Source organism: Pan troglodytes, chromosome 11, assembly GCF_028858775.2.
Source record: "Pan troglodytes isolate AG18354 chromosome 11, NHGRI_mPanTro3-v2.0_pri, whole genome shotgun sequence".
NCBI lineage: Eukaryota > Metazoa > Chordata > Mammalia > Primates > Hominidae > Pan > Pan troglodytes.
In genome coordinates, this window is record NC_072409.2 from 50246116 (window position 1) to 50390294 (window position 144179).

At 43.2% G+C, this 144179-nt stretch overlaps 2 protein-coding genes, 1 long non-coding RNA gene and 2 pseudogenes across 4 annotated transcripts; 2 read left to right on the forward strand and 3 right to left on the reverse strand.

Annotated features, from left to right (window-relative positions):
* Positions 1-35680: 35680 nt before the first annotated feature.
* Positions 35681-97333, reverse strand: LOC134807653 (uncharacterized). Its single transcript, XR_010148665.1, has 3 exons — positions 97094-97333; positions 92096-92260; positions 35681-40629 (listed from the first exon to the last, which is right to left on the reverse strand). It is a non-coding gene; the product is annotated as an uncharacterized LOC134807653 (long non-coding RNA).
* On the forward strand, positions 43241-46809 carry LOC100608306 (mitofusin-1-like; annotated as a pseudogene).
* Positions 54517-55269, reverse strand: LOC472978 (BTB/POZ domain-containing protein KCTD1-like). Its single transcript, XM_054658218.2, has one exon. It carries the CDS (start codon positions 55201-55203, stop codon positions 54517-54519), a length of 687 nt encoding a protein of 228 aa, XP_054514193.1. The 5' UTR covers positions 55204-55269.
* Positions 78628-82938, forward strand: LOC100608087 (serine/Arginine-related protein 53-like; annotated as a pseudogene).
* Positions 97334-113218: 15885 nt separating the features above from the next.
* On the reverse strand, positions 113219-118948 carry LOC738598 (putative spermatogenesis-associated protein 31C2). Of its 2 annotated transcripts, XM_054658217.2 has the most exons (5): positions 118662-118925; positions 117512-117587; positions 116883-116943; positions 116566-116627; positions 113219-116268 (listed from the first exon to the last, which is right to left on the reverse strand). In XM_054658217.2, the coding sequence occupies exons 1-5, from the start codon at positions 118890-118892 to the stop codon at positions 113372-113374; spliced, it is 3327 nt and encodes a 1108-aa protein (XP_054514192.1). In that variant the 5' UTR covers positions 118893-118925; the 3' UTR covers positions 113219-113371. The 2 variants fall into 2 exon arrangements, with proteins under 2 accessions (XP_054514192.1, XP_024201491.2); XM_024345723.3 differs by having other exon boundaries at positions 113219-116627; positions 118662-118948.
* Positions 118949-144179: the final 25231 nt, after the last annotated feature.

The following is a 144179-nucleotide window of genomic DNA, read 5'->3' on the forward strand; positions in this document are numbered from 1 at the left end:
TGGTTCTCTGGTCTCAGTCAGAAAAGCTCTTCTCTCTGGTTTATTTTTGGTTTTGTTTTTTTAAAACAAACTGAATTCCATCCTGTTTCTGCCTGTTTGAAGGGAGGCTTGTCTCGTAGTTGAAGGCGGGAGAAGGCTGATGCACCACCTCATATTCTGGCGTTTTCCACTGCTCTCTGGATGAAGCTCAGCAGGGATGTGGTTCAATCCCTGGTGGCGAAAGGCGAGGGTTTCCCAGCAGCTTTACTCCTCTCTGTGAGGGCGGTTAACGTAGGGAGAGCCCAGCCTTCTCCTGTCTTGATCCAGTCTCTTCTGTATTGTAAGGTCTGTCAGGTGCCACAGCCCACCCCAGGCCTCATATCCTGTGTGAGTGAAACCTCAAATCAGCTTAAACCTAAGAGGAAATTCACTTGCTCACACAAGCTGGTAAGTGTGGGGTGGACACAGTTCAGGCTGATAGACCCAGCAGTGTGGGGTATCCAGGATGCTCCCTCCCTTCTCCGCTGGTCTCTTTTTGGTTTCATTTCCTAACTGCAGACGGTGGTGGGAATGTGGCTGTGGCAGATCTAGCATCATCTCTTTCTGAATGAGACAGGAGGGGCCATGGCCTTTCTCTCCAGTGCCACATTGTAAGGTCCCAATGACTCGGGTTCCTTACTGCCCTGCCTTAGACCAGCCACTGTGGCCAGGGCAATGGGGTATTTGGCCTAGTTTACCAAAATACCTATTTGGCCAGAGGTTTAGAACATGTGACTGGCACTTCTCCAAAAGCGTGCCATCAGCACAGTGAAGGCGAAGCTGTTCCCACTAGAGAGAGAACTTATATTCATTCCATCAATGCATTTTTCAACCTACTGACCTTCCTTGAAGTCAGCATGTGTTTATCAGGCACACAGGCTAGTGATCAGATAAAGAGCTTGTCTTTATTGAGCAGTATGCAACCCAACATTGTGCTCAGCACCCAATCCATGCTGCCTTTTGCTGCAGGGAGGTGAAGGAAGCATTGGGGGTGCTTCTGCCCTCAAGACACCTGCAGTCAAGACAGGGTAGAGGAAGAAGTGAGGACCTCTCCATGCCTCCCTCTCCTCTCTGCTCCCTGCCCTCATCATTTGCTGTCCTTGGGCTCACTCACTTCTAGGCAATCCTTAGTCATGCCTCATGGGTCCCATCCATGACACGTGCTGTACACATGATCCAGCAGTCCCATGTCTCTGATGTCTCTGCTGGGGGCTAGTCTCGTTGCCCCTTCCTTCCTGTCTCTGTCTCTGTCTTGGTCGTGCAGCCTTTGCACAAAGCCTTCTTCTGATTGAAGCTCCTGTAATTCTCACTGCTCTTCCACCAGGCCCCTGGCACTGTTGGTCTGTCTGATGATTGCATGTCAAGTGGCTGGGATGATATAAATTCATTTAACTCACTTCATTACTAAGTGGGGTGATTAAAAAGCTGGTGGAGCTCGACATCCATTTGTGGAATTAAATTGCTAAGGTGAGTGGGAATCTGCAAAACACTCCACAGCAAAATCCCCTTGCAAAGTAGAAATCTAGTAAAGCTTCTAGTTCAGAATATGATTCTAATTATTAACCACATTCATTTGTAGACCATCTACTTCACCTATGAATAACAAATGCTTTCAAGGAGTTTTCAAGTGTTACTGACGCAAAAACTCTGTAACTGTGATATAAGCAAAGGTAAGCACTGTATAGCTGGGGCTTTGCTAGCTTTAAAAATCACTCTTATCTGGAAGGCTGGTCTCCCCACCTGAGGCTTAAATATCTCAGAGCCAAGGCCCCAGCCCAGCAGTTCTGGGCATGCTGTTAAGAACACTTGATTGGAGTGTCATATTAGTTTGTTAGAGCTGCTGTAACAACATATCCCAGACCTGGGGACTTCAACAACAGACATTTACCTTTTTAAGTCTTGGAGGCTGGAGGTCTGAGATCAAGGTGTGCACATGGTTGTTTTTTCCTGAGGCCTCTCTCCTCAGCTTGTAGACAGCCTTCTTCTCCCTGTATCCTCACATGGCCTTTCCTCTGTGTGTGTCTGTGTCCTAATTGCCTCTTATAAGGACACCAGTCATGTTAGATTAGGCCCCAGCCATATGACTTATTTTATTATTTTTTGTTGTTGTTGTTGGTTTCTTTTTCTTTCTTTTTTTTTTCTTGAGACAGAGCCTCGCTCTGTCACCCAGGCTAGAGTGCAGTGGCATGATCTCAGCTCACTGCAAGCTCCGCCTCCCAGGTTCACGCCATTCTCCTGCCTCAGCCTCCCAAGTAGCTGGGACTACAGGCAACCGCCACTATGTCCGGCTAATTTTTTGTATTTTTAGTAGAGACAGGGTTTCACCATGTTAGCCAGGATGGTCTCGATCTCCTGACCTCATGATCCGCCTGTGTCGGCCTCCCAAAGTGCTGGTATTACAGGCACGAGCCACCGCACCTGGCCAACACTCAGCTACTTTTTTTTTTTTTTTTGGTAGAGACAGGGTTTCGCCATGTTGGCCAGGCTTGTCTTGAACTCCTAACCTTAGATGATCTACCCGTTTCGGCTTCTCAAAATACTAGGATTACAGGTGTGCGCCACGGCGCCTGTCCCATGACTCATTTTAATTTAATGGGATCTTTAAAGACCCCCCTTCTTTTTTTTTTTTTGACGGAGTCTCGCACTGTCTCCCGGGCTGGAGTGCAGTGGCGTGATCTCAGCTCACCGCAACCTTCTGCCTCCCTGGTTCAAGTAATCCTCCTGCCTCAGCCTCCCGAGTAGCTGGGACTACAGGTGCCTGCCACCACTCCCGGCTAATTTTTTTTTTTATTTTTAGTAGAGACGAGGTTTCACCATGTTAGCCAGGATGGTCTCGATCTCTTGACCTCGTGATCCACCCACCTCAGCCTCCCAAAGTGCCGGGATTACAGGCATGAGCCACCGCGCCCGGCCTAAAGACCCCCATCTTCGAATACAGCCACATTCTGAGGTCCTGGCTGTTAGGGCTTCAACATAGGAATTTGTGGGAGTGGTACAATTCAGCCCCCAAGTGTCCGCTAGCAGAGACTCTGCACGCCATGGTTCCCAAGGTGAGACATACTTTAGTCTCCCAGGAGAGATGTAACGCTCCGTTTCCAGAGCCCATGCCAGACCCACTACAGAGGACACTTGGGGGTTTGCATCATTATTAAGTTTCTGAGGGAATTCTTGGTGCCACTAGGTCACCACCGCCAATGCTTAGGAAACAGTGTCCTAAACACTGCTTGGCTGACCTGGACCCAGTTACCAAAAAGGCTGAGGGCAGTGGGGAATGCATGGAAAAATAAATCTGTAGGAAAAAAATCCCTAAGAGTGAAAAGAATGGGAAGGGACGTTAACAGTTGATGGGGAAATTTCAATTTATTTTTGGAAGCTGGAAAATAGATCATAGGCATTGTTGGAGGAAAAAAGGCGGACAGCTACAGCTCCCAATGCATGTGCAAGGCCTGCAGAGGAGGGGAGGGCTTCCTGGTGTGCCTGATGATCCCCCAGGTTGCGGGGGTGGGGGTGAAAGCAGCGAGGCGTGAAATCTGGGGAGGAGCTGTGGCAGCTGCATCTGCCCCCGCCCGCAGCTCCCCGCACCCAGCCCTGCCCATGGAGCCAGGAGGTTTTGGGGGAAGGGGACTGTGGGAGAAAGGGGAACCTAGAGGGCCCTCTGCTAAGGAAATTGGGAATTGAAAGTCTGGTTAGTGTATTTGAGTCTAATATTTAGTTGCCTGAAGCTGATAGTATTTCAGAGTTATAAATCAAGAAAGGGTGAAACGAGCAGATTATTTGGAGATACGGAGGTAAATAAATATGAGAATAAAGCAAATGGCAGGTGAAGTGCGCCTCTCCCTCTCCCTTTGGCGGGAGCTGGGCTTCAGCAACAGAGCGCCTGAAACTCAGGCCCTTAGAATCAAGTTCATTTCCCTCCCCGCAGAGTCCGCGTGCCGCCGTCAGGATGGGTAGGCCTCGGCTCTAAAGCCACAGTCGGAGGCCCGGCGTGGCACAGGTGTTGCTGTTACCGGCACGCTCCCAGTTGCCTTCCCCAGCTCCAGGAAGGAGCCAGGGCAGCAGTGAGGACCACTGCCTTGGCCAGACCCAGGCCCGGAGATGCAGCCTCTTGTGCTAGGGGAAGCGAGAATAGACTTCTGGCGAGCACTGGAGGTTCTGCCGCAGTGCAGAGTTGGTAAAAACGCAAACCTAAACCTAAAGGTGGCTCACGCTTGTAGTCTCAGCACTTTAGGAGGCCAAGGCGGGCAGATCACAAGGTCAAAAGATTGAGACCATCTCTACTAAAAATACAAAAATTAGCTGGGCATGGTGGCGCGTGCCTGTAGTCCCAGCTACTCGGGAGGCTGAGGCAGGAGAATTGCTTGAACCTGGTGTAGCAGGACAAGCCATAGACAAAACCCCTCAGACACCAAGTTAAAGAAGGAAGGGCTTTATTCGGCCGGGAGCTTCGGCAAGACTCACGTCTCCCAACAACTGAGTTCCCTGAGTGAGCAATTCCTGTCCCTCTTAAGGGCTTACAACTCTAAGGGGGTCCGCGTGAGAGGGTTGTGATGGATTGAGCAAGCAGCGGGTACGTGACTGGGGGCTGCATGCACCGGTAATTAGAATGGAACAGAACAGGACAGGGATTTTCACAGTGCTCTTCCATACAATGTCTGGAATCTATAGATAACATAACCAATGAGGTCAGGGGTCGATCTTTAACTATCAGGCCCAGGGTGTGGCACTGGGCTGTCTGCCTGTGGATTTCATTTCTGCCTTTTAGGTTTTACTTCTTCTTTCTTTGGAGGCAGAAATTGGGCATAAGACAGTATGAGGGGTGTTCTCCTCCCTTACCAGGACCCGGGAGGCAGAGGTTGCAGTGAGCCGAGATTGTGCCACTGCACTGCAGCCTGGCCACAGAGCAAGACTCCGTCTCAAAAAAAGAAAAAAAAGCAAACACAGTTTGTAATCAGGAAAGTCTGGTCATAAAACTGGGATGGACAGAGAGATTGTGGGGACAGAAAGAAATCCTGGTGTTCTTTGGCAATCAGTGTGTCCCAAGGGAGGGTCTCTCTGTCAGCTCAGAGGAAAACGTGATTTGGTAAGCGGTTTTGGCACAACAAACTATCCATCTGGAAAAAGTTAAAAGTGAATCCTATTCTTAACATCATCTACTAAAATTACAGATGGAATAAAGCACAGGTAAACAGTGATATAGGGCAATGGTTAGGAAAATAATCTAAGAAAATATATGTAAATCCGGGATTAGAGAGACTTTTTAAAATTCAAACTAAAAACCAGAAACTCTGGATAGACATAGTTATTCCATAAAAATTATATACATATGTATGTAATATGTTTTGTGCTATATATATAATACACATGCATATACATATATAAATGATATATACATCTAAATAACAAAAAATACCAAAGAAGTCAAGACTAATGTTAGATTGGAAACGTATTTGCAATGCCTATGAAAGAGAAATAATTAATACATTAATATACAAAGAGCACTTTTGCAGTAGAGAAAAAGTAAAAGATGACAAAAGATATGAATAGTCGTTAAATAGAAATAAATAATCTTCAAGCATACACTAAAATTCAGATATGCAAATTTACAGAAATTAGAAAAAATGATAACCTCTATTGCTGGCAAAAATATATAGAAAGGATATTCATTTATTGCTAAGGGAATTGTGAATTGCTGTTGCTGTTTGGAGAGTAATCTGGCAATATGTATAAAGATTAAAGTATGCATTCTGCAATACAGCTGGCTCGAGGTGAGAATTTAGGCAACCAAAATAGAAACACCAACGTATACATTTATATAGTAATATTTATTGCAGCATCATTCTACAAGTAACACATGATAAAATGCCTGAAACAAAGGGATCGTCCATGCATTGGTCAAGGCTTGTGAACCATAAGATGTACATTCCATGAACTAGTTGTAAACATTTAGGAATGTGTGAGAGCTATGCTGTATGGTGTGGAGGAATTTCCAAACTGTGAGTGAGAAAAGCAAGATACAGAAAAATTAGTAAAATATTAATCCTTTTTGGCCAAATATGACAAAAAAAACACCTAAAGTGTTGTAATATGTTAACAGAATTATAGGCACATAGAAAGAATGGGCTTAACTTGGTGGGGAGTCGGGTTAAATGAGTTTAAAGGAGGTACCCAAAAAGTGGCCAAAAAAGGAAAGTGTGTATAGTAGAAACGGCAACTATGCTATGATCCCATTTTTGTAAAATTAAGTATGTGTGTGTAAATGCATAGAAATTGGTACAGGATGGAAACCAACAGGTTAACATGGTTAACAGTTAGAGGATTTCAGATGTTTTTCTTACGCTTTAAAAAATTGTGTGGGGTGGCCAGGTGCGGTGGCTCACACCTGTAATTCCAGCACTTTGGGAGGCTGAGGTGGGTGGATCACAAGGTCAGGAGCTAGAGACCGTCCTGGCTAACACGATGAAACCCCATCTCTACTAAAAATACAAAAAATTAGCCGGGTGTGGTGGCATGTGCCTGTAGTCTCAGCTACTTGGAAGGCTGAAGCAGGAGAATTGCTTGAACCCGGGAGGTGGAGGTTGCAGTGAGCCGAGATCGTGGCGACAGAGTGAGAATCCGTCTCAAAAAAAAAAAAAACTGTGTGGGGCTACTCGTTTTCTCCAGGTCCCCTCTCTCTGCAGCAGAGAGAGCTTTTCTCATTGTTTTGCCCATTAGACTTCCACTCTTAACCTCAAAAATAAATAAATAAATAATAAATTGTGTGAAATGTTTAATGAGCATATATTTGTATAACCAGAAAAAATTTTTTAAAGAAAACATAAACATGTGATTTGTTACTAATTCCCCAAAATGTGTCTGTGAGTCACCTCCAGGCTCCGTCTGTCCGCCTTGCATGTCTTTGAGTAGCATTTCTAAAACCCCACAACCAGCACCTCCCAGGACCCTAAATGGCTTCCACTGCTATACTCCCCATTGGGACACTGCCAGCCCAAGACAGAAGCTGTGAAGCCACAGGGCACGCTGGGTGGGCATGAGCCCTGAGACTCTGAATCCACTCAGGAGCAGGCTATGGAAACACTTCTGTTCTAGTAAAAGAAACGTCTACTGTATACTGTTGCCGAAAACAAATGGTATGACACTTTTCACTTGGGGCTTCTGGTTGTATTCCCAGCCTCTGTCCACAGTGGGCTTGCTGTCAGTAGGAGTATTCTGGGTTTTTTGTTTTTTTCATTTACTCTACTTCATATGTAGCAGTATTCTGATAGAAAGAAATGTTTGAGAAGTGCTATATAGAACATTCTCAGCCAAAGTACAATAAAGAACATTCTCAGCCAAAGTACCATATACAACATTCTCAGCTATTTAGGGTCTTCCTTCCCTGAGTGCCCGCCCAAGGTTTTAAGTAAACTTTGTTTACTTAAAAATATCCTCCCTGCTGGGCGCGGTGGCTCACGCCTGTAATCCCAGCACTTTGGGAGGCCGAGGCTGGTGGATCACGAGGTCAGAAGATTGAGACCATCCTGGCTAACATGGTGAACCCGGTCTCTACTAAAAAAATACAAAAAAAAAAAAAAAAAAAAAAAAAAAAAAATTAGCCAGGCGTGGTGGCGGGCGCCTGTAGTCCCAGCTACTCGGGAGGCTGAGGCAGGAGAATGGCGTGAACCCGGGAGGCGGAGGTTGCAGTAAGCCGAGATCGCACCACTGCACTCCAGCCTGGGTGACAAAGCGAGACTCTATCTCAAAAAAAAAAGGGGGGGGGGGGGAATAAAAAAATCCTCCCTAGGGCAAATTCATGGTGTCTGCAGACACCGGAACCCTTCTCCCGTGGAGAGCTGGGTCTGTTTCCCTGTTCCCTGAATCAGGGCTGGTCTGTGAGTGCTGCGGCCGATAAAGCATGAGAGAATGAACACTGTGCCAGTTCAGGGAACTGCCAGGGCCCACCTTGGGCTCCTGGGGCCCAGGGCTGCCCTGTGAGAGGTCACCTTACTGGCCCAGGGAGCCCCCGTGTCTGTAGGAAGATGGTGAAGGACCCAGCGAGCCTGCTAGCATCAGGCATGATGCGGCCCAGCGCATGGGCCCTAGGGTGGCGGGTGGGGAGTCACTCCGTGCCAGGCGCGAGGAGCAGAAGTGTGAGGGGTTCATCAGGATGAGAGGAGGCGATCTTTCCGGGCCAGCCACCCCAGGTCTCCCTATCCATCCCGGAGGAAACAGTCACATGTATGAGCTAGGAAGTGAACAATGATGTTCACCATTTGGACTCGGGGCCACGCTGCGTCTGACTGAATCTGCCCTTAGTTTTGGGTTCTTTGAGCCGGTTAATTCCCTTCTCTATCTGGTAAGTGTTTCTTCCCTACTTGAGGCCCAGGTACACTGCAAGCCAGCTGAACGCCATCTCCGAGTGAATCCAGCCTCACTCCTTCAGCATCATGAGTAGTTCTATTCTCGAGAAATCCTCTGCCTCTTCCCAGACTGGCAGCTTATCCCCTGTGAAGGTTTCTGCCTTCGGGGTGTGCCTGCTGCTGGACTGCGCGTGGCTGGAGGGAGGAGTGGCCTGCTGCTGGTCTTTGCAGCTCCGCACCAGCCAGTATCCAGTGCTCAGGCATTACCTGTTGACTGAACCGACTCACTAATTCAGAAATGCATTGATATGTACATAGCATACACTTTCTCCCGCTCACAGCTTTCTGATAATGAATTTGGCTTCCACCTCAAGGCAAATGTGTCATGAACCCATGGTTCATCTAAAGGCCACTTCGTGTAATATATTTTTTAACTTATTTGTAAAAACACTAAAAATGAAAAACAAACTACCAAATCTAAGTCACATTGTTTCCTCCTGAATTGCTGTATATTTTTAGCACGGGCAACAACTGCAGTAGGGTCAGGGACAAACTGTCTGTCTTTTTAAGCTGCGGGAGTGTCTGCATCCCTCACTAAACACACTGGGATATGCTGTCATCTTTGCAGTTGAGGGGGACACATTGGTGGATGGTTTTTGCATTTGTGTGCTTTTTGTTGGTGATGTCACGATTTAAAATGGTCCCCAGCAAAGTGCTGAAATGTCTAGTGTTCCTGAGTGTGAGAAGGCTGCAATGTGCCTTATGGAGAAAATTCATGTGTTAGATAAGCTCAGTTCCGGCATGAGTTATATATAGTGCTGTTGGTTGTGAGTTCAATGTTAATGAATCAAAAATATGGTTCATCCATAAAAAGGAAGAGGAAATTCACCAATCTGCACTTGAGGCTGCTCCAGAAAATGCTAAAGTAATATCTATAGAGCATGACGAAACAACAGAAAAGATAGAAAAGCAACTAAATTTATGGATTCATTAGCTGATGACTAAAGAAAATCCCCAAGCCCCCAAATCATAGTGGACAGAGTTGTGAGACTGAAAGCCAAGGAAATTTGCAGTCACATTACTCAGGGTCAGGAAAATGCCAGACTTCTCTTGGCTAGTACTGGGCTGGCTTGCATGTTTCAAAAGGCAATGTGGTGTGAAAAATGTTAACCTCGCAGGAGAGGCAGGCTCTGTAGATAGGGAGGCTGTGGAAGAACTTTAAAAACACCTTCTAAGTGTTACATAGGAAAAGCGTTATTTGGGAGAGCAAATTTTCAATGCTGATGAGACTTACTTGTTTTACAAGGACGTTAGCAAACAAAGCTATATAGAGTAAATGGTGTTTTGGTTTGTGAAAATGTTATGTCTGGAGCCTGGAAGGAACCTAACCCTGTGGTTTAGCTTTTGCTAAGTTGATGTTTGCAATGACTTTATGGAACATAACTACCCCTAAATTTAAATGAGAATAGGCTGTAACTGTGTCTTTTATTTCCTTCTGTTGCTTTTTGCACGGGTTAGAGCTTCCAGGACTAAGTTGAATAGTAGTAGTGAGGGTGGGGACCTTTGCTGTGTTCCTGATTTCATGAGGAGAGCATTCAGTCTTTCACTATTATGTTTTGCAGGAATTTTTTTTTTAAATCAGGTTGAGGGAGTTCACCTTTATTCCTAGTTTTCTCAGAATTTTTTTTAAATCATGAAAGGTATTAAGTTTTGTCAAATGCAGCCTAGTAATCCCTCTTCTAGGCATATATCCAAAGGAAATGAAATCTCTACCTGGTAAGGATATCTGCACACCCATGTTGCAGCATTTTTCACAATGGCCAATGTATGAAAACAACCTAGGTGTCTATTAATGGATGAATGGATAAACTACGGCATAAACAGACAATGGAATATTTTTTAGCCTTTAAAAAGGGAGATCTTGGGCTGGGCGCAGTGGCTCATGCCTGTAATCCCAGCACTTTGGGAGGCCAAGGTGGGTGGATCACGAGGTCAGGAGATCGAGACCATCCTGGCTAACACAGTGAAACCCTGTCTCTACTAAAAGTACAAAAAATTAGCTGGGCATGGTGATGGGCACCTGTAGTCCCAGCTACTCGAGAGGCTGAGGCAGGAGAATGATGTGAACCCGAGAGGCAGAGCTTGCAGTGAGCCAAGATGGCACCACTGCACTCCAGCCTGGGCAACAGAGCAACACTCCGTCTCAAAAAAAAAAGAAAAAAAAGGAGATCTTGGCCTGGTGTAGTCCCAGCAGTCTGGGAAGCCAAGATGTGAGAATAGCCTGAAGCCAGGAGTTCAAGACCAGGTTGGGCAACATATCTATAAAAAATATATCAGAGCCCCATATCTATAAAAAAAATAAAAATTAGCTGGGTATGGTGGTGTCTGCCTGTAGTCCCATCTACTAGGGAGACTGAGGCAGGAGGATTGCTTGACCCCAGGAGTTCGAGGCTGCAGTAAGCAAAGATCACACCACTGTACTCTAGCCTGGGTGACAGAACAAAACCCTGTCTAAAAACAAAACAAAAACAACAACAAAAAGGAAGATCTGCCATTTGCCACAACATAGGTGGACTTGGAACATATTATACTAAGTGAAATAAGCTAGACACAGAAAGAAAAATATTGCATGATCTCACTTATGTGGGGTCTCTAGAAAAAAAGAGATCAAGTATATAGAGACAGAGAATAAAACAGTGGCTACCAAGGTTGGAGTTGGGGAGGAATTGGAGAGGTTTAGGTCAAAAGATACAAAGTAGCAAATAAATATGTAGAATGAACAAGTGGAAAGGTCTAATGAACAGCATGAAGACTACAGTGAATAATAGGGTATCATATTCAGGATTTTTCCTTAATGGGTAGATTATAGCTGTTTTTGCTACAGGAGGAATTATGGATAACTAAATGAGATGATGGAGATGTTAATTTGTTTCACTATAGTAACCATTTTCTTATATATGTATCTTATAACATCATGTTTGTACACAATAAGATTTATTTAAATAAACAAATTTTGTCAAATACTTTACTGCATCAATTGATAACATCATGTGAATTTTATTCTGTTAATGTGGTGGATTACATTGACTGATTTTTTAATATTGAACCAACCTTGCATTTCTGGAATAAGCTTCATTTAGTTATGGTGTGTAATTCTTCTTAAAAATCACTGAAGCCTATTTGTTAATACTTGTTTAAAGGTTTTTATGTCTACATGCATGAAGGATATTGATCTGTAATTTTCTTTTTTTGTAATTCTTTGTCTGGTTTTGGTATTAGTGTGATACTGGTCCCATACAATGAGAAGGGAAATATTTTCTCTTCTTATATTATCTGGAAAAAATTGCTTATTGTTAGCATTGATTCTTCCTTAAACAGAATTATCCAGTGAAACAACTTGACATGGCGATTTCTTTTTCAAAGAAAAACGTTGTTTTAATTTTAGAATTAAAATATCTATGCATCTAATTGATGAAGATTGTTGCAAAGAATAAGTTCCCTGTGTCTATTCACCCATTTCCCACTCCCACAGAGCAACTCTTGTAAACTTTCTTAGCTAACCTTTTGATATCTTCCTCCATGTCTTCAACAAAAATGCCTATATTGTTACTTATTTGGTTTTGCAGATTAAAAATTTCTCTAAGACTTCCCAATGTGGAAGATGATTTATTTTCTTCCCTCCTTCTCTTTCCTAACCGACAAGCAATTTCTGTCTTCACTTTCTCCCAATCTAATTAAATAGACATTTTTTTCTTAAGCTTAGTAGTCAGCATTTTTATTAGTTGCACCTTTCCAGCTGAACCATGGACTATATACAATGGTGATGGTGACAGTGGTAGTGGTCTTGACAACCACAATAGTTAATACAACCTGGGCAACATAGCAAGACCTTGTTACTACCAAAAAAAAAAAAAAAAAAAAAAATCAGCTGAGTGTGGCAGTGCACACCTGTAGTCCTAGCTACTCAGGAGGCTGAAGCAGGAGAATTGCCTCAGCCCGGGAGGTCAGGGCTGCAGTGAGCTGAGCTCGCACCACTGCACTCCATCCTGGGCAACACAGCCAGACCCAGTCTCTAAAAAAATAAATAAAATAAAAAATAATAGACAGTTAACATTTACATGGGGCTTTCTCTGGGCCAAAAAAAGATCCAAGGACTTTAATTTTCACAAAACTTTCACAAGACTGTTATAATAATCCTGATTTTATATATGAGGACCATGGAGATGAAGTGATTTCCCCAAGGTAATTCAGCCGTTAAGTGGCAAAACCAGAATTTGAACCCCAGGCATTCTGGATCTGTATTCTGTAGGTGTGGCCACTACCCTACAGTTTCTAACAAATTTATGTTTGTTCTTGAGTTAATAATAATCTTTTGTTGGTTGCTTATTTTTCTATATATTTATCACTTACACATTTCAAGTTCTACTTCAGTCATGAAAAGCTTCTCTCAGTGTGTTCAAACACATTAGCACTATTATTGTCTTCTTGAAAAAATATTCTAGAGTTCTGGGCTGTCTGTTCTCCAAGCCTGCTTGTGGCTGGCATCCTGGACTCTTTCTCCTGTCCTGTCCTGAGGATTCCCTTCATCTCTCCTTTGTTTGGAACCCACTGTTTTCTGAATGCTAATCGTGTTCTTTGTTGTTTTATTTCCTCATTTTGATCAACAACATCCTCTCAGCTTCCAGAGACAATGGAATAGAAAGTAAATTTTGCAACTTCTTCATGTCTAAATATGTCTTTATTCCATCTTCACATTTAATTCATACTTTGTCTGGGTATTGAAGAATCTATAGATAATCCGAATGTTGAAGATAATCCTCCATTGTTTTTTAGCTTCTAATGTTGCTGTTGAGAATTTCAAAGCCATTCTGATTCCTACTCTTTGCATTTGACCTGCTTTTCCTCTAAGGAAACTTGGAAAGTCATCTTTCCGTTCCCAGGATTCTGAAGGTCACTAATGATGTGTTTGATGGGGGACAAATCTCATTTAATGTGCTCCCCACTTGGTGGATCCTTTTCATTTGGCAAGTCAAATTCTTCAGTTATGATATATCTTCTTGAATTATTTTTTGATTCCTCCTGCTACCATTTTTTCAGTTCACTCTTAGAAACTCTCTTTATTGGAAGTTGGCCCTTCTGAAGTTGGTCAACTAATTCTTTAAAACCTTAAAAAATAATTAATATCCTCAGAAACAAAACAAAAACCTTAGAAATAAGCAATAACAAAGGGGCTGATAATCACAAATTTAAAATATAATATCAGAAAAGTCACACTAGATCCATATATTTGACGACATTAAAATCAAGAACTCCTATTCATCAAAGCACATCATGAAGAGCTCTTTCACATCCCTTGTAGGTTGGATTCCTAGGTATTTTATTCTCTTTGAAGCAATTCTGAATGGGAGTTCACTCATGATTTGGCTCTCTGTTTGTCTGTTATTGGTGTATAAGAATGCTTGTGATTTTTGCACATTGATTTTGTATCCTGATACTTTGCTGAAGTTGCCTATCAGCTTAAGGAGATTTTGGGCTGAGACAATGGGGTTTTCTAAATATACAATCATGTCATCTGCAAACAGAGACAATTTGACTTTCTCTTTTCCTAATTGAATACCCTTTATTTCTTTTTCCTGCCTGATTGCCCTGGCCAGAACTTCCAACACTATGTTGAATGGGAGTGGTGAAAGAGGGCATCCCTGTCTTGTGCCAGTTTTCAAAGGGATTGCTTCCAGTTTTTGCCCATTCAGTATGATATTGGCTGTGGGTTTGTCATAAATAGCTCTTATTATTTTGAGATACGTCCCATCAATACCTAATTTATTGAGAGTTTTTAGCATGAAGGGCTAAAAACTCTGAATTTTGTCAGAGGCCTTTTCTGCATGTATTGAGATAACCATGTGGTTTTTGTCTTTGTTTCTGTTTATATGCTGGATTACGTTTATTGATTTGCATATGTTGAACCAGCCTTGCATCCCATGGATGAAGCCTACTTGGTCATGGTGGATAAGCTTTTAGATGTGCTGCTGGATTCAGTTTGCCAGTATTTTATTGAGGATTTTTGCATCGATGTTCATCAGATAAAAGAGGACACAAGCAAATGGAAGAACATTCCATGCTCATGGATAAGAAGAATCAATATCGTGAAAATGGCCATACTGACCAAGGTAATTTATAGATTCAATACCATCCCCATCAAGCTACAAATGACTTTCTTCACAGAATTGGAAAAAACTCCCTTAAATTTCATATGGAACCAAAAAAGAGCCCACATTGCCAGGTCAATCCTAAGCCAAAAGAACAAAGCTGGAGGCTTCATGCTACCTGACTTGAAACTATACTACAAGGCTACAGTAACCAAAACAGCATTGTACTGGTACTGAAACAAAGATATAGACCAATGGAACAGAACAGAGCCCTCAGAAATAATGCCACACATCTACAACCATCTGATCTTTGACAAACCTGACAAAAACAAGAAATGGGGAAAGGATTCCCTATTTAATAAATAGTGCTGGGAAAACTGGCTAGCCATATGTAGAAAACTGAAACGGGATCCCTTCCTTACACCTTATACAAAAATTAATTCAAGTTGGATTAAAGACTTAAATGTTAGACCTAAAACCATAAAAACCCTAGAAGAAAACCTAGGCAATACCATTCAGGGCATAGGCATGTGTAAGGACTTCATGTCTAAAACACCAAAAGCAATGGCAACAAAAGCCAAAATAGACAAATGGGATCTAATTAAACTAAAGAGCTTTTGCACAGCAAAAGAAACTACCATCAGAGTGAACAGGCAACCTACAGAATGGGAGAAAATTTTTGCAATCTACTCTTCTGACCAAGGGCTAATATCCGGAATCTACAAAGAGCTCAAACAAATTTACAAGAAAAAAACAAACAACCTCATCAAAAAGTGGGCAAAGGATATGAACAAACACTTCTCAAAAGAAGACATTTATGCAGCCAACAGACACATGAAAAAATGCTCATCATCACTGGCCATCGGAGAAATGCAAATCAAAACCACAATGAGATACCATCTCACATCAGTTAGAATGGCGATCATTAAAATGTCAGGAAACAACAGGTGCTGGAGAGGATGTGGAGAAATAGGAACACTTTTACACTGTTGGTGGGACTGTAAACTAGTTCAACCATTGTGGAAGACAGTGTGGCGATTCCTCAAGGATCTAGAACTAGAAATACCATTTGACCCAGCCATCCCATTACTGGGTATATACCCAAAGGATTATAAATCATGCTGCTATAAAGACACATGCATACGTATGTTTATTTCAGCACTATTCACAATAGCAAAGACTTGGAACCAACCCAAATGTCCAACAATGATAGACTGGATTAAGAAAATGTGGCACATATACACCATGGAATACTATGCAGCCATAAAAAAGGATGAGTTCATGTCCTTTGTAGGGACATGGATGAAGCTGGAAACCATCATTCTCAGCAAATGATCGCAAGGACGAAAAATCAAGCACCTCATGTTCTCACTCATAGATGGGAAGTGAACAATGAGAACACTTGGACACAGGAAGGGGAACATCACACACCAGGGCCTGTCGTGGGGTGGGGGGATGGAGGAGGGATAGCATTAGGAGATATACCTAATGTAAATGACGAGTTAATGTGTGCAGCACACCAACATGGCACATGTATCTATATGTAACAAACCTGCACGTTGTGCACATGTACCCTAGAACTTAAAGTATTAAAAAAAAAATACACCATCACAGGAGTGAGAGGCAGACAACAGAATAACAGAAAATATTTGCAATTTTATATCCAAGGAAGTACTTGTATCCAGCATATATAAAGAACTTCTACAAATAAATTTTAAAAAGATGGAAAGCCACTAAATCGCTTGTCTATCAGCAACAGAATGACAATCTCCTCCATCATGTTATGACACAGCAAGAGGGCCCTCACCAGATGTAGTCTTTCAATCTTGGACTTCCTAGCCTCCAGAACTTTGAGCCAAATATATTTTTTTCATTATAAATTATCCAGTCTGTGGTATTCTGTTATAGCAGCATAAAGCAGACTAAGACACTTGTGTTTGTTTTCTTGTCCGCATGGTATTCTATTGTGTGAATAAACCACAATGCACTTGTTCATTCTGCTGCTGATAGACAATTGATTCCAATTTTTACGGATAGTGCTGCTGTGATAATTCTTGCACATGTCTTTTGGTTTACATATATGTGCATCTCTGCTAGATATATACCTAGTAGTGGAACTACTGGGTTATAGAGTACTCATATGTTCAGAATTAGGGGATGTTGCCAAATGATTTTCCAAAAACAGGTTTTACCAATTTACACTTCCTCCAGTAGTGTATGAGAGTCCTTGGTATTGTTTGTTTGTTCTTCACTTTAGCTGTTCGGGTTGATGGAATATTATCGTGGCTCTAATTACATTTTCCTAAAGCTGAGTACCTTTCATAACCATCAGAATATTCTCCTTTGTAAAGCACCTGTTCAAACTTTTGTCCAATTTTTTATTGGCTTTCCATCTTTTTAAAATTTGTTTGTAGAAGTTCTTCATATATTCTGGATACAAGTACTTCATTGGATATAAAATTGCAGATATTGTCTTTTACTCTGTCAGCTGCTTCTCACTCCTGTGATGGTGTGTTTTGATGAACGGAAGTTCTTAGTTTCAATGTTGTCAAATATATAAATCTAGTGTGACTTTTCTGATATATTTTAAATTTATGGTTCTCTATCAGCTCCTTTGTTATGGCTTATTTCTAAGGTTTTGGTTTTTTGTTTTGTTTCTGAGGATAATAATTTTCTTTTTTTTTTTTTTTTTCTGAGACAGAGTCTTGCTCTGTCACTCAGGCTGGCATGCAGTGGTGTGATCTCGGCTCACTGCAACCTCCGCCTCCCAGGTTTAAGTGATTCTCCTGCCTCAGCTTCCTGAGTAGCTGGGATTACAGGCGTGTGCCACCACACCTGGCTAAGTTTTGTATTTTTTTTTTTTTAAATACAGACGGGGTTTCACCATGTTGGTCAGGCTGGTCTTGAACTCCTGACCTCGTGATCCACCCGCCTCGGTCTCCCAAAGTGCTGGGATTACAGGCGTGAGCCACCACTGCTGGCCTGATATTAATGATTTTCTAAATCTTTCTTTTTCCTACACAGCCTCTGTTTCTTCCCACAGCCTTCTGTTTACTTCTTCCCATCAATCACCTTAGTGGGTTTCTCCAAATGTCCTGTGATTTTTGGCTGTCTGGTGATATTTAAGAGGTTTTTGTGCACGGCGACTTTCACACAGTATGGTAGTCTGAAGGAATTGTCTTGTTGGAGGAATCCCTGTTTTGGTTTTTTTTTTGAGACGAAGTCTCACTCTGATGCCTAGGCTGGAGTGCAGTGGCACGATCTTGGCTTACTGCAAGCTCTGCCCCCCGGGTTCAAGCCATTCTCCTGGCTCAGCCTCCCGAGTAGCTGGGACTACAGGCGTCCACCACCACGCCCGGCTGTTTTTTTTTTTTTTTTTGTATTTGTAGCAGAGACGGGGTTTCACCATTTTAGCCAGGATGGTCTCAATCTCCTGACCTCGTGATCTGCCCGCCTCAGCCTCCCAAAGTGCTGGGATTACAGGCGTGAGCCACCATGCCTGGCCTTAAAGGTGTTCTTAAACCATAAACAATAGCATGAGTGATCTGTGCCTTAAGGACATGCTCCTGCTGCAGGTAACTAGCTAGACCCATCCCTTTACTTTGGCCCATCCCTTTGTTTCCTGTAAGGAATACTTTTAGTTAATTTATAATCTACAGAATCAATGCTTATCACTGGCTTGCTGTCAATAAATCTCTGTTCAGGGCTCTCAGTTCTGAAGGCTGTGAGACCCCTGATTTCCCACTCCACACCTCTATATTTCTGTGTGTGTGTGTCTTTAATTCCTCTATTGCGCTGGGTTAGGGTCTCCCCAACCAAGCTGGTCTCGGCAGGATAGAAATCTGTTTGTGAAACTCCTTAAAAAGATCTGAAGCTGCCCGGCGCGGTGGTGGCTCATGCCTGTAATCCCAGCACTTTGGGAGGCCGAGGTGGGCGGATCATGAGGTCAGGAAATTGAGACCATCCTGGCTAACATGGTGAAACCCCGTCTCTACTAAAAAATACAAAAAATTAGCCGCACGTGGTGGTGGGTGCCTGTAGTCCCAGCTACTCAGGAAGCTGAAGCAGGAGAATGGCATGAACCCAGGAGACGGAGCTTGCAGTGAGCCGAGATCGTGCCACTGCACTCCAGCCTGGGCAACAGAGCAAGACTCTGTCTAAAAAAAAAAAAGATCTGAAGCCAGCCTTCTGATTTATAGCCCACTCTTCTCCTTTCCTCCTGGAGGTCCATGGCGTTCACCATTTCTGAGCCATTGGGGATTCTGGATTTTAAGTCAGACGCCTCTTGGACTTTCCCACTGCTGTCACAAAACTCAGCCTTCCAGGTTCTGCTAAGCCAACTTCTATGCATCCTTCTGCTTTCTACCTTCCAAATATTTGTTGTTGTCTCTTTGTAAGTTTATGTCTTTACAAAGAAAAATCCCTTAAGGGAGGAGACCACCCCTCATATTGTCTTATGCCCAATTTCTGCCTCCAAAAAAGAAGTAAAGACTAAAAGGCAGAAATGAAATCCACAGGCAGACAGCCTGGTGCTGCGTGGTGGGCCTGGCTAAAGATCGACCCCTGGCCTAACCGGTTATGTTACCTATAGATTCCAGACATTGTATAGAAAAGCACTGTGAAAATCCCTGTCCTGTTCTGTTCTGTTCTGATTACCAGAGCATGCATCCCCCAGTCACATACCCCCTGCTTGCTCAATTGATCAGGACCCTCTCACGTGGACCCCCTTAGAGTTGTAAGCCCTTAAAAGGGACAGGAATTGCTCACTTGGGGAGCTTGGTTTTTGGAGATGTGAGTCTTGCCAAAGCTCCCAGCTGAAAAAAGCCCTTCCTTCTTTAACTCGGTGTGTGAGGGGTTTTGTGTGTGGCTTGTCCTGCTACATCCTGTCATCTTACTAAGTTTTGGGGAAGGATCCAGCATAGATGAAGGTGCTCAATTCACCACCTTTAACTGGAAGTCACTGCATTTAGTTCCATAATCCATCTAGAATCTCTTTTTGTGTGTGTATGGTGTAGGGTAGGATAGATAATATACAAGTTCCAAAGAGACATTTATTTGTTCCAAAACCATTTGTTGAGTTGTTCATTCTCTTTCCACTCATTCAGAATGCTACCCTCATTATACGCAGACACACTGTTCTCTCTGTTCCTCTAGCTGTCCAGGTACTAGCCCATCCAGAAACAGGTCAGTGCTGGTTCCATGGCCTGGGTGTCCTTCTGCCAAATGTCTGCCTAGGATAGTCTCTGTCCTCCTTCAAACCTTTGCATCAATGCCTCCTGACCAGAGAGGATCACGCACATCACGTACTTAAAATTGCATGTTACCCCTATCATTCTCTTTCTTCCTCAACGTTTTTTTCTCCATAATATTTCTCCTCTCGAATTTCCAATGATGTTGACTCATCTATTCTGGCTGATTGTCTTGCCCCGCCTCACTAGACTATAACCTCTTTGACCCAAGGATATGGACTGTTTTGGTTGTTATGCTATGCACAATGCCTGTTGTTCATTAAACACATGTAGAATAAGTTAATAAACATGCTACATTTCCAAACAAACATGGCTGTTTCTGTACTCTCTATTCTGCGCTACTTATCAATTTGTTTATTCCTGTAACAGTTCCACTCTGTGCTGTTTTCAACAGTTTTATAATTCACTTTAATATTGACAGAACAAACTGCCATTCATTGTTTTTTTGTTTTTTTTTTTAGACAGAGTTTCACTCTTGTTGCCCAGGCTGGAGTGCAGTGACGTAATCTCAGCTCACTGCAACCTCCACCTCCCAGGTTCAAGTGATTCTCCTGCCTCAGCCTCCTGAGTAGGTGAGATTACAGGCACCTGCCACCACGCCCAGCTAAGTTTTGTATTTTGAGTAGAGACCGGGTTTCACCGTGTTGGCTAGGCTGGTCTTGAACTTCTGACCTCAGGTGATCCACCCGCCTCAGCCTCCCAAAGTTCTGGATTACAGGGGTGAGCCACCATGCCGGGCCATTGTACCTCTTTTTCAAATATTCTTGCCTATTTTTGGGACTTTTTTCTTCTTTTCTTTTTTTTTCTTTTTTCTTTTTTTTTTTTTTTTGAGACAGAATCTCGCTCTCTTGCCCAGGCTGGAGTGCAGTGGTGTGATCTCGGTTTACTGCAATCTCCGCCTTCCGGGTTCAAGTGATTCTCCTGCCTCAGCCTCCTGAGTAGCTGAGCCTACAGGTGTGTACCACCAGGCCTGGCTAATTTTTTGAATTTTTAGTAGAGACGGGGTTTCACTATATGGGCCAGGCTGATCTTGAACTCCTGACCTCATGATCTGCCAGCCTTGGACTCCCAAAGTGCTGGGATTACAAGCGTGAGCCACCGCACTGGGCCTCTTTCTATTTATTTAGTTTTGGAGACAGAGTCCCACTATGTTGCCCAAAAATCATAAATGTGATTTTAGCTCCAGATTATTATTTATTCATTAATTAGAGCCATCAAAAATTACTCAACTATATATTTTACTGTTTTTTGTATTTACTGCTCTTTCTTGTATAATTTCTCTTGGAATTTATTATTATTTTGCTGAAGTACAGCCTCTTTATTTTTTCATAGAGGTTTGTAGGGGTCAAATTTTTTGAGTCCTCGCAGGTCTAAAAATGTGCTGTACGCTTGAATGAATTTTGGCCAGGAATAGAAACCTAGTTTAAAAATCCTTTACTTTCAGAACTTCAAAAGAATTGCTCTATGAGTTTTCTATTCACTTCTTATGTTTTTGTAAGTAGTTTGTTATTTTCTCTCAGGAAGCTTTGAGGATTTTTTTTCTCTTTAGTCTTGGCATTTTGGAAGTCTTATCATAAAATAGCTAAAGGCAAATCTGTTTCAGTCTGAAGGTTTGCATCATTGTTCTTTTCTTAATTCATTGATTATTTTGTGACCATCACTCTCACAATTCTTATAAATTCTTCTACACCAGTAGAAAGGTCTGGAACTGTCATCTGTGATTTTTTATTGTTACGTTTTCAAGTTTTGGTCTTTAGTTGAGCGCTCAGATTCCCACTTTCCACACGTGATTATAGATTCAGTAGGTTGAGTGGGGGTGGGTGCAGAAGCCTGAGAAGTCCTCGATAAAGGAGGGCTTGATAAGTAAGTCCTTGATAAGGAAGTTTTTAGAACCTTGGTAATCATAGGGAAAAGTTTTAAATGTCTTCTAATATTTTGCGTATCATTTCACAGAACTTGTATCCTATATGCAGTTTCTTCTTTTTTTTTTGAGACGGAGTGTGGCTCTGTCGCCCAGGCTGGAGTGCAGTGGCGCGATCTCGGCTTACCGCAAGCTCCGCCTCCCGGGTTCACGCCATTCTCCTGCCTCAGCCTCCCGAGTAGCTGGGTCTACAGGTGCCCACTACCACGCCCGGCTAATTTTTTGTATTTTTAGTAGAGACGGTGTTTCACCATGTTAGTCAGAATGGTCTCGATCTCCTGACCTCTTGATCCCCCCACGTCGGCCTCCCAAATTGCTGGGATTACAGGCGTGAGCCATCGCGCCCGGCCATCCTATATGCAGCTTCTAAGAACTGGCACAGCATAACACTTATAGATTCTCAAATACTTTTTATTTAATTAATTAATTTATTCATTTTGAGACACGGTCTTGCTCTGTCACCCAGGCTGGAGTGCAGTGGTGCAGTCTCGGTTCACAGCAACCTCCACCTCCCGGATTCAAACAATTCTCCTGCCTCAGCCTCAAGAGTAGCTGGGATCACAGGCATGTGTCACCACACCATGCTAATTTTTGTATTTTCAGTAGAGATGGGGTTTCGTCATTTTGGCCCAGACATATCTCGAACTCCTGGCCTCAAGAGATTTGCCTCTCAGAGTGTTGGAATTACAGGTGCGAGTCACTGTGCCCAGCCTCAAATACTTTTTAAAAAGTGATTCTCTCCATCCATCAATGTATAATATCTTTCAGAGAGGTAATAATTTAAAATAACTTTGGTAATTTATACTCTAGAATGAATAGATTAGTGAGAATAGACTAAGTATTTCAGCATATGGTAAACTACAAGATGAAAATTTGGCCAAATATTCAAACTCCTTCAAAAGTATCAACCTCAGATGTGTTCAGTAAAACTTAAAGGATGGTTAGGTCATTGTTCACTGGGAAACATGGAAAATTCTTCTTAAGAAAGCAAGCTATGTATGTCCTTATATCTTGGGCAGGATGAAGAAGACTTCCAAGTCAATTGGAAGTTGAAGTTTAAAGAAAACCGAGGGTGGACTTGTGGGGGTAAATTCCAGGCTATGAGGCAAGAGAGAGGCAAGATAGCCGGCCTAAGCCTAGAGATGTTTGCTCATAGTTTCTGTAAAGGAAGAAAGCATTTTCTTCTTTCATATGTCACACTTTATTATTATTTCCAAACTGAAGGAAATTCACGTTTGCTCCAGGGACATCAGACTGCCTCCCTAAATTGGCTTTCAGTTTTCTTATTTCAAATAAAATATTTTATTGTTTAAAGTAACAATAAAACCCCAGGTTTTAACCTTTTATTCTTATGACAACCAGATGGGAGTTATAGAACTTTGTGATATACATCCGAGGCTGAACATTGGATATCTGCTTAATCTCTTGGGTAGATTCCATAAATCTCCTGGTTTTTCCCATGAGAAAAAAAAAAAAGTAGTGAAATAGATGAGACCTGGTTACATATTGTTACATTAGATTTTTTTTTAACCTTAAGCTCTAAAAGGTAAGGGGTTTTTAATAGGTAAAGTTAACATTTTTAGAAGTTGAAGCTTCAGTTTTAGAAAGCTGCTAGGTTTTTCTTTTTAAACTCAATATGTGGCTTTAGTGAATGATTTCGTCTTGACTTACTTCTCTGAGAAATCGATTGCAGTTACAGAGGTGAACTGCGTGTGGCCTTGGTTGATGCAGGCAGCGTTTGGTGTCCTGCTATGCCGCTGCTCATATTGGGTAAACACACCCTCATTGATATTGACCAAAAGTATTCATCTAGTTCAAATACCATAAAATTCCTTTGTCAAAAGTATGTTACGTGAGTGTGAAAACATTTCAAAATAATTCCAGTGATCTTTAATAGGGGTTGGGGGGATGAGGGATATAATATAATTCATTAATTTTTTTTTTTTTTTTTTTTTTTTGAGATGGAGTCTCGCTCTGTCGCCCAGGCTGGAGTGCAGTGGTGCCATCTCGGCTCACTGCAAGCTCCGCCTCCCAGGTTCACACCATTCTTCTGCCTCAGCCTCCCGAGTAGCTGGGACTACAAGTGCCCGCCACCACGCCTGGCTAATTTTTTATATTTTTAGCAGAGACAGGGTTTCACCGTGTTAGCCAGGATGGTCTCGATCTCCTGACCTCGTGATCCGCCCGCCTCGGTCTCCCAAAGTGCTGGGATTACAGGCGTGAGCCACCATGCCTGGCCAATTCATTAAATTTTTTTATTTTAATTTTTTATTTTACATTCCTTGTATTGAAGTGATCTCACAAAGACTGTATAGGCAGATCACCATGGGATGAGAGTTTCCACATAGATTGCCTGGTTTTCTAAGAAAAACACTGTATTTTCCCCAACATGATTGGCAACAGCAAGATGGAGTTGTAATTCTGTGAAAGTAAATGTTCCTCAAAAAATTGTTAGCATCCACATTATCTTGGAAATAACCATGTACAAATACTAGAACTTTTACTTTTTAGGAGCCCCTGGATGGCTGAAGCCCCACAGGAAGCTCACAGGGGCTGTGTGGGGCTTGTCGAGGTGCCTCCAGTTTTTACCCACTGGTCCCTAGCGTGTAGGTGAGCTCAGGGCTCCTGCATCTGCCTTTCTCACACCCGTGTTAGCTTATTTTCCACCAGTGCCAGAAGCTGAACTGCCCATTGTTAATTTCCTTGAGTACCGTAATAGTGCCATGCCTAGTTTTAGTTAAGAAATTATTAAGTTTTTATATAACAGAGAAGCAAAAATAATGTGTACCATCAATTTCAATTCTGTTTTTTGTTGTTTGCTTTTTGTGTGTGTGTGTGTGTGTGTAAAGGAAACTGAAGCCCGAAGAGTTACAGAGGTTTTCTATTTTCTGCTTGAGGGGCTTTTTTTCCAAGATGCCACTTAGCCCCATCAAATGGATCAATAATGACCTCAGCTATTCAACTCAGAGATAACTAATACTCTTTCCTTCCCCAAAATCGGAGTCAAAGGAGTTTCTTCTTAGAGCTCCCAATCACCTCTTTCTTTTCTTTCTTTCTTTTTTTTTTTTTTTTTTGAGACAGAGCCTCACTCTGTTGCCCAGGCTGGAGTGCAGTGGATCAATCTCTGTTCACTGTAACCTCCACCTCCCCGGTTCAAGTGATTCTCCTGCCTCAGCCTCCCGAGTAGCTGGGATTACAGGCGCCCACCACCACGCCCAGCTAATTTTTGTATTTTTACTGGAGACGCAGTTTCACCATACTGGCCAGGCTAGTCTTGAACTCCTGACCTCAGGTCATCCACCCACCTTGGCCTCCCAAAGTGCTGGGATTACAGGATTGAGCCACCTCATCTGGCCCCAATCACCTCTTGAGGAATTATCACAGCATCCTCCTTTTCTTACTTTTTAAATTCCCTACAACATTACTAAACATTATTACTCTATATTGTGTGCACTGGTTTTTTTCTTTTGCTTTATGGGGTGTAACAATACATGTATTAAAGGAAAGATGGGGCTAAGAAGAAGTTTAAATTGCATTTACTTTGATTTGACATAACAGCCTTTTTTGTTGTAATGCTATATTTATATAAGAGTACTGTTTGTTTTAGTGAAAGGATGACTTTATCTCTCAAATTTGCATGAGTGAATTATGATTTCATGATGACAGGTGGTTCACTAAACTAAAAGCTATTGCAGGATATTTAATTATAAAAACTATACTAGAGATTAAAACAACTATTATTAACCCTACAATTGGAATGCTCTGTCCTATTACTAAAAATAATCTAGCCTTTCATACCTATCAGGATGGCTAAAACCCAGAACACTGTCAACACCAAATGCTGACAAGGATATGGAGCAACAAAAACTCCCATTCATTATTTGTAGGAATGCAGAATGGTATAGCTACTTTGGAAGACAGTTTAGCAGTTTCTTACAAAACTAAACATCCTTTTACCATATGATCTAGCAATTGTACTTCTTGGTATTTACCCAAAGGAGTTGAAAACTTGTATCCACACAAGAAACAACACATGAATGTTTATTGCAACTTTATTCACAATTGCCCCAAACTATAAGCAATCAAGGTGTCCTTCAAAGGCAAATGGCTAAACAGTGCAATATCCAGGCAATGGAATATTATTCAGTGCTAAAAAAAAAAAAAAAGATCCATCAAGCCATGAACAGATGTGGAGGAAGCTTGAATGCATTATACTAAGTAAAAGAAGCCCCATCAGAAAAGACCCAGACTGTATGATTCCAACTATATGACATTCTGGAAAAGGCAAAACTGTGAAGTTGGAAGATCAATGATTGCCAGTTCAGGGAAGGGAGAGAGAAATAGATTTTTAGGACAGCAGAACTACTCTGTATGATACAGTAATGGTGGCTACATGCCATTTTATACTCGTCCAAACTCACAGAATGTACAAACCCAAGAGTGAACGTTAAGGTAAACTACTGAGTTCTTTACTCCAATTATTGCTAATATTTTTGAATCACAATACTTGTAAGTTCCCTCTTTCTTTAACAAAGTTCCTTCCCTGATCTTTCTCTCATTCTTCCTCAGATTTGGTCTTTCCCTTCTAACATTTGTTTGTTTGCTAAACTTAAAAAATTACTGGCTGCATTCTAAGTGAGCACAGTTTAACTTGACTACATATTTAATTCAAGTCTTAACAAAATCTGCAAAAGAAAGGAACATCAGATGTAAATATGAGAAAGAATAAGTAAATGAATTGATTGTCCAAGTTGTTAGTCCTATGGGATAACATTTTCTGTTCAAAACATTTCTGTTGAAAACTGCTGAAGAGACACCAGGTTGTGTAAACAACTCTCAAGGCAACGTGGTGCCCAGGTTCTCAGAGGGGCTGTTCTTTTAACATAGCTTCCCTCTGGGGCAGTCCCTGACTCCTCTGTGACCAGCACAGCACATCCAGCCTGTCCTAAGCCCCATGGCCTCTCCTTCAGGATATATGAGACACTGAGTGCCTGCCCAATGTCCAGCTCCCACCCTCGCCCTGGCCGCCTCATCTCTCTCTGATACCAGGAGCTTCCTCACTGGGCTCCCTGCTTTTCTCACGTTGGGCCCCGTGGTCTGGTCTGTAGGCTACAGTCTGAGTGATTTTTTTTTTCTTCCAGGGACAGAGTCTCACTGTTTCACCCAGGCTGGAGTGCCACGGTGTGATCACAGCTCACAGCAGCCTCGAACTCCTGGGCTCAAGTAGTCATCCTGCCTCCAGCCTCCCAAGTAGCTGGGACTACAGGTGCGCACTACCATGCCCAGATAATTTTTTAATTTTTTGTAGAGACAGGGTCTCACTATGTTGTCCAGGATGGTCTTGAACTCCTGGCCTCAAATGATCCCCCGGCTTCGGGCTCCCAAAGTGCTGGGATGATAGTCATGAGCCACGGTGCCTGTCCCTGAGTGATCTTCCAATGCTGAGGCAAAGCATTTCATTCCTCATTGACCCTTCTCATGGTGTCCACGTCCTCTTCAATCCACAATTTCCTCTCTGTCAGGGCTCCAGCTAGAAATCTCTCCAGCCCTCTCCAGCTCTGAAACCTGGATGAATCTGAGCGCCCATTCACCTTTCCCACAGCAAACAGAGGGAATGGGCTTGAGGAAGAGGAGGCGAGAGAGTCCTGCTGAGTACAAGACAAGGTCGCCGCCATTGCCAGCTTAAAGGGCCCAGGGTTGACCATGGTGTAGACATCCTCTGAGGAGTCCACAGCTCCATCCACTGCCCTGATAGAGTGGTTTCGTGGACAGCATCTTGTTTTGCCTGCTCCCTTACCATATCTCCTTCTCTGTAAGCATCCTGAGTTCCATTTTGGGAATTCCTATTCTTCACTGGGTAAAGGCTTGGTGGGGATGTAAATCAAAGTTCCCTTTGCTCCCTGTTCAGAAACCAGTGGGCCCTTCCTAGCAGAGCCTTTTTTCCACAGCCTTAGCCACATTCAAATGGTGGGCATTTGCTGTAAAGAGGGCCAACCAGGCCCTCTGCTGGGATTTTGCCTCCAGTGGACTAATGCAAATATGAGGAGTGAGTTGGGGGTTCATTCATTTCAAAATGAAGTGTGAAGAGGTGGCCGAGCTGTTCTTGCTGCCCTGGTTCCCATGGTTTCTGATCTCCATTCTTCAGCCTTCCGGGGAGTGTCTGGCATGCTCCTAATTCTTCCTTTATTCCTAACTTGGCTGGCATCAGTTTCTGTGCTTGTAAAGGAAGTAGGGGCAGTAAGGGGTGGGAGTACCACTTGGTGTGCCTGAGGGGCTCCAGGCATTACTGTGTGGACATCCTCTCCCTTACTGAAGCAGGAAGCCCATTCAGCACAGTGGGCTCCAGGGCTCCACCTTGTTTCAACTGAGTACAAATAAAGGAAAGGCAAGAAAGGTATCGAACTTGAAGTTTTAATGGGTCAGTTGAATGAAATCTGATAACCTTTCCCAGAGACCGTTGTTACAAATAGCAAACACTTTGCTAAAGAGACACCCTATGATTGTGTGAACTGCAAACCTGGAGATGTGGGCTTGGCAGCCTCTGCCAGGAACATGTCTCTAGATGCATCTTTCCTGTGCAATATCTTCATGAACAGGATATGAGGGTGTCACCGTGCAGTCGAGGAGGCAGGCCATGCTATGGCACCCGAAGGACCTTTGAAATCTCCACCAACCTGAGAGCTTGAGGAGGGTCAGTAAACCCTGGGGGTGTCTATTTGCTCTCCGCTTTGAGTTCCACTTAGTACTAACTACCTGAAATACTTTTTGTCTAAACACCTGAGTCTAAGGCGGGAGGCCCCAGGAAGCTGCTGCCTTCAATTTGATGGATATGGACTGAACTTTAACACCAGGCCAAGGTGCTGGGGAGAGAGGAGATGGACTGCAAAAACACTGTGCCCTGGAAGCAAATGACTCTGAGAAAAACGGATTTTTCCTCTCAGTTTGGTCCTCCCTAAGAGCTACTTGACAAAGTGGTTCAACGTCTTGCCGCTGGCTGCTGTCAGAGTATCAGCTTTGCAGCTGGTAGAATGTTTGGGTTACTCAGTTTGTGTGTGGGGTAGAGAAGCCCCTAGCTCACCTCAGTGCCCGCCCCTTCATGGCCTGCCATTCCCAGTTGAGGGCATTTGTCTCCTTCCCTTCACAGATTTGATATCCCTGCACAGGGGTAAGCACCTGCAGCTAGTGTGTAAATGGGATTGGACCCACTTTGATTTCAGCTCTGAGAAGGACCCAGTGTGAGGCAGGAGGAGCCTGGAAAGGTCTCACACGGTGGAGGCAACCCCTGGACCAGCCCCGTGCAGCTGGCCTGGAGCCTGTCACCTGAGACGCCTGCCCAGGCACCTGACTCCTAGGGCTACTGCCTTCTGCCCTCAAGGGCGGCATGACCGACTCAGAATCAGGAGTGCCACTGCTGGGTTCAGCTCTGCCACCTGCCAGCTCCTTGAACGTGGTAAATTGTTTCACCTCCCTGAACTTTCTCCCTTAGCTTCTCACCTGAAAAACAAGGAAACTGACTTCCATTTCCTTTGCTAAATAGGTTTGCAAAGGTAGAGCTGCCATCAACCGAGCTGTCAACTATGCCCCAGTTTATATGCCCACCTTAACCCCTGCCCCGCCCTGGTGGTACTACTAGTTGAATGAGCCCATTGGTTTACTTTAGATGATTAGTTGTTCTTCTTCTTCCTCTTCCTGTTCTTCTTCTTCTCCTTCTCCTCCTCCTCCTCCTTCTTCCTCTTCCTCCTCTCTTTCTCCTTCCCCTTCTCCTTCTCCTCCTCCTTCTTCTTCCTTCTTCTTCTTTATGAGACGGAGTCTTGCTCTGTCGCCCAGGCTGGAGTGCAATGGAATGACCTCAGCTCACCACAACCTCTGCCTCCCGGGTTCAAGCGATTCTCCTGCCTCAGCCTCCTGAGTGGCTGGGATTACAGCTGCCCGCCACCATGCCCAGCTAATTTTTGTATTTTTAGTAGAGATGGGGGTTTGCCATGTTGACCAGGCTGGTCTGGAACTCCTGACCTCAGGTGATCCACCCTCCTCGGCCTCCCAAAGTGCTGGGAATACAGGCGTGAGCCACCGCGCCTGGCCTAGATGATTTCTTCTAAAGTACCTTTCTCCTTCCAGACTCTGTAACTGTCTTTAGTCGCAGGCTTTGTGCTTCTCAAGCAGGTAAAATGCTTATCATCCCGACTTTAAACGTCCCTTCTTCATCCCGAGCTATTTTGTCAGAAAAGTTGGGGGACTCCCTGGAGTTGAGTCAGGAGTTGTGCCGTGTTGGACGTCTCATAGTGGCCAGAGCAAACTGTCTCTGGAAAAGGAATAGATTTCATTTTCTAAACCGGACAGACACAGCAGTTTCAGTGTTTTTGCGTAATAAATGCTAATCATCAACCAGGAAGGAGCGGGTGATTAAATATTCAGTTACAGCGCTGGGTGCTTTGACTCCTCACCGTCCCCACCCCAGGGTGTGAAGACAAGAAGAAAAGCTAGCGCTGACACCTACTTGCAGAGGCCCTTGGCTCTACCCTTGTCTGGGTCATGAGTGCTGGGTGAGAATTGTCCTTGAGTTGGCCTTTGCTGGCAAAAAACAGACAAAACACATCGTGTTGTAAAAGTCTGTGTCAGTTTAACAAAATTTTCTTAACTCTTTCCACATTTAAGCTGTAGCCATAATGCCATGAACTGCGCTAATATGCACTGTTACAGCTTATCCTAGAATGTGCAAATTCGTTCTTTCCTTATATGAAATTTAAAGCACGAAATTATACCTTTCAAATTCTTCAGATCCTCAGCTTTCAGGTTTAAAGATGTTTACATAGCTTTAATATGCTTAAATTTATTGCCATTTTAGTCCATTGAAACCTGTGATAAAATCACTTTAAGGAAGTTGCTGGAAATATCATTCGTTGTTATTATTTAATAGTAACTTTTAATAAAAAATTTCACTTCACATTGCCACTTCTACTACCTGAGAGCTTTAGAAGACGTAAGAAATAGTTCTATCTGTAGCATGTACTTACTGGTAAATTTTTAAGGAAATACAGTGTTCAGAAAACTCTCCCTCACTCTCTAGTCAAGGCCTACACGCTGAATATTGATTGGCCATCAGGTCGGTCTGTGACTTCCAGGTCATTAGGGAAGAGACCATCAATTACTCATCATCCAATATTGTCCTTTTATGGCTACACATACTCAAGATGCATCGATTTTTAAAAATTAATTTTAAAATTTATCTATTGACCTTTTTTGGGGTCTATAGTTCTGTAAGTTTTAACACCTGTATAGATTTTTATAACCACCACCACAATTAGGATGCAAGAGAGCTCCATCGTATAAAAAGTAAACTCTTGAATGTTACCCCTTTAAAATCAAACCCCTGACCCCTGGGGCAAGCACTTATCTCTTCCCCATTCCTTGTGGTTTTGCCTTTTTTAGAACATCACCCACACACACAAATCATACAGTATGTAACATCTTGAGGTCTGCTTCTCTCTCTCTGCAAGATTAGGAATTCATCTGTGTTTTTATGTGTATGAATACTTTGTTCTCATTTATTTCTGAGTAGTATTTCATCTTATGGATATATCATAGTTTATTCACCTGTTGAAGGATAATTGGGTTGTTTCCAGGTCTTGATGGTTATAACTAAAGCTCCTATGACCATTTATGTAAAGTTTTTGTGTGATCAGACATTTTCATTTCTTTTGGGTAATGACCAAGGACTAGGATTGATGGGTCGTGTGAGAACTCCAGGTTTAACTTTATAAAAATGGCCAAGTGGTTTTTCAGAGTGGCTATATTATTTTGCAGTCTAACCAGCAGTGCATGAGAATTCTAGTTGTTCTGTGTCCTCACTGGCATTTGGTATTGTTAGTTTTTTTTTTAAGTTAGTCATTTTAACAATATGTTTTTTATTGTGTTAAAAAATGTTTCATTTAAATTAGCTGGGTGTGGTGACAAGCACTCATGATCCTAGCTACTTGGTAGGCTGAGGTGGGAGGATTGCTTGAGCCCAGCAGTTTGAGGCTGCAGTGAGCTATGATCACACCATTGCACTCTAGCCTGGCCAACAGAGTGAGACCCTATCTAAAAAATTTTGTTTATAATTTTATTGAGATAAAATTGACATACAATAAAGTGAGCATATTTAAAGTGTACAGTTTGGAAAGTTTTGGCATGCATATACACCTGTGAAGCCATCATGAACATAAAGAAAAATGAGCATATTTATCATGCTCTAAAGGTCGCCTGTGCCCATTTGGAATCCTTCACTCCACCACGATATCACCTTCCTCAGGCAACGAATGATCTGCTTTCTGTCACTGTAGATTAGTTTGTATTTTCTAGACTTTTATAAATGAAATTATATGATATATACTCTTTTGTGTAATATAGTTGTATCAAAGATGTCCTTGCCTAATATGGTCATACCACATGTTTGGTTAAATTGATACTTCCTATTTACATTTCTTTTTTTTTTTTTTGAGATGGAGTCTCGCTCTGTCACCCAGGCTGGAGTGCAGTGGCGCCGTCTCGGCTTACTGCAAGCTCCACCTCCTGGATTCACGCCATTCTCCTGCCTCAGCCTCCTGAGTAGCTGGGACTACAGGCGCCCGCCAGCACGCCCGGCTAATTTTTTGTATTTTTAGTAGAGACGGGGTTTCACCATGTTAGCCAGCATGGTCTCGATCTCCTGACCTCATGATCCACCCGCCTCGGCCTCCCAAAGTGCTGAGATTACAGGCGTAAGCCACTGTGCCTGGCCCCTATTTACATTTCTTTATGTTTGTGTAGCTGTCATTCAATGCAGATACAAATTATGACTGTGATTATTATTATTATTATTATTTTGAGACAGAGTCGTGCTCTGTAGCTCAGGCTAGAGTGCAGTGGTGCAATCTTGGCTCACTGCAACCTCCATCTCCTGGGTTCAAGCAATTCTCCTGCCTCAGCCTCCTGAGTAGCTGGCACTACAGGCATGCACCAGCATACCCGGCTAATTTTTGTATTTTTAGTAGAGACAGGGTTTCACCATGTTGGCTAAGCTGGTCTCGAGCTCCTGACCTCAAATGATCCAGCCACCTCGGCCTCCCAAAGTGTTTGGATTACAGGTGTGAGCCACCACTCCCAGTCATGACTGTGATTATTAACCATTATTTGTTAAATTGTTGGGCCCAGAGCTAGTATTTGTGTTTCTATTATTTACAGAATTTTTTATGAATGTATAGATATATTTTTTTCTCAAATAATCCCATATATTGAGACCTCTTAATACTGTTTTCCCATAGGTGAACATTTTATTATGATACCTATAGTTAACAATTTAACTATAGTTAAACATGTAAACATTTCAATTTTTGGTTTGTTTTACAACTTGAATTCCTTTATTTTCTTGCCGTATCTGTCACTTGAGATTTTCTTCACTGTTCTGTGTTGAAACCCCTGTTTCTGGCCACTTAAGTGTCTTTCTCCTCTTTCTTAGTTTAGTTCTTTGTTTTGGTATGTCCTCTATTAGCTTCTTGAGGAAGAAACGAAATTACTCTTGGCCCTTTATACCTAAAAATGTCTTTATTCTAGCCTTATGTGTAATTGATAATTCGGCTAGATATAGAATTCTGAGTTAACAATAATTTTCCCTCAGAAATTCAAATTTATTTCTCTCTTGTTTTTTAGTGTGCAATATTCTTGTTGAGAATGTGATACCATTTTGATTTTAGGTGATTTGTGTATGACTTGGAAATGTCACAAGGATACCCTTTGGTAGGGGAATGTTTTATTCATTGTGCTAGAGCTTTGGTGGGGGTCTTTCAATCCAATATGTATCCTTAAGTTACAGGACTTTCTCTTGAATTTCTTTTTTATACTTTGTTTTTTGTACAATTCCTGTTACTCATATATTGGACCACCAAGATTGATCTTTAATTTTTAAAAAAATTTTTAAAATCTTGTTTTTGGGATATGTCTTGATTTACTTTATCTTCAACTATTTCTACTGATTTTTAAAAATTTCTTCTACTATACATATTTTTTCTGCTGGTTCTTTTAGAAATAGAACATGTTCCTTTTTTCAGGGATATGATATTTTCTGTATTGAAAAATGTTTAATCACAGATTTTTTTTCCCACAAAATCTTCTGCTTCTTGCATTGTCTCTAGTTATCTTTTATGATGTTTGTTTTGGTCTCTGTATTTCATGATGAAGGCTTTTCTCTAGTTCTCCTTGGTTCTGCCTACATATTTAAGTGTAAAATACAAAAAAGGATTACCAGAGGCGTCAGATAAGATGGGGAGTCAGAGTGGAAACAATATTCTTTACAAGTTGCAGTTCAAATATCTTTATTTTTGCAAAACTTACAAAAACATATGACCCATTGTGGATTTATAGCTCTATAATTATTTACAGTTATTTACTGAGATTTTGGTGGCAGAAGAAATACGTATGGTAATCATTTTGTATACCCCTCCTGAATAATAATTTGGCTGGTAATAGAATTTTTTTTTTTTTTAGAGAGACATGGTCTTTCTCTGTTGCCTGGGCTGGAGTGCAGTGGCACAATCCTCCCACCTCAGCCTCCTGAGTAGCTGGGATGACAGGCTCACACCACCATGCCTAATTCTTTTTTTTTTTTTTTTGTAAAGATGAGGTCTCACCATGTTGCCCAGCCTGGCTTGAGCTCCTGGACTCAAGCAATCCTCTCACTTCAGGCTCCAAAAGTGCTAGCTAGGATTACAGGTGTGAGCCACCATGCCCAGCCAGAATTCTTGAGTCAGTTATTCTATCTCAGTATTGTGAACTTATTACTGCTATGTGCTCTGACATCTATTGTGTCTGGTGAGAAATCTGTTTATCATTCATAGTTAATTCCTTTATTTATGCGCCACTTTTTTTTTCCTGTGATAGCTTTCCAGATTTTTCTTGAAAGTTCTGCAGTTTTACTATGATGGGGCTAGTTAGGAATTTACTACAATAATTCCATAATTATTATTTATTTAACATTAGGTAGAATTTTTCTTTTCTTTTTTTTTTTTTGAGACGGAGTCTCCCTCTGTCGCCCAGGCTGGAGTGCAGTGGCACGATCTTGGCCTCACTGCAAGCTCCACCTCCCAGGTTCACGCCATTCTCCTGCCTCAGCCTCCCAAGTAGCTGGGACTACAGGCGGCCGCCACCACATCTGGCTAATTTTTGGTATTTTTTAGTAGAGACGGGGTTTCATCATGTTAGCCAGGATGGTCTCGATCTCCTGACCTCATGATCCACTTGCCTCGGCCTCCCAAAGTGCTGGGATTACAGCGTGAGCCACCACGCCCAGCCAACATTAGGTAGAATTTTTCAATGAGAAAACTCCTATCTTTCAATTTAGGAAAATCTCAGCTTTCATCTCTTTAATTATTACTTTTTTTTTTTTTTGAGATGGAGTCTTGTTCTGTCACCCAGGCTAGAGTGCAGTGGCACGATCTGGGCTCACTGCAACCTCTGCCTCCCGGGTTTAAGCAATTCTCCTGCCTCAGCCTCCCGAGTAGCTGTGACTACAGGCACGTGCCACCAGGATGGTCTCAATCTCCTGATCTCATGATACACCTGCCTCGGCCTCCCAAAGTGCTGGGATTACAGGTGTGAGCCACTGCACCCGGCCTAATTATTCCATTTTTAACATTCATTTTTTTCACTCTTTCAAACGTTTCTTTTTTTTTTTCTTTTGAGACTCCTGCTCTGTCACCAGGCTGGAGCACAGTGGCGCGATCTCAGCTCACTACAACCTCCGCTTCCCGGGTTCAAGCAATTCTCCTGTCTCAGCCTCCCAAGTCGCTAGGACTACAGGCACGCACCACCATGCCCAGCTAAATTTTAGCCCAGCTAAAATACTAAAATTTTGTATTTTTAGTAGAGACAGGGTTTCACCATGTTGACATTTCTTTAAATTTATATCATGTCTCTTCACTTTTTTTTTTTTTCTAATTTCCATCTCTTCATCTCTGCTCTGTACTAGGAGATTTTGTCAGTTTTCTTTTTTAATTTGCTAATTATTTTGCTCCTTGATATGTCCTCTATTTAGTCTATATTCAGAGATTTTAAATTATCAAGAGATCTGATTTTTTTTTTTTTTTCTCTGAGATGTAAGTTCGCTCTTGTTGCCCAGGCTGGAGTGCAATGGCGTGATCTTGGCTCACTCCAACCTCTGCCTCCCGGGTTCAAGTGATTCTCCAGCCTCAATCTCCCAAGTAGCTGGGATTACAGGCATGTGCCATCATGCCCAGCTAATGTTTGTATTTTTAGTAGAGATGGGGTTTCACCATGTTGGCCAGCCTGGTCTGTCTTGAACTCCTGACCTCACGTTATCCACCCACCTTGGCCCCGTGAGCCACCACTCCAGGCCAGAGATCTGATTTTTTAAAAATACTCATCTGTTCCCTTGCCATAATGGCATTTAAAAATTTTGAATGTTCTTGTTCCACAAATGTCATTCTCTACTTTATCAAATTGAGGATTCAATATTTTTATCAGGTCACTTTAGAATTCCTACCGTAAGGTTTTGCATGGGGTGTGTGTATGAGTGTGCAATTGTGATCAATGTGAATTACACACCTACAATCGTACGGTCTGTATGCAGCAGACCTGGGTTTACTATTGTCACGATACTAGACATTCTTGTATGTTGTTTGCAGTTCTTACATGTGAGTTTATCTTCTGTGGAAATTTTACCTTGTGGACTCCCTCAGCTGTGGTTGCCTCCCTGAGAAGTAATTTCACATTGACCCATAGGGTACATAGATTCCAATCAGATCACAGGTTAATGACGGGTTCAGGGCTCCTGTGGATGAAGCTGATGCAACCATGTTCATGTGAATGCACCTATTTCCACCCGTGACTCGTGCAGAGGCATTTCAACTCCTAATGAGCCAGCCCTGCACCCAGTTTGGGTCCTGAATACAAGACTCTCCCAGGCTCAATTCTTGTCCCTGTGTGATATTGGGCCCTACCCTTTCTCCTGTTTCAATCTCCAAAGGGGAATTTTTTTAAAGGTGTAGAAAAATAGGGGAAAAATGAACTCATAGATCTCAATCTTGGGTTTGCTAAGAATATTTTCCTAAAAATATGTATATCCTTTTTAAAAAATATTTATATGTTACTAAAGCAAAAAGAAAGTGTTACTTTCCCAGACATGCTAACTTCCCAGCAAATAAAGCTTTGGCAGATTGGCAAGTTTTGCAAATAAACAGGGACCATTCATCATGAAAGATGACAAGCATAGACACTCAAGATACCAGTTTCTAAAACAATGTCTAAACAACGTTTGAGTAAATTACTAACTTTAAAAATATATTTAATTTAAAAATTTCACAATTCGTATGAAGATGGCTTCTTATTAAGAAACGTTAAAATCTTTGTTTTAATTTCTATTGTGAAATTAAATAATTCAAACTTCAAGTTGTTGGAACTTTAAGTTATTCTGAGCCTTGAGACAAATGTGGCTATGCAGCCTGAGTCACGTGCAGCGGCAACTTCCGCCTTTTTTTCCCCCTGTGAATAATTAAGAAGACCAAACAGCACGAGAGAGAAGACCTCCTCAGATCACCATCCCTCCTCATTGAGTAATAAAGTAATCTTCCTTGGCACGTAGCAATCTGTGACCAATCAAATTGCTTTAATGTATGCACTGGTCTCCTTTGGAAAATGTTGTAATCCTCTGAAAATGTCTTTGTCTCTGTCTGTAAAAGTGAAACCTTAACTTCTCCACCTGGGAATGCTGACCATATTCATTTGGAGCTGACGCTTCATGAGTGGCTATCCTCAAGCTTTGCACTTGAATAAACTCTATCCTTAGTCATATTTTCTGAATCTCATTATTTAAGGTTGACACTATTTATGAGAAAAAGATGAAACAGAAACAACCGCAGCCAAGGTGAAATGGTCAAAACTGGCTAAGGTCGTAAAATAAAATAGAACTTTTACAACATACAGATGTGAATTAATAAAGTTTAGGCATCTCAGCTGAGAATAGAAGATTTGTATCTGAAGTCTCACAAATCTGGGTTTCATCAACTGCTTCAACTCAGTAAACATTGCCAGGGATTGCTCTAGGCACAATGCTGTGCTTGACAATGGGCATGCAAAGGCGACTAACATGTGCCCTTTGCCTCCCAAACAGCTACTTTTTAACTGATCAACCTCAAAAGTGCTAAACCTGGGATCAGCAGACATTCTGCAGTGCAACTGGAACTTTCATGCTAAAAAAATTCAAACCTGCGTCTAAACAAGCCTCTAAATGTAAACATCAGCTTACAGGAAATACAAGAAGCAAAAGAATGTGTTAGTTACACCATAAGAATGCAATTCATCAAGATCCAGACTGTGGAAAATTGAGCAGACCAAACATATGGCCTGAAAGCCAGAAAGAAGAAGGGGAAGTATCACATATTGAAAGAGCTTAAGAGATTTATCAAATGCACGATGTAGACTTTGCATAGAGCCTATTTGAACACACCAACTGCATAAAGTTATTTTTGAGAAAATTTTAAAACAAACTGGGTATTAGATGAAATCAAGAAATATTAATTTGGGAAAGTATGATAATGTGCTGTGATTAGGTTTTTTTTAAGTGCTTATTTTTAGACAGACGTGATACACTTAAGACTGAAAACCTGGAATTTGCCTTAAAATGATCCAGAGAAACATTGGTGAGGAGAGGAAGGGGTGGAGAGTAGATAAAACAAGATTGGCAAAATGTTTATACTTGAAACTGGGTAATAAATACGTGAAGATTCATTTTATACTTCCTTTATTTTTGTGTATGTTTGAAAATATTTATAACAAAATGTTTGTAGAAGTAACACACAATTGAGTTTGACTCAGCAAAGGAAGGAAAGAAGAAAGGAAGGAAGGAAGGGAGGAAGAGAGGTAGGGAGGGAGGAAGGAAGGAAGGAAGGAAGGAAAAAAAAGAAGAGGGGGAGAGAATGTGCCTGTGTGTAGCAGCAGGAAAGCTGCAGTGAGCTTATGAAGATTTGTGGTGAGGGCTGGCTGCCTTCCATGAGTGTCTCAGTCTTGGGAAATATCTTAATTCTGCCCGATGTGAGAAGTAATGGAAGGGTAGCAGTATTACAGACATATAATCTTTTTCTCTTCTGCCCACTTTACTTAATCTTCTCATCGATAATTTGGGACTATCTCTCTGCCTTTGGTTGTTTCAAAGTATTTCACTCCAAAATACAGGTCCCTGGTATAATGAGTATTTTAAATTAAAAACCCTTAGAGATCAATAAGCACTGGTTTTCTCCTATCTATACATACAGGTAGGACAGACTCACCAAGGAGAACAATTATTCTTGCTGTCTTCCCTGTTATCTCCTTATCCATTACAGAAAAGAAGATAATAACTTGCTCCAGGGATCATTTAAATTCCAAAGAGAACTATTTACAAGTTAATTTCTGTTTCCCATACAGTCATTCATTCTAGTAATCATTTATTGCCCCTCAATGGAATTCTTCTCTCCACTCCCATAACCTGTTTTACCAGGATCCAAGCTCCCATTCTTTCTGTAACTGACATCAGTGGGCTGCGGGAAGTCCCCAGTTGCTAGTGGGACCTCCACCCCAGTGAGAATAAATTCAAGGCTGAGTCAGAAAATAGTCCAAGTACGGAAATGTATTGCAAAGTGAAAAGTACACACTCAAGAAAGGGGAGTGCAGGTGTACTCAAGAGACAGTCACATGCAAAGGGGTTTGGAGCGGCTGCCTTTGTGGGTTTCTTTAACTAAGGGATGGAATATTCATGAAGATTCCTGGAAAAAGGTGGAGATGTTCTGGAACTGTAGTGCTACTCATTTTCACACCAAATATGGATGTTCCTGGAACTGTCATGGTGCTGGTGGGTGTGTGATTTGTATGCTAATGAGCATATAATGAGGTTCTAGGTGAAACCTAGGTCAAATCCAGTGCCACACTGAGTCTGGTTAGTCTCACCCAGCTTAGTCCACACCCTGGCTTTTAGGGTCTTATCAGCCCATAGTTTCTGCAGCTATTTCTACAGTTTCCTTTTGCTAGCCATGTGAAACCACTGCCTGGAATTTTCTATTCTCCTGCAACCACCTTTGTTATTCCTGTCTCCTAACCTCAGAATGGTATATAAGCTTCTGTACCTCACTGGGAAGTTGGGTCTTCATTCAGAAGGCCCCCAATGTATACATGTTAAATGAATTTGTATGGCTTTTCTCCTATTAATCTGCCTTTTGCAAGTTGATTTTTCAGTGAAACTTCAGAGAGGGTCAAAGGGAAAGCCCTGCCTTGGCCCCCACATGTTATTGAGGTATGTTTCTCATGGATAAAAGCAATCTTTAAGTGATTCTTGGAATTTATTACTCCCTTACTGGTAACTCCCTTTGCTTCTATAAGAAACAAAGGCAGAAACTTGTAGTAAATTCCAGGGCTCTCCATAGAATTATTAACCCGTTATAAAAGTAATAAAGTTGCTGAGAAATTGCCTGCTTGGTTTTTAGGTGTCCTTTGGCTTATTTTGTTTATATACATTACCTAACACCCTAAAACTTCAGGGCCAGGATGTGGGCTATCATGAGTTCCAGTGAGGATCGTGAAGGAAACCAAAATATTTCACTCCAAAGTATCCTTCTTTGATGTATTTTGAGATGGCTGTTCAGAGGGCTTGCAAACAGAAGTAGCCCTGAAAAACTGTCTTTCCTGGGAAACTTTGCATCTGTGCAGAATCTGCACGGTGCAGCCAGGCCTCCTCTGAGGCCCTCTCTTATCCAGATCTAAAAAAGATTAACTGAGAATCCAACATCTTTAAAGGTCTGAAGGAAACTCTTACCATGTATTCTCTCCGAGAGTTGCAACCTGTGAGGTTTCATCATCTACATAACAGGACTCCCCTTTGTGAGACAGGCCTCTTCTCTCCCTCCATAATCTCTTACTGCCATAATTTATGTTGGCCGTGCTCTGAGCCTCCATTCTTTCTGTAACCACAAGATGGTAGAAAAGTGTCAACCATCTGGCGATTTCTTTCAGTTTTTATTTTTATTTTATTTTATTTTTTTTGAGATGGAGTTTTGCTCTTGTTGCCCAGGCTGGAGTGCAATAGCGAGATCTTGGCTCACTGCAACCTCTGCCTCCTGGGTTCAAGCAATTCTCCTGCCTCAGCCTCCTGAGTAGCTGGGTTTACAGGCACCCACCACCACACCCAGCTAATTTTTGTGTTTTCAGTAGAGACGGCATTTCACCATGTTGGCTAGTCTGGTCCGGAACTCCTGACCTCAGGTGATCCACCTGCCTTGGCCTCCCAAAGTGCTGGGATTACAAGAGTAAGCCGCCACGCCTGGCCTGAGTTTTTATATTTTGTATGACTCCGAAGCTCATATGCACGTTTCTAAAATTTGTAATCCTTTTTTTTTTTTGAGAGAGAATCTCACTGTGTCACCCAGGCTGGAGTGCAGTGGCAAGATCTCGGCTTACTGCAACTTCCGCCTCCTGGGTTCAAGCGATTCTCCCACCTCAGCCTCCTGAGTAGCTGGGGTTACAGGTGTGCACCACCAGGCCCAGCTAATTTTTGTATTTTTAGTAGAGACAGGGTTTCACCATGTTGGCCAGGGTGGTCTTGAACTCCTGACCTCAAGTGATCCGCCGCCTTGGCCTCCCAAAGTATTGGGATTATAGGCGTGAGCCACCACACCCGGCCAGTAAGCCTTTTTTCTTTTCTGTTAACCTATTTGTTTTATAAACTAAAATGATCAAACCTTCTGGGATAACATCTAAACTTCCCTACAATCGTTACCATGAAATCCTTTCCATTCTAGATCAATCTACCCACATAAAGACTGGAGAAACTGATGAAAATGTGAGTTATTTCTGCCTACTCTCAATTTGGGAGGAGAATACTCTGGTTTCCTTTCCCTGGAGATATATGATATTTGGGGGAAATGGAAGATGGGGGCTGAGAATATACAAATATGGATACTAGACAACCTGGAGTGTCTAAACATTTTTTTTTCTATATAATACACTGCCTTTGGATTCTATAAACTCTAGAAATATCTGAGGAATCACAGGATTATTTTGAGAAACTTTTATTCTCGTAAGTGGCCCAAGTATCACTCTTGTTCTAAATTTTAGTTGGAAAAATACGGTCACTGAAAGCATAGACTAACCTAAGCAGACTCTCTGCTAGTTTATTTTTAACTAAAGCTGTATGCCAGGCACTGTTTTGAGAACTTTACCTTCGGAAGCATGCATGATTATTTTTAGCGCTCTTCTACAGAGGAGAGCACCCAAATGCACACAGGCATCAAGATGCAGCCAGGACTCACACCCAGACAACCTCATCCTCAGAGTTCTGCACCTCCCCACTGCCTTATGCATGGCTGTCTTTTGTTGAGCTTTAAATTTTGTATCTGATGTTTTTTAACACCAGATTTTCTATTGATTTTTCCCAAGTAATAATGAACAAAACACTCATATTGAACTTACTAGTCCCTAGAACTATGCAATGGTAAGAACAAAAAAACCTTTTCTCTGTGCAAAAACTGGAATAATTAACCAGAAACTTTGGTACATATGATATTGGAAATCACCCAACTTCGTACTTCCCCCCTTTGCTTTTTTTTTTTTTTGAGACAGAGTCTCACGCTGTGGCCTAGGCAGTGGTGTGACGTCGGGTCACTGCAACCTCCACCTCCCGCGTTCAAGCAATTCTCGTACCTCAGCCTCCCGAGTAGCTGGGATTACAGGCATTTGCCATCAGGCCCAGCTAATTTTTGTATTGTTAGTAGAGACGGTGTTTCACCATGTTGGCCAGGCTGGTCTCGAACTCCTGACCTCAGGAGATCCACCTGCCTTGGCCTCCCAAAGTGCTGGGATTACAGGTGTGAGCCACTGCGCCTGCCTCCCCCCAACCCCCATTGCTTTATTCACTGATGAAGCAGGCAAACTTATAAACAGATCCTATGCTCTTTTTTCAACTTCTTTTGGGTTCTTCATTGTAACTGTGATTCTTTTTTATTACATTGATACATACGACATTTTCTAAAATACACCTTTGAAGTCCAGAAATTCAATACTAATAAAGCTATCCTATTGAACAGCACTTTGCAAGTCACTTTGTTGGATACTTGTGGAATTAAGATGCATGAGACATGGACACTACTTTCAAGGGGTCTAGACCACGGGGTTCTGAAAAGTGTTCTCCTTGGACCAGCAGGATCTGCATCAGCTGAGAGCATGCTAGAAATTCTGGGCCCCAGAGACTCTGGGAGTAGGGCTCAGCAAAGTCTTTACAAGCTCCTTGGGTGATTTTGATGCGCACTAAACTTTGAGAGTCACTGATCTAGCAGTGTAAGAAATATAAACAAAAGACTCTAAAACAAAGTTAAAATCAAGTTTAAACAAAATTCAGTGGAATTTCCAAGAGGGAGAGTTGAGTTGAGGTGGAGGGAAATCTTGAAAAGGCTTCCTGGATTTGGTGCTGGGGCTGGCTCCTTACGGAAGGGTGAGATCGGATGGCACACATTGGAAAGGGGCAGGAGGTTCATCTCAGGAGGATAACAGAGAACATGGAGGTGGACACAGTTAAGTATGGCCCGTGAGGGGGCCTTAGAATCCTCCATGTGGGTGGAGCAGAAAGTGTGAAACAGTCAGTAGAGGCTCAGTCATGGAAATCTTTGAATATCATTTTTACTATTTTAATAATGAAAGAAAAAAGAGAACACTTAAAGACAGTATGCCATTTCTATAATGGAGGAAAATAGTGGGAATATAAGTACACAGGTAGAATAATGGGAAATGTTCTTATATTTGTTAGGACTTCAAGGAAACCTGGAAAACACTGATACTTTAAAAAAATATTTATTCTGTATATTAAAAAAATACTAAAGTACTCATTACTTTTTGAAGACACTACTATGGAAATTTCATTCACAATATGGATAACATTTTTGCCTTATAAAGAAGTATGGTAGTGACACTCTATTATTGTAATAAAGCCATAATCCTAATTCCCGGCCTTTGCTAGATAATTTCCTGATTCAACTTTAGAAATGGCTTCACAGAGCATTTTGAGAGAAGTTGTAATATGAGTAAGTATAAGGTAGAAAATAATATTGCTATTAAAATGAAAGCCTGATATTGAAATATAAAAACGAACTTGCACTATAATAACTAGAGAAATATTTTAAATATCCAAAAATAAGTATATTTTTAGGTTTACTATTCAAAGAAAGACTGCAGAAAGTCAAAGGAATTTTATCTGATGCCTCTGCAAATGGAGAAGACAGTGTAAAATGGAAGAGATTTTAAAGGGCTTTAAATTTGGTTGAAATGGAGTAACAATCTCCTGCTTGAAACAACCAAAATAAATACATGAAAGAACAACATTGCATGGACATCAGGCACCAAAGACAGTGATATCTAAGAAGCATGAGAAACGTGCAGTTGAGGAAGGAAGCTGGCAGGATTTGCTTTCCAGTCACAACCCTGCTGACCAAGCCAGGATCTGGTCAAAACGGGACGCAGTGAAGAAACTGGCAAAAACCAGCAGGTGGCTCAAAGGCAGCTTCCAGTTGCTCCCAATGCTCATTAGCATAAGATACTCTCATCAGCACCAAGACAGTTTACAAATGTCATGGCAATGACCAGAAGTTACCACCTCTTTCTGTGGCAATGACCAGGAAGTTGCCCCCTCTTTTCTAGAATGTTCTGAATGACCTGCCCCTTAATTTGCATTAATTCACCCCTTAATTTTGCATGTAATTAAAAGTGGGTAAAAGTAGGTAGAAACACAGGTAACCAACAGCCCATAAGAAATGCTTTGGGGCACTGCCTATGAGTTAGCCCTGCTCCATGAGGACAGTTCTGGTTCAATAAAAGATTGCTGTCTAATACCCCTGGCTCACCCTTGAATTCCTTCCTGGGTAAAGCTAAGAACTTTCCTGGGCTAAGACTCCAATTTGGGGGCTCAGCTGCCCTGCGTCAAAGTGAACCCTAAGATTGCCCACCTTATGGCTCTGAGAAAGCTTTCAGGCCATGGCGCAGGGAGGGGCAACCAGGCAGAACATGGTGGTCTTTCTGAGTTGAGACAGAACTGGGAATTGGGGAAGCCAAGAGAGCAAGAGTTCTGAAGAGAAGAGAGCGGCACAGAGGAAGAACCCTGGAGACCTGCAGAGAGTTCCCATGGGATCTTGAGCAGAGCACTGATCAGTACATATGTGTGAAGAAACGCTTTGAGGATGGGGGAAGAATGATCCAAAAGGTTGAAGAGAACAGTGCTTCAAAGAACACACAAGGCCAAAAATAGCACCTGTTCCGAAAAACCAGAATGGAAAACCTTGTCATTCAGAGAGCATCAGTTAATGTACTAAGAACCGCCTTGCCACTGTAGTGGATAAAAATTAATCCTAGAATAAATTCAGATCTGCTTCTAATGGACAAATCTTAAAAGCAAGCCGAGAAATGATCAAACTGTTTCAAAGTACCTTAACTACATCTCAGAACAGAGCCCAGAAATATTTATAGGAGTACCAAAATAGTCAACAACCAATGAAATAAATCATCAATATCTACCATTCAAAGAAAAATTGCCAGACATTCCTAGAAGCCAGAAAACACAGCCCATAATGAGAAGAAAAATCAGTGAATCAAAACCAGCTCCAAAATGACACAGATGATAGAATAGGCAAGGACTTTTAAAACAGTTATTCTGATCAAATTTCATATGTTTAAGAAGATAGAGAAAAGATTAAAAATGCTACGTAGTGACATAGAAGATCCAAATCAAACTTCTAGAGATGAAAACTTCAAAAACTGAGTTGAAAAACATATTAGATGAGAATTACAGCAGATCAGAAATTTTAGAAGAAAGTATCAGTGACCTAAAAGACAGCATTAGATGCTATCTAAAATGAAATACCAAGATAAAAAAAGATTTTAAAAAAATTAACAGAGCGATCTCTTGGAAAGATGGGGCAGCTTGGGGGCTTCTCCACTGAAACACTTTGTGCTGGATAAGAAGGCAATTACTGAAATCTTTGACCAGTTACTGGAGTTTGTTACTGAGGATCACATATTGTTGAAGTATGTGAATCTCCCTTCTCAGCTCAAGATCTGAAGATCCAATCAGGGTGGAATAATAATAGCAACATATAAGAATCTAGAACTTGACTGAGCTACTGAGGATAATCAAGTAGAAATGTAAGAATATAAAAACAAGCTTTCTATCATTGGTAAGGTGCTATCTCGGAGACAAATGAAGGTGGCATTTTCTGGCAGGACAAGCTCTGTTATCAATGCAATGTTGTGGGATAAAGCTCTCCTTAGTGGGATTGATCATACAACCAATTGCTTCCAAAGTGTTTAAGAGACCAATGGAGATAAAATCTATCTTATGACAAAAGGATAAGATGAAAAAACAGTGTAAACACAGTTCATCAGCTGTCCTATGCCCTTCATATGGACAAAGGCTTGGAAGCTGGCTGTCTTATACACGTGTTTTGGCCAAAGACAAAGTGTGTCCTCTTGAAAGGTGAGCTGGTTTTAGTAGACAGTCCAGGCACAGATGTCACTACAGAGCTGGATACCTGGATTGATGAGTGTTGCTTAGATGCTTATGTCATCATTTTGTTTGTAAACTCTGAATCAACACTAATGAACACAGAAAAACATTTTTTTCACAAGGTAAATGAGCAGCTTTCCAAGCCTAATAATTTAATTCTGAATAATCACTGGGATGTCGCTTCATCAGAGCCAGAATATATGGAAGATGTATGTAGACAGCACATGGAAAGATGCTTGCATTTCTTTGTGGAGGAGGTTAAAGTTGTGGATCCTTTAGAAGCACAGAATCATATATTCTTCATTTCAGCAAAGGAAGTTCTTAGTGCTAGACAGCACAAACCACAGGGGATGCCAGAAGGCAGTGAAGTACTTGGTAAACGATTTCAGGCAAGATTACAGGAGTTTCAGAATTTTAACAAATCTTTAAGGAGTGTATCTCACAATCAGCAGTAAAAACAGGGTTGAAACAGCACACTATCGGAGCTAAGCCAATACTAGATATTGTGAAAAACACAATGGATTCAATAAACGCGGCAGCAACAGAGAAGAGTTTATTCAAAGAAAGAGCGAGAAGAACAAATTGACAGACTGAGCTTTATCCCAAACCAGATGAACCTTTTAACACTAGATGTTAAGAAAAAAATCAGGAAGGCCGGGCGCAGTGGCTCACGTCTGTAATCCCAGCACTTTGGGAGGCTGAGGCAGGTGGATCACGAGGTCAGGAGTTCAAGACCAGCCTGGCCAACATGGTGAAACCCCGTCTTTACTAAAAAGACAGAAATTACTCTGGCGTGGTGGCGGGTGCCTGTAATCCCAGCTACTTGGGAGGCTGAGGCAGGTAATTGCTTGAACCTGGGAAGGGAAGGTTGCAGTGAGCCAAGATCGCACCACTGCACTCCAGCCTGGGCAACAGAGTGAGACTCCATCTCAAGAAAAATAAAAAATAAAAAATAAAAAATAAAAAAATCAGGGAGGTTACCAAGGAAGTGGCAAACAAGGTTTCACGTGCAAAGACAGATGAAATTTGTTGACTGTCTGTTTTGGTTGATGAATTTTATTCAGTTTCATCCTACTCCACGTGTATTGAAAGTATGTAAAGGTGACTTAAATTAGCACTTAGAAGACGGTATCAGAAGAAATATGGCTGATTGATGCACCAATTAAGACAATGCCTCAATGTTTAATCCAAGCAAGAAATTATTAAAAGTTTGAAACCATTACTTTCAGCTGATATATAGAATAAACTGCATACACTAATCCCTTGCAAGAAATTTGATCTCAGTCATGACCTATATTGCCACAAGTTATGACCAGATTTTCAAAAGGGTATTGTATTCCATTTTTCCCTGGGCTGGTCTTCACTTGTGCATTGATTCCTGGGCCCTACAAATGCTCAGAGGGTGCTCCTAGGATTGTCAGAGCCTAACTTTCCCTAGCTCTTTAGCCTGTACTCCCACTGCTTCTATCAACCCAGCAACACCAGATAATGCATCACACAAAGAACTCATGGTTACCTTAATAACAGGATTAGCTTCTCTTACATCTAGGACTTCTATGGACATCACTGTTGGAGGAGTAATTTGGAAAACTATAGGCTGGCAATTCGTATATGTTTCATTATGTATGGATGGAGTTTGGTATCTTTATGGAAGGCTGTCCTGGACCACTTGTGCCAAGGAAAGAGGCTTTAAACAACAGTTTGTGAACTATGCTTCTGAAAAACTTCAGATAATTGCTAGCTTCAGGAATGCAAACTGCAGCCATGAAGTACAACAAGAAATGGCTATCACTTTTGCTTGCCAGTGCCAACAAGTTGTTACTAAAAGACATCTGGAAGAAATTACTAGATTATCCAAAGAAATAGATCAGTTAGAGAACATACAAAACAATTCAAAACTCTTTTTTTTCATATCCATAGCTTTAATAGTGTCTTCTACTCGACATTTCTACTCTTATAACTATTACAATTAATAGCTTCCAACAGTTTCCCCTCCCCTCCCCTCCCTCCCTCCGCTCCCCTCCTCTCCCCTCCCCTTCCCTCCCCTTCCCTCCCCTCCCCTTTCCTTCCCTCCCCTTCCCTTCCCTCCCCTTTCCTTCTTTCAGAGTCTCACTCTGTCATGCAGGCTGGAGTGCAGTGGCGTGATCTTGGCTCACTGCAACCTCCACCTCCCGGGTTCAAGTGATTCTCCTGGTATCCAGGTGGCAGAGGGGAAATAAAGAGTCTGGAGAGGGAGGCTGGGCACAGTGGCTCACACCTGTAATCCCAGCACTTTGGGAGGCCGAGGTGGGTGGATAACCTGAGGTCAGGAGTTCGAGACCAGCCTGGCCAACGTGGTGAAACCCTGCCTCTACTAAAAATACAAAAAATTAGTCAGGCATGGTGGTGGGTTCCTATAATCCCAGGTACTCAGGAGACTGAGGCAGGAGAACCGCTTGAACCTAGGAAGTGGAGGTTGCAGTGAACCGAGCTCATGCCATTGCACTTCAGCCTGGGCGACAAGAGCAAAACTCCATCTCAAAAAAACAAAAACAAAAACATAATAAATAAAAATAAATAAAACACAACTTAGTTAGCTTACCATCCTGTGGGTCAGCAATTTAGGATAGGCTCTGCTGTGCACTTTGGCTGGTGTCAGCCAGCCTCGGCTCATTCATCTATGTGTAGCCAGCTGCTGGTCCAGGGTTCCTAGTTGTTTCTATGCAGACTTTTATCTTTCCCATCATGTTCTGGTCCACACCTTATGTCTGCCTTCAAGGTACCCATGACTTCAATCCCTGAGCATTTCCAAGTTCTGTAGGATGAACCAGTCCTTGGTAGGCATCTAGTTTTCATTCTACACATTCTGCTAAGGCAGTTCCCAGTCCTCAAATGTTCATGTGCAATGAACAGGTATCTCTTAGCTTCATTTAAAAAGTCTGTGTTTCTGTCTCCTTCTCCTTCTTTTCTCTCCCATTCTGCTAGCTCATCATTAATTATCAAGGGGATATGGGTGCAGAAACACCTTTACTCTGCCATACACAAAAGTCTGAAATAAAACTTCTTAAATAAATGATGACCCTTTTTTAATGTCAAAGAAAGGAATGATGAGTCTAAACCCAGCTCTCTGAGTGGCAGCCAGGCGGGGAGATGTTTCCCCAGTTACTAAATTAGAACATAACCCACAAGAATAGACTGTGACGATGGCAGCAGGAGTTTGAAGCCTCTGTCAGAACATTCTGGATGTTCTTATGGCACATGGACTCATAAATTCAAAGGTCTTTCTTATTTTTTACTAAAGGCTATGTCTTTGTCTTTGGGGCTTCTGTCAGACTCCAGTTAGTAAGCACACTAAAGGCTGGAAGGCTGGCTGTTTTGGGGTGCGAGATAATGATGGTTGAGCTCCTAATAATTATCCGCATTGGCTGCCTTTTGTTCTGGAAAGTATTTACTACTGCTTTATGGTGGCTTTTGAAAATGATTTTCAAAACATCCCAATTATGTCATTTATTTACTTTTCTGAGATATTATTTTGAGGTTTGAGAAAAAATTAAATTTCTGGCATTAGAACTGTAATAAAGCCATTTTTGGGGTCTGACTGCTCATTGCTTTCAAGCCTGGCCCCTCTCTCTTCCTCTCTGCCCACCACTGGACAGGGTGGTGCTCCCTCCTTCAGCACCAGTGGGAGATTCACACCACACCAGACCCTGCCCTCACGGAGGAACCTACACCTCGGGCCCAGCCACTGACCTCCATCAAAACCCAGCCAGTATCCTTTCCTTGTTCTCTCACATCATTTTCTTTGTGCATTTTTCTACTCCTTCCCTCTCTTTTTTAGCAAATTTGCAGAAATTCTCTGTATTTTTGACATTAAGTTTTCACATGTTATGAATGATGCAAATATTTTCTCCAAGACTGTCACTTATGTTTTAGTTTTGCTCATTTCTTTTTTGCAGTACCAACATTTTGACTTTTATAATGTCACATTTGACAATCTTTTATTTTGGATTTTGTAACATTCTTAGAAAGTACTCCCTCCTTGCCCAAATTATGAAGGTTATGTTTTCCTTCTAGAATTCCTATTAGATGGCCACTGGAATTTGTGGATCTATCTCCCCTGTCTCTTATATTTGTTTGTATTGCATTCTGGGATAATTTCTTAATCTTTTAGTTTACAAATTTTATCTTCAGCTGTGTCCACTTTGCTATTGTACATCTACTGGCCTCATTTACTGGCCTTATCTACTGGCCTATTTTCATTTTGGCAATCATTGTAATTTTTGAGGTGGAAGAATAGGGAGTTGGGGTAACCAAGGGTTAAGGTGTAAGCAAAAGGACAGCAGATGCAGTTCTAGGCAAGGTTAAGCAGCCTACAGGCCAGACCCTCACTCCTGTGATAACCAGACAGAAGTCTCCACTTCAGCCTCTGACTGGCTACAGGCCAACTCTTCACTTCAGCCTCTGATTGGTCACAGGCGAGGTCTCCACTTCAGCCTTTGATTAGCTGTGGGCCAATCCTTCAAAGTGTGTAATCAATTAGAGGCCTCTAAAGGGCACCTAGGGGGTGTTACCAAATTCTTTTAGCTTAATAGAAACCCTAAAGAACATTGTAATCTGGGCTCTTGAGCCACTTGCTCCAGCTGCTCCCACTCTCTGGAGCATACTTTCACTTCAGTAAATCTGCACTTTCATTGCTTCTTTCTTCTTTTGCTGTTTTGTGTGTTTTGTTTAATTCTTTGTTCAACTTGCCAAGAAGCTGGACAACTCACAGTCAACACTTTCCATCTGTGGCCAGGTGCGGTGGCTCACACCTGTAATCCCAGCACTTTGGGAAGCTGAGGTGGGTGGATCACCTGAGGTCAGGAGTTCAAGACCAGCCTGGCCAACATGGTGAAACCTTGTCTCTACTGAAAATACAAAAATTAGCTGGGCATGATGGTGTGTTCCTGTAATCCCAGCTACTCAGGAGGCTGAGGCAGGAGAATTGCTTGAACCTGGGAGGCAGAGGTTGCAGTGAGCCAAGATCATGCCACTGCACTCCAGTCTGGGCTACAGAGTGAGACTTCATCTAAAACATTAAAAAAAAAAAAAAAAAAAGACTTTCCATTCATTAACATTTTCAATAAGTTAATTTTTTTTCATAACACTTAAAAAATGCAGTATCTACTTAAATGATTCTCAGGATATTCATTATACTTATGATGAAAATCCTTTCCTCTTTGCCCTACTAGTTTTGTTTTCTTTGGGGCTACTTCTGTTTCCTCAAATGATTGATTCCAGGTTTTCTGTTCCTGTGTGTAGTTGAGGGTCTGTATTAAACATTGGGTTTCCTTAGCCCAAGAGGAAACTCCTGGTGGTCCGATGCCAATTGTCATGGAAGAAACCCTACACTGGTGAACCTGGGAGTGGAAAAGACTGTGTGGTCCTCTGGCATGGGAGCAGGGGTTGCCTTCTGAGTTTGATTTCCCACTCCTCTCCTTATCCACGGGGCTTGGACCCTGGCTTGGGGTCTGCTCTAAAAGTAGGGAGTTCTTGGGCTTATATTTTGATTCTCCTTCCCCACCCAGGAATGTTTTGTTTTCTCTTCAGAGCGTCCATCACTTGGGTCCAAAGCTGTTGCTCCAGCAGCTCCACATACAGGGTGTCAGAGAGGCATGGTGGCCCACTGACCCTGAATGCTGCTCTGTAGCCGCCTGGGCAATCTGCCTGAGCCCCATTCTGGGCTTTGTGTTTATTGGCTCTAAGCCTGGAATTTTCCAAGGACATTGTTAACAGCCCTGACTACCATGTCATCTGGATACTTCAATTTTTCTTCCGTCACTCAAAACCCATCTTCTTCCCCTAATTTTTATTTTTATGAAAGTTATTATATACATGTATCAGGAGATATTCTAAGAATGCTTATAGAAAAATACAGCATTTTCTTACACCCTGTGCCCTACACCCCACCCCAGATTTTCCCCAACCCAGAATGCTTTTTCTTGGGGGGAATTTACCTGCTGTATCTGCAAACAACATGCTTATGTTGTCCCATCTTGAAATTTTGGACTTGCAGACCCTCTATTGGCTCCCCAGCCCCACCACAGAATTCCATGCTTCCCACTCCCCTCCCTGTGCTGTCAAGACGGTCGCATCCTGGTGTTGGTAGAACAGTGCTCACTACTCACATTATGACAGTGATAGACATATCTGCTGTCACTGAGATTTTTGCAAAAGCCTATGTTGGCTTTTCCTTTTCTACCCCAACTTTTTGTTTTCCCTAGAGATAGTGTTCATTTTATTGTTTTTTTCTTTTCTTTTTTTTTTTTTTTTTTGTTGAGACGGAGTTTCACTCTTATTGCCCAGGCTGGAGTGCAGTGGCGCCATCTTGGCTCACCACAACCTCTGCCTCCCGGGTTCAATCAATTCTCCTGCCTCAGCCTCCTGAGTAGCTGGGATTACAAACATGTGCCACCACAGCCAGCTAATTTTGTATTTTTAGTAGAGACGGGATTTTACCGTGTTGGTCAGGCTGGTCTCGAACTCCAGACCTCAGGTGATCCACCCACCTTGGCCTCCCAAAGTGCTGGGATTATAGGCATGAGCCACCATGCCCAGCCTATTGTTTATTAACTTGGTTTTAAAAATATATATAATCGTCGTTAATCCAAGCACAATTTTCCACCAGTTATCTAAGTCTCTTCTCAGTATAATCAGGTTCATCAGGTATTTTATCACTTTCCTCTTTCTGAAGATGCCTTTCCCACCCACTTCAATCCTTCCTGGGTTGAATCTTCTGTATTCTATATCGCAAAATTTCTTCTTTTTGGCTGAATTGTCTTTTTGGGCAAAAGGACATCCTCTAGTGGCTTCATGAGATACTCTCATTATTTGCAGTTCCAAACTTCCAAATTTGCCTGCTCGCTGAAATTTATTTGTAACCCCCAAATCAATCATTGTCACGCCTCCTCAGTCATTCACAAGCATGCCCCGAGCAGTGAAAAATGTGTTTCTCCAGGCACAGTTCTTAGCTGAGGTCAAACAAGGCAATGCGCTGCCTCTTGTTTCAGCTGTCATACTGTTACCTTTTTATCACTGTCTATTTAGTGTCACATTTTTGGCATTTTTGTGCTTTTTGTCAGTGATTTTTTTTTTAAAGAAAAATTTCATTTTAATCCAGCCTGACCCCCACACGTGTGTTTCACACAGACCTTATTTTTAAAACAGACTTTATTGTATTTAATACAATATAAAATTTGAAAAATTGCAGGAAAGCAGCAGACTTGAACTGGAGCAATTCTAACAAGGAATAATAAAGTTCACATCTGTGAGGTGGACAAAAAGGTGTGACTTCTGTAGAAACTACATTTAGCATTTCATGTCTAACATCTTTCAAATGCAATGTGCTCATGAGGGTTTTTCTGAAGTCCTGCCTGGTCCCTGCCTAAAGAGAGACGTGGAACCTCCATATACAAAGAAACTTGATTCAAGGTGCTTTTTTTTTTGAGACAGAGTTTTGCTCTCCTTGCCCCGACTGGAGTGCAATGGCACAATCTCAGCCCACCACAACCTCCGCCTCCCGGGTTCAAGCAATTCTCCTGCCTCAGCCTCCCAAGTAGCTGGAATTACAGGCATGTGCCACCACACCTGGCTAATTTTGTATTTGTTTTAGTAGAGACGGGGTTTCTCCAGGTTGGTCAGGCTGGTCTCGAACTCCCGACCTCAGGTGATTGGCCTGCCTCGGCCTCTCAGAGTGCTGGGATTACAGGCGTGAGCCACCACGCCTGGGCTTGTTTTTGTTTTGTTTTGTTTTGTTTTTTAAAAAAGGGAAAAGAAAGACAAAGGAAAAAGAAAGAATGGATGGCTGTTGGCAATGGAAACTGTGAGGAAACTGTCCTCACCATTCATGGCTTGTTTATTGGTCAGAGGCCTCGGGGGGCCCAGGATATTTCATGGCCATCACAGCACCAACTGCGGCTGTCACCTTTTTTTTTTTTCTTTTTTGCATTTCCTACCTTTTGACATATATATATATATATATATATATATATATATATATATATATTTTTCACCTTGAGGATATCACTATTCCAATTGTTCCCATATGAATACAGGTGTGGTCTCTATTGCATATAAATGCATCTTTTATTCAATTTTAGGTCCAGGACTTGGTTTGCTGTCCCAACTGCACACAAATGTCCCTTTTTTATTATTTGTTTATTAGTTGTGTTTTCCTTTTTGCATAAGAAATATGTCCGTTTAGTCCAGAGGCTCTTGCTTTATCCAGATGATGGAGGGTACAGGAGGGCATCCGCCTCAGTTCCCTATGAAGGACGTATTTGCTGAACTAGGACGAGCCCACTCCTCCCCTACAGGAGCCCATGATTTCAAATCCTCTTTGCTGCAACCTCTCGAGGACCTGGACTGAGTTGAGGTGACAGTAGCCACTTAGTGGAAACCTGACGACGTGCGTGGAGTCGTGATTCCAGCCTGCACTGACAAAGTTGCACATCACATCGCCGATCTCTGGAAACACTTCTTCTACCAAGGATTTGTCACCACTTAGCGTGATCCTTTCTCTGAGGTCTGGGGCCACACAAACAACAAGGCACTCACAGGGCCTTGAAAAGCGACCAGTTTCTCTGTCCTGCTTCCATCTTTCCATCTCCAACAACATGAGCTGAAGCTGAAAATATTTTGCCTCTTCATATAACGAAGTGTAGTCCTTGAAATCATCAAGAATGAGGAGTTTGGATGTTTGTAGAAAATTCAAGATATATCTGAACATCTGTCCATCTCTGTCAGTGAAATAGTGCTGTTTGAGACTGTCCAAAACTATGGGCTCTGTACCATCACAAAGTCTTCTGATTCTGGATACAGGGTATTTGGTGAGGGTGGCCAGGCTGCTGGTGTACATGTGGCTGCCCACATCAGTGTGGACATGCGCATTGGATTTTGTGAGTTGTGCCGGAGTAGGGGTGCCTTGGTTGTTCAGTGGAGATGCAGGGGATCTAGTGATCAGAGGTCTTAACATATGAGGCTGACTGTCCCTCTGGCGGAGAATTGCGCGGGCCCCGGGCGGGAGAGAAGGAGGGCCAGCGGGAGGGAGGGACGGTCTCGCTTCTCTAGGCAATGCCCGAGGAGTAGTGCCCCTTCCACTGCCCCCTCATTGCCCCCTGGAGCCAGGGGTTCGGGGCAGCAGGTGCGCCGGGCGTGCCGTGGTGCTGCCATGGGAAACCCGTGTCTGGGGCCGCCCTGAGTGGAGCGGAGCCTATCAGTGATTTAATTGTTTAAAATGGCCCCCAAGTGTACTGCTGAAGTGCTGTCTAGTGTTCCTAAGTGCAGAAAGGCTGTGATGTGCTTTACAGAGAAAATATACGTGTTAGACAAGCTTGGCTCAGACATGAGTTACGGTGCTGTTGACAGTAAGTTCAACAGCAATGAGTCAACAATATGTTACATCCAGAAGGAGGAAGAGGAAAGTCATTGACGCAGATGTGAGGCCACTCTGAAAAGTGCCCAAGTAACATCTATAGTACCTGGTAAAGTTATGGAAAAACAACAAGAAGAAAAAAAACCAGTGAAATTTGTGGATTCATGAGATGACATTAAAAGTTTGGTGGACTGGCCAGGCGCGGTGGCTTGCCTGTAATCCCAGCACTTTGGGAGGCCGAGGCAGGCGGATCACGACGTCAGGAGTTCGCAACCAGCCTGACCAACATGGTGAAACCTCATCTCTACTAAAAATACAAAAATTAGCCAGGCTTGGCGGTGCGCGTAATCCCAGCTACTCAAGAGGCTGAGGCAGGAGAATCTCTTGAACCCGGGAGGTGGAGGTTGCAGTGAGCCAAGATTGCACCACTGCACCCCAGCCTGAGCGACAGAGCGAGACTCCATCTAAAAAAAAAAAGTTTAGTGGACAGCATTGTTGTGAGGCTGACAGCCAAATAAATTTTTAGTCACATTACCCAAGGTCAGGAAAACGCAAAACTCTTCCCAGCTTGAGTTTTATTATAAAGAATAATACATACAGTTAACTATTGGTAAGAAACATATATTAAACAAGGTGTCTGTAGATAAAAACACATAAAACAAAAATATGTATTGGTTGGATGACAAAAATGTAGTGATCAGAGGTGTGGAAGCTAACCCTGTATTTCTCCAGGAGCAGTGGTTCAGTATGGGCTAATAGTGTTCACAGTGTCTTTAGAGAACATACTCCAGCACTCACCAAGGCCATGCTTCTTGCATCACAGCTATGCTTCCTGCACCCACCAAGGCCATGCCTCCTGTGTTATAGCCATGCCTCCTGTACCCAAGGCCATGCCTCCTGTATTCACCACTGCTATACACCCCATTCAATAGCCACACTACACTTCCTACACCACAGCCTTGCCCCCTGCACCCACCACAGCTGTGACTATCCAATAGCCACACCTCCCCTACCACAGCCACACCCCCAGCACCCACCACAGCCACACTCAGCACCCTCCACAGTCACACCCCCTCCACAGCCACACTCCGTCCACAACCACACCCACTCCACAGCCACGCCTCCTGCACCCACCGCAGCCACACCCCAGCACTCTCCATAGCCATACTTCCTGCACTTTCCATGGCCACGCCTCTTGCTCTGGCCTTCACAGGCTGCAGTAACGTCTCCTCTCCTCCCTCCTTTCCCTTAACCTTTGTGGCTAATCTTTAGGTTCCCCCAACATGGCTTTTATTTCTTTTACTTCTGCCGATACTTCTGGTTAAATTCTTTTCATTTAAATGCTCTCCAGCATCTATCTCTCTTCTTTCAGACCTTGGCTGACTTCCTTCTTTCCCAGCTGCTCGGAAGCTGTCTGGCCTCTCCACAGGATCCATCCATTTCCCCGCCTTCCAGAATCCCCTTTTCCCCTCAGACTTCAGCAGGAACCTGTGCCAATGAGATCCACAGAGCAAAGTAATTTCTCTTCGATATCGTCAATCTCTCCTCCTCTAAGGAGATAGGAATAGCACGGGTAGTTGCAGGAGTATGGACAAACCCAAAGAACCCCTGAAGCAGAGGCTAGGCAAATAAACCACAGGGTAGAGAAAGCCCAAAATAAGGCAGAGAAAATGACCAAAACCCTGGTCAGGGTGACATGTCCGTGACTCTTCCAGGTAAACCCAAATAAGGGAGAAAGGGGGCAATAACAGGAGGGGGGAGGAGTCCCTGAAATCCCCTCCTTTTCCAGAATACCTAATGAGCATTCCACCCCCTTATTAAAGAAACATCCGGGCTGGGCGCGGTGGCTCACACCTGTAATCCCAGCACTTTGGGAGGATGAGGCAGGCAGATTACGAGGTCAGGAGATCGAGACCATCCTGGCTAACACGGTGAAACCCTGTCTCTACTAAAAAATACAAAATATCAGCTGGGTGTGGTGGCCGGCGCCTGTAGTCCCCGCTACTCGGGAGGCTGAGGCAGGAGAATGGTGTGAACCCGGGAGGCGGAGCTTGCAGTGAGCCGAGATCGCGCCACTGAACTCCAGCCTGGGCGAAAGAGAGAGACTCTGTCTCAAAAAAAAAAAAAAAAAAAAGAAAGAAAAGAGAACGAAACATCCCTAAAATAAGAAACCCAGCCTCCGTTGTGCCTGACTTGTTCTCACCGGCATGGCTGCGCTCCTCTCAATTACTTGTTTCTCCATCCTTCCACCAACAGTGTGAACAGTTTTTTAAACATTTCAAAATAAAATGGATGAGATGATGGATCTCACTGTGGTTTTCCTTTTCATTTCTCTTTCGGAGGTTATTCTTACATTAAGGAAGTAATACTTTGTCACATGCATTCAGTATTTTCCCGTATTATATTTATCTTTTAAACTTTGTGTTCAGCATTTTTTTAATTTTATGAAAAAGTGTGTCTTATTTTTAGACTTCTAGGCTTTGTATTATAATCAGAAAGTCTTTCTCACTGATATTATAAAATTAAAACACAATCATTTTCCCTGAATGTTCTGTATTTTAATTTTTTACACCTAAATTTTTAAGTTATCTGGGGTATATTTACATTTTTACAGGAAGGCTTTTGATATTTGTATATGAATTGTATTTCCACCACCCTACTGAAATGTCTTAATTTCTTTACCAGTGTTTTTCTAGTTCATTCCTTTCAGATTCCTTGATATACACTGTGTCTCCAGCACTAAAAAAATATTTGCACCACCTTCTCAATTTCCTTCCATTTGTCCTTCTCTGTTTTCTTCTTTTACCTTCTTCCCTCCCTTCCTTCCTCTGATTTTATCAGCTAGTGTCTCCAGAGCAATACTAAATAATGGTGTATATCCTTGTCATATTTCTACCTTATTGGTAACCTTTCAGTACTTCTCCATTAAATATAATATTGGATTTTACATCAATTATAAGGAAAATATTTTTCCATTTTATTAAGAAGTTTTAAGGAATAGATTTCAAAATTTGATCAAATCTTTTTTCAATATCTATGGAGATGATTACACGTTTTTCCAATTTTATCTATAAATATGATTAATTTTATTGATAGATTTTCAGTATTGAGCCATCCTTCTATTCCACTTATGAAAACAATTTATCATGATATAAAATGCTGCTGGATTCGATTTCCTACTGTTTTACTTTGAATTTCTGCATTAGTAATTATACTTCAAATTGCTTATGAGATTATTTCTTAGTGCTATCCACTTCAGAATTTGGTGTCAGCATTATGCTGACTACATAAAAATTTTATGTTTCCCTTTCCCCCTGTGCTTTGGAAACCATTTAAATATCTTTGGTTTACCTCAACCTTAAAGGTCTGTAGACTTCATTTGTAAAACCATCTGTGTTCTTTTCTCCCCATGGGGGTAGTCTTTTGAAACCATTCTCTCATTACTTTTTGATACTCGAATTGTTAATATTTTCTAAATAGTTTCCATTTATTTTTCCTAGAAAATTATCTATTTTATTTACTAGGTATTCTAATATTCTTTTATATATTTTAGCTGATTTTAGGTTTATTAGTTTTTTTGCTTTTTGTTTTGAGATGGAGTCTCATTCTGCTGCCCAGGCTGGAGTGCAGTGGTTTGATCTCTGCTCACGGCAACCTCCACCTCCCAGGTTCGAGTGATTCTCCTGCCTCAGTCTCTGGAGTAGCTGGAATTACAGGCATGCCACCATGCCCAGCTAATTTTTGTATTTTCAGTAGAGATGAACCATGTTACCCAGGCTCCCCTCAAACTCCTGACCTCCAGTGAACGGCTTGCCTCAGCCTCCCAAAGTGCTAGGATTACAAGCATAGCCACCATGCCCGGCCCCATCTTTTATTTTAGTGTTTCAGTTAGTTTATTTTAGATCTGTCTTTTACATATTACATATACATTAGGTTTTGCTTTATGATTCCATCTGAGATTTAAAAACTTTTTAAATTGTGGTAAAATATACATAACATAAATTTTACCACTTTAACTTTTTTTTTTTTTGAGACAGAGTCTTACTCTGTTGTCCAGGCTGGAATGCAGTGGCACAATCTCGACTCACTGCAACCTCTGCCTCCTGGGTTCAAGCGATTCTCCTGCCTCAGCCTCCTGAGTAGCTGGCATTATAGGCGCCCACCACCATGCCTGGCTAATTTTTTTATTTTTTGATATGTTGGCCAGGCTGGTCTCAAACTCGTGACCTCAGGTGATCTGCCCAACTCGGTCTCCCAAAGTGCTGGAATTACAGGCATGAGCTACCTCGCCCAGCCCCACCTTAACCATTTTTAAGCATACAGTTCAGTAGTGTAAAGTACATTCATCAGTCATCGGAACTCTTCATCTTCTGAATCTGAAACTCTGTACCCATTAAACAATAACTCCCCATTCCCTCTTCTCCCAGCCCTTGGCAATCACCATTCTACTTTCTATCTCTATGAATTTGGCTAATCTTGGTACCGCACGTAAGTGGAATTATACAGTATTTATCTTTTTGTAACTGGCTTATTTCATTGAACATAATGTCCTCAGGTTTCATCCATGTTGTGGTAGCATGTGTCAGAATTTCCTTCTTTTTTTTTTTTTTTTTTTTTTTTTTTGAGACGGCGTTTTGCTCTTGTTGCCCAGGCTGGAGTGCAATGGCGTGATCTTGGCTCACCGCAACCTCCACCTCCTGGGTTCAAGCGATTCTCATGCCTCAGTCTCCCGAGTAGCTGGGATTACAGGCGTGCACCACCATGCCCAGCTACTTTTGTATTTTTAGTAGAGGTGGGGTTTCATCATGTTGGCCAGGCTGGTAACTGGCCTCCTGGCCTCAGGTGATCTGCCCATCTCGGCCTCCCAAAGTGCTGGGATTACAGGCGTGAGCCACCACGCCAGACCTCCCTCTCCACACTGTTTCCCCTCTGCCACCTGAATACCAGAGAAAAGTAAACCCTAGGGATGGGTGGATCTGCATTCCAAAAGAAGCCTAAGTTACTGAATGACCACACAGAAGAGTAGCGAAAACATTGCTGTAACCTTACTAGGGAATCAGAAAACTATGGAAAGTATAATTTTCCTGCTTGGACTATGGGAACCAAGATAAACCAATGTGAAACTTACCATTGTGTATGTGTCCTTGGGGGACTAGTGAGTCACAGCAGATGGTCTCGGTCCCCTAATTAATTGCTGCAAATGAATATGAGTGTTTTGTCCTTTAAGATTTTAAATTCTGTTTTGTAACCACCATATGGTATCCTGTCATCTGCATAGTTACCTATCACTTGAACGGTGACTTATTTATTATATGGCAAAAATATCTGCAGAATGAATAATGACTTGATACTAGTAAAAATACGCATTAGAATCTGGTTTCTGAAAGTGATCACTGAGTGTCTCAGAGCATCACCCCATGTCCCCAAAACCTAATAACTCCAAAAGGGAGGGTTTGCCATGGTGTGAAGTATGCAGCACACCTACTTTTATGTTTCAATGTCAGCTTCATGAAAACACCCTGTGCTTATTAATTTTTACTCATTTTGCACAAATCGAAATGAAAGCTTAGCTTAATCATTGGAACTCATGCAATCTCCTTGCCTATAGCAACCTCACACACTTGTCACCCGAGAAAACATTGGATTCCTGTTCAGCTTGTTCACCTCATCCCTCAGAGTCCTGCAGTGGCTAAGTTAGAGAAAAACTGTTTCCTTATCATTCCACAAATGTAGCTCTCTTACAGCTGTGGTTTTGTTCGTGTTTTATCTTTTTCTTTCTTGAAATGGTGGGTTTGTGAGCATTAAGGCCCTTTCTTGCTAAGACCCACCAGCAAAGCTGCAGCTGTTCCTGATGGCTACTACATTGAGATGTTTAAAATGAACAGCGTAGGTCACCTCAAGAAGCAAATCAAATCTGACTTTACTTGGACAGCAAGATGTGGAGACAGGTGCTCACAAGATTAAAATTATTGTGCCACAAACAATTTATTTGCTTGTTTGTTAACTAGCTCATTCTCTTCCTGGGAGTTTTGTTTGTTTGTTACCTAAAGCTGATTTTGTTCCCCTGAAGTAATGCTAACTGAATTTGACTGTAGCATCAGTCTGTGCTGCATTTATTTGCATAACTGAGCTTTTCCACTTTCTTTTTAGGAAAATGGTAAGGGCTGAAGCACGGATGATGGGAGAGACAGCGAAAGGAGAAGAAATCAAGAAAGACCGCATCACACCTAGTGTTGCACTGTTTTCAACTTGGGCATGAAAGAGAGTCTTCCGGGGCATAGCTAATTTTAGGTTATGTATGTGGTGGTGCACTGAGACACTTCCACAGGCAAGGATGGGACTGTGGCACTTTTAGAAAAGAAAATAACTCCTTAAAAATAGTATACTATTGTCTGGGTGTGGTGGCTTATGCCTGTAATCCCAGTACTTTGGGAGGCCGAGGCAGGTGGATCACCTGAGGTCAGGAGTTCGAGACCAGCCTGGCCAACATGGTGAAACCTCATCTCTACTAAAAATACAAAAATTAGCTGGGCATGGTGGCACGTGCCTGTAATCCCAGCTACTCAGGAGGTTGAGGCAGGATAATCACTTGAACCCAGGAGTCGGAGGTTGCAGTGAGCCCAGATTGTGCCTTTGCACTCCAGCCTGGGTGACAAGAGTGAAACTCTGTCTCAAAAAATATATATATATTATATATATAAATATATTAAAAAATATATAAATATATATATATATAAAATCTAGAAAATCACATCTACGACTTCCAGAAAAAGAAGGCTGAGAGATGGTTGTAGGGTTATCTCTACAACATCTGACAAAATGAACAGCAGAGAAAAGAAACAAGAAGCACACACACACATGTGCACACACGAGCTCTCATTCCTCAGCCAATGATGAGAAAGGAGACTTTATGGCCATGACCTCTGCAGAGTGGTGCTCACAGAAAGAAAGAAGCAGAACAGCCTGACTTGGTTTGCAGAAGTATCTAGCCTCAGAACACTCCCCCAAATAAGGGGAAAGAAGTGGGTGAACAAAATCTTGAGAATTTTCACTGATATTTAAAACTTTAGAGGAAGTAATGACATTGATTCTTGCCAACACACGTTACTGAGAAAGGGAGGGAGACGAGGGAAGATACAAAGAAAACCTTAGAAAGGAGACACCCTTCACTCTGACTGCAGGGACAGGTATAGGGAGAGGTAATTGGGATCTTCTGAACTCACCACTTTCGTTTCTTCAAGGTGGGGGGAAAATAAAGGCAAAATTATTAAAATCACAAAGATCTAATAATTCTCATGAAGAGATAGAAACCTAACAGAAGGGAAGAAAAATGAGAACAAAAATCACATCTGTAATCTCAACACTTTGGAAGGCTGAGGCTAGAAGATCACTTGAGCCTAGGAGTTTGAGATCAGCCTGGGCAACATAGTGAGACCCCCATCTCTACAAAAAATTAAAAAATTAGCCAGGTGTGGTGACACGTGCCTGTAGTCCCAGCTACTTGGGAGGCTGAGGCAGGAAGATTGCTTAAGGCCAGGAGGTCGAGGCTGCAGTGAGCTATGATCACACCACTGCACTGTCACCTGGGTGACAGAGCAAGACCCTGTCTCAAAAACAAAACAAACAAAAATCCCCAGAAGTAGGAGAGATGGTGGAGGGGGAGGAGGAGGATAGATCTCAGGAAGGAGGTGAAATGTCAGCCCCAGCCCTGGAGGGATTGAGCCATAAAGGCCAACTCAGGTGGAAACGAAGGCCCCCCATGGCAGGCCACAGGAAACTGAGTCCAAAACCCATGGGCTCAATCCCACAGCAATAAACATCTCTGACACAAAATGTAGCCAAATTGCAGAAGAAATAGGAGTCTTGGTAGGGCAGTCAAGGTTGTGCCCATTCCCAGCTGAGCTCCCTATCCTGAAGTGGCCACCATCCAAGAAGGCAGGGAAGACATTGAGGATGTGCCATATACAGGCCTCACTGCCTGTGGGAGTGGCCTCAGGGAGGCTTCAGAGGCAGTGGGAGGATAGTGGGGCCTGTTTCAAAGCCTCAGAGCTGCCTCAGGTGAGCAGGACTTAAATATGGCAAAGTAAGGACTTCTCAGACCCCTCTTTTCTCTTAAAACGTAAGAAAATGACAAGGAGACTAAGAACAGAAATGGCAATCTTGGTGTTAATAAGAGAACATCTCTAATGCCCAACTTCAATATGCTTGAAGCAGGGCTGCCAAGGGCAGGGGGAAACTCGTAAACCTGAGCACACAACAGGACCAGACCTTGTACACAGCTGGGGAGCAGGGAAAAGGCACAAGTGAGAAGGCACTCCCTACGGTGTGCAGATCCAGCATGGCATGGGAGATCACGGGAGGAGCTGGTGAGAAAACTTTAGAGGAAGTAATGACATTGATTTAAGTCTTTTGAGAATTCAAGAACTGTGATGGCTACTACAACTACCAGCAGAAATACAGTAGAGCAGGCTGGAGAATGTTCACGTCTTGGTTGCCATGAAAGTACACTCAACAGAGACAGCAAGCCAGGCAGCACCAGGGCAGTGTACAATTCAAAAGCAGTCTTATCTTCAGTGTTTGCAAGAAAACCTCCCAGGTCAGGGGCTCTCAGACTGTTTTGCTCTAGACCATTGGTAAGAAATACATTTTCATCACACACACACACACACACACACACACACACACACACTTTACATTACTAAATACAATTTTTATTTAGAAGTACATACTCCTATTACATGTGATACATTCTGGTATCTTCTATATAATCCTATTCGATTTTCTAAATATAGATGTGGTGATAAGACCCTAAGATGATCCCCAGTGAACCGCACCTGCTGGTGTTGACACCTTTGGATGCTCCCCTCCCCTCAACTCTGGGCAGGACCTGTGACTTATGCTCCTATGGGTTAATAGGACATGACAAAGGTGATCATGTGCCACTCCCAGGACTATATTATGTCATCAGACTGGAGTAAGAGAGCATCCTTGCTGGCTCAGTGAATGGAGTGCCACGTTGAGGAAACCCATGTGGTAAGGAGCTGTGGATGGCCTCCAGCAACTGTGGGCAGCCTCTAGGACCAAGGGTGGGCTCCTACCAACAACCAACAAAAGGCAGGAGCCCTCAGCTATACAGCCACAAGGAAATAAATTCTGTCAAAGGCCTGAATGAGCTTAGAAGTGGATTCTTCCCCAGTTGAGCCTCCAGATAAGAATGGAGCCCAGATGGCATCTTGATTGCAGCCCTATGAAACCCTGAACAAAAGACCCAGCAAAGCTGTTTGCAGATTCCTGACCTATAGAAACTGTGAGATGATAAATATGTGTTGTTATAAGCTGCTCACTTTGTCATAATTTGTTATGCAACAGTAGGAAACCAATCCAGCAGATTACAATCCACTAAATAGATTTCATGACCCCATCATGAGTTGCAGGCTGCAATTTGAAAAACACAGACTTGGCTTGGTGTATTGTGTCACACCTGTAATTCCAGCACCTTGTGAGGTCAAGGCAGAAGAATTGCTTGAAGCCAGGAGCTTGAGACCAGCCTGGGCAACAAAATGAGACCTCATCTCTACAAATTTTTTTTTTAATTAAAAAATATTAGCTGAGCATGGTGTTATGCCCCTATAGTTCCAGCTACTCAGGAGGCTGAGATGGGAGGATTGCTTGAGCCTAGGAGTTAAGAGACTGTAGCGAGCTATGATCACACTACTGCTCTCCAGGCTGGGTGACAGAGCAAGACCTCTTCTCTTTAAAAACAAAAAATGCAGACAGTAAACTGAAAGCTACACATATTTCTATATTCTACAGGAATGTGACCTTGTGATAACAGTACATCTTATAAGTGTATTTGTTTAAAAAAATGGATTTATGTGCCTATAGAAGAGGACTAAACAAATGTAACATGTAAGTATTTAGGATGATGATTCAAAAAAATTTTTTTGAAATGAGAGAAGAATCAAATCTGCAGATTTAAAAAGTGCACCATGTTATGGAGGAAAATGATATAGAAAAGTCATCACTCAGCCATACCCTGGTAAAGCAATTAGACTTCAAAAATAAAGAGAAGATAATTTGGGCATCTTCTAAAAAAGATCAAGTGACTCAGAAAGAGAAAAATAATAAGACTTGATTCAGATATCTCCTCCTCCACCATGGCAGAGCCTGCCAGCTGTCCAACAAAACCCCATTTTCTCTGCTTCCTGGGCACATAGCTCAACATTCCTACCCCCCCCACACCCTCCCCCACCCCCTGCCAATGCAGATAGGTGGCCAGTAGTGACTTAGTAGCAGAAGTGATTGTGCTATTTGGGGCCTAGTGTTAATTAAGAAAACTGCAGTCCAGTCCCCTCTCCAGACTCTTTTTTTTTTTTTTTTTTTTTTGTAGTGGGTGCTGAGGTCCTTAGGCTTGTTTTCAGGGTTTCTTCCTCTCCATGTTGTTTTTTTTTTCTGTTCTGACTCAGATCCAAGGTTCTTTCCCCCCTTGTATTTTTCTAGCATCTCTTCATGTCCCTTGGGAGGAGCCAGGGATAGAAGAGGAAGCACCTTGTTATGTTAGGTATAGCTTTCTTCATATTATCAGACATAAAAGCAGGCATTGAAAGAGATGCTAAAATGTGTATCATTGCACAAGACTTCCTGGGCAATTTGAATGGCGATAATGTACCTTCTGAGAAAAGGTCTCAAGTCCCAAGTATTTATCACGCCAAAGCTTTAATCTCCCTAGTGCCATATTGTTCTGCTCAGCGGGAGACTTCTAGGCTAAAAATACAAAGTCAAAGCAAAAAGGATTAGGGGAGAGGGTAAGCAATTACCTAAGCATCTGGTACTGTATAGGAAAATGTTAAAATGGATCGTTCAGGGGAAGGAAAGTATTCCTCTAACCTCACCCAAATGACTATGAATTTCTGCTTCATTTTAGCATTTGCATGTTTGCGTTCGTTTTTCTTGTCCCCCAGGTTCCTATGGGGCTGGTCTGGAGCATCCAGATGACACCGGCACATAAAGTAAGTTGTACGAGAAGAATATGAACATGAGAAATCCATCGCTTTAATAGCAAGCAGCAAACAAGCCTCCTCTTTGTCCAGAGAGAGACATTACCCCATCCCTCAAGGTTGCCTGCTGTGAACAGCCCTGAGAAAAGGCGCAGATAAAGCGTGATCGGGGTTTGGCATTTGTGGAAATCAGAGTAACCGGCAGTGGTGTGAGAGACCCAGGAGGGCTATCTTTCCTCAACTGGGAGGAAGTGGGGGTGGCAAGAAAAGCACTTTTAAATGGAAAAGTGAAGAGGCCGTGGGAGCAGGATGGTCACTCAGTACTGGTGGAGGCCCCAGGTGCAGCTTTTGAGGCAATGTGGCAGTGACTCCAACTGGTCTACCAGGCCTGACCTTTACCTGACAATGTCTAGTCATTGAGGGAGGGAGGCAGAGAGATGGGAGGGAGAAGATATAAGAACAATTTGGAAGAGTAGAAAGGAAATAAAGTGAATCTGAGGTGTTTGCAAAGGAGGCAGAATAATGTTTAGGGAGACACAAGATTATGGGAAGAGTGGCTAGGGTTTGCTTCTTGGATGTGAGTTATTCGGCAGAAAGTTCTGTCAGGGCACGGGAGAAAGTCAGGAGAGAGATGAGCAACAGCAGAGCTGAAGATACCAGTTGGCAAGGAAGGTATCTGTGCAGGTCCCCATGGCAGGGCAAAGACTTCCGTAATCATATGCACTAGAGGCTGAGGTAGAAAATGCCTGGGAACATGGCCCATGTGCCAGCCCACAATAGGTCACACACAGAAGCAAAGAGGAGCAGGGACTGGAGGGAGCTGGGGCTGGGGAAATTCTGTGCAGGATGGAACCTGTAGGAGAAACGAGGGAGTCCCAGGGCCACCCAGTGACCCACACAGAGGAGCCAGCATTGGATGCTGCTGAGTCTGGAGATCTCAGGCTAAGGAAGGGGACCACAGACACGTGCCTGATTGCAGGAGCCCACAGGCCCTCCCTGCCCTCTGCTAATGAGCAATGGGCCCTTTCATACACCAGGAGGAAGGAGGAGAAGAACCAAGAGTGGGAGAAGACTCCCTCAGGAGCATCAAGAATGGGGGGAAAGTGATTAGGTTTGGCAGAAAAGCTCTCTGAAGGAGACAGCATTTTAAAACTCAAAGTGACTAAAGAACCAAAATGAAGCTAAAATATAAAATTGTTTCCTCTTAGCAGAGAGAGAGACAAGAAAATTTCATTTTCTAAACACATCCTGACTTTATATTTTTAATTTTACTGTTCATACCTCTTTCACCCAGTGGTAGAAGGTGACACAGGCCCATGTAATCACAGTCCCCTCACCCCAGAGCAGAGGCAGCCCAGACAGGGGCTTTCCTCCCACAGTGGGACAGGTAGAGGTCCCTTTGGCAGCCCAGAGAAAAATAGGCAAGGGGCACACTGCCCTGCAGAACCTGATGCCTCCAGATCCCCTTTCACCTGCACGGATGATGAAAGCTGGCACCAGGTGGCTGAGAGCAAGTGAGGAAAATGCTCTCATTGCATGTGCTGGTATTTCCCACCGACACCCAGTGTACCGGGGAAGTGCACTCCACCAGCTTGGACCAAAGGAAGGACACGGGCAAGAACAGCACTGCGGAGGCTTCGAAAACTCTATTGTCACTAGAACCACAGCCCACAGGCCGGGCGTGGTGCCTCAAGCCTGTAATCCCGGCACTTTGGGAGCCTGAGGTGGGCAGATCACCTGAGGTCAGGAGTTTGAGACCAGCCTGACCAACATGGAGAAACCCTGTCTCTACTAAAAATACAAAATTAGCCAGGTGTGGTGGCACATGCCTGTAATCCCAGCTACTCGGGAGGGTGAGGCAGGAGAATAACTTGAACCTGGGAGGTGGAAGTTGCAGTGAGCCGAGATCATGCCATTGCACTCCAGCCTAGGCAATGAGAGTGAAACTCCGTCTCAAAAAAAAAAACAAAAACAAAAAACAAAAACAAAAACAAACAAACAAAACACAAAAGAACCATAGCCCACAAAAGCAGGAATAGGACCTATGCACTAAACTTAAACAAGGTGACTGACTGCTAGAAGAGGAGATTTAAGTAGAATCTAAAGTCTTCTCACATAATGTCCAAATGTTTAGGATACAATCAAAATTCACTTGTCACACCAAGAACCAGGAAATTGCAAATGGAATGAGAAAAAACAATCAACAGACACCATACCAGGGTGAATCAAGGTTGGAACTATCTCACAAAAATTTTAAAGTAGCCATCATACAAAAGTCATTCAAAAGAGCAATTACAAATATACTTTGCAAATGAAAAAACAAAATTAAGTCTCGCTAAAGAAGTAAAAGATGTAAAAAGGAACCAAATGAAAACTATAGAATTGAAAAGTACAACAGTTGAAAAAAAGAGACTTACTGGATGGGTGCAGTGGCAGAATGAATATGACAGAAGAAAGAAATCAATGAACCTGAAGATAAAACAATAAAAATTACCCAATCTGAACAACAGAGAGAAAAAGACTTAAAAAAAAAAAAAAAAAAGAACGGAGTTTTCAGGACCTGTGAGACTATAACAAAAGATCTAACATTCATAAGCAGACAAAGAGAATAGGGCTGAACAAGTATGCAAAGAAATAATGGGCCAGGCACAATGGCTCATGCCTGTAATCCCAGCACTTTGGGAGGCCAAGGCAGGCAGATTACCTGAGGTCAGGAGTTCAAGACCAACCTGGCCAACATGGTGATAACCCTGTCTCTACTAAAAATACAGAAATTAGCTGGGCGTGGTGGCATGTGCCTGTAGTCCTAGCTACTTGGGAGGCTGAGTCAGGAGGATCGCTTGAGCTTGGGAGGCAGAGGTTGCAGTGAACCGAGATTACACCACTGCACTCCTGCCTGGTAATAGAGAGAGACTCCATCTCAAAAAAAAAAAAAAAAAAAAAAAAAAAAAAGAGACACAGAGAGAGAGAGAAAGAAATAATTGGTGAAGACTTTCTAAACATGGCAAAAGAACTAAGCTTATAGATTAAATTACCTAAGTGAACCCTAAATAAGATAAACCCAAGAAAACTCATGCCAAAACACATCATAATTAAATGAAAGGCAAAGAAAAAATATCTTGAAAAGAGTCATCTGGAGCCATGATACCAGAAGGAAGTGGAAACAATTTTTCAAGTTCTGGAAGAAAAAACTATTCATTGTGAGTTGTATGTTTGGTGAAAGTATCCTTCAGGAATGATGAGGAAATAAAGACACATTCAGATGAAGGTAAAATAAGAGAATGTGTGGCTAGCAGACTGACTCTTAAAGAATGGCTAAAGAAAATTCTCTAAACAGAAAGGAAATGACAACAGAAGAAGACCTGGATATCAGTAAGGAAAGAATAACAGAATGGACAAAAATAGGAGTAAATAGACGATCTTCCTTGTGAGTTTCTAAATCATATTTCATGGGTGAAACAAAAAATGTAACACCATCTGATGGGGTGTTTAATGTATGTAGAGGAAATACTTAAGACAGTTAAACTTAAAAACTGGGCAAGATAAAAGAAACTAAGGAGGAGTAAGGTGTCTACAGTTCATCTGAAGTGGTAACACTTTGTGTGACAGTAGACTGTCACAATTTACGTATAAATACTGTAATGCCTAGAGAAACCACTAAGAAAACTATCCAGAGCAGTATACTAAAAAATCACATATATATTTATATATCTCATTCAAACAAAGAAAATGTTGGCTGGGCGTGGCTGGGTGTGGTGGCTCACACCTGTAATCCCAGCCCTTTGGGAGGCAAGGGGGGCAGATCACCTGAGCTCAGGAGTTCCAGACCAGCCTGGCCAACATGGTGAAATCCCGTATCTAATTTTAAAAAATACAAAAATTAGCCAGGTGTGGTGGTGGGCGCCTATAATCCCAGCTACTCGGGAGGCCAAGACGCAAGAATCACTTGAACCTGGTGGGGCAGAAGTTGCAGTGAGCTGAGACAGTGCCACTGCACTCTAGCCTAAGCGACAGAGTGAGACTCTTGTCTGAAAAAAAAAAAAAAAAGTTAAAGAGAAACAGAGGAATAAGAAACAGAGAGAACAAACAGAAAAAAAAAAGATAGTAAAATAAAGACTTTAGCACTAACATTTTAATAATTACTTCAAATGAAATGATCTAAATACACTAAACAGAGATTGGAACAGTGGGTTAAAAAAAAACACAACCTAACTGTATGTTGCCTACAGGAAACTCAGCTGAAAAGCAATGACATAGGTAGGTTAAAAAAACATGTAAAATGATTATGCAAACCTTCATTTTTAAAAAGTAGCCATGGCTATATTAATATCAGATAAAGTAGACTTCCAAGCACAGGAAAACATTAGGGACAAAGGAACATCACTTAATGATAAAAGGATTAATACACAAAGAAGACCTAACTGTGCATGCACCAAACAACAGAGCATCAAAACACTGAAGCAAAATTGATAGAGCTGAAAAGAGAAAAAGATACATTCACAGTTAGAGTATGTTCTCTGATCACAGAATATCAACTAAGAAATCGGTAATAGAAATTCAATAAAAATACTCCCAAACTTGTATATTAAACATCACAATTCTAAATAATCCATGAGGCAATAAAAACTTTCAAATAAAAATTTAAAATACAGAGAAGAAGAAGAAAGAAAAATGAAAATATCATGAGTTAAATTTTGTGGAATACAGCTAAGGCAGTACTGAGAAGGAAATTTAAGCACTAATTGCTTATGTTTAAAAGAGAAAAGATCTCAAATTAGTGATCTTAAGTTCTTACCTCAACAAGGTAGAAAAAGAAAACCTAAATTAAATCCAAACAAGCAGAAAGAGAGGAAATAATAAGAGCAAAAATCAAAGAAATTAATACAGGAAAACAATAGAGAAAATCAATGAAACAAAAGCCGGATCATTAACAAAAAATTATAGGTAATTGAAAAACCCCTAAGAAGGTTGATAACAGTAGAGAGAATATACAAATCTCCAATGTCAGAACAAAATGGAATATCACCGTATCTGTTGTAGTCATTAAAGAGAAAGTAAGGGACTACTATGAACAAGTTTATGCCCATAAATTCAAGAATATAGAAAATCAGACTAATTCCTTGAAAAGCACAAACTATCAAAATGCAACCAAGATAAAATTGATCACCTGAATAGTCACATAAGCATTAAAGTAATTTAATTTATAGCTAAAACACCTGTGAGAAAGTTTCCAGGCCCAGAGAGTTTCACTGGAGAATTCTACCAAATATTTAAAGAAGAATTAATAGCAATTTTACACACTGTCTTCCGGAAAAATAGAAAAGAAAGCCCTTCCCCACTCTTTGTGTAAGGCAAGTATTACCCTGATACCAAAATTACACAAAGACAGAAGAAAGAAGAGAGGAAATACAGAAAGAGAGCAAGGGAAGAGAGAAAGGGAAGGAAGGGAGGGAGAAAAGGAGGGAGGGAGGAAGGGAGGAAGGGAGGAAGGAAGGAAGGATCCATATCTTGTATGAACTTAGACATAAAAATCACCAAAATACTGGCAAATTTAATCCAACAATGAAAAGAATTACACGTTATGATCACTTAGGATTTATTTCAGGCGTGCAAAGTTGACTCGATATTCAAAAATCAATCAACATATCACTAGGCTAAAAAACCATAAGGTTTTATGAGCATATCAGCTGACACCAAGAAAGTCTTTGACAAAATCCACCATCCACTCATGATGAAAATTTGCAAGACACTAATACTAGAAAGGAAATTTCTGAACTCGACAAAAAGTGTTCACCCAAAGAATTACAGCTAACATCGTAGTTAATAGTGAAGAACCAAATGCCCTTCCCTAAGATCAGGAGCAAGGCAAAGATGTCCAAACTTACTACTCATATTCAACATAATACTGGAAGTTCTAGCAAGTACAACATGGCAAGAAAAAGAATTAAAAGGCATACAGACTGGAAAGAAAGAAATAAAACTGTCCCTATTGACAGATGACATGATCATCTGCACATAGAATCTAGAAGAATTTTCCTCAACAAACCTCTTAAACTAACAAGAGAGTTCAGCACATTTGCACAATACAAGATCAACACACAAAAATCAACTACATTTTTATATACCAGCAGCAAACATGTGGAAACTAAAATTAAAAACACAATGCTCTTTACAATTGTACCCTCCCCAATGAAAATAGGTGTAATTCTAAAAGAACATGTACAGAATCTACATACTGAATGTTGCAAAAATGCTGACAAAAAAACAAAATAAAAGAAGAGCTAGTTAAATGCAGAGACATACTGTGTTCATGGATTGGAAGACTCAACATAATAAATATGTCAGTTCTCCACAAACTCATTTGAGGATATAACAAAATGCCTTTCAAAATCTCAGCAGTTTTTCTTTTTCTTTTTTTCCCTCCCTCCTTTCTTTCTTTCTTTCTTTCTTTCTTTCTTTCTTTCTTTCTTTCTTTCTTTCTTTCTTTCTTCTCTTTCTCTCTTTCTTTCTTTCGAGATGGAGTCTTGCTCTGTTGCCCAGGCTGGAGTGCAATGGCACAATCTCAGATCACTGCAATCTCTGCCTCCCGGGTTCAAGCAATTCTCATGCCTCTGCCTCCTGAGTAGCTGGGATTACAGGCGCCTGCCACCACACCTGCCTAATTTTGTAATTTTATTAGAGACAGGGGTTTCACCATGTTGGCCAGGCTGGTTTCGAACTCCTGACCTCAAGTGATCCGCCTGCCTTGGCCTCCCAAAGTGCTGAGATTACAGGCTTGAGCCACTGTGCCCGGCCTCAGCAGTTTTTCATACTGAGACAGGAGGCCAAGCTGGCCTTGAACTCCTAACCTCAAGTGATCTGCCTGCCTTGGCCTCCCAAAGTGCTGGGATTACAAGCGTGAGCCACCGTGCCTGGCCTCAGCAGTTTTTCATACTGAGGCAGGAGGACATAGAGAAGCAAATTCTAAATGTGTATGGTAAGGCAAAGGACCTAGAACAGCTAAAACATTTTGAAAAAGAACTAGAAAATGGAGCTGGGTGCAGTGGTGCATACCTGGAGTCCCAGCTACTCAGGAGGCTGAGGTGGGAGAATCAGTTGAGCCCAGTCCAAACATAGCCAGGCAACATAGCAAGACCCTGTCTCTAAATAAGTAAATAAATAAATCGAGTGGGAGAAATCACTCTACCTGATGTTTAGACTTACTATAGCTACAGCCGTTAAGACTGTGATATTGGTGAAGGTATAGAGACATAGATTAATAGAACAGGATACAAAACCCACACAGCCATGCCCATCTGATTTTTCTTTTCTTTTTTTTTATTTTTATTATACTTTAAGTTTTCGGGTACATGTGCACAACGTGCAGATGAGTTACGTATGTATACATGTGCCATGTTGGTGTGCTGCACCCATCAACTTGTCATTTAAAATTAGATATATCTCCTAATGCTATCCCTCTCCCCTACCCCCACCCCACAACAGGCCCTGGTGTGCGATGTTCCCCTTCCTGTGTCCATGTGTTCTCATTGTTCAATTCCCACCTATGAGTGAGAACAAGTGGTGTTTGGTTTTTTGTCCTTGCGATAGTTTGCTGCGATAGTTTGCTGAGAATGATGGTTTCCAGCTTCATCCATGTCCCTACAAAGGACATGAACTCATCATTTTTTATGGCTGCATAGTATTCCATGGTGTATATGTGCCACATTTTCTTAATCCAGTCTATCATTGTTGGACATTTGGCTTGGTTCCAAGTCTTTGCTATTGTGATTTTTCATAAAGTGCAAAAAATAATTAAATGGAGGAAGGATCACCTTTCAACAAATGATGCTGAAACAATGGGACACCCACGGGGAAACGAATGGACCCAAACCTCACATCTTATATAAACATTCACTGAAAATGGATCACAGACATAAATGTGAAAGGTAAAATTATAAAGCCTTTAGGAAAAATAAATAGGAGAAATCATCTGGATTTAGGGTTAGGTAAAGAATTCTTGGACTTGGCCCCCAAAGCACAATACGTAAAAGGGAAAATTATAAATGGAACATCATCAAAATTTTAAAATTTTGCTCTGCAAAAGCATAAAAAAAGAAACAATGCAATTAGAAAATGGGCAAGACTGGGTGCCGTGGCTCACATCTATAATCCCAGAGCTTTGGGAGGCTGAGGAAGGAGAATCACTTGAGCCCAGGAGTTTGAGTCCAGCCTGGGCAACATAGTGAGATGCCATCTCCACAGAAGAAAAAAAAAAATTTAATCAGCGGGGCATGGAGGCACACCTGTGGTCCCAGCTACTCAGGAGGCTGAGGTGGGAGGATCAGTTGAGCCTGGGAGGTCAAAGCTGCAGTGAGCCCTGCCACTGCACTTCAGCCTAAGTGACACAGTGAGATGAAAGAAAAGAAAGAAAAGGAAGAAGGAAAGAAGGAAGGGAGGGAGGAAGGAAGGAAGGAAGGAAAGAAGGAGAGAATGAAAGAAAGAGGAAGAAAGGGAGAGAGAAAAAAAGAGAGAGAAAAGAGAAAGAAAGAGAAAGAGAAAATAAAGAAATTGAGCAAAAGGCAATGAATAAACATTTTTCCAATGGCCTATGTGTCTGGCAAATAAGCACATGAAAAGATGTTTATCACTCTCCTTTAGGCAAATTAAGACCATGCTGACATATCACCAGACACCTATTAGAACAGCTTTAAAAAGCAATGATCCACCAAATGCTGGGGAGATTGCAGAGAAACTGGATCTCTCATATTAATATAAATGTAAAACGGTACCAGCCACTCTGGAACATAGCTCGATAGTTTCTTTTCAAACTAAGAAATGCACATAAGATATGATCAGTAATTTCACCACTGGTCCTGTATCCCAGAGAAGTGAAAGCCTATGTCCACAACAAAATACATACACACAGGTTTATAGCAGCTTTATTTGCAGTAGCCCAAAACTGGAAATAATCCTGATGTCCTTCAGTGGATGAATGATTAAACAAAGTGTGGGAACTTCCACACCACGGACTATTACTCACCAATAAAAAGGAATTCAGGGCCTGGTGCGGTGGCTCACGCCTGTAATCCCAGCACTTTGGGAGCCTGAAGCAGGTGGATCATGAGGTTAGGAGTTCGAGACCAGCCTGGCTGACATGGTAAAACCCCGTCTCTACTAAAAAATACAAAAATTAGCCAGGCATGGTGATGCGCACCTGTAGTACCAGCTACTCAGGAGGCTGAGGCAGGAGAATCGCTTGAACCCGGAAGGCATAGGTTGCAGTGAGCCAAGATCACACCACTGCACTCCTGCCTGGGCAACAGAGTGAGACTCCATCTCAAAAAAAAAAAAAAAAAGAAAAAGAAAAGAAAAAGCAATCAACTACTGATATGGCAACAACTTGGATACATCTCAAGGGAACTATGCAGAATGAAAAAAGCCAGTCTCAAAGGTCACATACAGTATGATTCCATTTACAAATAATCTTGTAATAGCGACATTATAGAGATGGAGAGTGGATTACTGGTTGCCAGGGGTTAGAGATGGGAGGCAAGGAGGGCAGACCTCTTATGTCTTTTCCCCCTAGCTGCTCTAAGCCCACATGAGCACTTTCTTTTAATTCCCCAAGACAGGTCTAACTTCACAGCATACGAATGGTGTGCTGATGTTTTCCAGGGGGAAGGACAGGAGAATCCGTATTGCACACTACAGTTAAGAAGCCTCATCGCAATCTTTCTCATTGGCTCCATGTTTCTTCCCATAGTTCTATCAGTTTTCTCACCTCTTTTCTCCTCCTCACCTCCACCCAGCATAACCTCTAAAATCCACGTCATTGCCCATAGACACACGGGAACTCAATTCTTGCCTGTACTTTTCACACCCTACTCAGCAAAACAAAAGCGTGTAGCTTCTAAATGACTGCCATTTATGATTTCAGGCATACCTGGGTAGCAGGTAAGGATCATGCCTATTTGGGGTTGTTGGGGAGGTCTCAGTGCATCTACTTATTATGATTATTATTACATGAATATATCCCCTTCTAGCCCATATGCATCTTGAGTGCAAGGACTCTCTTATTCAACTTTTTATCACTCTCTCTTTTAAAAATCTCGAGTGCTTAGCACAGTGCCTGAAAATATAAGTTTAAAATATTTGCCATGGGAACAAATGATTAAGTGAATGAACACTATAAGGCACCTGTGACTTATCTTCTTTCCTTCCTTCCTTCTTTCCTTCCTTCCTTCCCCTTCCTTCCTTCCTTCTCTCCTTCCTTTTTTCTTTCTTTTCCCCCTTTCTTCATTTCTCCTTTTCTTTTGACTTTGGTCTAACATATTGTTTCAGTGCCTAAAAGATGTTGACCAACTACAGCCCACTTTGCCTGTTTTTGTAAATAAAATTTTATTGAAACATAGTGACGTTCATTCATTTATGTATTGTCTATGGTGTGTTCATACAATAGAAGAGTTGAATAGCTGTGATGGACAGTAGAGTCCACAAAACCCAAAATATTTACTATCAAGTCTTCTACAGAAAAACTTTGCCAATCCCTGCTTTTCAGGGATTGGTTGATGAGAAATTTTATATTCCATTCCTGAGTGACAGATAACTCAAGTACAAAACTCATTATCTCATAAAGATATTTTATATTATTTTTCCTACTGTGCCCAGAATATCAATCATTCATATAATCTGAGTTAAGAGGAATCTTTCACATCATCTATTCTGTCTCCCTTGTCTGCAGCTGAGGAAAATAAAGTCTGTATGGAAAGACTTTCATGAAACCTTCCCCAAAATCATCTTACCTGCTTTACATGTGTTCCAACTTCAAGAAGCCTGCGTGAATTAGTCTTACTAGTAATTCCAAAAACTAAATTCGGGGCAAAATTTCTACCCATGCATTTGGATGGAACATTTGTACTCAATAGGAAAGCTAAGGCACAACCCAAACAAGTCGTAATTTGCCTCTGAACATTCTTGCCTCAAGAACACACGACGGCTTCCTACTCCAAAGGGAAGCAAAGGACCGCTAATGCTTCCTTGCCGCACTATTACTTTTGTATTTTATTATTTCTAATCAATAAGATTCTATTAGTAATTTAAAAAAAGTTTTAGATACTCATGAGAAGTAGTTTTATCAAATGCAGCCTGTGATACTTCTGCAGCATATATTTTATTAATGGACATTACTTTTAGGTCAGTTTTAGGTTTATAGAAAGATGGGCAGGAAGTAAATATAGCCCCCTCTTTCCACCGCACCCTAACTAGCAGTTTCCTGTATTGTTAACACCTTGCTTTGGGATGGCACATTTGTTTCCATTGATGAACCAATATTGATGCATTACTATTAATTAAAGTCCATCATTAACATTAGGGTTCACTCTTGTGTTGTTCATTCTACAACCAAACGCATAATACCCATGTGTCATCATTATAATACCATATAGAATAGTTTCACTGCCTTCAAAATCCCATGTGCTCTACCGTATTCATCCCTCTCCTCTTCCTCCTGTGCTTCCCAAATCCCTTTATATCATTGATGTATAGTTTTGCCTCTTCCAAAATGTCATATAGTCGAAACCATACATTACATAGCCTTTTCACATTGGCTTCTTTCACTTAGCAATGTGCATTCGTGTGCAGGTTGTGTAGACATAAGTTTTCAACTCATAGAAATACGAAGGCGTGTGGTTGCCTGATGTATGAGAAGAATATGTTTAACTTTGTAAAAACACTGCCAAATTTTCTCCCAAAGTAGCTGGGCCATTTTGCTTTCCCACTAGCAGTGAATGAGAGTACCTGTTACTCCACATCTTTACTGGCATTTGGTATCATCAGTATTTTAGATTTTAGTTATTCTAATAGGGGTCTCCTTATTGCTTGAATTTGTGTTTCTCTGATGTGTTACGCTGCATTTGCATCACTATAAAGAAATATCTGAAGCTGGCAACTTATAAAGAAAAGAGGTTTAATTGGCTCATGGTTCTACATGCTGCACAGTAAGCATGGCACTAGTACCTGCCCCTGTTAGGGCCTCAGGAAGTTTACAGTCATGGGGAAAGAGAAGGAGGAACAGGGGCATCACATGGTGAGAGTGGGAGCAGAAGAGTGGGGAGGTGCCACACTCTTTAAACAACCAGATCTCCCGTGAACAGAGTGAGAACTCACTCATTATTGTGAGGACAGCACCAAGCCATTCGTGAAGGATCCCCTCCATGACCCAAACACCCCCCACCAGGCCCCACCATCAGCATTAGGGATTACAGAGATTACATTTCAACATGAGATTTGGAGAGGACAAGCATCCAAGTTATATCATCTAATAGCATATGATGTTGAGCATATTTTCCTATGCTTGCTTTTAAGCTGTATATCTTCTTTGGTGAGGTGTCTGTTCAGATGGTTTGTCAATTTAATTGGGCTGTTTTTTTTATTGTGAATTTTTAAAGAGTTCTTTGCATATTTTGGATACACGTCCTTTACCAATAGTGTTTTGCAAATATTTTCTCCTAGTCTGTGACTTATCTTTTCATCGTCTTAACAGTATCTTTCACAGATAAGAAGATTCTAATTTTTTTTTTTTTTTTTTTGGAGACGGAGTCTCGCTGTGTTGCCAGGCTGGAGTACAGTGGCACGATCTTGGCTCACTGCAACCTCCGCCTCCTGGATTCAAGCGATTCTCCTGCCTCAGCCTCCTGAGTAGTTGGGACTACAGGCGCGTGTCACCACGCCCAGGTAATTTTTGTATTTTTAGTAGAGACGGGCTTTTGCCATGTTGGCCAGGATGGTCTCAATCTCCTGACCACCTTGTGATCTGCAGATCTGCACCTGTGATCTGCCCACCTTGGCCTCCCCAAATGCTGGGATTACAGGTGTGAGCCACTGCACCCAGCCCAGAAGATTCTAATTTTAACGAAGTTCCACTTACCACTTTTTTTTTTTTTTTTTTTTGTGGATCATGTTTTTAGCATCATATGTTAAAACTCATTACCAAAACCAAGGTCATCTAGATTTTTCCTCATGTTATCTTTTACATGTTTTATAGTTTTGTGTTTTACATTTAGATCTATGATTTATTTTTTTCGAACTAACTTCTGAAAGGTGTAATGTCAGTGTCTAGATTCTTTCCTTTTCTTTTTCATAAGGAACTCCAGTTCCAGCACCATTTGTTAAAAAGACTGTCTTTTCCCTTTCTCCATTGAATTGGTTTTGATCTATCTATTCTTTCACCAATGCCACACTATTTTGATTATTGTAGCTTTATAGAAAGACTTGAAGTCAAGAAGAGTCTGACTTCCTTGTTCTTCTTCAATATTGTTTCGATTATTGCATCTTTTTGCCTTTTCGTGTAAAACTTAGAATCAGTTCGCAGATGTCCACAAAGTAGCTTTCTAGGATTGCAATGAATCTATGGATCAAATTGGAATGAACTGACACATAACAAGATTGAGTTTTCTTATCCATTAACATAGTTTGTCTTTCCATTCATTTAGATCTCCTTTGATTTATTTCATCAGAGATTTGTAGTTTTTCTCACATACCTTTTTTACTTCTTTTGTTAGCATAATACATATTTCTCCCTCTCTTTCTTTTGGTAATAATATTAATGGTGTTGTATTTTGATTTCAAATTCCAATTGTTCATGGCTGGTATATAGGAAAGGAATTTACTTTCAGGTATTAAGCTTGTATCCTGCAACCTTGCTATAATCTAGAACTAATTAGTTCTAGATTTGTTTGTTTGTTGATTTTGTCAGTTCCTCGGGATTTCCTACATAGACAATCATGTCATCTGTGAACAAAGACAATTTTATTTTCTCCTTCACAATTCATGTACTTTTTATTTCCTTTTTTGTCTTATTGTCTACAGTGTATTTTCAAAGCAATATTTAACTACAAATATGATTACAGATAACAAGGTGCATCCTTTAAGCCAAGGTCCATAGTATTTTAATTATAAGTTTTAAATGCAATTTCTAAACACTAGGTAAAGTTCTTAAAAACAGGGAATTTCTTTCAATGTATTTCCATAGTCTATCACAGAGTCTGTACATGGTAAGCACTCAGTGAGTATGTAGTGGGAATGAATGTACGACATAATTTTGAAACTTAACATCTATGTCTGGGGTTTAAGCAGAAAATAGAATTCACATCAGATGCTTCAAATGAAGAGACTTTAACACAGTGGACTCTCAACCATGACTGTCATTAGAATCAAAATCCCCCTTGTCTGAGAGTGAGACATGGGCTTCTCAGTCATTCCAATGGCCAGCAGTAGTTAAAAATCAGTAATAAAAGGGCTACATGTAGATGCGTAGACAAGATTAAGAAAGTCAAAAAGCGATGTTGAGGCACTTGCTTTATAAATGAAGAAACTGAAGCTGAGTGAGTAAAAGTAACTAGCTGAAGGTCATAAAGGTAGTTCATGGCTGAGATGGGCTTCAAGCCCAGGGATGTCTAATTCTATACTCCATGCTGCCTTCCAAATGAGTTTTTCTCTGGAACAAAATGTAATATTTGACCAAGCCCGAAGTAAAAAAACACTTTCAAAGTAAGCACAAGATGCTCCTTTACTTAAAACCACATCAAATAGATTAAGATCAAAGTTTACCTTGTGTTTTCAAAAGAATTAGCGCCTGAAATAAAACCCATCCCGTTTTTGTGACTAATATAAGACATGTGATGCTGTCTCCTTTTCTCTCCATCTTGCAATAAAATCATGTCTGGATTTTTCTGGAAAGAGAATGAGAAGCCAGAATGACAGATATTATATCTGCTAATGTGTGGTCTAGGAGACAGGACCCCTGGCGGGGAGTGGGTTAGGAGGGCAGAGAAGATGTTGACCTCTGATTAGAGCAAATGCCCAGACCTGGATTTCAAAAGCTCTTTCCCTTCCAATGTTGCCATGCATAGCATCCTAGCTTTACCTCTGAACTAAGAACTTCATGCAAATATATTTTCAGCTCATCTGCCACTTATTGTTGACTAGATTATAAATCACTTAAAGCTTCTGAGACCAGCAGGTACCTCTTAAAATGAAGTGGTCTCCTGGTTTTGTGTAACATGCATTTGTCTTTACAATGCTTTATATTTTTTATAAATTTCTCCCTCATACAACCTAATTCACAACTCCACTGTATTTTATACACCTTGCATGTCCCTAGACTATTCATGCTGAAGCCTCTTCTCACTACAAAATGAAAGATAAAATGAAATGATTCTCAGGAAGGTGCTCGGCTTAAACTGAAGCAAGTTCAGTGGATGCCAGCAGCACCCTGATCTGAAGAAACATCTCAGGGTCTGTGGCACTTGCACATCAAAGGAAGGTGTGAGCCCAAAGTTCTGGACCCAGCTTATAGAAATGGGATGCCAGTCATCAAATACTGTAGAAGAAAGCAGAACTGAGAGAGAGAGAGAAAAAAAAAAAAGCACTGTAAATGGTCCTCATCGAGGAGTTCTTCAGATAGTAGAATATACAGGTGAAAGAAAGAAGGAAGGAAATCAAGATCAAAGTCAAAATCTTGGTCCAGAGATCTTCAGCCTCATTTGCATTCTTATGATAGAAGATGCAGGCATCAACCAAGGAGTAGCTCTCATGGCTCTAGAAGGAAACTAACTCGAAGTCGTTCAAGGGATGGAGAGAAATCCTATGGAGTTAAGAGGTCTAGGTCAAAAAGCAGAATAAGAAGATCTAGGTCAAGGCCTTGTCCGTGTTCTCACAGTCGGAGAAGTGAAAGGTCCAGCCACAGAAGAATGCATAGTTGGTCTCGGGATAAAGAACAACGTAAATTCAGAGATAAAGAGAAAAGGGGAAGGATTAAGGGAAGGACAAGGATTACATAACATCAAACATGGGGAATCTGGAAACATCAAAGCTGGATTAAGCCATCTGCCACCAGCTGAAGAGGCCAAAGCCAGAATACAGCTGGTTCTTGAAGCTGCTGCAAAAGCTGATGAAGCATTGAAATCCAAAGAAAGAAATGAGGAAGAAGCAAAGAGAAGAAAGGAGGAAGACCACGCCACCCTTGTAGAACAAGTGAAAAAAGTAAAAGAAATGGAAGCTGTTGAAAGTGATTCCTTTGTTCAGCAGACATTCAGATCAATTAAGAAGTCAAAAAGTTAGTGGAATCTGGTGAAGCGAAACATGCAACTTCAACATCAGGACCAACATTAGCAGGTGTTGATCCACCCAGTACTGAAAACAAAATACAACTGAGCAGCATCCCTACTTCTATCAAATACCAAGATGACAATTCCCTGGCCCATCCAAATTTATTTATAGAGAAAACTGGTGCTGAGCAAAAATGATTCAGAGGCTAATTGCTCTCTGACAGGAAAGACTAATGGGCAGTCCTGTGGCCTAAGTAATATACATATGGTTGGATTGGATGGCCAGCAGAAACATTGGAAATGTAGGTTTTTAAATACCAATATTAACTTTTTGCCCTTAAAAAGAATTCAGCTGATTATATAAAAAGGTAATCTCATTTCATTCTTCTTTCATGTAGGCTTGAATATTTGTTGATTTGAATTAACATGCTTGTTATTAAGCTGTATATTTTAAACTGTAATATTGTGAAAATTAAAACAAAATTTAAGAATTCATGAAAATGTTACACTGTTAATAAAGCTAATTACAGACTTTTAAAAAAGACTATCTGGGTGTGGCACGTGCTCTGCAGTAGACTGCAGTTTCCAGAGCTCCCTATGAATGCCTAATGGACCCAGGTTGTCTATCTGGATGCCAAAGGCATACGTGTATGTATCTTTTGTCCTGCTTCAGCTAATTCCCTAGTACTGACTATGAAAGTCAGCAGATGTGTGTGTTTGGGGTTATGTTGTTTCGTTTTATTTTGCCATGCAGAATATGTATTTTAAAATGAGTTTGAATACATCTGACAGTGGACTAATATCCAGAATTTACAAGAAATTCAAACAACTCTACAAAAATACCTCTAAAGAATCCCATTAAAAAGTGGAAGAAGGACATGAATAGTGAGTTTTCAAATAAGCCATACAAATTGCCCACGGGCATTTGAAAAAAAGTTCAACATCACTAATCATCAGAGAAATGCAAATTAAAACCATGACGAGATACCATCTAACACCAATCAGAATGACTATTAAAATGACAAAAAATAACAGATGTTGGCAAGATGTAGAGAAAGAGAACCCTTATACACTGTTAGTGCAACTGTAAATTAGTACAACCTCTGTGGAAGACAGAACAGAGATTTCCCAAAGAACTAAAAATAGAACTACTACATGATCCAGCAATCCCACTACTGGGTATCTACCCAAAAAGAAAGAAAGAATTATATTAAAAAGATAACACGGCTGGGCGCGGTGGCTCACGCCTGTCATCCCAGCACTTTGGGAGGCCGAGGCAGGCAGATCACGAGGTCAAAAGATCAAGACCATCCTGGCCAACATGGTGAAACCCTGTCTCTACTGAAAAAATACAAAAATTAGCTGGGTGTGGTGGCATGCACCTGTAGTCCCAGCTACTATGGAGGCTGAGGCAGGAGAATCCCTTGAACCCAGGAGGTGGAGGTTGCAGTGAGCCGAGATTGTGCTACTTTACTCCAACCTGGTGACAGAGTGAGACTCCATTTCAAAAAAAAAAAGAACACTAGAAATAGTAAGTATGTGGGTAAATATAAATGATATATGTTTTCTTATTTTACAATTCTCTTTGGAAGACTTTCTAAAGCATAGTAATAATACACTGTGGGATTTATGATATCTGTAGAAGTAACATGTATTGTAATAATAGCACAAAAGCCAATAGAGTAGAAATGGAACTATACTATTGTAAGGTCCTTATACTATCACATGAAGTAGTATAATGTTACAGAAAGTTAGTGACGAAGAAGTATAAAAAAACATAGGGCAACCACTACAAAAAATAAAAAAGACAGTTACAGCTAATAAGCCAACAAAAGAGATAAAAATAAAGCCATAACAACTATTCATTCCAGAAAGAAGGAGGAAGCTGAGAACCCTGCATAGAGTTGCCCAGCTCCTGGCCCTGAACAGGTCCTAAGGGAGGGTGAGTGAAGGAACTATGGGCAACACACTCCTGCCATGGGCTTCTGGGATCCTATAGCCACAAGAGATGCCATGGCCCCACAGTGGGGTCATGCCCGGGGAACTGCCAGAGAGTAACCAGAGGCAGAGCTCATGCCTGCGTGGAGCCAGAAGGTTTTGTGTGCAGGGCAGCTGCAGCAAAACGCAATCATAGGTGCCCATCCTCCAAGGCACTCCATCTTGCCCCGAGTGGCTCTAGCCCCTGCTCAATGCTGGGCAGGAGAGAGCAGGGCTGTCTTTCCTGGGGGACCAGGGGGCATCTGACCTCCCCCGACTCCCCCTGCCCCCTGCTCAGCATCTACTGGCCCCTCCTAAAGCCTTTGCCTGGCTGCTCCTGCAAGAGCATGCACAAAGCACAGCCTCCACTGCCTTGCCTGGGAACACTTTGGCTCTCCCAGCACAGCCAATGCTCAACTCAACAGGACAAAGCTGCAGGCCCAGTCCCAAACCCCCAGGGTGTGAGAATATAGCTCAGGAGTATTGAGCTGAGATCTGTGACTGGAGCTTGAGCAAGAGAGGAGCCTCCACTTTCAGAACACTGAGAAGAGTGAGGCACAGGTTCATGGGCCAGTGTGGGAGCTAGGCCTGCCTCCCCCTGTAACACTGGTCTAAAAAGGATGCAGCTTATTTGCCAGCTGCAGCCTCTGCCCAAGGGTGTCCCAAAGCCCAGAGCACCTAACAACCCAAAGATCTAGTGCAGAAGGCTTGGGACAAAACTAGCTGGCTAGGCCAGCTCCAGGGCAGACACTAGGAGACCCAGTCTGGGTAGCATAAGCTGGGTGGTTCCCACAACCATCTGCTGGGCAAATAACCCTGGGCCACAGGTGCCACACCAGCTGCACACCCACAGCAACACCACCCTCCCCAGGGATCCTCTACCCTTGACCAAGTGCATCCACAGACACCTGCAGACATAACCCACAGCCTGCTTGGACTCTGCCAAGCACAGAGGATCAGTGGGCCCTTGGGGAGCTGCAGGTCTCCTGGAGTCCTAACCTTCAGTTCAGGCTGCCCCTAAGGGAGGCAGGAGCACAGCCTGCCAGAGCCCCCCTTGGGGCTAAGGAAACATGGGGGCAGTGCCAGTGATTGGAGGGGCTTCTCTAAGGCCTGGGAATGCACTTAGTGAGGGGGTCATCTCTCACTGCCCCCTCCTCAGTCTCCCCCACCCAAGAGTACTGCTGCAAACATGCTAAAATACAGAGGAGGCAGGTGGCTGAGAGCTTATCTGCTGACCCTTACACTTTAGCACCATCTACTGGATTATGGTTTTAATTACACCACCAAACGAAAATGCCTTCAGCGCACATCACCTGTGAAAGCCAATGCAGGTATCTAGCCACGAATAAAGATCCTGTAGGAAGCCTTGGCCCTCTGAAAGCACCTAGAAACTAAACCTATCAACTATACTCAACATACCCCACAGTCAAACCTTCAATGGAAATAAACATATAAAAACAAAAAGCCACATCCAATGACAGCAATTTCAAAAAGATAAAGGAACATAAGTCCTCTCAGATGAGGATCAGTACAAAACGCTGGCAATTCAAAAAGTCAGAGTGTCTATTTACCTCCAAAAGATCACACTAGCTCCCCAGATTGAAATGGCTGAAATGACAGAGAATTCAGAATCTAGGTGACAAGGAAGCTCAACAAGCAGCCAACAAACATATAAAAGAATGTGCATCATCACTAATCATCAGAGAATTCCAAATCAAAACCACCATGAGATACTATCTCACAACAGTCAGAATAGCTATTATTAAAAAGTCAAAAAACAACTGATGCTGGCAAGGCTGTGGGGAAAAGGGAATGCTTATATGCTACTGGTGGCAATGTAAATTAGTTCAGTCACTGTGGAGAGCAGTTTGGAGATTTTTCAAAGAAGTAAGAATTGAACTACCATTTGACCTAGCAATCCCATTACTGGATATATACCCAAAGGAAAACAAACCATTCTACCAAAAAGACACATGCATGCGTATCTTCATTGCAGCATTATTCACAATAGTAAAGACATGGAATCAACCCAGGTGGTCATCAACAGTGGACTGGATGAAGAAAATGTGATACATATACACCATGAAATACTATGCAGCCATAAAAAAGAATGAAACTGTGTCCTTTGCAGCAACATGGAAGCAGCTGGAGGCCATTATCTTAAGTGAACTAATGCAGAAATAGAAAACCAAATACCACGTTTTCATTTACAAGTGGGAGTGAAACATTAGGTACACACGGACATAAAGGTAGGAACAACAGACACTGGGGAACACGAGATGAGGTACAGAGAGGAGAACAAGGGCTGAAAAACTAACTGTTGGATACTATGCTCACTTCCTGGGTAACAGTCAATCATACTCTGAACCTCAGCATCACACTATATACTTTTGGAACAAACCTGCATATGTACACCCTGAATCTAAAATAAAAGTTGGAAAAAAAACCTCTACTCATTCCAAGAGCAGGCAGAAAAAGACAGAAATGGGAATGAACAGAAGGTGGGACAAACAGGAAGCAAACTATTACAATGGTAGAATCAAGCTCAGTTATGTCAATAATATTAAATGTAAATGGCCCATCTAAACAGCCCCATTAAAAGGTAGATATTGTTAAATTAGATAAAGAATTAAGATTCATCTCTATGCTTCCTATAAGAAAAACACTTTAAATATAAAGATGCAAAGAGGTGAAAGTAAAAACACGGAAAATGATATACCATGGTAACACTGAGCAAAAGGAGCTATAGTGGCTAAATCAGTAACAAAGTAGACATCAGAGAAAAGACAATTACCAGGGTTACAGAGAGTCATTTCATAATAAGGGGTCAACTAATAAAAAGTTTATAACAATTGTATGTATTTATGTACCTAATAATTTCAAAATACATGAAGCAAAAACATATAGGATTAGAAGAAAAAATTAAAAAATCCAAAGTTATACTGGGGAGATTTCAATACCTTTTTCTCAATAACTGATAAAATAAAAATAGACAGAAAACCAGTGACAACATAGAAGACTGAAACATTATTGGCTGGGCGCGGTGACTCACACCTATAATCCCAGCACTTTGGGAGGCCGAGGCAGGTGGATCACCTGAGCTCAGAAGTTTCAGACCACCCAGGGCAACATGGTGAAACCCCATCTCTACTAAAAATACAAAAAAATTAGCGGGGTGTGGTGGCGCATGCCTGTAGTCCCAGATACTGGAGAGGCTGAGGCAGGAGAATTGTTTGAGCCCCTGAGGCAGAGGTTGCAGTGAGCCAAGATGACACCACTGCAATCCAGCTTGGGCTACAGAGTGAGACTCCATCTCTCTCTCTCTCTCTCTCTCTCTCTCTCTCTCTATATATATATATATATGTATATGGGCCGTTTACATTTGATATTATTGACGTAACTGAGCTTAATTCTACCATTCTAATAATTTGCTTCCTGTTACCATATACCATTGAAACACAATGTATCAATATGTGTATATATATAGTATCAATGAATATATGTGTGTGTATATATGTATGTGTATATATATAGTTTATGTATATATAAACTATATATATAAACTTGCTGTAATATTAATACTCCACCCAATAACATAATATATGTTCCTTTAAAATGCACTAATAAGATTTCCAAGATAGACTATATTCTTGGCCATAAAACAAGTCTTGATTAATTTTAAAAAGATTTAAATCATATATAGTAGACCACTGTGAAATCAAAGTAAAACTCAATAACATTAGTATCTCTAGAATATCTCCAAATACTTGGGTATCAAACAGCACACTTCTAATTAAACCATGAATCAAAGATATCAAAGGGGAAATTAGAAAGTTTTTTTTTTTTTTTTCCTGAGACAGAGTCTCACTCTGTCACCCAGGCTGGAGTACAGTGGCATGATCTCAGCTCACTGCAACTGCCACTCCCAGGTTCAAGCGATTCTCCTGCCTCAGCCTCCTGAGTAGCTGGGACTACAGGCACCCGCCACCATGCCTGGTTAATTTTTGTATTTTTAGTCGAGACAAAGTTTCACCAGCTTGGCTAGGATGGTCTCAATCTCCTGACCTCGTGATCCACCTGCGTTGGCCTCCCAAAGTGCTGGGATTACAGTGACAATCAAAACACAATGTATCAAAATTTGTGGAGTGCAGACAAAAGGTCTGTATTAGAAAAGAAAGCTCTCAAATCAGTGATTTCAGCTTCCTACCTTAAAATACTAGAAAAAGATAAAAATGGATTAAGGACTTACATGTAAGACCTGAAACTGTAAAACTCCTGGGAAAATAGTAAAGAAAAAGCTTCATGAAATTAAATCTTGGCAATGATTTAATGGATTTGACACAAAAAGCAGAGGCAACAAAAGCAAAAACAAACAAGTGAGACTACATAAAACCAAAAATCTTCTGCACAGCAAAGGAAATAATCAACAGAGTGAAAAGGCAACCTACAGAACAGGAGAAAATACTTACGAACCGTACAACCAATAAGGGGTTAATTTCTAAAATATATAAGGAACTGCTATAACTCAATAGTGAAAACTCAAATAACTCAATTAAGAATGAGCAAAGAACTTGAACAGATATTTTGCCAATGAAGACATAAATGGCCAAGTGTCTGAAAAGGTGTTCAAAGTCATTAATCATTAGGGAAATGCAAATGAAAACCACAATGAGATATCATCTCTGTATTAGTCCATTTTCACACTGCTATGCAGAAATACCTAAGACTAGGTAATTTATAAAGAAAAAGAGGTTTAATGGACTCACAGTTCCACATGACTGGGGAGGCCTCACAATCATGGTGGAAGGCGAAGGAGGAGAAAGTCATGTCTTACATGGCAGCAGGCAAGAGAGCGTGTGCAGGGAACTGCCCTTTATAAAACCATCAGATCTCATGAGAATTATTCACTATCACGAGAACAGCACGGGAAAAACCACCCCCAATGATTCCATTACCTCCCACCAGGTACCTCCCACAACATGTGGAGTTTATGGGAACTACAATTCAAGATGAGATTTGGGTGAGGACACAGCCAAACCATATCAATCTCATACCTGTTAGGATGATTATTATTAAAAAAAAACAAAAGCTAAAAGTGAGGTTGTGAAGAAATTGGAACTCTTGTACACTATTGGTGGGAATGTAAAATGGTACAGCCATGATGGAAAACTGTGGAGATTCTTCAAAAACTTAAAAATGGAATTACTATGTGATGCAGCAATTGCACTCCTGGTTATATATTCAAAGGAGTTAAAATTATGATCTCTAAGAGATATCTACACACTCATGTTCACTGCAACACTATTCACAATAACTAAGATACAAAAACAACCCAAATATCCACTGATATATGAATGGAAAAAGAAAATGTAGTATATATATATACAACGGGATACTATGCAGCCTTAAAAAAACAAAATTCTACCATTTGTGACAATATGGATGGACATAGAAAACATTATGCTAAATGCATTAAGTCAGTCACAGAGAGACAAATACTCCATGATTCCACTTAAATGAGGTATCTAAAATAGTCAAACTTACAGAAGTAGAAAATAGAATAGTGGTTGCTAGGGGATAGGGGAGGGGGAAATGGGGAGTTGCTGAATGGGTGTATAAGGTTACAGTTAGACAAGATGAGTAAATTCTAGAGATCTGTTGTACAACATAGTGCCTACAGTCAACAATATGGTATTATGCACTTAAAATTTTAAGATCTCATGTTAAGTGTTCTTACCATATACACACAAAACAATAAACAAACAAACAAAAAGCAACAAAAGGACACAAGAAAACTTTTGTAGGGATAGTATCACGAGAATATGCATATGTTCAAACTCATTAAATTGTACACATTAAATATATATAGTTTTTAATATATCAATGATATCTCAGCAAAGCTGTTAAAAAATTAAGCTGACATACACAATAAGCACAACAAATTGGAAGAGAATATGAAAGTTAAATAAGCCAAAGGGAAAGATAAAGAAAATAAGCCAAAGGGACAGATAAAGATTAGTAACCATGAAATAGAAAAGAGAAAAAATATAAAGAAAATAAATGAATTAAAAATGGTTCTTTGAGATTAATAAAGTCATAGATTCTACAGACATTCAAAGGATATAAGAGAATATTAACAACTTTATGTTAATATATTCAACAACTTAGATGAAATTCCTTGAAATAGATAAATTACCAAAGGGCACTCAAGAATAAATATATCTATTAAAAATTAAACATAGTTAAAAACATACCCACAAAGAAAACCCTAAACATATATGGCTTCACTGTCAAATAGCACTATATATTTAAGGAGTAAATAATGTTGATTATACACAAACTCTTCTAGAAAATTGAAGAGGAGGAGACATTTTCCAACTTACTCTATAAAGCCAGTGTCTCAATCCATTCAGGCTGCTATCACGAAATAACTTATACTGAGTAATCTATAAACACAAGAAAGTTATTGCTCACACTTTTGGAGTAAGGATAGACCAAGATCAATGTGCCAGCAGATTCAGCATCTGTCAATTCCTCATCGATGGCACCTGCTATGTGTCCTCACAAGGTGGAAGAGGTGAATGAACTCCCTTGTGCCTCTTTTATGAGAGCGCTAATCCCATTTATGAGGTCTCCACCCTAATGAAATAATCATCTCCTAAAGTTCCCACCTCTTAATACTATTGCATTGGTGGTTAGGTTTCAATGCAGTGAATTTTGGGGGAAACACAAACATTCAGACCACAGCAGCCAGCATTACTCTGAAACCTTTTTTGGTTTCAGAGCAGATATTACAGGAAAATAGATATTACAGGAAAATAAAACTGCAGATGATAATCCCCACCATGCACACAGACACAAGAATTATCCAGTTAATAAAAATGTAGCTAAATGACTCTCACAATATATAAAACAGTTCATACATGATGACTAAATGGGGTTTATCCCAGAAATACAAGGTTGCTTTAATTTTGAAAATCAATTAATATAATGTGCCATATTAACAGAATAAAGATGAAAAATTCTATGACCATGTCCGCAGATGCAGAAAAAGCATTTTACAAAATCCAATATTAATTCCTGATTAAAAACTCTCTGGAAACTATGAATTGAAACAAACTTCCTCAACCTGATAAAGTATACTGACCAAAAACCTGCAACTAACATCATATTAGTGATAAAATGCTCTTCTTCCCACGCCACAGGAGGACTTCCCAGCGCTCGGCGGCCCCCGCCCACCCCGGATGCCGCCGCCCCCAGGCTTCAGCGCTGTGGTGCTCCTGAAGGGCACGCCTCCCCCTCCCCCACCGGGCCTGGTGCCCCCAATCAGCAAGGCGCCCCCCGGCTTCGCCGGCCTTCTGCCTAGCCCCCAGCCCCGCCACCACCACCACCACCACAAAAGCACCCAGGCCGCCGCCTACCCCACGGGCCTACCTAGTCGCCGAGAACTTCCGGGAGAGGAAACTTCAGCTCATCCAGTCCATCAGGGACTTCCTGCAGAGCGACGAGGCCCGCTTCAGCGAGTTCAAGAGCCACTCAGGGGACTTCAGACAGGGCCTGATCTCCGCAGCCCAGTATTACAAGAGTTGCCGGGACCTGCTGGGAGAGAATTTCCAGAAGGTCTTTAATGAGCTGCTGGTCCTGCTGCCCGACACGGCCAAGCAGCAGGAGCTCCTGTCTGCACACACGGACTTCTGCAACCGTGAGAAGACTCTCAGCACCAAGAACAACAAGAAGAGCGCGTGGCAGGCCACCACCCAGCAGCGGGCCTGGACTGCCGTGTGTGCCCCACCTGCCAGCAGGTGCTCAAGCTTGGCGACGCCAGCAGCCACCAGGCGCTGCATGCTGCCCGGGACGACGACTTCCCCTCCCTGCAAGCCATCGCCAGGATCATCACGTAGCTCCCGCCAGCGTGGCCAGAGCTATTGCACCATGAGCGTCCTTCCTCCTTCCTCTGCGGGCTGCCAGGCAGCCACGTCAGGCCCGGTGAGGCCACCTGGCCTCTTGGTTGGCCAGGCCCACCAGGAAGTCACCAGGACGGTCCACCCGCCCTGTTGGCACACTCAGGCGGGAGTCCACCCCTGCCTCAGTGGTGGGCCAGTCTCGGTTTGCATTCTTGTGCTTTTGGGAGGCGCCAGGGGAGGGAAGGGCTGGGATGCTGGGACTTGTTGTTGCTGGCAAAGCCAAAGGTCACAGTGGCCTGATCTGGGCCCTCCCGAAGCTGAGGGCTGCAGCCCCTGCAGCCTCACAGCTGAAAGCTGCGGCGCCACTGGTGCCAGAGTCACATGTCACAGATGTGTGTTGTGTAAACAGTTGGCTGTTTCGTGCTTCACGAATGTTCAGGATTAAAAGCAGACAAGAAATTGTGCTACTTGAAGTTGAATCTTTTTATGAGACAAGCTGAATCTGGGATCTCGAATTGCCTCTGACCTTTTATAAGACAGTATATCTTCAAATAAATTTATTTTGCAATCACACACACACACACACACACACACACACACACACACACACACAAATGCTCTTCTTCTAATATCAGGACACAGCAAAAATGACCACCCTTCATTTCTATTCAACAATGTATTAGAGATCCTAGCCATTCTAGCCAATAAAAATAAGATATAGAAAGTGATCTTATTTAAATGGAAGAAGTAAAATTCTTTAATTTGAAGATTACATGATGTTTTATTTTTATGCAGAAAATTCTATAGATTCAACAACAAACTACCACAACTAATAACTGAGTTTAGGAAGATCACAAGACATAAGGTCACAAAAATCAATTGCATTTGTATTCATTAGCCAAAAAACTGAATTTAAAAATGTTTAAGTACAATTTATAAGGTACCAATAACATATAAAATATTAAGATGTAAAGCCAATTAAGTATATGCAGGAGATATATGTTGAAACTACAAAATAGTGATAAAAGGAACTAAAGAAGACCTAAATAAATGGAGAGACACATTATGTTCATGGTCAAAGACTCAATATTTTTAAGATATCAATTCTCCCCAAATTGATCTACAGATTCAAAACAATCTCAGTAAATCTTTTAGAAGGATTTTTTGTATGTATTGACAAGATTGACAAGATGATTCTAAAATTTATATAGGAAAGCAGGTAACCTAGAATCATCAAAACAACTTGAAAAAGCCAGTGTTTAGCAGCCCTGCCATATCCATTCTTTTGCCAAATTCTTTTCTTTTTTTTCTTTTTTTGAGACAGAGTCTCGCTTTGTCACCCAAGCTGGATGTGCAGTGGCGCAATCTTGGCTCACTGCAACCTCCGCCTCCCAGGTTCAAGCCATTCTCCTGCCTCAGCCTCCCAAGTAGCTGGGACTACAGGCACGTGCCACCACACCCAGCTAATTTTTGTATATTTTTAGTAGAGACAGGGTTTCACCATATTGGCCAGGCTTGTCTTGAACTCTTGACCTCAAGTGATCCACCTGCCTCAGCCTCCCAAAGAGCTGAGATTACAGGTGTGAGCCACCGCACCCAGCCCCAAATTATTTTCAATGCCACTTTGGTCATATATAAAATTTCCTTATGATTGTGATTCTGTTCCTTAGCCTGTATTCTCTTCTCTTATACAACCACTATCTTTGCTCTATTATCACCTATCAAATTTATTATAAACTTAAAACATGCCCTCTCTGTGCTAATTTTTGCCTTGTTCTCCTTCAAAATTGTCTTGGCTATGTTTGGCCCTCTTATCTTTCATATAAAATTTAAGATATTTTTGGAATTTCCATAAAAATCTGTCATTATTTTGACAGAAATTGTATTGCATATATGATCATATTTGAAAACCAAAATCTTTATGTTACTGTCTTCTCATCCATGATCATCTATCATAACGTTATTCAGTTTTTCTTTTAATACCTCTGACTAAAGTGTTACATATTTTGAACAGTCTAAATTTATCATGCCATGTATATAATAGATTGATCATGTGTTTGTTATTGTAAGTATCTTTTAAAAAATCTACTTAATGTAACTTTTTGCTGGTATATAAAAATGCAACTGATTATTCCTGGTATGTTTTCCTCTGACTACTTTTAAGATCCTCGTTGTCTTTAGTCCTCCCCATCTTATTATGTTTTTTTTTTTGAGACTGAGTCTTGCTTTGTCACCCAGGCTGGGGTGCGGTGGCGTGATTTTGGGTCACTGCAACCTCTGCCTCCCAGGTTCAAGTGATTCTTGTGCCTCAGCCTCCTGAGTAGCTGGGATTACAGGTGTGTACCACCATGCCTGGCGAATTTTTGTATTTTTAGTAGAGATGGGGTTTCACCATGTTGGCCAGGCTGGTCTCGAGCTCCTAATCTCAAGTAATCAGCCTGCCTTGGCCTCCCAAAATGTGAGATTATGGGCATGAGCCGCCATGCCCGGCCTAAGATGTGTGCTTTTTATTTCACGTTTCTAATATGCTTTTGTGCCCTATGTTCTTAATACACTCTGAAACACTGTCAGTCTTCATCTCACACCTAGAGTTGCTCTGTTTTCCCAGGCTCCTCGTTTTTTCCCTCAAAGCTACTCCTTTTCCTTTGCTATCTATCATTTATACAATGTCCAGAGTGAGATTTTTAAAATGCAATTCAGATAACATCATGCCCCTGCTTAAAAGCCTGAATGATTTCCTTTGCATTTAGGGTTCTTAAAAAAATCTTTCGAGTAGCTGACGAGGCCCAGCCAATGTCTCCACCCTTTCTTTGGCATCCTCCTTTGTTTTGTGATTTAGTCCCACTGACCTCCTTCAAATTCTTTCCAAAAAATTCCTGTCAGGCCGTTCACTCTCTGGTCTGTTTGGGCCACTGCTCCTCACTCACCGTACCTGCCTCATTTGTCTTTATTCTTCATGTTGGAGCTAAAGTATAACTTTCTTAGATGACTTTCTCCATGGAACCTACTATCATAATTCACTGTCCTTGTTGAACTCCACATAACACCCTGTTTTTCCTTTATAGAACCTACTGCATATTGTGATTATATGTATATTTGTGATTACTAATTTGTTTCTTTCTCCTTCCTTACCACAAATCTTAAGACAAAAATTAGCCTTTTAAGGCCAGGCATAATGGTTCATGCCCGTAATCCCAGCACTTTGGGAGGCTGAGGCGTGCCGATTATGAGGCCGGAGATCGAGACCATCCTGGCTAACGCGGTGAAACCCCGTCTCTACTAAAAATACAAAAACATTGGCCGGGTGTGGTGGCAGGCGCCTGTAGTCCCAGCTACTCAGGAGGCCGAGGCAGGAAAATGGCGTGAACCCAGGAGGCAGAGCTTCCAGTGAGTCGAGACCGTGCCACTGCACTCCAACCTGGGCGACAGAGCGAGACTCCGTCTAAAAAAAATTAAATGAAATGAAAATTTTTTAAAAATGAAGAAACAACCCAGAGAATGGAAGCAAGTATTTGCAAACTATTCATCAGACAACGGGTTCATCCACAAAAGATATAAAGAATTCAAACTACTCAAAAGAAAAAATACAAACGATCTTATTAAAAAAACCTACCCAAAACCTTTGTCCCCCACCATTATTTCCCTACACCTTCTTTTCCCGACCACCTTTGACCCCCTCCCTCTGGCCACCCTTTTTCTTCCTCCATCTGCCCCCAAACTTCTTCACCATTTTTCTCCACCATCATTTCACAAAGCCTTCTCTACTCTCCTGCTCAGCACCCTTTTCCCCATCCACCTACCCAAACCCTTTCCCCACTGTTTCTTCCCACCGTCTTTTCCTCTTATCCCTGGCCACCCTCTTTTTACCCCTCCCGCATCACACTCTTTTGCTCCTTCATCTAAGCAAAAACATTTTCCCCCGCCTTTTCCCAAAACCTTCTCCCCACTCCTGCTGCTCACCACCGTCTTTTCCCCCTTCATCCACCCAAAAACTGTGTTCTTCATCGTCTTTCCCCCCGTTCCTCCTTGCCATTTCTCTTTCCCTTCTCCATCTACCCAAAAACATTTCCCCCATCTTTTCACAAAGCCTTCTCCCCACTGCTGCTCATCTCCCTCTTTTCCCCCCTCCATCCACCCCCCAAAACTTTCCCCACCATCTTTTCAAAGTCTCCCCCCTTTACCACTCGTGCTCTTCTTTCCCCAATCCTGCTTGCCATCCTCTTTTTTGTCCTGTATCTACCCCAAACTATTTTCCCGTCGTTTTCCCAACCCTCTAATCCCTGCTCCCTCTCCCCACCCTCTTTCCTCCTCCTCGTCACTCTCTCCCCCCTCCATCTATCGAAACACTTTTTACCCACCGGCTTTCTGCAAAACCTTCCCTCCCTCCCGCTCCCCACCCTGTTTTTCCGCCTCCATGTACCCAAAAACTTTTTTCCCCACCATCTTTTCGCCGCCATCTTTTTGCAACGCCGTCTCCTGCTAAGCTATCCTTTTTTTCCCTTTGGCATTAACTACCCTCTTTACCCACCTCCAACTATCCCAAAACTGTTTTCCTTCTTCTACCTCTCCAGCCGCGCCATCTCCATCGCTGCCAACAACCGCAGCGAGGCAAGCCACGCTCCCGCGTCTCCAGCCTCCAGCATACGGCCAGTGACTCCCGATTCCTAGTCCTCTACGCCGGGATGCGACTACCTTGACAGGTCAGTACAGGAACCTGAAAACACCAGATTTCTTTTCAGCATCATTTATATACTGCGGTTATGTCCACGGAGGATCCTGGACTGCATGTTTTGATTGGATGAGAAAAAAAACCTCCAGGCTTACTCTGATTGGACTTCATGATCATGTTCTGACTGGATGAGAGCAAGTCTTAACAACCAATCACAGCATGAAAATAAAGTCCAATCAAAGTAGGCCTAGAGGTTTTTCTCTCGTCCAATCAGAACATGTAGTCCAGGAACGGGTTTTGCATAACCTCAGTAGATAAAGCATGCTGAGGTCATGTCAGGTCATTTCAAGCTCTTCTGTGTCAAGCTGAGGAACTGCTCTGTGCCCGGCTTACAGAACTGGAAGGGGTCGCCACCTTCCGCCTGAGGGAGGCTGGAGAATGGATGGAACCTGGATCCCTGGAGCCTGGGACACTACCTCGCTGCAGTTGGTGGTGGCCACAGACCAGTAGGAGGGCGGCTGGCAGCGGGAGCTTCTTCTGCCGGGCTGGAGGACTAGGAGAAGGAAGAGGGACCGCCACATGCTGGAGACTGGAGCCTGTGCCACCGTGGCTCACCTCGCTGTGGTTGGTGGCAGCTCGCCTTGCTGTGGTTGGTGGTGATGTCGGAGACTGCAGCTCAGCCACAGTGGTAGAAATGTGTTGGGGTAGGTGAGTGTTCCGGGGCTGCCCTGTACGTCTCTGGGGGCCAGGGTTGGGTGTCCTATTGGGGCTCACTGCTAGAGGCTACACTGCCTGTGGTAGTGGTCTGATTGGGGGCACTCTCCGGGGTTGCATTGCTGGTGGTGGGGCAGGTTGGCTGGCTATCTGGGGCTATGCTGCCCGCGGTGGCAGGAGTGGTGGGGGGAGGCAGGTTGTGTACACTAACGTGTACTGCTGGTGGCTGGGGAAGGGTTAGGGGCGCTATCTTCTGCTGCACTTCCTGCAGCAGGGGGTGGGTTGGGTGGAGTTACCCAGGGCTACAATGCTGGCAGTGGGGGGTGGTTTAGGGGCATTGTTGGGTGCTGCACTGCCTGTGACTGGGGGGTGCGCCATCAGGAGCTGAACTGCTGTGGTGGAGTGGGGGGAGGCGGGTTTGGGATGCTATCTAGTGCAGCAACACCTGTGGCTGGGTCAGATTGTGGGCACTATCAGATGGTACACTCCCTGCAGTGTGGGGGGAGTGCTTTGGGGGGGAGTATTGGGGTTACATTGCCTTAAACTGTAGGGTGTGTTGGATGTGCTATCTGGGGGCTACACTACTAGTGGCAGGGGGCAGATTGGGGTGCTACGGGGGCTACACTGCCAGCGGTGTTGGCGAGCTGAGGAGGTGGCAAAGGCAGCGACAGCAATGGCCTCCTTCTTCCTTCTGGTGGCTTCCAAGTAAGGGATCGTTCTCCTCTTGCCGGACTCCAGACTCTAGAAGGAGATCTTCTCCTGCTTGAGCTAGATTGCACGGCAGGGCCCCCACACCCACTGTGGTTTCCCGTCCCGCCCTCATGCTCTGTGTTGCAGAGACCACCTGGGACTACTGGGCAGGGAGTAGTAGGCACCACGGGGGAAGTGGGGGACAGGGCACTGTGGGTGGAGGCATGAGGAATGGGAACCAGCCCTTGGGTGGGGAGGGCTGGCTGGGTCTGAGTTTCTCCTACTCAGGCTCCCCAAGGAAGGCAGCCCTGGTGGGCCCAGTAATTCCTGGCCGGCTGGACCTGGCCAGGGGCTGGTTTCAGTGAAGGCACTCACTCCCACCCTAGGCCCCAGTTCCTGGCCAGCTCTTGCCAGAAGGAGAGGCTGGACTTTGGAAGGTGGGTGTGAGTGCCTTCAATGAAACTGATCCCTGCCACCCAGTCACCAGTGTGACAAGGTGAGGCTCTAACGGTTCCACTCCCTGAATCCTGTTTTGGGCTTTTCGGGCTTTGCCTGCCCAGCTGCTCCAAGCCAGGCTGAAGGAGGAGAAGGAGGAGTTGCCTGTGGTACGGTTTAGCCTGCAGATGACGTGGTTCTGCAGCTTGCCTCATGTGGTTGGTGGTGGTGATGGAGACTGCAGCTCGATCAGAGCGGTAGGAGGACACCCACGGGGGCCAGGTGGTAGGAGCCTGGTCGGGTGGGCTGGTACATTGAGGGCGATGGTGGTTGTATTGGCATCGGCGCTAGTGGTGGTAGCAGTAGGAAGTCTGGGGGCTGGGAAGGGGGAATAGGAGCACTGCAGGGCCCATCCCATTCTGGGGTGGGGAGGAACCTGTGGGTGCTGTAACGAAGGCCTCGGTGGCAGTGGTGGTGGTACACCTAGGGTCTTACTCTACTTGATTGTAGTTTGTCTGTGGTTCACATCACTTTTTTTTTTTTTTTTTTTGAGACAGTCTCGCTCTGTTGCCTAGGCTAGAGTACAGTGGCACGATCTCGGCTCACTGCAACCTCCGCCTCCTGGGTTCAAGTGATTCTGCCTCAGCCTCTTGAGTAGCTGGGACTACAGGTGCCCACCACCACACCTGGCTAATTTTTGTATTTTTATTAGAGATGGGATTTCACCATATTTGCCAGGCTGGTCTCAATCTCCTGACCTTGTTATCCACCCGCCTCAGCCTCCCAAAGTGCTGGGATTACAGGGGTGAGCCTCCATGCCCAGCCTATACCACTTTTAAAGTTTCTTTGCATCGTCTTAACTCTTTCCACCCATAATCACAAGTGAATGACAACCAAACACTTAATGACATATAGATATTTATTATTTAATAGAATCCAAAATAAGTGCATTTTATGAATTAAATAAACAAAACACTGAAAGGTTCATTTCCATTTTTCTGTTAAAAGCTTTGTGCTTGGCCAGGTGTGGTGGCTCATGCTTGTAATCCCAGCATTTTGGGAAGCCAAGGCAGGCAGATCACCTGAGGTCAGGAGTTTGAGACCAGCCTGGCCCACATGATGAAACCCTGTCTCTACTAAAACTACAGAAATTAGCCAGGAGTGGTGGCAGGCACATGTAATCCCACACACAGCAACCCCATTACTATACTAGGGGTATACCTCAAGGAAAATAACTCATTGTAACAAAAAGATGCATGCACATGTATGTTCATTGCAGCACTATTCATAATAGCAAAGACATGGAGTCAATCCCGGTGCACCAAAGATAGATTGAAAATCCAAAGTAGATTGGAAAATTCCATATATATACCATGGAATACTGTGCAGCCATGAAAAGAACAAAATCATTTCCTTAGCAGCAAAATGGATACAACTGGAATCCACTATCCTAAGCAAACTAACGCAGAAAGAGAAACCAAGTATCTCGTTTTCACTCATATGTGGGAGCTACACATTAGGTGCACATTGGCATAAACATAGGAACAATAGACACTGGGAAATAAGAACGGGGAGGGACAGAGTGGGCCAGGTTGAAAAACTACTTCTTGGGTCCTATGCTCACTACCTGTGTGATGGGTTCAATTGTACTCCAAACCTCAGCATCCCTCGATATACCTTTGGAAGAAACTTACACAGGTACCACTTTAATTTAGAATACAAACTAGAAAAAAAAAAAGAAAAATTTACTATAAAAAATTTTCTGTAAGTAAATATAAATTTCTTTTTAAGAAAAAAATTACTGAAGTAAAAAAATGGATTAAACTTTTACAAAGGACAGAGTTTTGCTAAGAATTTCAAAGCAATGCATTCATTGCAAAATATGACTTTAATTGTTTAACTTTTCTTTTCTTCTTTTTTTTGAGATGGAGTCTCGCTCTGTCACTAGGCTGGAGTGCAGTGGCACGAGCTCAGCTCACTGCAACCTCTGCCTCCTGGGTTCAAGCAATTTTCCTGCCTCAGCCTCCCGAGTGGCTGGGACTACAGACATGCACCACCACACCCAGCTAATTTTTGTATTTTTAGTAGAGTCGAGGTTTCACCATGTTAGCCAGGATGGTCTTGATCTCTTGACCTCATGATCTGCCCGCTTTGGCCTCCCAAAGTGCTAGGATTACAGGCATGAGCCACTGTGCCCGGCCATTATTTAACCTTTGTACTAATAAAACACCACCTTTCTATAATTATGTATATCCAATAGACCAATATTATCTATTTTTGTCAGATTACTCTAAACAGCATTGCACAGATACATCCTCTATTATCTAAACTTAAAATAAGTAGGAATTTTACTTTATTTATGTGATTACTTTTCTTTTTAAGCAAACTTCATGTTACGTCTAGTCCCTAAAAATACTAAAGGCCACATTTTGTAAGTGATATATTATTCTCATGATAATGTCTCTTGTTTAACTTAAACATTATTATTTTTTTACGTATTTTAGATGGAGCCGGACTGTGTGGAACAAATAATTACAGAAACAAAGAAAAGTATGTTTCCAAAATTTATTAATTAAATTTAGGTTTATTTTAGTAATAAAGTGTAAATAGCAAATGGCATTCCTTTTCATTATTGGGTTAGTAGATACTATGTTCAGTATCTTTTCCTTACACACATCTAGTGAAAGATGTGAAAACAAAAACTTTCACAGTGAAGAGTATACTCATGTACCGTTAATTCCTCATGTCCGATAGCTTAAAAAATTCCCAAGAAGTGTATCCATCTCTTTTTTACTGGCTCTACAATTTCTTCACTTTTGCCATCCTCATGGAACTGTCAGCCAGCATGTTGAAAGGATTCTCTGAAAACAAAGTCATCATCAAGTTATCTGGGTTTTGGTAGAGATTGAAGGCCAACAGACCTCAGACTCATTTAGAAATACTTAGTTGAGGAAAAACCCTTCATAAGCAGTCGCTTGACAGGTGACATTTTAAATCTCCTGTCATTTACTGTGCCATTGGCTTACATCTGTTCTCAGGAAAAGTTCCAAAATTTTCACCATGAAATAAAAACACCTGTGTCAATGTAATTCTTGTCAGGTTACTCAGCCTTATGTCTCGCCGCTTACCGCACTCTGCCCTTTGCTCTAGCACCAAAGTGGGCGGAGTAGAACTCTGTAGGGCTCTTCCTCACCTCAGGCTCTTTGCCTTCGCCTCGTCTATCTGGCAAGCTTTTCCTTGTCCTTCAAGTATCAACCCATTTATCTCCTCCACAAAGCCCATGATATTGACACAAAAGTGGGATAGATGTCTCTTCTGTGTTTTCCAGTAGTGCCCTGCTTTATACCTGTCATAGTGTCTATGACTCTATACGGACATTGCCTGCCTGTCTGTTGTTTTAGGTTATAGCATAGGACTGTTGAGAGGTGGACCATGCCATCTTCATATTGTAATTCCAGTACTGATTCTAGTGCCTTAGCACGTGGGTGTTGAGTACATGTATAAAGAATGGAAAAGCTGTGATATTTAACCACAATTAGAATTAATGCCATGCGTTAATTATTTAATAGTGATTTTGTATTGTAATTGTACGTACATATTTCTCATTCTTTTTAACTCTGATAACGTTCTCAACTCTTTAGATTTTAAACTCACACTTAGTTAACTGAAATGTTTTGGGTAAAGAACATAATCCTTTCTTTTTCTTTCCAGCTTTTGCTGTGTTGGGCGCTTGCTCCCATCTGCTTTCTTCTCTAGAATCCACTGGTAAGCCACATCTAATAAAGAGAATATTTAACCATAAAATCTTAAGGAAAAGTTGTGTGATTTAAAAGATCATAAAACTATTACTGGGCTATTTACATGAAATTTTAATTGCTTCTCATTACTAAAGTAGAATATTTTCATATCATATGTATGATGAAAATTTATTATGGTATTTTAAATGGTTTATTTTAGTACTAAAGTGTAAATAGCAAATGGCATTCCTTTTCATTATTGGGTTAGTAGATACTATGTTCAGTATCTACTAACATAAATTTTTAGCCCCCTTAAGTTTTAAGTGGATCTTGCAAATGAACACCAGTATTATGGAGTTTGACATACTCAAATTGCCCAAATGTCAGCTGTTTAAACAGCCAAACAATCAAATCATCCTTGATACTTTAGTAAAGGTCATCGAAGGCTTCTTTGCATTTTACAGGTTTTATTACTATATGTAGTAGGAGACTTAAGGAGTACCTGCCAGGTTTGTCCATACTAATGTTATGAATTTCTTTTTGTAGTTCAACCGTATTTTGTGTGGAGATACTTTGAGGCTCTGTAAATATCTGGTTACTCCTAAAAACCCACTAGATTTAGTATTTCATTGATGTCTTGTCTTTGAACAAGTATTACTGTGATGGTTGCCAGATGATTATTTTCATATTCTCTTGTTTGTTCTACATGGAGAAATAAAACCAATAAATAAAGGAGAAGGGAAAGCTCATGATTCTGGTGCTCCAATTCTCCAAGATTAGCCCAGTGGTAGACATTTCTTTATGTCTGACTTTATGTCTTTTTGATTTGTCTCTGTTACTCTTGTCAGCAGTTTTTTACTTTCTGGCACAAGATGTTCCAAAATAATCTTGTATTTTCTCTGTTCCAGCCCTAGAATGAGTAATTTTTCTTAGAAGCAGAGTTGGAACCACTGAGGAAGCACAGGTGAGCCCTCCCCAGGACACACTCGCTAGACCCCAACAGAAGAACTGTTGCTGCATCCACTGAGGTACCAAGGAACTAGCAAAGGGCCTTCTGGCTGTCTGGGGACAGTCCTCATGTGGTCTCTGGCTCAGACTCAAAGGTTCTGGATTAATTTGTCTGCAGCCTCTGTGCTGTGTCTCTAGATCGGGGCTCTGTGGGAAGGGCCCTGGGAGACCCAGCAGCACAGGGTGTCTCGTCTGCCAAATGTCCCTCCCTTCTCCCACTCTGACACTCAGGAATAGGGTAGATGGCATGTCCAGGCAGTGCCAGGCCACCTCATTGTCTCCTTTGAGATGGGCCCAGAGGGCCTTGGGGGGCGAGTGTGAAGCTGGGTACCTGGAGCCTGAGGCGGACTGTCCCTTCCTGTGTCTTGGAGGAGAGGCCTTGGGGCCCAAGAAACCCCCAGGGCCTGATCTCTGGGCACACATGCAGGGAGGGAGGGTCTGTGGGCTGATTGGGGCATTATAATGAGACGTTGAGCACCGCTGCACAGGGGCCTCGTCAGTGGATCATGGTCAGAGATGACCTAGCCATCAGGACCTGGTCAGTTGGGACCACATCAGCAGGGACCTGGCTAGGGGGTGGCCTCCTCAGTGAAGGCCTCACCAGTGGGGATCTGGTGACCTAGTCATTGGAAGCCTAGTCAGTGGGGACCTGGTCAGTGGTGGCCTTATTAGTGGGGTCTGATCGGTTGGAACACAAATAATAAAAAACTGGTCGGTGGGGTCTATTCAGTATATTAGGGGTCTGGTCAGTGTGGGGCCTTAGTGGCTTGGAGCCTGGTCAGTGAGGGCCTGGTCAGAGGGGGCTCAGTCAGCTGGGGACTGATCCATGGAGAATTGTTCAGTAGGGGTGAGGTGAGCGGCAACCTGGTAAATTGTGGTCTTGTCAGTGGGAACCCAGTCAGTGGGGTCTGGTCCGTGAGGCCTATTAATAGGGGCCTCTTCCAGGTTATGGAGACATGGCCAGTGGGGACTTGGTCAGTGGGACCTGGTCAATGGAGGAGTGGTCATTAGGGGCCTTGTCAGTGGGGACCTGGTTTGGGGGGCACCTGGTCAGTAGGAACCTGGCCAGTTGGCCACTGTGTGACCTTAGGCAGGGGGTTTGTGGAGCCTCCTTGCTTCCATGTGTAGGAAGGTGAGTCAGGGCACCCTGGAGCGTTGCTGGAAAGAGAATGTGAGAAGATGTGTTGAATCCAGCACTGCTTGGCAGACCTCCAACTTTACCCACAACCTGGATTCCACCTAGAGAGGGTGCCAGCCCGCTCTACTCTGCTCGGCGCCCCTCGTCTGTCTGCATCCCCAGGACCACACTCGGTGGGGAGGGCAGAGATTGGGGAGCACCTGTGGATTCTCTAATCCTGGCCCTGGGCCCTGGTGGTGATAGTGATGAGGACCTGGGTGCACCTGTGAGTGGAGCAGCTAGGCCAGGCCAGAGAAGCAAGACAAATACACCCATATGCACATAGACACATGCATGCACAAACACATTGCATGCACACATGTGAGTTCAGGGGATAGAGGACACTGATTCTGGGCCCTCTTGACCCAAGCAGGCTCCCGTTGTGGTGTGTTGTGTCACCCCACGATGTCACTGTTGCTGAGCCCCCATTGCCTATGTGTTGTGGAGCAGTTAGAGACACACAGCAGTGTCTGTGAGTGGCTCTGCATGAAGGGCCATTTTCTAGGTGAGAGGCACATCTCAGCACAGCTCACTGATCAGACTTAGGTGAGTGGAACCTGCTCTCTTCTCTTCGTCCTGGCTTAGGGACAGTCGCTATCAGGTGGATGGTTTTGGCCTCTGGGCAGCTACTGAGGGTAAACCCTGAGCACTCAGCAGGTGCCTGTTCTGTGTTGACAGTCATCTGATTCATCCTGGTAGCAATTCCATTCTGCATCTCCTCTGGACACCCACAGGACCACCAGAACAACCCCATCATGGCCCTGTCACCAGGCCCAGTTTGGCTCCATGATAACCAAGACGCAGGTCCAGAGACAACCGCCCTGCTTGATGCCTGCATCTGACCTCCCTTGGTGGGTAGTGACGAGCACAACATGGAAGAAGCCAGGGCAGCTTGCGGCCAGCTGCCCTACAGCCCCAGATGGCTGGGGACAAGGATTCCAAAAGGATGATTTTGGAGCTGTAGGATTGAATGACTGGCCTGCTGGGTTTTGGATGTTCATGTATCCTATGAGTCCCATCGGTGTTTGTTTTTCTTTCAGGCAATTTTTCTTCTGTTGGCTGGGAATGCTTACCCATTGCCTGTACAATCATTGTACCTTGGAAGTAGTTAACTTGCTTTATAATTCAGAGGCTCATGGGCAGAAGGGACTGTATCCTTGTCCCAGATAAAACTTTGGGCTTTGGACATTTGCTGGAATGAGTTAAGATTTGGGGGACTGTAGGGAAGTCATCATTGTATTTTGCAACATGAGAAAGACATATGAGATTTGCATGGGCAGGGACAGAATAATATGACTTGGCTCTGTGTCCCACTGATGTGAAATTGTAATGGGAAATGTTAAAGGTGGTGGGGGCTGGTGGAAGGTGATTTAATCATGGTGGAGAGTGGAGGTTGGAAGGTGGGGGTGGTGAGGAGAATTGGGGGGAATTATGGTGGGGTTGGGGGTGAAAGGCAGGGGTGGGGGTAGATCCTTCACGAGTAATTAAACACCATCTCCTTAATGCTGTCCTTCTGATAGTTCTCTTCATAATTTTGTAGCTGTGAGATTGAATACTGGTCTGCTGGGTTTTGGATGTGCATTGGGCCTGTGGTCCCATTTGTGTTATTTTTCTGGGAAATTTCTTCCCTTTGGATTAAGAAAGCTTACCCAATGCCTGTACCATCATTGTACCTTGAAAGAAAAGAACTCCATTTTAACTTCAGGGACTCATAGGTAGAAGATACTGTAGCCTTGTCTCGGATGAGACTTTGAACTTTTTATAGTTGAGTTAATGCTGGAATGAGTTAAGGCTTTTGGAAACTTTTGAAAAGGCATGATTGTGTTTTACCCTGTGAGAAGGACATGAGATTTGGAAGGGTCAAGGTCGGAATAATATGGTTTGGCTGTGTTTTGCTAGAAAAACTCATGTGGAATTGTAATCCCGAATTTTGGTTGTGAAGCCTGGTGGGAGGTGATTTAATCATGGATGGGAGGTGGGTGGGGGTGTAAGGAGAAGGGGGTGGGGAGGAGTAGGCTGGCTGTAGGGTGGTGGGAGTGTGGTGGGTAGTAGGAAGGGGGAGTAGCCTGCTGCACAGGTAGAGGCTCATGGAAAACCTCTACTAGGGCAGTGCACCTGTGGCTTTGCTGCTCTCATGGCTGGGCTGGTGTTGAGTGCCTGTAGCTTTTCCATGCAGAGGGTGGGAGCTGTTGGTGGGTCTATGACTGGGGTCTGGAGGATGATGGTATCCTGTGTGGGAGCTCCAAGCCCATATTTTCCTTCCGCACTTCCCTAGGAGAGGTTTTCCAAGAGGCTCTGCCTCTGCATCAGGCTTCTGCCTGGAAACAGTGGGAGTTGGGGGTGGGGGGCGAATCCTTCACCAATGGTTAAGCACCATCTTTCTGATGCTGAGCTTGTGATAGTGAGTTCCCATGAGATCTGGTTGTATAATAGGGTGTGGCACCTCTTTCCTCTCTCTGTCTTGCTCCTACTCCTGCCACATGAATCATCTCATTGCCCCTTGACATTCTGATATGATTGGGTGGCTTCCTGAGTCCTCCCAGATTCAGAAGCCACTCTGTTTCCTTACAGCCTGCAGAATCATGAGATTCTTTATGATCATAGAGAAAATTAGTACTGGAAAGTGGATGTATGAAATATCTTCAAGGCCTTTTCCCTGTTGTCTTGGCAATCAGCACTCAGCTTCTTTTCATTCAAGTATCTGAAGCCTTGAATTTTCCCCCTGAAAATGGACTTGCCTTCCTTTACGACATTGCCAGGCTGCGACAAGATAGCTGATAAAGTAGAAGCAGGTTCAGAAGGGGGTAGCAGACAGAGGTTGGGAGAGTTTGAAGGGCTTTGAAGACAGGAAAATGAGGAAAAGTTTGGATCTTTGTAAAGAATTGTTAAATACTTGTGATCAGAAGGCTGACAGGAAAATGGTCAGTGAAAGCCAGACTTAGAAGGTCTCAGATAAAAATGAGGAACTTATTGGGAACAGAAGCCAAGGTTACCTTTGTTTTGCTGTAGCAAGGAATGTGGTGGCACGGTGACCCTGCCCTGGAGATCTGTGAAACTGTAAACTTGAGGATGATGACTTAGTACATATTTGGTGGAATGAACTTCTAGGAAGCAAAGCTCAAGAGGTGTCCTGTCTGCATTGAACAGCCTGTGGTCTGATGTGTGACTGAGGAAATGACCTCTGGATGGGACTTACATTAAACAAGTCCCAACTCTTACATTAAATAAGAAACAGAACTCAGAAGTTTGGAAAATTTGCAGCCTGGCCAAGTGGTCAAAAAGAAAATCTGATTTTCAGGGAGAAAATTCAGGAAGGCTTCAGAAATTTGCATAAAAAGGAGCCCAGTGTTAATAGCCAAGACAATAGGGAAAAGGCCTTGAAGGCATTTCATAGAACTTTGCAGCAGCCCTTCCTGTCACAGGCCCTGGGGCCTAGGAGAGAAGAATGGTTTCCTGGGCCAGTCCCATGACCCCCCTCTATGTGCAGCCTCAGGGCACTGCTGCCTGCATCCCTGCAGCGCCAGCTCCAGCCATGGCTGAAAATGCACAGATGCAGCTTGGGTCACTGCTTCAGAGAGTGCAGGCTAGAAGCCTTGGTAACTTCCTCATAGTGTTAAGCCACTGGGTGGACGGATCTTGAGACTAGAGGCTTGGAAGCCTCTCTGTAGACTTTGGAAGCTGTATGGAAATGCCTGGGTGACCAGAAAAAAGCATCCCAAAAAGGCAGAGCCTCATAAGAAACCTCTACTAGGGCAGTGCAGAAAGAAAATATGGGGTTGGAGCCCCCACACTGGAGGCCACCATCATGCAGACCCCAGATTCGTAGACTGACCAATAGCTTGTACCATCAGTCGGGAAAAACTACAGGCAGTCAACACCCGCCCAGCCCATGAGTGCAGCCGTGGGGCATAAACCCTGCAAAACCAAAGGTGCAGAGCAGCCCAGGGCCTTCAGAGCCCAGCCCTCACATCCCTGTGTCCTGGATGTGGGACAAGGTTTCAGAAAGGATGATTTCGGAGCTGTAGGATTGAATGACTAGCCTTCTGGGTTTGGAGTTTCATGGGGCCTGTAAGTACTGTGTTTTGTTCTTTCTGGCAAAATTCTTCCTTTCGGCTGAGAATGCTTATGTAACATTGCCTGCACAAGCATTGTACCTTGGAAGTAGTTAACTTGCTGTATTGTTCAGAGGCTCATGCACCTAAGGGACTGTAGCCTTGTGTCAGATGAGACTTTAAGCTTTGGACATTTGTATAAATGCTGGAATGATATAAGATTTGGAGGGGCTGTAGAGAAGGCATCATTGTATTTTGCAATGTGAGAAGGACATGAGATTTGGGAGCCAGGGACAGAATAATAAAGTTAAAGTTGGGGCCTGGTGATTTAATCATGGTGGAGAGTGGGGGTTGGAAGGTGGGGGTAGGGAGAATGAGGGGATTATGGTGGGGGTGAGGGGTGAAAAGTGGTGGTCAGGGGTGGATCCTTCACAAATGATTAAACACCACCTCCTTATTGCTGTGCTTATGATAGTGAGTTTTCTTCATGATTTTGGAGCTGTGAGATTGAATGGATACTGGCCTCCTGGGTTTTGGACTTGCACTGGGCCTGTGGTCCTATTTGTGTTTTTTTCCTGGGAAATTTCTTCCCTTTCGGTTGGGAAAGCTTATCCAATGCCTTTACCATCATTGTACCCTGAAAGAAAAGAACATCCTTTTAAATTCAGGGACTCATAGGCAAAAGGGACTGTAGACTTGTCTCAGATGAGATGTTGAACTTTTTACTTTTGAGTTAATGCTGGAATGTGTTAAGACATTTGGAAAGAAACTTTTGAAAAGGCATGAATGTATTTTGCTCTGTGAGAAGGACATGAGATTCTGGGGTATCAGGGTCAGAATAATATGGTTTGGCTGTGTTTATTTACAAAACTCATGTGAATTGTACTTCTTAATGTTGGAGGTGGGACCTGGTGGGAGGTGATTTAATCATGGCAAGAGGGGATTGGGGTTGGAAGGAAAAGGGGTGGGTAGGGTGGAGAGTAGGTTGGCAGTAGGGTGGTGGGAGGGTGGGGGGTAGTAGGAAGAGGGAGTAGTCTGCTGTAGAGGCAGAGGTTTGTGGAAAACCTCTACTAGGACAGTGAACCTGTGGCTTTGCAGGCTTCAGCCCCCATGGCTGCTCCCATGGGCTGGGCTGGTGTGGAGTGCCTGTAGCCTTTCCATACTGAGGGTGTGAGCTGTTGGTGGGCTTATGAGTCTGGGGTCTGGAGGATGGTGGCCTCCTGTGTGTGGGCTCCAAGCCCATATTTTCCTTCTGCACTGCCATAGTGGAAGTTTCCCAAGAGGCTCTGCCTCTGCAGGAGGCTTCTGCCTGGAAACAGTGGGTGGTGGTATGGGTGGTGGTTCCTTCACCAATGGTTAATCTTCTTGATGCTGATCTCCTGATAGTGGGTTCTCATGAGATCTGGTTGTATAACAGGATGTAGCACCTCCTTCCTCTCTCTGTCTTGCTCCTACTCCTGCCATATGAAATATCTCATTGTCGCTTGGTCTTCTGGTATAGTTAGGAGGGCCCTGATGAGTGTGGGCCTCGTCAGTGGACCTAGTCAGTTGGGACTTGGTCAGTGAGGCCTATTTATTGGGGGCATGGTCAGCAGGGGTCTGCTTAGAGAGGGTCTCATTAGGGGGATCTAGTAGTGGGCGTCTTGGTGAGTGGGGACCTAGTGGCAGCCACTTGTTTGGTGTCTGGTCAGTGTAAAACTAGGCTGCAGGACTTTGTCAGTGGAGACCTGGTCAGCTGGGGCTTAGTGGTGGCCTTGTCAGCATGAGCTGGGTCACTGGTGACCAGGTCAATGGGTGCTATTCAGTGGAGGCCTGGTCACATGGGACCTAGTCAGCAGGGCCTGGTGGCCATGTCCTCATCAGTGAGGCCCTTGTCAGTGGGGCCCTGATCAGGGCAGCCTGGTCAGTGGAACCTAATCAGTGGGGGCCTGTTCAGAGAGAGCGTGGTCAGTGGTGGCTTTTGTAGCACTGGTCTGTGGGTGACCTGGTCAGCAGGGATCTGAGCAGTGGGTGCCCATTCAGTGGGGCCTACTCACTAGGGTCATAGTCAGAAGTATCTGGTCACCTTGGGCCTGCTTAATAGGGGCCTGGTCAGTGGCAGCCTGTTCCCCGGAGGCTTAGTCAGTAGGACCTCATCTGTGGGGCCAGGCAATGGGGTCATGATCGGTGGAACCTGATCAATGAGGCCTTGTCAGTAAGGACCTGGTCAGTGAGGCCCTGGTGTGTAAGGTCCTGGTCAGTCAGTAGGGTCCTGGTCACTGTGGGCCTGGCAGCAGGGCCTGGTTAGTGGGGCATGGTCATGGGGTTCTAATCAGTGAGGGTGTGGTCAGGGAGGACCTGATGTGCGGGATCTGGTCAGCAGGGACCTGGTGCGGGGGCTGCTGAGCACTGCTGGGAGATGCCAGGTGTGTAATGCACGTTATCAAAGGCCCTATGGACAGCTCGGATGGGCCAGTGGTGCCCAAAAGCCCAGTCAAAAGTGGACAAAGCAGGTGTTTGGATGGACCTGGGAGATCTTGCTCAGAGATTTTGACAGGACAAAGGCAAAGGAAGGGCCAGAGTGGCCGGTGAGATGGTCACAGTCTATGGGCTGCACGGGATGGAGGAAGCCAGGGAACAGGCAGGGTGGGCAGCTGGGGTGCAGGGAGAGGCAGGTACATGCTGGGAGGTCAGATCCTGTCAGTGCTGTGGGGGCGTCAGGTGGGGTGGGCTCCCGTTGCACCCTCAGTGCACTGGGCAGGTCTCAGCCCAGGCTCCCTGCACCCTGGCCGAGTGATGCGGTCACTCCCTGGGGGACTTCTGTCGGGCCCCAGCCACCCACCCTGGGCAGTGCTGTCCCATCTCAGGACTGGACTTTCTCAGATCCTGCAGAGGGCACAGCCTCCAGCCCAGGAGGGGCAGCCCGAGCTCTCCATGGGCCTGGAGCATCCCCTGCCAGCCCTGCGCTCCCTCTTCTTCCAGGTCCCGCGTTTCCAGTGTCAGCCAACAGGGAGGCCCCGTCCTCCCTTCCCTATGTGTCTCCTGGGCAGAAACTTGCGGCGGATTGGGACAGGGATGGTGCTTCCCTCAGGCCCATTTAGGGAGGGGACTGACTCCCAGCCTGGCACAGGTCCTCAGCTCTGCCTTGGTTGCCTTAGAGTGAGAAGGATCATTCCTGAGGGTAAAGGTAAGAGACTGTCCGTGCTGTGTGGGAGGCTGGTCTAGAGATGGAGGACTTAACAGTTCCTCCCAGTCTGTCAGGCCTGGGCAGCACCGTCCTGTCTCAGGACTCAGAAAGTCCAGTCCTGCGATGGGACGGTGCTGCCTAGGGTGGGTGGCCGGGGCCTGACTGCAGTCCCCCAGGGAGTGACCACATCACCCAGGTGGGGTCCAGAGAGCCTGGCCTGAGACCTGCCCAGTGCACTGAGGGTGTACCTGGAGCCCACTCCACCTGATACCCCCACAGCCCTTGCAGGCTCTGACTTCCTAGCAGGGTCATTCACTCATCTGGGGCAGGGGGTTCGCCGCCCTCAGCAGCCTCCATGAAGGCCGTCCCCCCAGCCCCCCGCCCCCCACCTACACATGCACAGAGCTGGAAGGTCTATCCCCACCACCACTCCAGAGTGCGAGAAAGGGAGAGGCAGTGGGATGGGGACTCTGTGCTTCGCATGTTGGCTGAGCAAAGAGGGCCCATCTCCATCCCAGCCTTTGTCAGGGAGAGAAGGGGCTTCCCAGGGCAGACATTACCTATTCTTCACCAGGATACCCAGGGTCAAGACTTCTCCCACTTCTGAACTCAGGGTCCAGCACTCTCCCACCCAAACTTCCACTATTTTGTGACACATGAAGTTATTCTGCTGTGGCACTTCCTGGAGCCTGCATGGAGATGTTCACCCTGTGACATCTCTGCAAACCTTCTCCCTATAGTTGCATAAAGTTTGAGGTGGACAGTAAGTAGTGGAAAGATGGGTTGAACCTTATTTCAGAGTGGGATCTTCATAGGTTTTTCTCATCTTGTTTTTAGAATTTTTTGTTGTTTGTGTAAAGATGGTATTACGGAAACATAAGGTTCAGTGAAGGAACTCAGGATGAAGGTGGGCTTACAGCACCGCTGTCAGCCTCTCTCCACGTCCTGTCGCTTCTAGAAACCAAGCCTACACCAAGCACAGCACAAATAAAAGCCATCACCCTCTTATGAATAAAAAAACATATATATTGTGGAATATTAAATGTTCTGCGTGTACTAACATGAGAGAAAATACTTTTTCTCTACATAGAGTGAATTTTTTCTTGGGGACTTGTTTTTCTCTAGGGAAGGCTAAAAAGGAATTTGTGACTGACCAAATTAGATACGTCCCTGAAAAAGACACTGCCTTGGGCGGTGGTGATGGTGGCTGGAGGCACCGGGTGTCTTCGGCCGGTGCTGAGGGGGACTGAATGGGGATACAGCTTTCTTGGGGAGCAAGAGTTGGGGATGTCGCAGGCCCCATTGCTCATTGTTGCACCGGACACTTTTCAAGGGCTGCTGATCTCTGATTTGTCTGTCTCTGTTGGGACGACTCTGGTTCTTGAGAGTGGCTTGTTGACTGCTGGCTGCATAGCTCAGCATTCTGCTGTGTTCTGAGTAGAATGGGTGTCTGTGGTTGCAGGGAAACCCACAGACTGGGGCTTGAAACTGCTGTCTTTGCTGATTTACCTTCGAGGCATGGCGCGCATGGCAAAGTGACATTTTCTCCTCCAGTATCTGTCCAACTGCTGTCGTGAGCCTCTCAGCTTCAGCACTGCTGCCGTACACGCATGATCTGTTTTTTACTGTTTTTTGGCTCTCAGCAGTGACTGGTGCTGGCTTCCTTTCTTTCTTTGAAAAAATCCTCTGAAAAAATTGCTTGATGTTTTCTCCAAAGTGGCTTATTGAAGGAGGCTGTTTCTTTGATGGCGGTAGCTGGACGCCTTCATTCTGACGGGTGTCTTCTGTTTTCCTGCCTGGGGTAAGTTGAGGAGTCCTCAATCCTTGAAACATTTCTTCATGTTTTTCTAAGTTGGGCTTCCTAGAGTTCTCCCTCTTGTGAGTGGGGGGAAACATTGGACTTTGGCTCTTGCATGAGCCTTGACAGTTTGGGTTCCTGGGCTCCTTGTGCCCCACGTTACTCCTTCTGGCTGACATGAGGTCACATAGCTCCTGGGAAGCCTGCATGTTCCCAGTAGGCATGCTCTGGAGATGGCCCTGGGGCACTTGAGAAGCCAAATTCTCTGAAGCATGGGGCACAACAGATGCTTGCCCATCTGGAAGGAGCACAACAGCGGCAGAAACTTGAGGCTGGGTCTCTGACTTCGTGGCCATTCCAGGCTCAAATTCACTAACAGGCTCCTCCATGAGACACAGCTTTCTTGGGTCTTGGGAGACAGACATTCTAGGGAGTAGAGAGCTTTTGCTGGTGCCTGGAGCTTTGAAACCACGCACATCCTCACTTGTGGCTTGGAGGTTTGCTCTCATACAGGTTCCCAAGGGGACTGTGGGTTGTGGCACTGCCTCCCTGGTCTCTCCAGCCCTTGAAGATTGGGCTCCTAAGCTCCTGCTCTGCTGGGTGCTGCCTGTGAGGCTGTATGTGAGGGGCTTAGATGGCCACCTGCCCTCCTGTCCAGCTGTAGGAGCCTTCAAGGACCCATGATCATTCCAAGATGGGATCCCTCGCGGGGCCCTCTGGAACTGCTTACATGCAGGTGAGGAGGCCTGAAGCCTCTCTGGCATGTGAACAGATGGTTTGGTCAGCACCTGCTTTCTCAGACTTGCCATTGGTGGCTCTCCAAGGAACGTGGCCACCTCAACTTTTGAGCCAGCCCCAGATTCGCAGGTGTCTGAGGAGGGACCAGCAAGCTGTATAAGGGACAAGGATGAAACCTTTTCCAGTTGAAAGCACTGAATGGGCTTGAGGACCCTGAGGGGTAGACCCCACCTGTGTTTGGCCCAAAACCTCACAATGTGGGCTCCCAGCACCTGCTGAGTACACGGCTCAAGGAAGGAAAGCACCTGGGCTGTGTTCACACAGGCTTTCCTAGTTTTCGGGACTGCTAGATTGCTGGTTTTCACGTGGGTGTTGGATACGGGAAAAGCCTGGTTGACAGCAAGCCAGGATCGACGCACACTCACGGGGATCAAGCCCTCGTTGGTCTGGCCCAACTTTCTGCTCAGGTGGGCTTTCAGGATGTTTTCTATATGATTCCTCTCTGTGCGTCTTAATAAATCACTTCCTGAGTCACTCCTCAAGGGCTTCCTCAGGTTCCTTTCCGACTCCTCAGAGGTCGCCCCCAGAACCTTTCCTGGGAAGCTTTCCATGCCCCTGGATAGATTTTGTGGGGTCTCACCCAGAATTTGCCCCAGATGTGGGCATGGGTCCCTCTCTAGCTGGAACTTCACCGTCTCTGCCTCCTTGCTGCTTTCACCTGTGGACGTGGAGGACTGCCAGGGCCTGGGTTTGCCCTTGGCCTGACTTGTCCCTGGCAATTCATCCTGAAGCTGCATCAGATCCAGAGGCTCTTGGATCCTTCCACGTTGCCCCATGTGTTGCTCCAGTTGTCTCCAGAGTTCAGGACTGACTGGAAAGTTCTCAGGCAGAATGGATGTCAGTCTTTCCTGGGGAAGGTTAGGAGTGGAGACACTAAAGACGTCCTGAGATTTTTGGACCCTAGAGGGTAAAGCCAACCCACCTTCTAGTTGTTTCCTCAACAGAGGCCTTTCAGGGTGCTGAGTTTCAGGTAGGGAGAGAGCTTGCACTTTATTCTGCGACGCAGGGCAAGCTACTCCAGTATTCCTCATCGGGGATGGTAAAGCAGGAGATAGGACTGGGAAAGAGGATTGAAGATGGGCCTGAGCCTCGGCCTGAGCCATAGGTGTGGGCCGGAATTGGGGTGTGGATGAAATAAAGGGTTGGGACTCAGGCCCCAGATGGGACAGGGGCTGGGCCTGGAAAAGCAGTGGGGACATTGTAGTGTCCCTTTGGCGGGAAAGATGATCTTGCTGGACTGACGAGTTGAAGACGCACCAGGTTTTGGTAGTCTCCTGCGACCCGGAGAAGGCAGAAACTTGACTGTTTGAGCCGCCAAGGCCTGAGATGGCTGGGACAGAAGCCGCCAAATCCTCACGTGGAGACAAGCTTTGAGGGACGGTGTCCAGTGGAAGTGCCACTGAGTCACAGTGAGATGGTGTTAACAGAGTGGAGTCCCACAGGGGAGGAGCAGTAAAGCCTTTCGGAGGAGGTGGAGAGCAGGCCAGAGGATCAGGGGTGTGTGGTGGGTGAGGGAAAAGTACAGGTGGCTCGGGTGAGGGGCGTTCTAGGAGAAGGGAAGGTTCTGGTGGCTGGGAGGCACTTAGGGAGGAGACTGAGGTGGTCATTGGGCCTGGTGGTGGGGTGGAGGCCAGATCCTGAGGATGCTTGGTTCGAGGATCTGGGGAAGCTAACGGGGAGACAATGGGAGCAGCGTCTTCCATAGGCTCATGAGAGGACCGGGAGGCTCCATCAGGTGTTCTTTTGCCCACCTCACCTGGGGGGTCTGGACCAGAGAGCTGACCAAAGTCACCTTTTGCAAGGTGTGGCCCCAGGAGGCTGCAGGAGACAGGAGGCACAAGCTGCAGCCAGGAGCAGATGGGTTTGGAGGGCAGAGTGGGCGCTTGGGCCACAGCCCCTCCACCACGCCACACCCTGACCACCCAATTCTCCTGCTACCCCTCGCCCCAGGGCTTTACTCCCATCCTCTGTACCCCTGGTCTCCCCATCCCAGGTCAGCTCCAGGCTGCCTGTGGCCCTGGGGTCATGTCCCAGCCCTGGTAGGAAGGATGCAGGGAAGGGGAAGTGCCTCACCTCTGCAGTTGTGAAAGCAGGTCCCAAGTCTCCTCCAGGCCTCTCGTGCACTCTCTACAAGCTGGAAATCAGGAGACCGGGTTAGGGCAGTGAGGGAGGGGCTTGGGATCTCACAGGAGGCTGAGTGTATGTTTCTTTAGGGAAGACCATGGGGAATTAGACCCTGGAACCCACCCATCTGTGTCCAAAGCCACATGGCCCCGACAGTAATAGCAAGGCATAGAGGACAGGGCTTTGTCATTCACAAAGGGCTTCCACACACAGACCCTCCACCCCCACGGTCCTCACAACTGCCCTGTGGGGAGAAAGGACTGGGGTGGTCTCAAAGAGGAATCAGCCTTAGCAGAGTTGAACAGCTGTTCCCAGGGAGCGGGAGGCCCCCTCACCCCCCTCCGCATCCAGGCAGGCATTGGTCTCCCCAGGACACACACACTGCCCCCTGCTGGGTAACGCTCAGTCCCCGGCCCACCATGGCTTCATTCCGGCACGGAATCTGAGAAGGACCCAGGGTTCTGATTTCCTTCCTAGGAGCCCCTACCTCAGGTTTCTTCAACTGACTTCTTCAGAGTCAGTTCCCTCCCGGACAGATGAGATCAAATTAACTCTAGTGTGCCCTGGCAGAGCCTTACCTCTCAGACTGTGGTTTTTCATCCTGCCTCTGGGCCTCCCCCTCCGCCCTACTGGACACTGGGAGACAAGATGATGCTGGGAGACAAGAAATGGCGAGAAGCTAGGACTGGCTCTCCCTCTCTGCCCCCAGCCCAGCCGCAGCACGCTGCACTCATGAACCGCATGGCTCTGTCTGTCTTGCTCAGGGAGCTCTATGTGCTTCCTCCCACGCTTGTTTAAATGGATGATAAACTGCTTTTCTTAGAAAAACAGGAAGAGGGGGTCGGGTGCGGTGGCTCACGCCTATAATCCAAGCACTTTGGGAGGCCAAGGCAGGTGGATCACCTGAGGTCAAGAGTTTGAGACCAGCCTGGCCATGGTGAAACCCCATCTCTACTAAAAATACAAAAATTAGCCAGGCGTGGTGGCAGACGCCTGTAATCCCCAGCTACTCAGGACGCTAAGACAGGAGAATAGCTTGAACTCTGGAAGCAAAGGTGGCACTGAGCCGGTATCGCTCCATTTCACTGCAGCCTGCACAGAGAATAAAATAAATAAAAATAACACACAAACACACACGCACACACACAGGGATTTTCAATATGAGGTCCACCATGGACGCCATCAGTCCCTGTTCCACTGCTCCAGGAACACCCAGGCTCAGGCCCGCAGGCACCACTGAGCTGTCAGGTAGCATTCTGCTTGCCAGGAGACCAGAGGAGATGCCAGGCCCCGGTGGGAGGCCCTCGGGGGCCCAGCACAGGCCCCATATCACCCCACACAGAAGAGGCTGGGTCCCGAGCCACCTGCCCCAGGAAGGGACTGATGAGCCAGGGCTCAGGGCCTGGCCTCGGACAGAGACCTCCCCCGTCTCATGACCAGAGACCTCCCCCGTCTCATGACGGGTCATGGCCGTTGAGCCCACGGGTTTGATTTTGCCTTCATGCCTCCTGCGCTCCCCCACAGATGGACTGAGAGCTTGGGATGGAAATCCCAGTACATGATCTACCCCTACCAACCCCTGGCTGCCCTGCCTCTCCCTGGAAGCATGCTGTTCTGGTCTCTCCTGAGACTTCCCATCGCAGAAGTCTCCACTGGATTTGGAAAGGTGGAACTAATAATAAAAAGAAGAGAATCAAGCTCTGTGGGTCTGGACTGAGAGCTCCTTACCTTTCTCTTCCTAGGCGATGGTGAGGGTGGGTTGTCACAACGGAGGTAAGAGAAGTAGGGGAGTAATAGGAAGAAGAACCCCAGGGCAAACACCAAGGTGAGGAAGATATCCAACACCCATGGTGTGAAGCTGGGGGTGTTTAGTGATGAGGCACTAAGTAATTTTAGAGGAAAGGGAAGATTCTCCATGTGAATAGGCGCATTGCTTTCTAGCAACTGAGCTCTGGGCATCCTCGTGGAGACTAGGGACTGGGGCCCAGGCCTGCATCACAGAGCTGGGGCTTCACATCACAAAGGGCTCCTTTGTTGGGGAGGGGCAGTAGGAGGGGGAGGCCGAAGCACAGCCCCTCCCCACCCTCCAAGCCGGGGATCCCTTCACCCTCCCGCCTTCCAGATCCCTCCTTCGCACTAAGTTTTGTCAGTGATAGAACTCAGCCAGTTTTCTATTCTTTCTCCCTGGAACACAGATATTACCTGGTTCCTTTTATCTGTTGGAGTCGGTGGCTTGAGGTTACCTATTTCATAGCCTTTGAAAATCTGTAGTTGAGTCTGAAATTTTGGCTATGTACCAGCGATTTTTATTTTCAGAATCTCGTTCGTCCTCAACTCCAGCTTTCCCACACAATGTTTTTGTCTTCTGTGAATCCAGGGACAAAATGTAAATTTCTTTTACTCTTATTTAGTTTTGCAAATTTTGAATAGTAAGTTTTAAAAAATTATTTCTATCTCACTTTCCTTTTTTTATTTTTTTTATTTTTTTGAGACAGAGCCTCTCTCTGTCACCCAGGCTGGAGTGCAGTGGCGTGATCTGGGCTCACTGCAAGCTCTGCCTCCCGGGTTCCAGCCATTCTCCTGTCTCAGCCTCCTGAGTAGCTGGGACTACAGGCGCCCACCACCACCAAGCCCTGCTAATTTCTTTTTGTATTTTTAGTAGAGACGGGGTTTCACCGTGTTAGCCAGGATGGCCTCGATCTCCTGACCTTGTGATCTGCCCGCCTCTGCCTCCCAAAGTGCTGGGATTACAGGCATGAGCCACCGCGCCCCGCTGATCCTTTTTTTTTAAATAAAGACATGAGGTTAGATTGAGGTTATTGTTTTGTCTATGGTATCTAACTGCTCCAGAACCACTGTACTATTGAATTGATATTGCACTTTTTTCAAAAGTCAGTTGGTTGTACTTGTATGGAACTATTTCTGAGTTCTCAATTCTGTTTTATTGAACTGTCTGTCCCCCTGCCAGTACCACACTGTCTTGATTTCTGTAGCTGTGTAAAAAGTTAAAAAATTGGGTAGAATAATTCCTCCCACTTTATTCTTCTATTTCAGACTTGTTTTGTTGAGCTGTATTATAGAAAAAACTATTCGTGACACCTGTTAAAAAATAGTAAGACAAACTTTATTCAGAGGGATTATTGCAATAGATATAGAGATTACTGCAATAGGGTCTTGCAGTAATCTCCAGTTTCCATATATTCAGGTTTCCCTCTGAATAGAAATTTTATAGCCACAGAGCAGGGTGGAGGTTTGGTAGTGTATGGAAAATTACTAATAGGAGGGAATCTGGCTAAACTGACCTCACAGAATTCTTGCTGAAGCCATGCCAGAGTGATCAGATATCACCTGGGGATGGTAGACAATAAGAAAACCAATTAGATACCAATGGTGGTCAGATATGAAGATGGAGGATTCTGACTAAATTGCCTTGCTAGGATTCTTACTAATATTGGGCAATTTATAGACAGCACAAAAGCCCAAAAGCCAGGGTTTAGTTGACAAGAGAGTTTAAAGGAGTATGGCTAGAGTCTGGTTATGGAGAGAATTTTTGTCAGCTGGCTGGGTCTTCCAGCGCTATGTAGAATAAAAATGATGAGCACAGACATATTTTCCTTCTTCCCAAACTGAATGGGAAAGCATTCAGTCTCTTTCATCTTTTAGTTTGATGTTAGCTGTAGATTTTTTTCTAACTTAAAAGTTAGAAAGTTTACCTCTGTTCCTAATTCCTGAAAGTTTTTTTCATTATAAATGGGTGTTGAATTTTTTCAAATGCTTTTCCTGCATTGATATAATCATGTAATATGCTTATCTTTAGCTTGCTAATGTGGCGGGTTACACGAATTGATTTTTGAATACCAAAACAGCTTTTTATTCCTGGAATAAATATCACTTGTTCATGGTTTGTAATTATTTTTATATGTTGTTGAATTATTTTTGCTATTATTTGGTTGAGAATTTTTTCCATCTCTATTCATGAAGAATACTGATTTATTTTCTTCTTCTGTCTCAAATAATATTTGAGATTAGGTACCTACAAGTACTGTACACTGTACTTGGCCTCCACTGCAGGGTGTAGACCAGACTTCTCTCCCAGGGCTTGAGGACAATGCGGGAAGCTCTCTGGCACCCATGGAACATGAGAGTGTTACCATCTTACAGGTCATTGGGAAACAGGAGCTGATGGAAACACCAAGATTCCACAGACAGTGGCACTAGCTGCCTGCAACGAGTCACTTGAGAATTCACCCTGTATTACCTTCCCATCCTTTCTGTTGCAGTCCTCCATTTCTGTTCTCTGGAATTACCTGCATTCCTTTGGCTCAGCCCTTGCTTTTCGGGGGAACCCAACCCAATATGCTCAGCATCAGCACATATTCTTTATCTCAGCTCTTGAAGGCTAGTTATTTAATGCTGTTTTATTTGTGATAAATTAACTCACCTTTTCACCCCGGAGAGAAAGCTTGTCCTAATAAAATGCTTACTTAGTGTCTCATAGTCTCTGCCATTTTAAGAGATCTCATAGTATTTCATATTCTCTCTCTCTCTCTCTCTATGTGTGTGTGTGTGTGTGTGTGTGTGTACTTAATTTTGACAAATTAAAAATTATAGGGAGATACAGAGAATAAAGATACAGAGAATAATGTCATAAATACTTTTGTACTTATTACACAGAAAAACAAATCTAGACATTTTATTTCGGACACATTTATCAAAGAACATAAAACCATTGGAGAGAACGTTGAAATCTCTATTTTTAATTTTCTAAGCCTCATTCCCCTACATCAATCCCCAGAAGCTGCCACTACTCTGAATTTGGTATTTTTTTAGCCTTATTCTGTTTGCAAAATATTATTTTGCACGGTTTAATATTTATACCATTATTTCAATTAAAATTTACTTTAAAATTTACATAAATGGTATCACACCTTATGTTTCATTTTGAAACATTTTTATCCATTTTATTTGTGTAAAATGTATGCATGTTGATACACATGGTTCTGGATCATTTCTCTTATTTACTGAAATATTCTACTATATGACTATAATTTATTCATCTGTTTCTTCTTTTAGACATTTTTGGATGTCCCTGGGGCTTTTCCCTCTTATGAATAGCACTGCCGCTATGAACACATTTTTGTGCACATCTTTTGGTACACATGTGCAAGTTTTTTTTCAGGTGTTTTCTTGGTCATAAGGAAAAGATGTTTCTAACTCCTCTATATGTTGCCAAACTACTCTTTTGAGTGGTTCTTCCACTAGCAAAATGAGAATTTATGCTTTTTCATATTCCAGTCATCGTTTGATATACTAAATTCCTTTAAAATACTTTGCTAGTCTTATGAGTTTGAATGAATCTCCTTTTGTTTCATTTTGTATTTCCCCAATTATTAGTGAGGTTTAGTGTCTATTCAATTATTGAGCCATGAGTTTTCTTCTTTTAAGATTAAAATGTCTGTTTTGTCCGTTGGACTGCTTTTGTCCAATTGATGTGTAAGAATTCTTCAGATCTTTTTATACCAAGCTTTTGCTTATTGTTGCTGTTGCAAATCTATTTCTCGATATTGCATCTGGAGTTGGTTCCTTTGGGTGGGTTCGTGATCTCACTGACTTCAAGAATGAAGCCGTGGACCTTCATGGTGAGTGTTACAACTCTTAAAGGTGGCACTGACCCAAAGAGAGAGCAGCAGCAAAATTTATTGTGAGGAGCAAAAGAACAAACAGTCCAGAGGGTGGAAGGGGACTGGATTACAACTACTGGCTGGGGTGGCCAGCTTTTATTCCCTTATTTTCCACGCCCATGTCCTGCTGATTGGTCCATTTTACAGAGTGCTGATTGGTCCATTTTACAGGGTGATGATTGGTCCATATTATACAGTGATGATTGGTCCAGTTTACAAACCTCTAGCTAGCTACTGAGCACTGATGGGTGCATTTTTACAGAGCACTGATTGGTGCATTTTACAAACTTCTAGCTAGCTACAGAAAAGTTCTCCAAGTCCCCACTCAACCCAGGAAGTCCTGCTCCCTTCACCTCTCAATATGTCTCCTATATTTAGTTTGTCTAGCATGTCTTCTGTAGTACTCAATTTTTTAACTTTGATTAAGTCAAATGTATCAATTTTTAGTTTATCAGCTAATTAATTTTCATGTAGTCAGATTTTCCCATGAGTTAATCAGTCATTTTAAAGAATCGTCTTTCATTTTGGTTTGTCCGCTTGGTTTGTTGGTTTCTCTTTCTCTGATTTCTGTTCTTATATTTACTAATCCTTTCCTCTCCTTATTTCAGCAGACTCTATTTTTACTTTCTAGCTTTGACTACTACCTTCATCTTAGTCTTTCAACAAATTCATTTGAACTCACTTTGTCTGCGTTTTTCATATTTTGAAGTATACAGTACTTTTAGTGACAACAGTTCTAGAGATTTTCCTTCTTAAACCATGGTACACTTAAAATTTTTAAGTTTAAATGAAATAATTTATATACATACTAGAAAAGGAAAACAAGTTATCTCCCATTTCTCCTGTCCCTCTGTTCCCTCCCCAGATGAGGGCAACCAGATTATTAGAGTGCTAACCTGGGTTACTTAAACTTTATGTTATGTAAGATGAGAAAAATTGGTGTTTATTTGAAATGATATATATTATTTACTTTTCTGTTACATAAATGCTATCATTTAAACAGTGAAATGATGAATTTATTATTTAAACAAAAACAATAGAACTAGTTAACAGTGGCAATTAGTAGTAGGGCTGATTAAACAAAAAATATATGTGAGGAAAATATAACAATATTTTCATAATTTTTTTATTCTCTGACACATCAACTTATTTTACTCTTTATTACATTTAATAAATTTTGTAGGTCATATAATTGTGTATTCTCAAGATACATGTGAATGTTTTAACAAGGAGAATGTACAATAGGACTAACTAAAGAGAGATTACCTATATTTAGTTGAAAACAACAATGACATCTTTTTTCTGTACCATGAGACAGTGGGATATTTTTACTCTTTCTGTTTCATTTTTCTTAATACTTCCCTGAACTGCTGTACCCTTAAGTCACATCAGTCACCTCACTCGCTCCTCACTTAATGCCCCATTGCAGGGAACCCCAAGTCGTGGGTGCCAACATCAGTGGGCAGTGGCCATGGTAGCAGGGGATCTGTGCTGTACTCAGCCCCTATTTTTTAGGATGTCCTATGAGTTTTGTACTTTTCCCCCAACTTTCCTCATCCATCATGAAAAACTGAGATGTCTTGTATCCTAGGACTGAGGACTTTTCCAGAGTGTGGGACTGACAGTCCTGAGCGAGCCTGGACACCTGGCCACCACAGCAAAGTAGTAATTTTAGCTCTCTTAGCTGGTTCTCTTGGTCTTAGTCTCCATATTGCTAAATAACATACTTATATTGCTATTTCTTGATTATTCTATCTCAGATATCATTTACTGTGTTTTAGTATGAAAATGAGGATTTGACTCTCTTTCCAAATCCTTTTTTCTTAGCTCCAGCGTATTTCTTTTTGTTGCTTTACACATTCACTTTTTTTGGAGAAAACCATGCAGTGGCTTCCCAAGAAGTGTTGCATGCGAGGTGAGTTTTTAAAAAAATAAGTGTTTGTGCATGACCCCCACCCCTCACCCCATTGTTTCCCACCTGGAAAAAGCACACAGAATTGTTTCCAGATACTCTAAAACAATGGCTTTACAAAGGAAAAGAGTCTTATCCCAAAAACACACTCTTTTCACTTATCCCCAAAGGAGACTAACCATAAAAAGTTTTCAAAACTGAATCAAGATGTCAACACCTTCATTTTTAAGAAGGACTCTAAGGTACCTATGCTGCCAAAATGCCTGCACCATCCTCTCGCTCCATTTCCACATTCACAGGGGCTTTGCAGCATTCTTAGGACAAGATCTTTTCAAGGCAACTCTTACTAAAATGTGTTAGCTATTTCCTTATAGAGCATCAAGATAAGAAAGGTTGATAATATTATTAACCATGCCCCTGCTTTGATGTGGTTATGGGAAATTGAGCGGCTCAGCTTTCCTGGTCACTGGCACTAACCTTTCACACCAGGATTTCCTGCAGTTTAAGGGTGAGAGACTGGCTAGGGGGAATGGTGATGTCTTACAGCAAGCCTCATTTGCTTTTTACACATGGTTTCTACAGACTACTCAATTTTGTCCAAAATCTAATGCTCACCTTTCCTTACAGTGCCATCTGCTGCTGCCTCTGACTACTGCATTTTCCCCCGTTTGCTTAGTCCACGCCCAGTGTGGTAAAAGATGGGAAAGAGAAAGCCATCCTCTCATTAAAGTAATTGGTCCGGCATATACTAAGTGTCAGGCACTTTTTTTTCAGACACTACAGAAATATATCGACACAGGCAAAATGTATTTTCTGTACCCTATAGTCTCACTTAATAATAGGTACATTAGGCTGGGCACAGTGGTTCACGCCTATAATCCCAACACTTTGGGAGGCCGAGGCGGGTAGATCGCCTGAGGTCAGGGGTTCAAGACCAGCCTGGCCAACATGGCTAAACCCCGTCTCTATTAAAAATACAAAAATTAGCCGGGCATGGTGGCTCATACCTGTAATCCCAGCTACTCAGGAGGCTGAGGCAGGAGAATCACTTGAACCTGGGAGGCGGAGGTTGCAGTGAGCCGAGATTGCGCCACTGCACTCCAGCCGGAGACAGAACAAAACTCCGTCTCAAAAATAAATAAATAAATAAAATGATAGGTACAATAAGTAACATCAGGGGATGATATCAAAGAAAAATTTAACAGATAAAATGCAGAGATACTGATGGGGTGCTGTTTTATACAGGGTGGTCATGAAAGACCTTTCTGCTAGCTATTTCTGAATGTAGTGTAGGCATTGAGCCATGTAGATGTCTGGGAGAAAATTTTCAGGCCTAGGATCAGCAAATGTGGAGATCTAGGAGGATCATTCAGCAGAGGGAACAGCAAATACAAAGGTCCTGAAGTAGAAGCACATGGGGCATTTTCCAGGCTGTGGGAGGAGGTGGTGCCCGAAAGCAGAATGAGGGAGTGAGGCGTTGCTGATGGGGGCTGAAGTGGAAGCCATGACCAGGTCATGGAACATTATGTTGGCCACAGTGAGGACCCCGAATTTTTCTAAGTGTGATGGGAAGCTACTGGGCAGTTTTGAGCAGAAGAGTATCACAATCACATTCAGATTTTGAAAGAATTACTCTGTCTGTTATGCAAATAGCCAAGAGCAGAAGAGTAGACAATGATGCCATCCTGAGGGCTAGCAATGGAGGCGAAGGGAAGAGATTCTGGGTTTTGGATATATGTGAAGAGAACGCTGAAAGGATTTGCGAGCAGGTTAAATATTGAGTGTGAAACAAACACAGATGTCAATGATGATGCAGAGGTTTGGCCTGAGCAGTAGCGTGAATGGCGGTGCCACTTTCTGAGACTGAGAATCCTGCTGGAAAGCAGGTCTGGGGACAAGAACAAGAGTCTGGTTTTGGATGTCGATTTACTTTTGCATTTTGAACCAACATTGCATTCTAGGAATAAATCCCATTTGGTCATGACGTGTAATCCTTTTAATGTGCTGTTGAATTCAGTTTGCTGGTATTTTGTTGATGATTTTTGCATCAATACTCATTAAAGATATTGGTCTGCAGTTTTCTTGTAGTATCTTTGGCTTTGGTATAAGGGTAGTGCTGCACTCATAAAATGAGTTTGGGAGTGTTCCCTCCCTCCTCTTTAATTTTTTGAAAGAGTTTTAGGAGGATTGGTATTAATTCTTCCTTAAATATTTGGTAGAATTCTCCAGTGAAGTCATCTGGTCCTGGGCTTTTCTTTGTTGAGAGGTTTTTGATTATTGATTCAATCTCCTTACTAGTTTTAGGTCTCTTTAGATTTTCTATTTCTTTATGATTCAGACTTGGTAGATTGCGTGTTTGTAAGCTACCAAGATTATCCATTTTGTTGGTTTACAATTATTCATAGTAGTCTCTCATAATTGTTTTTATTTCTGTGGCATTAGTTGTACTGTCTCCTCTTTCACATCTGATTTTAATTATTTAAGCCTTTTCTCTTTTTTTCTTAGTCTAAGGATTCATCAATTTTGATGATCTTTTCAAAAAACCAATTTGTAATTTTATTGAGTTTTCTCTATTTTGTCTTCCATGTATTATTTGTTTATTTATCTTATTTTATTAATTTTTTATTGAGGTGGAATGTGGCTCTTGTTGCCCAGGCTGGAGTGCAATGGCACAATCTCAGCTCACTGCAACCTCTGCCTCCCGGGTTCAAGCGATTCTCCCATCTCAGCCTCCGGAGTGGCTGGGATTACAGGCACCCGCCACCACACCCAGCTAATTTTTGTATTTATAGTAGAGATGGGGTTTCACCACGTTGGCCAGGCTGTTCTCAAACTTCTGGGCCCAGTTATAAGGCGTGGTGGTACGTGCCTGTAATCCCAGCTACTTGGGAGGCTGAGGCAGCAGAGTTGCTTGAACCCTAGAGGCAGAGGTTGCAGTGAGCCAAGACCATGCCACTGCACTCCTGCCTGGGCGACAGACTCCGTCTAAAAAAAGAAAAAAAAAAAAACAACAACAAACTACTCTTCCGCATAAAATATCTCCCTGGGTAACAGACCACTGCAAAGATGACTACAGATCTCTCTTGTTGTGTATCTATATGGAGAATACTGAAAAAACCATCCTTCTCATCAGTTTCCATTGGGAACCATGTTACAAACTACTGCGGTTTCTGTGTGTGCATGTGCATGTTTCTGTAAAATTCCGCTACATCAGTCTTTTCCATACTATGCACTGAAAAACACCAATGTCAGAAACAACTCAAATGTCTACCAACCCAAATATCTACTGAAATGGTTAAACTGACTAGAATGTGTTGATACAATAAAATACCACTGAGCAATAAAAATTATTAACTATGATACATACAACAACACTCATAAATCTCAAAAACACTGTGTATTATGAGGCCAGGTGTGGTGGCTCACACCTGTAATCTCAACACTTTGGGAAGCTGGGGAAAGAGGATTGCTTGAGCTTAGGAGTTTGAGACCTGCCTGGGCAACAAAGTGAGACCCTGTTTCTATTTTAAAAAATTTTTTTTAATTGGGCTGGGCTCAATGGCTCACGCCTGTAATCCCAGTAATTTGGGAGGCCGAGGTGGGCAGATCACCTGAGGTCAGGAGTTCAAGACCACCCTGGCCAACATGGTAAAACCCCGTCTCTGCTAAAAATACAAAAATTAGCAGGGTGCGGTAGTGCGCACCTATAATTCCAGCTACTTGGGAGGCTGAGGCAGGAGAATCACTTGAACCTGGGAGACAAAGGTTGCAGTGAGCCCAGATTGTGCCATTGCACTCCAGCCTGGGGGACAGACCGAGACTCCAAAAAAAAAAAAAAAGAACCTCTGAACCTCTGATGCACGTGGAAATATGAGGAAAGAGGAGGAAGATGGAAGATGGAAGGACTCACGCAGCATGCAGCTGTCAGTGCTGTGCTGTCTATGTGGAGCTGCCTGCCCCAACCAGCATGTAAGTGTATCCAGGATGCAGATTCTCTGAGCAGCACCATGGTGCTTTATATACTTTATATTTTTACAGGTATTTTATGAACCACTTCAGAAAGCTTTCATCAAGCTCAGGTTTAAGCTGATGACCTAAAATTACATGAAGTTCCTAAAATTATATGAAGAAAATCTATCCTGTTATGAGGCTGGCCAGAAGGATAACCGGAGAATCTCCAGCTATGTCATCAGCTTCCCAGATAAGCCACGGTCAGGGGCCCTTCCTCTAAGCTTCCTGGGACTCCATGGATAGGTGAGGCTTCTGGGCAGCAGTTGCTCATCTTTCTGTCCCACTTCAGCTGCAGTGAGAAGAGATAAAGGGAACGCTGCATATTGGAGCCTCATTTAGTTTTCTTTGTCATGCACTGTGCTTTTGAAAAAAGGCAAATAATTGTCAACATGTAAAAATTGAGAAGGTTCATATTAAAAATAGATTCTGACTTTTCTAAAAAAAATCACTGAGTTTGGATTCATGCTGTCTTGGATAATAGACATCAATTTCTTTTTTCTATTTTTTTTTTTTTTTTGAGACAGAGCCTCACTCTGTTGCCCGGGCTGGAGTACAATGGCACAATCTCGGCTCACTGCAACCTCTGACTCCTGGGTTCAAGTGATTCTCCTGCCTCAGCCTCCTGAGTAGCTGGGATTACAGGCATGTGCCACTACGACCAGCTAGTTTTTGTATTTTTAATAGACAGGGTTTCGCCATGTTGGCCAGGCTGGTCTTGAACTGCTGACATCAGGTGATCCACCTGCCTCAGCCTCCCAAAGTGCTGGGATTACAGGCGTGAGCCACTGCGTCCGGCCCAGACATCAACTTCTAAAAAGTCATCGGGTAAGTTGATGGAGATTGCATACTTAGATCTAAGAGTTTAATTGCTGACACCACTTCAGCTATAAGCATTAGCAGAAAGTAAAAAATGTATACTTTTGAAGGGGTTCAGAGTTTGGGGGTTCAGAGTATGATGCTCCAAAACATGCCACTGTAGCATTGGATTTATTCTGAGCTAAAGGCAGTTGAGAAAAAGCAGACACAGGATGAGCCCTTTGCCCTCCCTCTCTATGCCTGAAAAGTAAAATACAAATTCCCCTTGAAAAGAAGTCCCTCCCCATTCCTGTGTCAAGAAGGGAATAACAACCTTATCACTGGAGATGAGATGGCACCCAGAAAGAGCCTAGACAAACAAACCCCGCTAACTAGCACTTACTCTCCATTAGCTTCCCTGCAGATTTACCCCCTCGTGATTGGCCATCCCTAGAAACTCAAAGGTTTTTTTCCTTTGTCTTATCACTTCTCTGTAAATGTATTGTTCTTTATGAAGATGCCACATAAACCCACGATGGAACCACTCCTTTGAGTTACTCATCTCTGAGTGCTCCCATGTGAATACATGGTGCATATGTTAACAAACTTCTCTTCGTTTTCCTCTTGCTAATCTGTCTTTTATCAGTCTAATTTGCAGGACCCCATTCAATGAACCTAAGATGAGCAGAGGAAAAAAAGAATAGTTTTCCCTTCCCTATAGTTTCTTATGAAATATTCTTTTGTTGAGCAACTGACTTGAATATTTTGATACTTCCGGATTAAAAGTATTCCTTATGTGCAAAGAAATACAAATGGTTATTGTTAGAGGAGGTATTAAATGCATTGATTGAATGATATTATTTTATAGGTCTTATTCATCACATTAAAAGTTTTAAAAGATCAATATGTGTTCTTGTTTAAGTAAAAAGAGAAGACAGATGTTAATAACAATTCACTTATTAAACTAATTCTGTTATGTTGTTAATTAAATTTTTTCTTCTTCAAAATAACCCCTAGGGATGCATTAAAAAAGTAATTAAGGGCCAGGCACAGTGGCTCATGCCTGTAATCCCAGCACTTTGGGAGGCCAAAGGGGGTGGATCACCTAAGGTCAGGAGTTCAAGACCAGCCTGGCCAACATGGAGAAACCCCATCTCTACTAAAAATATAAAAAATTAGCCGGATGTGGTGGTGGGTGCCTATAATCCTAGCTACTCAGGAGGCTGAAGTAGGAGAATCACTTGAACCTGGGAGGTGGAGGTTGCCGTGAGCTGAGTTCGTGCCATTGCACTCCAGCCTAGGCAACAAGAGCAAAACTTCGTCTCAAAAAAAAAAAAAAAAAGTAATTAAGTGCCTGCCAAATACCCACCTTCGCATGAGACCGTAGCAGTATCCACCTGCTGAAGTTCCGGAGCACCAACATGTTTTCACTTGCATTTTCTTTTCCAGAGACTATTATGGGGAGATTTAATTTGATATACCAAATATATCCTAGAGAAAAAAATATGCACTCAAGTAACTTCAAGAGCACATCAGAACAAAGTTTTAGTAAATTGCTAAAATAATAGTTCTTATTCTGTACTCAGCAAGACCATAAACAAAACTGTCATTTAAAAAAATGTAGAAAAGGGAATAAATTCTGTAGCATCAACTCCTGCTTGAGTTTCCAGCCTCCTAGTCTGCCCCACAATTTCAAACTTACCTACCCTACAGACTTTGGACTTGTCAGTCCTCACAATTGCATGAATCAATTCCTTGAAATAAATCTCTAGTGCCTCAGGAGGACAAGAATTTTTGTTTTGTTCACTACTGGATCTCCAGTGTTTAGAACAGCGCTTGACACATAACAGAGGTTCAATGAGTGAAGGAATAAAATGACAACTTTCTTTTTAAAAATATGGAAAAGTATCTGCTAGGTGAAAGCAGACGAGTATAACACGGAAGAATTCTGTTTATGGGGTGGGGCAGTTGCAAGAGACCCTTCTCCAGTCCTCACTGGGGAGACAGGCATCCACAGAACCCACTGGATTGTGCCTTGGGCCCTACTGCTTTCATTCTGTGTGGTGGGGCTTCCAGTCTTGCCTTGCCTTTTCTTTTCTCATATCCATATTCCAAAAACAATATAAAATAAATGGTGGATCTGCCCTCAGGGCGAAGGCCCTCATTTCCTGGCTTCTGGGAGTATCGGCTGCTAATGGCTCCCTCCTCGGGAACTGCCCTCAGCAGAAAGACGCTGCCTCACTCAAGTCATGTTCCTTTCATGGCCGGGCAGTCAGAAAAGCCATCCCAGGTCAGAACTCCTCATGGCCCACTGAGGCTGCTGTTGCACCCACATCACAGCCCAACTCTGCCTCTTCCCTTCTGCTACCCACATTCCTTCGCAGGATAATTCCCATGAGGGTGCCTCAAAGATCTTGGTGTGCAAATCTCCTCAAAAACTCTGTTCTAGGGAACCTCAATTATAATGAGGCTTCTGACACTTCATTTATGTTGTCGTTGTTGTTGACACAGATCTCGCTCTGTCGCCCAGGCTGGAGTGCAGGGGCACAACCTCAGCTCACTGCAACCTCCACCTCCCGGGTTCAAGCGATTCTCCTGCCTCAGCCTCCTGAGTAGCTGGGATTAGAGGCACGCACCACACCTGGATAATTTTTGTACTTTTAGTAGAGACAAGGTTTCACCATGTTGGTCAGGCTGGTCTCCAACTCCTGACTTCGTGTTCCGCCCACCTGAGCCTCCCAAAGTGCTGGGATTACAGGTGTGACCCACCACTCCCAGCGACACTTCACTTTTTAAAAGAATGTTGCAAAAATATCAAATGTCACAACCATTATCAGATTTTAATGTACTGGTCTCAAGATTTCCTCTTAGACATTGGTATTTAACTGATACTGAAAAAAGCATATTATATTTTGCTCAATGGTGTTCAATAAATTCATATGACACCAAAATAGCAATCAATCTAGTAGAAACAAAAATTATAAAATTAATTATTTTGAAGCATAATTGTCTGTTTTTGAAAGGTACTTACTTGAAATGTATAACCATTGAATTCAGTTGTGCTTTGAACAGCCTTGGTTAAGAGGAGTCCTGCCTTCCAACACACAGGGTGTTGCTCTTGTCAAAATCCATCTCAAAAAAAAAAAATTGTCAGCCAAAAGATGGGAGCAAGACATGCTACTTCTCTGCTGACCTTGGAAACCAGGCACTCTGGACACATCTGAGTCGTTGTGGGCAGGGATTGAGGTGGAGGATGAAGGTAGAAACATCCCCTTTCTGTCCACACCTGACACTGCCCTCCAGGCAGGCTTGTTGCTTACGTGTAACTTCATTTTAGATTCTATTTCAGTGTCATGTCTCCGATGATCCAAAGACAAGGTAGGGGATGGGTCAAAGCAGAGAGTGATTTGGCAAAGAAGATGCATTTTTGGTTTCTTTTCTTTCTTTCCTCAGTCCCCACATCCGTCCTACCCATGCCACACTGGGTGTCCTGAGGAAACCTGGGCCTAGGGTGAGGCCCCTCCCATTCTCAAAGCCACATGGAAAGCAAACAGTGGGCACCACCAGTCTCAGAGGGGCTTTTCCTCCAGATGGAGACTGTTCTAATCAAGTAGAGGGATGCAGGCTGACAATAATGTTTCCCATGTCGTTCCTTGAAAAATGTGGCGTGGATTTTTGCATTTTTTTTTAACCTTGAATCCTTGAAGAAAGTTACCAGCAAGTCAGTGAGCACCCATGATCCACTCACAAAATGCAAAGGGAAGCCATGTGGCAGGAAGTAAATGGCCTGTCAATCATGGAGACAGAGCTACAGTGGGATAGAAGAGGGTCCCTGATATCAGCAAATGCAAATAGGCAGAACTTCTGACTAAAAAAAAATAAAGATCATTGCCAGTATTAAAAAAAAAAAAAAAAAGAAGTTCAGTACTTGACCCCCTACAGGAGGCACACGTGAAATAAAAATACTCAAGCAGGCTGGGCGCAGTAGCTCACTCCTGTAATCCTAGCACTTTGGAAGGCTGAGGTGGGCAGATTGTCTGAGCTCAGGAGTTCGAGACCAGCCTGGGCAACGTGGAGAAACTCCGTCTCTACTAAGAATATTAAAAATTAGCTGGGTGTGGTGGTGCTCGCATGTAATGTCAGCTACTAGGGAGGCTGAGGCATGAGAACCGCTTGAACCCGGGAGGCGGAGGTTGCAGTGAGCTGAGATCATGCCACTGCACTCTAACCTGGGTGACAGAGCAAGACTGTCTCAAAAACAAAACAAAACACCGCAAGCATATTAGAAAGTAAGATCGCTCTGCTGGTGCAGACTGAAAGCAACAAGTGTGTTTCTTATAAAAGTCACTGAGAGACAACGTCCACATGGGATGATGCGAAGATTAACTACATGCAATGATACTAAATTTGTGACCTCAAAAGCATGACTAGACAGAAGAATAATGATAATACCTCTATTTCTACCTAGATGATAGGAGATCAAGAACTGGTATTAAAATTATTCCTCAGAATAAGACAATAAAGGTAGATTTGATTGGCAGGTGGGAGATATCAAGAGGGACACTGTAGTGGGGATCCCAGATGTGTGAAAACTCCAGAGAGCAGACCCAGCACCACTCTCGCTGCACCTGCCCCCAGAACATAAACTCCACTTGGAATAGGCACTGACTCTGCTGAGGGTTGGAATGAAAATGTATTTAATTGTGCCTGACCTGCTTCATATAAATAAACTTGTTAATGGGCGAGTAGAAGGCCAGGATTTCTGTGCTGGGTTTTTCTGTTTCTTTCCCTGCCCCCCTCCCTCTGTCGTCTCCATCCTACTTTAGCCCTGCCTGAATACACACATTCCTTTCTAGGATTTATTTGTAAACTGCTAATATTAGGCCACCCGCAATAAACCAATGCTGAAACAAAAGCAGCATATATAAAAAACAAATTAATAAATTGTTTGACATGCCCTAACTTCCAAACCATGAAAAATAAAGATGCAGCTAAATAACATCAATGCTGCCGGCACTGAGCAAGGGAAGGCATCCACGCAAGCTAAATACAAGGCCATCCTCATAAAGTGAAGTTTGAACTACCCTGAAATATCATCTCTAACTATATAGACACTGGATTCAGGAATATCCAGGTAGGATCAAGGGGTGTAAATCATGTGTAGGAGAAACAATGGTTAGGCCTAAAATAAGATTGTCGCTCAGAAGCTGAAGTCACAACACACATGTTGCGTCTTGTCAGAATGATCCACACCAATGAAAGGGAAATGGTCTGGGAGTACTTTAAACAATGGGGCCTACAAGTTGCAGTACGGATTTTTCAGTGTTTCAGCCAAGTGCACAGTGATGCTGTTCTGGCCAACTTGAGGTCCACGTATGGGAGTGACAGACACATCAGTCACAATAGGACACAGCTCTCGGCTTCCAATTCATAGATGCTTCCTGAGGCCGCCATCTGGGAAGATGCCTTTAATGTGTCTCATGCACCCCTCTCCTCCACCCCAGCACAACCTCCTAGGAATAACGGACTTCCCATATTGAGGGCAGAGAATGTGCAACACAGCAGAACTGTGCTTCTGGTGCTCTATTCACTCTGAATTTAAAAAATTAGGGCCAGGCATGGTGGCTCATGCCTGTAATCCCAGTAGTTTGGAAGGCCAACATAGGTGGGTCACCTGAGGTCAGGAGTTCAAGACCAACCTGACCAACATGGTGAACCCCCATCTCAACTAAAAACAAAAAATTATCCAGACATGGTGGCGTGTGCCTGTAGTCCCAGCTACTCAGGAGGCTGAGACAGGAAAATCGCTTGAACTCAGGAGGTGGAGGTTGCAGTGAGCTGAGATCGTGCCACTGCGTTCCAGCCTGGGTGACAGAGCGAGACTCCATCGCAAAAAAAAAAAAAAAAAATTTCGTGTTTGGGGTCTCTTGAGAGTTTGGTTAACTTGAGTTTATAGCGATGGGTCTATGGAAAATAACTGTGGACACTAGGCAGTAGAGACCTTGCTAAGGTGGCAATGTCTGGGAGAAAGCTCCCTGGCCAGCAGGCATCTTCCCTGACATCACAGTGAGGTCAAAGCTTCAACACTGATGCTTGTTCAAAATGGACTGGGGAGTCTGGGATCAGCCCACCAGCAACACACCAAAGGCCTTCTCTGCATGTCGTTTTCCACTGGAAAACATTTTCTCCAAAGAGAAAATTCCTTGGACGTTTTTGTCTCATCTTTATATAAAACTTTTTCTCAATCAAACAACAGACATTTGATGAAAGTCTCAGTACTTCCTTTTTTTTTTTTTTTTTCGAGACAGAGTCTTGCTCTGTTATCCAGGCTGGAGTGCAGTGGCATGATCTTGGCTCACTGCAACCTCTGCCTCCCGGGTTCAAGCAATTCTCCTGCCTCAGCCTCCCGAGTAACTGGGATACAGGCATGCGCCACCATGCCCGGCTAATTTTTTAGTAGACACAGGGTTTCACCATGGTGACTAGGCTAGTCTCGAACTCCTGACGTCGTGATCCATTCGCTTCAGCCTCCCAAAGTGCTGGGATTACAGGCGTGAGCCAACGTGCTTGGCAGAAAGTCTCAGTACTTTCAATAAGAAAAAAATGTAGTTTAATTTTGGCCACAGAATTTCTTTTTTGACCCAAAGTTACACAAGATGAAAGTTCTGCCAGACATTTTGGGTTGGGCCAGCCTATCTAAAAGTTGGCATCTCACTGGGGATTTTGATCCCTGTTCTTCAGCATCTTGACCTGTGACCATGCTGTACAACTCTCGTGATATGGAAGCTGCTTCTTGTTAGAAGAGGACTCTTAGCTTAGATCTCACAGTGGTGATTTTCTAGCTGATGGGAAGATATGCAGCAGGTCAGTCTTGATATAGGTGTGGTGAGAGCAACAGGCTGGGGAAGGACTTGATGCCCACAGATGAGCAAGCTGGGACAGTCACACATCTGCAAGGAAGGGGCAGGTTCGTGGGCCCAGGATGAAAATCTTTCAGAGGGAAGGGTTAGCCTTGGTGCAGTGGTTAACAGCTCCAAAGCTATCATAGCTGACAGCTTACTTCATGACCCTGCATCTAGACTTCTGCCTCTCCTCAGCAGGAATGGGAGAATGGGAGAGATGATGCTGCACCAGCTGCCTGTCTCCTGGGGGTCAAATTTGAAGACAAACATCTCCTTCAGAATTACAAACCAAAAAGGAAACATTTATTATAACAAGAAGACCCCCATTCCCTTTGATAAAGTTGTCGTATATTTTATTGAAAATTATCAAAATTATAGTTTAATTCATTTCAAGGTGCTAGTAGCAATATCACAAGATTCTTGGCATGAATGAACACATGTAATGAGCACAGTCATCTCATAGCTCTATCAAGATAAGCTGTGGTGTCAGTCATGACACAGGAGCAAAGAGCTTCCTCAAATAATGATCAGAGTTCCTGCCACTTCCCAGCTCTCTATTTGTCTACAAAGCTTCTTTTTTTCATTAAATTTTTAACATTTTGTACAAAACAGTTATTCCAGGCACTTTTCTTTCAAAATGATTTCATTACCCATTTCCTTCTTTTAAAATATGCCAAACTGGGGGCCAGGTGTGGTGGCTCATGCCTGTAATCTCAGCACTTTGGGAGGCCGAGACAGGCCAATCACTTGAGCTCAGGTGTTCGAGACCAGCCTGGGCAACATGGCGAAGCTCCATCTTCACTAAAAATACAAAAAGTTAGCCTAGCATGGTGATTTGTGCCTGTTGTCCCAGCTACTCGGGAGGCTGAGGTGAGAGAATCAATCACCTGAGCTCAGGAGGTGGACGCTGCAGTGAGCTGACATCACACCACTGCACTCCATCCTGGGCAACCAGAGTGAGAAAAAATTTTTAAATTTTTAAATATATTATATATAATATATTTTAATATATTATATATAAATATTTTATATATAATATATTTTAATATATTATATATAAATATTTTATATATAATATATTTATATATAAATATATTATATATAAATATTTATATAAATATATTATATATAATATATTTATATATATATATTATATATAATATTTTAATATATTATATATAAATATATATTAAATATATATTAAATATATTTAATATATATTTATATATAATATATATTTATATATATTATATATAATATATTTATATATTATATATATTATATATAATATATTTATATATTATATATATATATTTTTTCAAGCAATTCTTGAATTCAAGCAACACACAAAAAAATTAGTTCGGTGTGGTGGTAGGCGCCCGTAATCTCAGCTACTCGGGAGGCTAAGGCAGAGAATTGCTTGAATATATATATTATATATATATATATATAATATATATATATAATATATATATATATAAAATATATATATATTATATATATATATATAATATATATATATATATATATATATATACCAAACTGAGAAACTACAGCTCTCTCATTCCTTAAGGTGTAATGCTGAGTGTTTTATTAGAAAATTTGATTACATTAGGGGAAAAATAATCCCACTAGACAAGGCTCTGACCAAACTGCATTCAAGGTGCTACCTTCAGCTCCAGATGCTGGGTCTTCAGTGGGGGCTATATCAGGCGCACCCTTGGTAGAGAGCTGCCCTCAAGCACAGGAACCTGGAGCCAGGATGTCTCAATGTGGTCAAAAAGACCAAGGCTATTAAGGCTAGAGAATAAAAGACTTCAATATTTGCTTTTCATTATTCAAGAATGCGTCACAGAGAATTAAGTGTCTTCTTCAACTTCACTCTTGGCCTCATGGATGAGACTAAAAAGTAGAAATAGGAGAAGGGAACTAATATTTCTCATGCATCTTCAGTGCACCTAGAAATGCTCTCAGGCAATCCTCCCATAATTGGCCCCATTTTACAGAAGAAGAAGTTGAGGCACAAGAGGATTAAGAATTCACATTCTCGGCTGGGCACAGTGGCTCACGCCTGTAATCCCAGCACTTTGGGAGGCTGAGGTGGGTGGACCGCAATGTCAGGAGTTCAAGACCAGCCTGGCCAAGATGGTGAAACCCCACGTCTACTAAAAATACAAAAAAAAAAAAAAAAAAAAAAAAAATTAGCTCTGTGTGGTGGTGGGCGCCTGCAATCTCAGCTACTCGGGAGGCTGAGGCAGAGAATTGCTTGAACCTGGGAGGTGGAGGTTGCAGTGAGCCGAGATCACACCACTGTACTCCAGCCTTGGTGACAGAGCAAGACTCCTTCTCAAAAAACAAAAAATTCACATTTTTTGCCTGTGAATTAGTTACACAGTCACCTAATGGCAAAATGTATCCTCGAAGAAGAGGAAATAGATACCCCCAACCCACAGGGAAGTCAGGGCGGGGTCTTACACCTGGAGGAGTCCTGGTCAGATGCTCCCTTTGGAGTTGAGTGAAGGGCAGGTAGATAGAAAGCAAAGAAGACAAACAGCCAGGAGACCAGCCGTGCACAGGCCATGTGCAGGCTAGAGCTGACAGAGACCTGGGCCAGGCCAGAGGCAATCAGACGGCAAAAAACGGGGCTCCAGAGGGGCCCAGGAGGCGAGTCTGTACAGAGGCTGCCTCATGGGTCAGAGTGTGAGATGGTGCCCAGGTCACATGTCTGCTGTGCAACAGACAAACACAGCTGTAGAGGGGCTGCAGCAGAGAACAGTTTCGTCATCACTAGTGCTCAGTGAAGAAAGGGGGGTAGTTCTCAAGCCTCAAATTCATTTCATTGAGGGGTTCTGGGCAAAAGTTTTTAAGGGGATTTGTGGAGGTGAGGGGCTGGGAAATTTGGATGGTCAGTTGGTCGGGGTGAGGGGATGAAATCATCAGGATGTGGAAACTGCATTCCTTCCTGAGCCAGCTTCCTCCTGGGCCCTCCACACCAGCTGGTGTCTGTCGCTGAGCAGAACCTGAAGAAGCAGCTCGAACAGAAAGCTGATGGCCTCACAGCGTCTCAGACTTTATCCACAGAACGGCAACCCAGAAGTGGGCCAAAGGGGAAGCCGACCTAAAGATGGCTGTTTCAAGCCTAGTTGGATTTTATGTTCTTTTTTCTTAATTGATTTTACAAAATTGCGGAGGGGTGGGGGGTGGGGGGGGGTGGGGGAGTGCGGGAGGCAGTTTCAATATGAGGAATACAGAAGAGAAAAAGAGATCTGATCATCAGGAAGTTCATGTAAGATAGCCCATCCCAGACTACTGATCAGAAATCAAACAGGAGCTAGCCACAAACAGAGATCATTGGAACCGAATAAAATAGATTTTTAATCAAAATTTCTATTTTTCAATTTGTCTGGCTTTGTTCAGAGGAAATGTCCTCAGCACTGGGGCCCTGTCTCTAAGTCATCTAGCTGTGTGGGCATCTGCTTACTGTTAGTGACGGCAATAAAACGATTCGTAAGAATTTATTGGTCATAATCATCGACAGTTTACAGCAGAAGGCAGCAAACTACAGTCCACCACCTCTTTTATGCAGCCTATAAGCTAGAAATAGTTTTTTTTTTTTACATTTTTTAATGCCTGGGGGGCGGGACGGTGGGGAGAAGAAGAATATTTAGTGACATGTGAAAAGTATGTGAAGTTCAAGTTTTAGTGACTGTAATAAATGTCCAAAATAAAGTTTTACTGGAACACAGCCATGGTCGTTCATTCAGGACTGGTCTAGGGCTGTTTTCCCACTGTAATACCAAGGTTGAGTAGTTGTCATAGAGGTTTGCAAAGCTTAAAATATTTATTATCTGGCCTTTCATGGAAAAAATTTGCTGACCTGTGATTGAGAGAATAAAGTATGTGTGTGTGTTTAAGTCATTCCTTGCTTACTATTTGATATGGCTGACTACAAAAACATGCTTAAATTTATCAAAGACATTTAGAAAAGAGAGAGAGAAATCAGAACCACACAAAGTGGCTTTTCCAGAGAAGGTATTTGTCAAATAAATGACAACATGAGCAAATTCCCAAAACTGATTAGAATTTCATACCCTTCAAAGAAAAGAGAATTTTAGATATGCTTTGAGATTTAGAAAACAGGCTCATATTTATAATATGTTTAACACAGAAAAACTGGACAGAAGAATCAAAATGGTCACTAAAATGGAAAGGTTTCCATTCATATCATATTAATGGAGTTGTGATTGTCCACGTAGCTGATAGCTAAACAACGTTTGCGTGGGGCGAGGTGAGGTTCACATGACAACCTCTTGCAGCAAATGTGAAAATTACAATGGGCATCCTCATAATCTGGAAACCTAACAGTCTCCATGGCTGGTAAGCCCTTTGTGCCTGATATACCCTGGGCACTCTTCTAAGCACCTGGCAGGCATTATCTCAGGAAGATTCAATTTTGAATTAGTGACTCATTTTTAGATCACGCTACTAATTTATTTCTTGGATTTTTTTTTTTTTTTTTTTTTTGAGACGGAGTCTCTCTCTGTCACCCAGGCAGGAGTGCAGTGGTGCGATCTCAGCTCACTGCAAGCTCCACCTCCCGGGTTCACTCTATTCTCCTGTCTCAGCCTCCCCAGCTGGGACTACAGGTGCACGCCGCCATGCCCGGCTAATTTTTTTGTATTTTTAGTAGAGACGGGGTTTCACCATGTTAGTCAGGATGGTCTCGATCTCCTGACCTTGTGATCCGCCCACCTCGGCTTCCCAAAGTGCTGGGATTACAGGCATGAGCCACTGTGACTAGCCTATTTCTTGGATTGTTTTAAAGGGTTTGGGTTTGTTTGTTTGTTTGTTTTTTAGACAGAGTCTCGCTCTTTTTTGCCCAGGCTGGAGTGCAATGGCGTGATACTGGCTCAGTGCAACCTCAGCCTCCCGGGTTCAAGCGATTCTGCTGCCTCAGCCTCCCTAGTAGCTGGGACTACAGGCGCCTGCCACCACGCCTGGATATTTTTTGTATTTTTAGTAGAGATGGGGTTTCACCATGTTGGCCAGGCTGTTCTCAAACTCCTGACCTCAAGTGATCTGCCTGCCTCAGCCTCCCACAGTGCTGGGATTACAGGCGTGAGCCACCATGCCCAGCCAAGGGTTTGAGTTTTTTTAAAAAAATTTAAACAAACAGAGGAATCGATATGGAATGGTAACAATGTAAAATACATAGAGCCTGTCAAAGTCAAAATATAAATGTAGACCCAAATATCTAAATTTAATGTTTCATTTGGGAAGAGAGAATCACAATTCGGGGCATACACACAGAACAGGTGGTCTCTGGTACACTCCGCAATGTTACGTATTGTTCTTTGAGAAAGTTCATTGACACTGGGAAGCTCCTGGAGAGCTGGCAAGCTCTGATTGTTGAGCAGTGGCAATGGGAAAATTAGTCCTAGAGTTGCAGCAAGTTATCTCAGAAGCTAGAGATAAAACTGGTTTCAGATTTCAACAAGCAGTTCCAGCAGCGAGACTTGCAAAGGATGACACCCTGGGAGCAATGTTTTGGTCCCTGAGCGCTTTTCCCACAGCCCTCTCCCACACCCCCCTGCCCTCCAACCACTGGCTTCTCGCTTCTTATCTCTGCTTTAGTTTGGTAGGACAAGAATGACCCAGTTGGGATGATCAACCCTCACAGGCCTAAGGACAATGTTGACATAACAGCCAGAGCATTCCTCCTGGTCTATGGGAGGCCCTGAACACCATTTTGATGGGGATAGATTGGTTTTAAAGGCAGGCAAGGAGGCAATAAAAACACTGGATTTTCACGATGGGCTTCTGAAGTCTCGATGCTGCTCCCTGACTCGGCACCCCACAGCAGGTGAGGGCTGCTGGCAGGCAGGCAAAGCGGTTTAGGATTCCTGGTTTCTCCAGTGACTTACCTTTAATGCTTTTTACTAAAGTAGAAGCTTGATGCTTCTCAAGGAGCCTGTGACCCCAGTCCTCTCCCTGCACAGTCATCTTTTCTTACCTGTATTTTCTGTCACTACGCAGTGCGTCCCCTCCTTTGTGCAGACTCCCACAGTGGGAGGGGACCTGCTGCTGGCAGAGAAAGACAGCTTGAAGCACGTTGCATATAGTTTGAGTGACATGGGATATAGAGGGGAAATTCCCAGTCCCCATCCAGAAACAAGACTGTTGAATGCTTCGTCCCTTCCCCTTGAGCCATGAGAACAGGCACCTGGACGGGAGGACACTTATTCTGGAGGACTGAAGAATGTGTCTGGAAAAGTCCTTTCAACCCAGGGTTCTTGTCTGACCACGACACACAGCAATTTGGACAAGCCCTTGTGGCTTGTTTGGGTTCTGTATTCTAGGGAGCTCTTATCTGAATTGTTGTGTACCAACTGAGAGAGGGAGGAAGCAATTCAAAATCTCTCAGTTTAGAAATAGGAAAGCTGGGTCCTTGGCTGTGCCTGCCACCAACAGGGCCCTTCTCCAGGCCCTGATGGGAAAACATGAGGTGGGGGTGAAATTGCTATTGTCTCAGGCCCTTCAAGGCAGACATTAAAACTGCCTATGATGGCTGGGCACGGAGGCTCACGCCTGTAATCCCAGCATTTTGGGAGGCCGAGGTGGGCAGATCACTTGATGCCGGGAGTTCGGGATCAGCCTGGTCAACATGGTAAAACCCGGTTTCTACTAAAAGTACAAGAAATTAGCCCAGGTGCAGTGGTGCACACCTGTAATCCCAGCTACTCAGGAGGCTGAGGCATGAGAATCACTTGAACCTGGGAGGTGGAGGTTACAGTGAGCTGAGATCGTGTCATTGCACTCCAGACTGGGCAACAGAGCACGACTCTGTCTCAAAAACAAACAAACAAACAAGCGAAACCTGCCTATGATGAGAATTGACCCGAGCAGAGCATCAACAGGTTTTGCTAGTGCATTCGGCTGGTTAGGACTTCAAGTGACCATTCACCTTTGTTTTGAGAATGTATTTCTAAGGCACAGGGCAGAATTATTTTAGAAATGTTATTTAACATTTCTAAATTAACAAAGCCTATTATGTGCATAACCTGATTAGGAGGAAGGAAGCAGAAAGTTTAACTGTACAAGATGAGTCAGACATGTGCGACTGAAAAAGACTTGTTCCTACCTCTCTTCTGAGAATGTTCGTGAACATCACAACAGGACACTTTAACAGAGGAGCTGATAGACATGGTCACAGGCATTAACCTTGGGACACCAGGCCACAGTGTGTGCACTAAATGGCACTGATGGACACTTCAGAGGCCTGATAGCCCATCTCCCAAAGAACCTACCTTATAGCTCAGAAACAGCAGAATGAGGTACTGTTTCCCAAGCTTAGCAGAAGATAAGAATGGCCTGGGATGCTTGCTAAAGATACAGATTTGGGGTCCAAACCAGGGAATTCTTACTTGTGTAACCACTCTGGATTGAAGTGAAACTTTCAAGAAATGGGGAGAGAAAAAAAAAAAAAAGAAAAAAGAAAAAACTAAGTGAAAATGTAAGTGTGAAAGAGGAAGAGAAGGGATTTGGAGCCTATGTGCTTCCTCATCTCCATCTGCCTCTCACAGCTCCCAGGGGTCTCCCTGCCTGGTTACAGAAAGAAGGACATGGACAGAGCTGGATAAAAGCAAATGTGTTTTCTGTTTCTTTGCTATGAGAGATCCGACCTTAGATTTCAGAGTCCATCAATCGACGGCAGACAAGGACTACTTTTGTCTCTGGGCGCATATCAGTGATTACTAAACTGAGTGCATTGGCAATTCACTAGGCCATGGTAAAACCCTTCAAAGAGAAAAGCTTTCGTGGCTTTTAGTCACTGTGAGATGGTCATCTACGTGGCAGGCTCTTCACAAACCACAAAGTGCCACCCTCTTCTTTTCCTTGTTTTAAAAGATGGAGTAACCAGAACGTGGGAAAAGACATGAGCTGA

Bases quoted from the DNA above. Each gene is read 5' to 3' on its own strand.
- LOC472978 (XM_054658218.2), bottom strand. From the start codon at position 55,203: ATGTTAAGACCTCTGATCACTAGATCCCCTGCATCTCCACTGAACAAC.
- LOC738598 (XM_024345723.3), bottom strand. From the start codon at position 118,892: ATGCCCAGAGCTCAGTTGCTAGAAAGCAATGCGCCTATTCACATGGAG. The intron at 116,944-117,511 runs GTAAGGCTCTGC...CCTGATTTCCAG, and splicing joins GAAAAACCACAGTCTGAGAG to CTTGTAGAGAGTGCACGAGA. The intron at 116,628-116,882 runs GTGAGGCACTTC...TGTCTCCTGCAG, and splicing joins CTGCTTTCACAACTGCAGAG to CCTCCTGGGGCCACACCTTG.